The sequence below is a fragment of the Microcaecilia unicolor genome, chromosome 4 (assembly GCF_901765095.1).
Source record: "Microcaecilia unicolor chromosome 4, aMicUni1.1, whole genome shotgun sequence".
Lineage (NCBI taxonomy): Eukaryota > Metazoa > Chordata > Amphibia > Gymnophiona > Siphonopidae > Microcaecilia > Microcaecilia unicolor.
The window spans coordinates 154106535-154243460 of NC_044034.1; the positions used below are offsets into that span (position 1 = coordinate 154106535).

General features: G+C 44.1%; 1 protein-coding gene across 2 annotated transcripts; it reads left to right on the forward strand.

Annotated features, from left to right (window-relative positions):
• The first annotated feature begins 32101 nt into the window (after positions 1-32101).
• On the forward strand, positions 32102-92655 carry LOC115468788 (catalase-like). 2 transcript variants are annotated; one of them, XM_030200785.1, is made up of 13 exons: positions 32102-32194; positions 38776-38947; positions 40782-40892; positions 44174-44304; positions 48186-48290; positions 50956-51081; positions 52152-52343; positions 52594-52746; positions 63070-63208; positions 66676-66806; positions 87135-87242; positions 90013-90099; positions 91417-92655. In XM_030200785.1, exons 1-12 carry the CDS (start codon positions 32132-32134, stop codon positions 90097-90099), a joined length of 1518 nt encoding a protein of 505 aa, XP_030056645.1. In that variant the 5' UTR covers positions 32102-32131; the 3' UTR covers positions 91417-92655. The 2 variants fall into 2 exon arrangements, with proteins under 2 accessions (XP_030056645.1, XP_030056644.1); XM_030200784.1 differs by having other exon boundaries at positions 90013-90095.
• The last annotated feature ends 44271 nt before the right edge of the window (positions 92656-136926 follow it).

The following is a 136926-nucleotide window of genomic DNA, read 5'->3' on the forward strand; positions in this document are numbered from 1 at the left end:
ATGCCCCTCCACGTATAAAATATGATTTATTGGGTGAATCAAAAATATTCAGTACAGTTCATCTCTTAGGTATCACAGACAGAAAATCAAAATCTCAGAAAACATAGAAATGAGACTTGATTACTTCCAAGTTCTTCCCCTGTTCTCTTCTCCTCCTATTCCTTAACTCTATGAAATCCTCCATCATAATTCCTCTACTTCACTAACTTTTCTGCAGGCTGTTCCTCCTGAACCCTGGCAAAAAAACATCTCTAAGTATCATTCTCTCTTTCTTCTTCAATAGACTTTTTGACTCCAAAGGAACTTTGTTTTGATAATTTCCCCAAACTGTACACTCTTCTTCAGTGCCAAAACTCCTCCGGTATGTGAAACACTTGTTATGTATCTTCTCTCCCAGTACACTACACCACTAGTCATAGACCTTCGAAGATCACCACTCACAGGATGACTATCCTCTCCCCTCAGGAAAACTCCACTATTGGTCACAAGCTGCCAGCAAAAATGTAACAGGATGTATGTCTTCATTTTTATTTGTTACATTTGTATCCCACATTTTCCCACATATTTGCAGGCTCAATGTGGCTTACATAATGCCGTGAGGCATTCGCCAAGTCCGGTACGGGATTAGTACAAAATGTTGTAGTGGGATAATACTGGTTACAGAATTTCAGCCAGCCTCTAATGTTTCTTCTGATGAAAAGGAGGCAAAGACTTACACTCTCCTTTTCTTCCTTTAGCCCAAAATAGGTTTGGTACTTTAGGGCTCACCTTCCACAAGGCCTCAGCCACCATGAGACTCAGCTAAGACTATCTACACTGTGGCAGCAATTTCCAGTTCAGACTAGTTCTTCAAGCACATGCCTATAGGCTTGTAAAAACAGCTTTAAATATTGTATAATAAGGGCAAGTTGATGAGGTATTTAAGTGTGTGGAACAGGGTTTTATTTGCTCAAGTATATATACATCAAAGCTAAAAATATATATATATCGTTCACCATGTTACAAATATGTACATGAATACAGAAATAACATTAACTATAGATTTAACATCAAAGCCAACTCAGACTACCTACAATTAAAGGTGGCAAAGATACATTACCAAAATATGTTTATATTTCTTAACAAATCTAATAATGGTTTTCTTCTTATATGAATAGAGTATTAAGGGCGATTCCCAGTGAGATGCTTCTAGGGACAGTTAGCTGAGAACTTACTGGTATTGCCCTTTGATATGAGTACAATTTATGAGATAACAATGAATTTATATTTTTGATTTTGTCTCTGTGACACTGATGTCACAGGCGAGATTAGCAAGTGGACAGGCAAGATGAAAAGGGGAATGCAGGAGCCAGCAGAGAGACAAAAGGAGCACAGTGCTGGAGGAACTGGGAACAGGGATAGCACAGTGCTGGAGGAACTGGGAGCAGGGATAGCACAATGCTGGAATAACTGGGAGCAGGGATAGCACAGTGCTGGAGGAACGGGAGCAGGGATAGCACAGTGCTGGAGGAACTGAAAAGTGGGGGTAGCACAGAGGTGGAGGAACCGGGAACGGGTGTAGCACAGTGCTGGAGAAACCATGAGCAGGGATAGCATAGTACTGGAGGACACTGATGTCACAGGCATGAATAGCAAGTGGGCAGACAAGAAGAAAAGGAGAATGCAGGAGCCAGCAGAGAGACAAAAGAAGCATAGTGCTGGAGGACCCGGGAACAGGGGTAACACAATGCTGGAGGAACTGAGTGGGGATAGCACAGTGCTGGAGGAACTGGGAGCGGAGGTAGCACAATGCTGCAGAAACTGAGGAGTGGAGGTAGCACAGTCCTGGAGGAACCGGGAGCGGATGTAGCACAGTGCTGGAGGAACAGAAGAGTGCGGATAGCACATTGCTGGAGCAACGGGGAATGGGGGTAGCACAGTGCTGGAGGAACTGAGGAGTGGGGATAGCACAATGGCCAGGTGCTGCCAGCCAAAGAAGAGGAGGAGCTGCCTGCTGCCAGAGAGGGGGAAGGAGGGAGAGAGAGAGAAAGGGAGAAAGAGTACCTGAATCCCACACAAATCCCTAATGCCCACTCACTCCTCCATACATACATTCAAATAATAAGAGGCATGATACGAGGTCAGCACAATACATATAAAAATATGTTAAGAAAGATTTAAGCCAGCAGTGTAGGGTGACATTCCTATTTCATTCTGAAAGAAATGACCCAGAGACCTTTCTGTGTATAAGGTACAAATACATGATTAGTATTTAATCTAACATTGTATTAAGGTATGTGGAAATTTCCAAACTGGCTAGTTGGGTTGTAAAGAAATCAATCAACTTCATTGTAACAGAAAGAATGATATCGAGATAATGTGAGTCCTTTCTTACACAAGGGCAAACCAGTCTGACCAAAGGGCTCTTGGGTATTTGAATAGAGTTAAAACCTTAGGGTGTTTGCATTTTACAGATTACTAGCAAAGGATAATAGTTGAAGCTGGCTTCATCCTGACATCATAACAATAGGCTTTGACTTAAGTATCTAATTACTGGCTCAGTTTTGGATTGAAAGGTCAAGAATAACAAAAGGGTTTCTGACTAGGAGGTAATAAGGACAGTTTAAAAGAGTGGCAGTTAAGGTAGAGCTTGAACACACAGAAGAGATCAATGGTTTCTTCATTGTTTCACAGAAGTGGTTGAAATATCATTAATTTGAATAAAATAGTCAGTTAGCCTTTTGGCCATTAAGCAGACACAGAAAGGGGTGAAGGGAGATTCTTAGCATATGTATTCTAAGATAACATCAAAGAGTTGATGGCAGTTTATTTAAAGGATAGTATATAAGAGCATAAGCTAGCCATACTAGGTCAAACCAATGGTGCATCTACTATGCTATATACAAACATATCTGAGTTATGTTCCAGGAGGCAGTAGAAATGAATTTAGGGGGAAAAAAGTGTGGTTTGCTGGCCCCAGAAGCCATTGAGTTCACCACTCTCATCCTAAGAGACCTATAAATGCAGGGTCAATCTCAGCTTAGTACAAACAGAAAGTAGTGAGCTCAGAAGACAAGTTTCTTAAACTTTAAAACAAAAACTGAGAGGGTAACACAGATGTAGGCTACTATAATCTAGAGGGTAGATATCCAGCTGGACGCTGGCATTTACGTGGCCAGCTATCTCTTATGCAGTTAAGTGTGATATGACTTTTATACGGTTTGATATGGCTGCTTAATTCAGGTGGTTGTGCTGAATATTGGAACTTAACCGTATGTCAACTCCACCCCTGGACTGTCTCCTAGTGGTGGCAGCAATTATAAAACAGGCACTTGTGAGTCATCATGTTCAAAGATCCCTCAGTGGCCCAGTGCATGTGTACAGTCTAGTAAGAAAACCCTTGAAGGAGGCAGGGCCATTGCAGAACCTGTGAGAACACTGTACATCATGACTTCTGCCACCCCTAGCAATGGAGGGGGGCAGCATAGTAATTATTCACTCAGGGTGGTAGAACAAATAACCCTAGTTCTGTTTTTACACATAAGGAAAAATAATTATGAATCCTATGAAAAGCAGAACAAAAGACAATAAATCCAACGTTGTGTTGATGAAGAAATCTACTTCTGGAAATATTAACCAACATAGTTTATGGTATTCATTAAAACAATATCACTAAAAACTTGTCTGCAGTGTCTTACAGCTGGATAAGAGAGTTCATTTCAGGGTAAGAAATAAAGTTTCAATGAACAAGTACCCCAAGAATGGCGCAAAAGGAAATGCAGTAATTAAAAATAGGAATCCAAGCAGTAATTCTCTGCACCCTGACCCAAGGCACAAAGATTTAACATGGAATAAATGTGAGAGTATCAGTTTTTACAAGTCAAACTGGTTCAACCAGTCAAGGCCCCAAGTATCTGTCATCACCTTCAATTTGTTTCAAGCCACAATCTTTGTTAGTAATGTAAAAGATTCCTTCTTGCATTTTTTTTCTTTTTTTGTCTGAATGAAAAAGAAGATTATGTTCCAAACAGTGGCATAGTTAGGTTGGGCCACAGGGGCCTGGGCCACAGGGGCCTGGGCCCCCCAATTTGCTCTGGGCTCCCAACTCCCGCCAGCTGAAGACTTCATCCAGCGCTGGTCTGCAGTGGCGCCACCGCTGCATTGCCTGCCCTGCTCTCTCTTCCCCTCATAAAAGCCTGAATATCTGCAACACAATGAAACCAAAGCTCGTAATGGACATAACTTAACTCTTCCTCTCTAAGATCCCCTAATGTATCTGTCACACATGAACCTTATTCTACCACAACATCACCTTGTATTTGTTCATACCGGAATTGGCGAACGCCAATACGGTACTATGTAAGCCACATTGAGCCTGCAAATAGATGGGAAAATGTGGGATACAAATATCTAATATAATAAAACGCACCCTCAACGTTCTGAGGACAATGTTCTGAAGTCACTCAGACTCCCAGACGGTTCGTAAGTTCGTGGTGGTGAAGCCACTGACCAAGACTCGCTGCCCCGCCCTCGCGTCAAACATCATGACGTCGAGGGCGGGGAAAAATAAACGGATCGCGAGGGCAGAAAAAAAAACAAACAAACTGATCGCACCCACGCACGGTGCGTTTCAGTATATTAGATTTACCTCCGTGGTGGCGGTTCCGGCAGCGCAGCGTCACGGAAGGAGGCGGCGCTCCCGACGTCTGTAGCCTTCCCTTCGCTGTGTTCCGCCTTCTTCTGACGTCAATGATGACATCAGAAGAAGGCGGAACACAGCGAAGGGAAGGCTAGACGTCGGAAACGCCGCCCCCTTCCCTGACGCTGCGCTGCCGAAACCGCCACCAAGGAGGTAAATTTAAAAAAAAAAAAAGGGATGTTGGAGGGATAGAAGAGGGTGGGCAGCAAAGTTGAACACTGGGAGCAGGAGGGCAGGAGAAAAACAACAGCATGGATGCGAAGGGGGGGGGGGGGGGGAACAAGAGGGCGGGCCAGGCTGGGACATGGGAGAGAGAGGAGCATGGATGCAAGGGGGGGTCATGGAAGGAAGAGAGGGGAATTGCAGGAAAAGGAAGAATGGAGGGGGCAGGGGACAGAGGAGCATGGATGGCCATGGATTGAGAGGGCAGGCCTCAGGCAGAGAGGGGGAATTGCTGGATAGGGATGAATGGAGGGGCCAGGTGACAGAGGAGCATGGATTGGAAGGGCAGGACTCAGGAAGAGGGGAATTGATGGATAGGGATGAATGGAGGGGACAGATGGGCATGGATGGATATGGATTGCAGGGCAGGCCTCAGGCAGAGAGGGGAAATGCTGGAAAGGGAAAAATGGAGGGGCCAGGTGACAGAGGAGCATGGATTGGAAGGGCAGGACTCAGGAAGAGGGGAATTGATGGATAGGGATGAATGGAGGGGACAGATGGGCATGGATGGATATGGATTGCAGGGCAGGCCTCAGGCAGAGAGGGGAAATGCTGGAAAGGGAAAAATGGAGGGGCCAGGTGACAGAGGAGCATGGATGGGCATGGATTGGAAGGGCAGGACTCAGGGAGAGGGGAATTGCTGGATAGGGATGAATGGAGGGGACAGATGGGCATGGATGGATATGGATTGCAGGGCAGGCCTCAGGCAGAGAGGGGAAATGCTGGATAGGGAAAATGGAGGGGCCAGGTGACAGAGGAGCATGGATGGCCATGGATTGGAAGGGCAGGACTCAGGGAGAGGGGAATTGCTGGATAGGGATGAATGGAGGGGACAGATGGGCATGGATGGATATGGATTGCAGGGCAGGCCTCAGGCAGAGAGGGGAAATGCTGGATAGGGAAAAATGGAGGGGCCAGGTGACAGAGGAGCATGGATGGGCATGGATTGGAAGGGCAGGACTCAGGGAGAGGGGAATTGCTGGATAGGGATGAATGGAGGGGACAGATGGGCATGGATGGATATGGATTGCAGGGCAGGCCTCAGGCAGAGAGGGGAAATGCTGGATAGGGATGAATGGAGGGGGCAGGTGACAGAGAAACATGGATGGCCATGGATTGGGAGGGCAGGGCTCAGGGAGAGAGGGGAATTGCTGGAAAAGGATGAATGGAGGGGGCAGGGGACAAATGGCCATGGATTGGGAGGGCACGGCTCACACTCTCTCTCTCATATACAATGTCTTTCTGACTCTCACTCTCACACACTCTGTCTCACACTGTATCACATTCTCTCTCTATGTGCCACACAGTCACTCACACACTCGCTTGGTCTCATACACTCACTCTCACAGAGAATCTGTGTCTCACACACACACTCTCTCTCGCCCACACACACACACTCTCTCTCACACTGTGTTTCACATACACACTTGCACACACTCTCATTCTCACACAAACACTCTCTCACAAACACCCTCACACCCAGACTCACTCTCTCTCTCTCTCATACACACACACTCACACTTTCACTCTGTCTCTCACACAGTCACTCTCACATACACTCTCCCAAACATACACACTCCGAGGAAAACCTTGCTAGCGCCCGTTTCATTTGTGTCAGAAACGGGCCTTTTTTACTAGTAACAAATAAATAAATAAAAATATCAGGCATGCTCGGTTTCACTAAAAGGAGCATGTGCCGGACGTGAGGGGAACAGAGAGCAGGGCAGGCAATGCACCGGTGCCAAAGAACAGTGCTGGATGAAGTCTTCAGCTGGCGGGGATTGGGGACCCCCGCCAGGCAAGGAATTTGTGACGGTGGTGCTTCAGCTGGCGGAGGCTGGGGACCTTCGCCAGCAAAGATGTACAGCGGTGGCAGTGGGTGGCGAAGAAGCAGAGGGAGGGGGCGGCGGTGGAGGGGGGTGGCGGTGGGGCAGTGACCAAAATGTTGCCCTCCACCTTGGGCTCTGGCCACCTCCCACCTCGAGGTCTGGCTACGCCCCTGGTTCCAAATCAGGATTAGAGCACAAAGCTCGCCTGTAGACCTACTGACCGTAATGTAACTTGCCTTGAGCCAAAACTAAAAAAGACTTCAGTCAAATCCAAATAAATAAATTGCAGTGATTGTGCCCTCCTTCTCTATATTGTTACCTTATAGTGCTCTGTATCCTACTCTTATGTTCTAATGGTTTGGCATGGCCTATGTCATTGGGATCAGTGTTGAATCTAAGGGTAATGCAGGTTTTGCATGTGAAAATGGCCTTCATAAAATTACTGAGGCCTAGATGTGCATACGAATTAGTCATAGCACAAGATAGTGCCTCCTTGTTTGCGATATACATGTAGACGTTCCTGGGACAGAGCAGAGATGGACTTCTGATGTACATGTGTGCTTTATAAAATAGAGTATATGCACACATTTACACTTGTTTCCAGATATGTGTAAATTTGTGCACTACTGAGGATTTGCCACAGTCTTTGTTAATAATGTAAAGATTCTTTCATGCGGTTTCACCCCTTTTTTTTCCTGAATGAAAAACAAGATTATGATAAGAATCAGGTCTAGAGCACAAAAATCAACTACTGAGTGTCCATCTGTGTGTGTATGTATGTGCATATTTGTGTCCCTTTGGCTATGCATGTGTATGTTTGTGTCTGTGTGTGTGAATGGGTGTTGGTCCCTCTGCTGTGTGTGTGTGTTGGTCCCTGTATATGTGCATGTTTGTGTTCACATTTGTGTCTCTGTGTGTTTTTGTCCCTCTTTGTAAGTCTGTGTGCTTGGGTGCGTTCATGTGCTTGTTTGTGCCTCTGTGAATGTGTCTGCATGTGCACGCATGTGTATGTTTGTCTCTGTGCATTTGTCTACATGTTTATGTGTGGGTGCGCATGTGCATGTTTGTGTCTCTGTGCATGTGTCTGCATGTTTGTGCCTCTCCAGCTTATTTTCGAAAGAGAAAAATGCCTATAGTGCGACCTAAATCGGGAGATAGACGTTTGTCTCCCAAAGGCGCCCAAATCGGTATAATCGAAAGCCGATTTTGGGCGTTTCCAACTGCACTCCATCGCGGAAACGAATAAAGTTGATGGGGGCGTGTCGGAGGCGTGGTGGAGGCGAAACTGGGGCGTGGTTATCAGCCGAGGAGAGATGGGCGTCTTTAGCTAATAATTGAAAAAAGAAAAAGGTGTTTTTACTGCGATTTTGGGTCACTTTTTTTGGACCCTTTTTTTTTCCACGAACAAGTCCCAACAAAGTGCCCCAACTGCTCAGATGACCACTGGAGGGAATCGGGGATGATCTCCTCGGACTCCCCTAGTGGTCACTAACCCCCTCCCACTAAAAAAAAACCCACTTTAAAAACTTTTTTCCCAGCCTGTATGCCAGCCTCAAATGCCGTACCCACCTCCGTGACAGCAGAATGTGTTCGATCCTGTCACAGCCTTTCCCTGGGTCAGATGTAGCTCTCGGGTGCAGTACAGGGTCACATCAGCATTGCATTGTGGTGGGTGTAGGGTATTGGGCTCCGTGATTTCATTAGCTTGTGTTACAGTCTCACAATGTTGGTAGTTGGTAGGCTCTTCTCCCATGGTGCTTTTCCCCCTGCCTACTAGGTCAGAGTGTGCCCTGTTGTGTTCCCTGTTGTAGTCCATGCGGTAGTGGCCATTTTTGTAAGCCAGTTTTAGTTCCCTTTCCTGTGTTAGCCACGTTAGACAACTTAGTTCTTCCCTTGAATGTGGCTGAATGAGGGCATTGTACAGCATTCTGCCAGTTCTGACCTACTGCTCATCTCAGTACCAGGGAGACTCATTGCCAGTGGGGCAAAACCTCTGATCTGCAGTGAACTGTGAGTAAAGGCAGTTATACCAATAAAGGACGTTTTCGTAGAGATCAGTCTTCAGGTGTCAACTGGTGTGCCAAGGTTATATAGCAGGTCCCTGGAGCACTTTTAGTGGGTACCGCAGTGCACTTCAGCCAGGTGGCCCCAGGCCCATCCCCCCCAACTGTAACACTTGTGCTGGTAAATGGGAGGCCTCCAAAACCCACTGTACCCACATGTAGGTGCCCCCTTCACCCCTAAGAGCTATGGTAGTGTTGTACATTTGTGGGATTTGGGGGAGGGGGGTTGGGTGTTCAGCACCCTTGGTAAGGGAGCTATGCATGTGGGAGCTTTTTCTGATGTAGGGTGCCCAGTTGGTGTCCTGGCATATCAGGGGGGCGAGTGTACTACGAATCGTGGCCCCTCCCACGACCAAATGGCTCGGATTAGGACGTTTTTGAGCTGGGCATTTTTAGTTTCCATTATCGCTAAAAAAACCAAACGCCCAGCTCAAAAACGTCCATTTTTTCGAAAATACGGTTCGGCCTGCCCCTTCACGGACCTGTTCTCGGAGATAAACGCCCATGGAGATAGGCGTTTCCGTTCGATTATGCCCCTCTCTGTGTGTACATAAGTACATAAGTTTTGCCATTCTGGGACAGACCAAAGGTCCATCAAGCCAAGTATCCTGTTCCAACAGTGGACAATCCAGGTCACAAGTACCTGGCAAGATCCCAAAATAGTACAATACATTTTATGCTGCTTATCCTAGAAATAAACAGTGGATTTTCCCATGTCCATTTTAATAATGGCATATTGGCTTTTCTTTTAGGAAGATATCCAAACCTTATTTAAAACTCTACTAAGCTAAATGCTTTTACCACATTCTCTGGCAACGGATTCCAGAGTTTAATTACACATTGAGTGAAGAAATATTTTCTCCAATTTGTTTTAAATTTACTACCTGGTAGCTTCATTGTGTGCCCCCTAATCCTAATATTTTTGGAAAGAGTAAACAAGCGATTCATGCCTACCCATTCCACTCCACTCAGAATTTTATAGACCTCTATCATATCTCCCTTAGTCATCTTTTCTCCAAGCTGAAGAGCCTTAGCTGTTTCAGCCTTTCATCATAGGGAAGTCATCCCAACCTCTTTATCCTTTTCCTTGCCCTTCTCTTTACCTTTTCTAATTCCACTATACCTTTTTAGAGATGTGGTGACCAGAATTGCATACAGTATTCAAGGTGCAGTCGCACCATGGAGTGATACAGAGGCATTATAACGTCCTCGTTTTTATTTTCCATTCCTTTCCTAATAATACCTAACAAACAAGTATTAAGTATTCTTAGACTAAAACAACTGTACCTTTTGTACACTGCCTTGGGTGAATCTCTTCATAAAGCCAGTTAATAAATCCCAATCAATCAATCAATAAATAAATAAATTCTATTTGCTTTCTTTGCCGCCGCAACACTGAGCAGAGGGTTTCAAAGTATCATCAATAATGACTCCTAGATCCTTTTCCTGGTCGGTGACTCCTAATGCAGAACCTTACATCACAAAGCTATAGTTCAGGTTTCTCTTTCCCATATGCATCACTTTGCACTTGCTCACATTAAACACAATCTGCCATTTGGATGCCCAGTCTCCCAGTCTTGTAAGGTCCTCTTCCAATTTTTCACAATCCTCTTGCGATTTGGCAACTTTGAATAACTTTCTGTCAACGGCAAATTTCATTCCCATATCTAGATCATTTATAAATAAAATTAAAAAGCAGTGGTCCCAGCACAGACCCCTGCGGAGCCCCACTATCTACCATTTTCCACTGAGAATACTGACCATTTAAACTTACTTTCTATTTTCTATCCTTTAACCAGTTTTTAATCCACAATAGAACACTTCCTCCTATCCCATGACTTTCCAATTTCCTCTGGAGTCCTTCATGAGGTACTTTGTCAAATGCCTTTTGAAAATCCAGATACACAATATCAACTGGTTCACCTTTATCTACACGTTTGTTCACCCCCTTCAAAGAAATGTACTAGATTGGTGAGGCAAGATTTCCCTTCATTAAATCCATGTTGGCTTTCAGGTGAATTTTCGAAAGAGAAGGGCGACCATCTTTCGACACAAATCGGGAGATGGGCGTCCTTCTCTCAGGGTCGCCCAAATCGGCATAATCGAAAGCCAATTTTGGGCGTCCTCAACTGCTTTCTGTTGCGGGGACGACTAAAATTCATGGGGCATGTCGGCACCGTACCGAAGGCAGGATTGGGGCATGATTAAGAGATGGGCGTCCTCGGCCGATAATGGAAAAAAGAAGGGCGTCCCTGACGAGCATTTGGCTGACTTTACTTGGTCCATTTTTTTCACGACCAAGCCTCGAAAAGGTGCCCAAACTGACCACATGACCACTGGAGGGAATCGGGGATGACCTCCCTTTACTCCCCCAGTGGTCACCAATCCCCTCCCACCCCCCCAAAAAAAATTTAAAAACATTTTTTGCCAGCCTCAAATGTCATACCCAGCTCCATCACAGCAGTATGCAGGTCCCTGGAGTACTTTTTAGTGGGTGCAGTACACTTCAGGCAGGCGGACCCAGGCCCATCCCCCCTACCGGTTACACTTGTGGTGGTAAATGTTGAGCCCTCCAAACCCCCCAAAACCCACTGTATCCACATGTAGGTGCCCCCCTTCACCCCTTAGGGCTTTGGTAGTGGTGTACAGTTGTGGGGAGTGGGTTTGGGGGGGTTTGGAGGGCTCAGCACCGAAGGTAAGGGAGCTATGCAGCTGGGAGCAATTTGTGAAGTCCACTGCAGTGCCCCCTAGGGTGTCTGGTTGGTGTCCTGGCATGTGAGGGGGACCAGTGCACTACGAATGCTGGCTCCTCCCACGACCAAATAGCTTGGATATGGTCGTTTTTGAGATGGGCGTCCTCGGTTTCCATTATCGCCGAAAACCGGGGACGACCATCTCATAAACGACCTAAGGACGACCATTTCTAAAGTTGACCTAAGTTTCATGATTTGGGCGTCCCCGACCGTATTATCGAAATGAAAGATGGACGCCCATCTTGTTTCGATAATACGGGTTGCCCCATCCCTTTACCGGGCCATTCTGTGAGGACGCCCTCATGACAACTTGGGCGCCCTGCTCGATTATGCCCCTCCACGCATTTTTGCCTCCAACGCAATCTTCTTTTCAAAGTCTCTCTTTGCCTTCCTTATCAGCGCTTTGCATTTGACTTGCAATTCTTTATGCTGTTTCCTATTATTTTCAGTTGGATCCTTCTTCCATGTTCTGAAGGTTTTTTAATTACATTTACAATATATTTCAAGTGCAATTCTTGAGACAGCAAAAATGACTATTAGTCATTATAATATAAAGGAAAATAATTACAACATTCTTAATTAAATCAAATCATGATCTATTTCTCATCTTTAGTCCACAATATGGAGGCAAAACAAACTATAAATCAGGAAAATGTATATTATTGTTAACTAAGGAAAAAGGTGGCAGAGCAGAGATACAAGTGCTTTAAATCTACGGCGTAGAAGTTGTTACAGATCTTGGTAGCGAAACAAGTGAGCTAGCTAACTTAGATTCCAGGAAAGAATTCAATTGTTTAGAATCATAAAATACATATTTAACAGAATTTAGTTTTGTAACACATTTGCATGGAAAGTTTAACCAAAATAACGCGCCCAATTGCAAAGTTTTTGGGTGAAATTTAAGAAATTCTTGTCTTTTCTTGTGTGTAACCTTAGAGACATCAGGGTACATTCTTATTTTCTGAAGGATTTTCTTTTAGCTCTAATAGCTTCCTTCGCCTCACTTTTTAACCATGCCAGCTGTCGTTTGGCCTTTCTTCCTAATTTTTTAATACATGGAATATATTTGGCCTGGGCTCCCAGGATGGTATTTTTGAACATCATCCACACCCATAGACGCCGACTCCGTGGGTGCTATGGGTGCTCAAGCACCCCCAATAATTTGGCAGTGGCACGTGACGACGGTGACGTGACCGCTCCCTCCCTGCACTGTCCGTTCCGACTCCTGACTCCTTGCCCTGCTGGCTGCACCGCTGTCTGTGCTCTCTGTCCACCCATTCGCTCCGCCTCCTACCTGGCTCCTTCCTTCAATGCTCCGGACTGACTCTCCGTGTGCAGACACTGCCTTCGTTCGCCATCGGAAGCTTTCCCTCTGGCTCTGCTCTTTCCGGTTCCACATAGGTGGGATGATCAATCAATCATCATCATGCTGCAACAGAGAGGCAGAGCACAGAGGAGCTTCCGGTCCCAAAGCGGAGCCACCGTCGCGAAGCCAAAGAAGCCCGAACTTAGGCAGTGGTGGGGTGGGCCGGTGGCACCGCGCGTGACGGCGTGATCATGTCCTCGGTCCTCCTGTCCTGTCTCTCCCGAGTCCCGGGCCGGCTCCCGCTCCAGTCCCTGATGCTCCCTGCCATGGCCCACCCTGCACAGCTTCATTGTTCAACTTCCTGTCCCGCATAGGCGGGAATCGCGGGATGCTGCAGCCTGCAGACAGCAGAGGGAGAGCTCGGGAGCACGAAGGCAGCTGCTGTGTGGTCAGTGGTGTGCTTAACAGTGGTCTGGATTGAAGGGCAGAGACTGAGAGTGAGCCAGAGAGGACGAGGTACAGGGAAAGGTGCCAGCCCAGCCCCAGATGACGTAGGTAAGGTTATTTATTTAGGTGTGTAGACATATAAATCTGCATTACGGTGTGTTAAGCCTAAAGCTTAATGTAGTTCAGTAGAAGGGCCCCCTAGTCTAATTAGCTTGTACGAAGGTGGTTATTGGTGAATTTATTATAAAAGAATAATAGTATGTTTGCTGATTCATAATCCAGTGTGAGCATTTGAACCCAATAATTTCACAGAACCCATATCCCTGTGGTGCTGGTGAGGCTGGAAATCGCAGTGCTTTCTCAGGAGGGAGCCTGGAACTGGGAGGGATGGAGGGGGGGGGGCTGGAATGTGGGGGGAGGGGGGAGGAGAGGGGGCAGGGGTGCGGTGGGGAATGCACCACCTGTAAAAAAAAAATTTCAGCACCCCCAATCATTTTGAAAATTTGGCTCCTATGTCCACACCTGATGTAAATTTTTGCCCTTCGCAGCTGCTTCTCTATGTTTTTTTCCACTGTTCTTATTTTATCATAGTCTTCTTTTTGAATGTTAAATGCTAACGTATTGGATTTCCTGTGTGTACTAACTCCAGAGTTTATATCAAATCTGATCATGTTATGATCACTGCTATCAAGAGGCCCCAGCACCATTACCTCCTGCACCAATTATTCGCTTCACTAAGGAACAGATCTAAAATTGTTTTTCCTCTTGTTGGCTCCTGAACCAGCTGCTCAATATCATGGAGTCCATCATGGAATTCCACCTCTCTAGCATGCACTGATGTTACATTTATCCAGTCAATAATAGGTAATTGAAATGAAGAAAAATTAGACAGGATTAAAGATGAAAAATATCAAGTACTAAAGAATGGCAGCCATTTTGAGTATGTGCAGTTGGCAGTTTCCCCTAAGGATGCCATGTCGGTGAAACAGGGATCTCCTGTTGGGAATTTCTTCTGTTTTTCCAGCCTTCAGATGAGTATTTTGAGAGTTGCTTTTCATAGCTGCATTATTGCCATTATCGTTAATATGCTGGATTGTATTGCTGAAAACTTTAATTGACTTGAACTTTTTTTGCCTATTCATGTGGTAGCTCTGTTGTTTGCAATCTTTTGTAATTATTATAATTGTGGAGTTTTTTAGACTAATGATTGAAGGGGAGCTTTTCACTACTATCAGCTGTGGCTGTTTGTTTTAAAGCCCTGTTATTTATGAGGTCTTTTTTCTCCATATTTTTTTTTGTGGGGGGAGGGGGGGGATTGCAAAGCAATAGGAGGTACCTGGAATAGAAGAGAGGTGATTTTTTTCTTCGGGTAACTGATATAACCCATTATTATTGCGTTCTCCAGTTTGTTAGCCTCCCTAATTTCTGATAACATTTCTACATCTGTCTCTTCATCCTGGCCGGGTGGACGGTAGTACACTCCTTTCACTAGCCTTTTCCCTTTTACAAATGGTATTTCAATTCATAGGGATTCAAAGATGTGCTTTGTTTTCTGTAGAATTTTCAATCTGATTCAAGGCCTTCCTTAACATACAATGCTACCCCTCCACCAATTCAATCCACCCTATCATTACGATATAATTTGTACCCCAGTATGACAGTGTCCCACTGGTTATCCTCCTTCCACCAGGTCTCAGAGGTTCCTATTATATCTAATTTTTCATTTAGTGCAATATATTCTAACTCTCCAATCTTATTTCTTAGGCTTCTGGCATTTACATATAGACATTCCAAACTATGTTTGTTGTTCCTATTTACATCTAGCTCAGCAGTTGACAGTGATAATGTGTACTCTTAAAAATCTGTCTGCTTTTTATTTAAAGACACCTGGTCTTCTATGCTCTCTATTGCAACCTCGCTATCAGGATGCCCTAATCTTCCCTGTTTTGGTGATATGTTTAGTAGAGAGGTGTGGTAGCCATGTTAGTCCACTTTTAAAGGTAATCAATAGAAATAAAACAAAATAAAACATGAAAAAGAAAATAAGATGATACCTTTTTTATTGGACATAACATAGTACATTTCTTGATTAGCTTTCGAAGGTTGCCCTTCTTCGTCAGATCAGAAATAAGCAAATCTTGGTAGATGACAGTATATATAAGTGAGACATCAAAGCATTTCAGTGCCAATCTAACAGGGTGGGGGTGGATGGGTGAAACAGGGGGATATGCATGGAGACAGGAGAGTGACAAACAAAGCAGTACAATTTACAATTTTATGGCTTATAATGGGCTAGAAAATGTGGAAAGGAGGTGATATCTTTGAAAGATACCTTATTCTGAACCATGTGCTTTTGAGCGACTGTCGGCCTTCCCCCAGTTTCTAGTTTAAAAGCTGTTCTATCTCCTTTTTAAATGCTGGTGCCAGCAGCCTGGTCCCACCCTGGTTAAGGTGGAGCCCATCATTTTGGAATAAGCTCCCACATCCCCCAAATGTCGCCAAGTTCCTAACAAATCTAAAACCCTCTTCCCTGCACCATCATCTCATCTGTGCATTGAGGCTCTGGAGCTCTGCCTTTTCTCTTGGGTCCTGCGTGTGGAACGGGGAGCATTTCTGAAAATGCTACCCTGGAGATCAGGATTTCAGCTTTCTACCTAGGAGCCTAAATTTGGCTTCCAGAACCTCCTGCCCACATTTTCGTATGTCATTGATAGAAATCAAACAAAATAAAACATGGAAAAGAAAATAAGATGATACCTTTTTTATTGGACATAACTTAATACATTTCTTGATTAGCTTTCGAAGGTTGCCCTTCTTCGTCAGATCAGAAATAAGCAAATGTGGTAGCAGGTAGTATATATAAGAGAAACATCAAAGCATTACCTTGACAGTCTGATAGAGTGGGAGGGTGAGGGTAAGCATGGGGACATTAAAGCATTTCATTGATATTCTAACAGGATGGGTGTTGGTAGGTGAGAGGAGGGTAATAAACAGAGAAATTCAAGTTTATGGTTTATAATGGGCTAGAAAACCCAGATCCTTATTAAGTCCAGTCTGTTGGGTGTCAAAATATTCAATCATTCTTATTTCAAAGGTCTTACGTTCCTGTATTATTTTAAAATTACCTTTCAGTATTCTTACTGTGAAATCACTGGTGCAGTGTTCTGGTCTTGAAAAGTGTTGGCCCACAGGAGTGGGGGCTTGACTGGCACCGGTTATTTTCATGTGATGTCTGTGCAGGTTGAATCTTGTCTTAAGCATCTGGCCTGTTTCTTCAATATAGGATCCTTCGTTACATTTTTTACACTGAATGATAGATACCACATTGGAAGATGAGCATGTAAAATATGTTGAATATTTTTCCCTTGTGAATGACTGTGGGGTCTTGTGAAATGTTTTGGCATAGTTTGCAGCTGGATGCGCTACAGTTGAACGTGCCCTTTTCTTTTTCAGTCTGTGTAGGAAGGAAATATCTGGACTCATAGAGGGAATTCTGAAACCTCTCGTGCACAAAACTAACAGCTTCATACAAGACACCACAGACTTTCTGAATAAATTGAAAAATATCAAGCAATTACCACCAAACACCCTTCTGGTCACGATGGATGTAGAATCACTATACAGCAACATTCCACATGCGGATGGCATAGCGGCATGTGGAAGACTCCTAAAAAAATCCACACTGGACCATCAATACTCACCAGAAACTATTACAAAATTAATCAAATTCATTTTAACTCACAACTACTTCCGCTTTAACAATGATATCTACAAACAATGGGCACTGCAATGGGCACCAGGACAGCACCCCAATATGCCAACCTTTTTATGGCTGAGCTGGAAGAGACATTTCTGAATACATACCAGACCAAACCTCTAAAATACTACCGGTACATCGATGACATTTTTATGATTTGGATGGAGGGGGAAGAAACTCTGAAACAATTTTACTATTCCTTCAATACATACCATCCTACAATCAGATTCAAAATTGATTATTCCCCAGAAAAAGTCAATTTTTTGGACACCACAGTCTCAATCAGTGATGGCTGTATACAAACATCTATATACAAGAAACCCACAGACAGATGCAGCTACCTCCACAACTCCAGCTTCCACCCTTCACATACAAAAAGATCCATTATTTACAGCCAAGCCACAAGATACCACTGTATCTGCTCAGACCCAGAGGATAGAGACAGACACCTTGAAACCCTGACTGCATCCTTCAAACAGAAAGACTACAACCCGAAAATAATCTCCAAGAATATTGCCTCCTCCCTCAAAACACCCAGGGAAAATCTGCTACAGTACAAAGAAAAAAAATCCACAGACAGAATTCCCCTTGTAGTGACATACAACCCAGAGCTGGAGAAACTGAGGAAAATCATAAGAGAGCTACAGCCGCTACTCCAGGAAGATGAATTACTGAAAGAGATATTCCCATCCCCACCAGTGCTGGCTTTCCGACAGCCACCAAACTTAAAACACAAGCTGATCAGAAGTAAACTTCCTACACAGACTGAAAAAGAAGAGGGCACGTTCAACTGTAGCACTTCCAGCTGCAAACTATGCCAAAACATTTCACAAGACCCCACAGTCATTCACAAGGGAAAAATATTCAACATAAAGGACTATTTTACATGCTCATCTTCCAATGTGGTATATATCATTCAGTGTAAAAAATGTAACGAAGGATGCTATATTGGAGAAACAGGCCAGATGCTTAAGACAAGATTCAACCTGCACAGACATCACATGAAAATAACCGGTGCCAGTCAAACCCCCACTCCTGTGGGCCAACACTTTTCAAGACCAGAACACTGCACCAGTGATTTCACAGTAAGAATACTGAAAGGTAATTTTAAAACAATACAGGAACGTAAGACCTTTGAAATAAGAATGATTGAATATTTTGACACCCAACAGACTGGACTTAATAAGGATCTGGGTTTTCTAGCCCATTATAAACCATAAACTTGAATTTCTCTGTTTATTACCCTCCTCTCACCTACCAACACCCATCCTGTTAGAATATCAATGAAATGCTTTGATGTCCCCATGCTTACCCCCACCCTCCCACTCTGTCAGACTGTCAAGTTAATGCTTTGATGTTTCTCTTATATATACTACCTGCTACCACATTTGCTTATTTCTGATCTGACGAAGAAGGGCAACCTTCGAAAGCTAATCAAGAAATGTATTAAGTTATGTCCAATAAAAAAGGTATCATCTTATTTTCTTTTCCATGTTTTATTTTGTTTGATTTCTATTGATAACCTTTAAGAGTGGACTAACACGGCTACCACATCTCTCTACTCGTATGTCATTGGTAGCCACATGTACCAAGACAGCTAGCTCCTTCCCAGCACTATCTAATATGCTATCAAGGTGACACATGAGGTCCACTAACTTTGCACCAGGCAGGCAAGTCACCAGGCGATCCTCACGTCCACCAACCACCCAGCTATCTACATGCCTAATAATTGAATCACCAGCTATAACAGCCATCCTGGGCAGAAGCTCCTGGAGACATATCCTCGGTATGAGAGGATATTGTATCCCCTGCTGGGCTGGTCCTGGCTACAGGATTATTTCCAACTTCACCAGAGTGATGCTCTCCTTTTAGGAGGCCTCCATCCTCCAAGGCAGCACAAGGGCTGCCAGACTGAAGGTGGAACTTCTCTACAATGTCCCTGTAGGTCCTCTATGTACCTCTCTGTCTCCCTCAGCTCCTCTAAGTCTGCTACTCTAGTCTCAAGAGAACGGACTAGAAATGTCCTCTTCTCTCAGAACCTCTCAGAAAGAAAGTTAAGTGGGACCTTTCCTCTCTATATAGTTTTGATTCTAAGGGGTCTCCTTCAATCAAACCCTTTGAAGCTAACTCAGTAATCAGATTTCCCTCTGCAACCTTTGCAAATATTCTACTTCCTCACACCTTAATTAACACCTGCTTCAGATCAGTATCTCTCCAGCAGCCAAAGAACAGAGGTTGGGGGCCTGGAGACCCACTGGATCTCCAGCCCTCCCTGAACCTGGGGGGGTGGGATTGTCGGGGGGACTAGAGGTCCACCGGAACTCCAGCCCCCATTGCTCGGGGCAGGGTAGTCAGGGCCTGGTGGTCCCATAGACCTCCAGCCCCTGTGTTTGACAGGTTTGACCTGTCAAACAAGTGGGGGAAGATTGTGCTGAGCGCATGCTCAGGCACAATTCTCCCGCACTTCTACCCCCCTGATCAGAGATAATTGCACTGCTTAAATTTGCATGCATTATCTCTGATCATAGGTCAAATAGCGCCCTGTGCTGTTCCAGTGCTATTTTAGAGCGCTGTTTGGAACAGCGCGGGGCTTTTGATAATCTGCCTGTAAATGTCTTTTAGGACAGAATTTGAGCCTGGCTACTATCCATTTTAAAGTTATTTGGCTATTTAGTTTCTACCTCTAGAAAAAGTTTCAGTATAAAACTATGGGAAAAGAGTTAATAATGCTTGCTTCTCTCTCTCTTTTTGTTTAAATTTCCATAAGACTGAACTAGGTCCTGCTGTGCCTGCTAGAGGCTATCTGTTAATGCTGTGGTACAAAGTTCAAGTTTTAAAACTAGAGGGGAAAGGTTTTAGAGACTAGTTGATGAAGTTTGCTTTTTCTTTTTTTTTTTTCATTCTGCCTATCAATAACCTACAAGCCCTCCTTTAAACTCCAATGTAATTTCTATGGACAGTTTGCACATCAGTTACACTAGTTTTCTAAGGGTAAGTATACACATGCTTTCCCTTTAAATACTTCCCCACAGAAAGAACACACAAATACACACACACACACACACAAACATGCAGACACATGCACAGAGATATAAACATGCATGCACAAAGAACAAAGCAAAATAATGTTCTCTTACCAGAGAAATGTCCTCTTCTCTCAGAACTTCTCAGTAAGGGTTTGCGTGTGCACGTGTGTGTGTGTGCATGTTTGTATCTCTGTGCACGCACACATGTGCAAGTGTCTGCATGTTTGTGTGTGTGTGTTTGTGTGTTCTTTCTGTGGGGAAGTATTTAAAGGGAAAGCATGTGTATACGTACCCTTAGAAAACTGGTTGTTCGACTAATGTGCAAACTGTCCATAGAAATTACATAGCCCGCTCTAAACTTATCCACATTATAGATTAACATTTCAAACTGGCAATAGCAACTAAGAGGTTTTACACCATTTTAAAAGTATTTGTGCTGTGCAAATGATGTAATATCCTAGCACATGTAAAAACAACTTATGCACAAAAGATTACTACTACCAGCATCCAGATCACAGGAACATGGAGATGTCCAGTTCACCATTTAACCCCATTAATGTTACAGATGAAAGGTCAACATCCAGCATTGCTCAGCTTCTAACAAGCAATGTGCTATACTGTCATCCTTCCAATATGGAAGAACCTGTTCAGTGGCACAGAACCTAAGCTCTTCAAAACTGTGATCTGAACTGATGCTGCATACAAGCTGGTTTCTATAGGAATCATCACACACAAGGGATCTTTGTGCTTTAATCTCAATTCTTACCCTGATCTGGGTTTTATTTGCATTAACAGGGCCAGCCCAACCACTATGCAGACTAGGTATCTGCCTAGGGCACCACAATTTGGAGGGACAACAACATTAACATGACAGTCGCATTTCTAAACAAGACTCAGCATGGCAGGCATGGAGGTTTGATCACTTGCGTAGCTCAACGCCTGTCCCGCTCCAATCCCTCTAAAACAGGGAGTTTGGAGAGGGTAAGATGTGTCTCGCTTTGAGCATATACAAATACTCAAAACCCCACACAGGCCACACAGTCTATTTAGGGATGCAGATCACCATGTCAGCACCACTCACCACATTTTGCTGCCCTGGAGGTAGAGAAGGAGAGATACTTGGTATCTCATGGGGGAGAAGGAAAGGGGAATGGAGAATGGGAGAGGCTGGACACTTGGAGGAGCTAGGGAAGAGGTGATGTGGACACTTGCATAGAGAAGAGGAGATGGTACACATGAGGGGGAAGAACCTTGGGCTGATAGGTGCCCATGACTGAAGGTTTGCTGGGGGTATCTGATATCCTTAGGCAAGCACTCTGCATTAAAGGTAAAAAAAAAAAAAAAAGAGAATCTTTATGAAGATTGTGGTTAGAAATATCTTGAAATAAAAGCAGCCTTGGCAAGTGGAGTTGGTTTGTTCTGTGAAAATGATACCCTCATGTAATTCTTTCACTCTTTATGACTTGGGTGCATAGAATTACTGCTTGAGTCCCTAGTGTTAGTTACTGAATAACAAGATTTGTCAGCTCCCATTCAGCAATATTCCAAACTAATCAAGGCATCTTATGAGTCATTTTTGCAAAGTGCCCCGGAACAAAGATATTTCTTACTGTTGCACAATGGAAAACCCCAACTAAATCTGCTATATAATATTTAAATTGGTTAGAATGGTTTTCATGAGTTCCATTTCCTCCCAGTTAATATGTTCTTTTTGTGTTACTGTATAGTTGATATGAAAAAATTTATCAACAAAGAGGCTGAACTTAAAAAAGAATTGCTTTTTGATAGCAGTACCACAATATGGCCTCTATGGACGAGGGTAAAGAGAAATCAGAGCAAGAAAAAGAACATTAATGGAAGCAGGATGCGGGAAACAAATTTAGAAAAAATATTGTTGGAGGTAATGCAGAGAGAAATACAGCTAAGCACTGGGAAAGCTATTTGGCAAGCCTCAGAAGAAAATGTAGGTTGGATCATTGTTTCAGATGTGCCTTCTTTCCACCATATTAAGCTAGCGAAGTATTGCAATTCCTGTATCTTGGGCTAGATTCTCTATATGGTGCCTAAAAGACCATCACTGAAAAAGTGCTATTCTATAAGCTGTGCTTCAAGTTAGGTGCAATGTATAAAACAGAGCTTATGCCCGGGATCATTCCTTTAGGCATGGTCATTTGTACCAACTGAAACGTGGTAAAAATGTATGCACCTAAATTAGGCACGTATCCCCTGTATTCTTTAATAATGTGCGTAAATGCTAGGAACGCACATGGAGTAGACTAGTGGTTAGTGCAGTGGACTTTGAACCTGGGGAACTGAGTTCAATTCCCACTGCAGCTCCTTGTGATTCTGGGCAAGTCACTTAACCCTCCATTGCCCCTGGTACAAAATATGTACCTGAATATATGTAAACCGCTTTGAATGTAGTTGCAAACACCTCAGAAAGGCAGTATGTCAAGTCCCATTTCCCTTTCAACAGATGACCCTCCCATTTCCACATCCCTTTTTTTAAACTTGCATGTAAGTTCCAATTAAACCTGATTAGTGTCAATAATTGCTTGTTAAAGCCAATTACTGGTACTAATTGGCTCATTATTCAATTAAATTTGCACATGCAAATTATAGTGACGTTTATAGAATTAGGGGGTTTATGTAGGTGGTGCCATATTGTGGAATGCTCTCCCTTTAGAACTTTGCATGAGCAACTGTATCACCCAGTTCAGAAAACAGCTCAGATCCTATCCATTTAAGAAAGCTTTTAATCTGTAGCTCGATTTTCTGTTATTTTTGCTACTCAATTGAATGTCATCATTTTTTTATTTGTATTTTGGAAAGACATTTTGATATTCTTGTTTTCTCTCTAGTTTCATTGTTAGTCTTCATTATGCTTTTTGTTTTTTTAATCATTCTTTTATTGTTTTTGACCTAATTTAATTATGCATGTTTTATGTAACCCACTTAGAATGGTAGCATAATGCAGGATAGAAATTTTTTAAATAAATTAATTAAGGGGCAGATTGCTCAGCTTTATTTTGATATAAGAGCAGAGATATCGATTCATGTTCACGATTGTTCAGAGGTGATATGACATGACAATACAACTTTAAGGGGCCCTTTTATACACTGTGGTAAGCACCACAGCCTGCTTACCACAGCTTAAAGGGCTTACCATGGGACACACTCATGTCCTTTATGATTGTAAGCCCTCTAGGGACAGGGAAATACCTAATGTGCCTGCATGTCACTCACCTTGAGCTACTACTAAAAAAGATGTGAGCTAAATCCAAATAAATGATATAGTGAGCATAGCAACCTTTTAAAACTTAGCTAATTGATGAGAGACTTTTCATGGGTTTGCAAAGGAGATTTCCTTTTGTGCAGTTGGTTTGAGTTTGCTTATTATTTTGAAATGTGCTCATGTTTTCTGAGACTTCTTGGCTAACATTTTCTGACTGCTAAAGCTACAGATATGCCTGGTGTCAACAATTTCTGTGTTGCTAATTAAGTCAATAGTTGGGTGAGGGCAGGTAAGATTAGGATAAGTAAACAGTGTTTCATTGTTTCATGTTTCCTTTTTTAAACTATTTCTTTGATCATAGGTAGGGAAGATTATGATAGCTCATTTGTTTTTCTTTTCCAGAAATATTGGTCTGATTTCCTATTTTGTTGTTTCAGGGGCCCTTTTACTACAGCTTAGGGTATTCTATATAGAGTTCTCCTGGCTGAGCACATTTTATAGAATAGTGTTTAGCGCAGGCTCCCGTGTCCAACCTTGGGTGTGATAACCTATGCCTGCCTGGTGTAAATCCTGATTCGCAAGCTGGGTGCACAACCCCAGTATTCTATAACACTGCATTTAAATTTTGGAAAGCTTCTGACCCACCCATGCCCCTGCCATGGCCACAGGGCCGCCGAGGGGGGATAGGAGGGACAAAATTCCCTAGGCCCAGCCTCCAAGGGGGGCCCGGCGATGGGGTCTGTCTCTCTCCTGCTCCTTGGAACTCGGGTGATTGAGTTGATGCAATAACCCGGTCCCAGCTCACAGAAGCAGGAGAGAGACAGATTCCACCACTGGTCCCCCTTGGAGGCCAAGGAGGAGCAGACACACTGATGCAGGAAGGTAGGGGGGGGCAGGGTAATGGCAGCCTGAGTGAGCAAACGAATGAGGGGTGGGGGTGGTGGCAGCAGCTGCATTCCAAGTACGGGGCGGCCCTGCATAGCCACACCCACTTTAATGTGCAACCCCAAAGTGGGTGTGGCTATGCAGGGCTGTCCCCTACGTACAGTGTTATGGAATAGTGCGTAAGTCCAAGTTAGTGCCAATTAATGCCAATAATTGATCGTTAATGGCTCATGGCCTAGTGGTTAGAGTACTGGTCTTGACATCCAGAGGTGACTGGTTCAAATCCCACTGCTACTCCTTGTGATTTTGGGCAAGTCACTTAACCCTTCATTGTCTCAGGTACAAACTTAAATTGTGAGCCCAACAGGGAAATACCCAGTATTCCCAAATGTAACTCACCTTAAGCTACAACTGAAAAAGATGTGAGCAAAATTCAAATAAATATTTCACTTCTGTACACATCCGTCCTGTACTCCCAAATTTGGGTGACATATTTAGAATTCAGGGTAAATGCTAAGTTTCAAGTTTATTAGGGATTTGCTATCCTGCCCATCATGGAGGCACATCTAGGCAACTTAAGAGTTGAAAACTGTAGATGTGACTAAAGGGGTGGTAGGAGCTGAATAACAATTGCAATAGGACAGCAAGCAATAATACAACAGGAGGGGTGAAGTTGTTCAAGTTTTCTTCAGGAGAAAGAAAGTTTCAATAGAAAGGTTTTGAGCTAAGATCTGAAGTGATGTTGGTTGACAGAGGGACTGCAGTAGTCGATTCTAGTGCTCTCGGCCTTGGACTGAAAAGATCACTTTACTGGTGTGCTTGTGTTAACAAGCCCATGGGTATTAAATGAGCTTCTTAATAAGGGCACAAAATTTAGTAAAAGACGCCCTTAATTCATCTCTTTCTTTTTAGAGATGTGGAGGAGTGGCCTAGTGGTTATAGAACCGGTCTTGAAATCCAGAGGTGGCTGGTTAAAATCCCACTGCTACTCCTTGTGATCTTGGGCAAGTCACTTAACCCTCCATTACCTCAGGTACAAACTTAGCTTGTGAGCCCTCCTGGGACAGAGAAATATCCAGTGTACCTGAATATAACTCACCTACTACTGTGAGCAAAATCTAAATAAATAGCTGTGTAACTGTCCTGCTTTCCATATTTAAAGGATTTCATAAAACAAGGCTAATGAAGTTGATAAGATACATTGCTCACAATTACTATTCCTAGTTATACAATAGGGAAGTGAACATCACAATGTCATAACCACTTACAAAACTAGGGTGGAGAGCTGTTATAAAAGTTTCTAGCCGTGAAACAAGGCCAGGCACAGCTGGGAATGCAATTACTACTATTACAGACAGAGAATCTGCAAAAATGATGTCATAAAATGAGATGCTAGATAAGGTGGAAACAAAAAAAAATGAAACTGAAGGGGAAAAAAGAAAGGAAGTATCTTGAAGCCTCAGACATAAAACATCTATGAAAGACAAAATCACAATATAGCATTGTGAGGGGTTTAGGAAATTCATCTGTCAAATAAATAAATAAATATTGCTTCTCAGTATCAAATCGACATGCTCTTCACTAGCCAATCATCGAGGTATGGGAACACATGGACTCCCAGTCTGCATAGCGACACTGCGACTACTGCTAGACATTTAGTAAATACCCTGGGAGTTGATGCGAGGCCAAAAGGCAACATGCAGTACTGGTAGTGATGTGTTCCCGGCTGAAATCAAAGATACGGTGGGTTGGAAGTATCGGAATGTGAGTATATGCATCCAGAAAGCATAGCCAATCGTTTTCCTGAATCATGGGGAGAAGGGTGCCCAGGGAAACCATCCTGAACTTTTCTTTGACCAGGAATTTGTTCAAGGCCCTTAGGTCTAGGATGGGACACATCCCCCATTTTCTTTTGCATGAGGAAGTTCCTGGAATAGAATCCCTGCCCTTCTTCCCCTGGTGGAATGAGTTTGACTGCATGGGCCTTCAGAAGGGTGGAGAGTTCCACTGTGAGTACCCTGCTCGTGCTGACAGCTGAAGTAACGGGCAATTTGGAGGTTTTCGAAGGCAATTTAGCATGTATCTGAGATGGACTATTTGGAGAACCAACCAAAAAAGAGGGTCTCTAGACTGGGCGTGAAAAAAAGCCCCATAACAGTCTTCTCACCGCGAGAAAAAAAACGTGCGGTTCCTGCGTCCTTACGGTGGGCAGGAAGGCACAGACACATGTGGTGGAGCATGTCTCACGCTCCACAAAATCTCTAATAGCTTGTCATAAAACCCGGACTGGGCAACATGGCACCGCGTTACCCATTTGTGAGAATTAATGCCCTGCGTGTCCTTGGAGAATGCACTGAATACATCTTTAGTCATAAGAAGCATTAATTATACATATGTATGCTGGCATATATGCATGAAAATTACTTTTATAAAATTATCCCCAGAATGTCTGTTTTCCCCAGGATCACAACATGGAGTTTTGATCAACTAATTTAAAAAGAAGCAGTAAGTTAGAGCTTGAAAAGAAAATTATGCTCTCTGTTTACCCTGCAATATTTCAGTATTAGTTCTTACTTTAGAGCAGGGGTTGCCAAGCCAGTCCTTGGGGCACACCCAGCCAGTCAGATTTTTGGGATATCCACATTGAATATGCACGACAGAGATTTGTGTGCACTACCTCCATTGTATGCAAATCTATCTCATGCATACTCATTGTGGGTATCCTGAAATCATGACTAGTTAGGTGTGTCCCATGGACTAAGTTGAGAATCACTGATCTAGATCAATTAAATAGTTTACAGATGAGCTGTCATTAATTTTGAAATCAAAATTTACCTCACTTAGAAAGGAATCTGACTGGTTCACAGTGTGATGTTATTTGTGACATAATCAATACAGACTATTTGGATCTAACAAGTGCAAAGTAATTTCTGAGCTTCTTGCTATCACACAAATGTCCCATACTTTATTTATTTATTTAATTGCATTTGTATCCCACATTTTCCCACCTATTTGCGGGCTCAGTGTGGCTTACAATACATTGTAAATAATGGAAATACAGTTTGTTACATTACGATTATGGGTTACATTGTGAAAAGTTAAGAAGATAGAGTCAGATCTATCACTTTTGGGGCGTAGAAACTATAGGATAAGACGTTGGGGAATTGCTACAGTGATCGAATAATAGCAGGACAGCGATGGGGTAAACAGTTTTTATCTATGGGTAGATTGTTGGAAGGGAGAGAGTACGGGGAAGTGGAGTACGTGAGGTAATGTCTTGAGGCATTGTTGTGATGTATATGGGATTTATATGTTTTGATCCTTGCGGTATGCTTTTTCGAAGAGGTAGGTCTTCAATCGTTTGCGGAAGTCTGTCAACTCGTAGACCGCTCTCAGGCCGCGTGGTAGTGCGTTCCAGAGTTGCGTGCTTTTGTAGGAGAAGGTTGATGCATGTAATCCTTTATACTTTATGCCTTTGCACTTAGGGAAGTGGAGGTTGAAGAACGTTCTGGATGATTTTCTGGCGTTTCTGGGTGGCAGGTCTACCAAGTCAGACATGTATGCAGGGGCTTCACCGTGAATGATTTTGTGCACTAACGTGCATATTTTAAAGGTGACACGTTCCCTGAGTGGGAACCGGTGTAGTTTCTCACGTAATGGTGCTGCGCTTTCGTATAGTGACTTCAGTGTCCCTACTGACTCAGACTGATGAGGTCATAGAGGAACCATCTGTAGTATCTCAGAATTCTCCAGTGGGAGATGTCTTTCAAAGCATGTTTGGCTCACACTCTTCTCTTTTACCATTATAGGCTTGTTCTAATATTGCTACTCTATGACCTATGCTGTCATGGCTGGATAGATTTGGATTTGGATGGGCTGGAATGGAGCTTTTCAACGGCTTCGATGACAACTTCAGAAGTTTTAGAATAAGGACAGTGCTGGGCAGACTTCTATGGTCTATGCCCTCAAAATAGAATGGACAAATCCAGATTAGGTGTACATATGTATCACCTCATACCTTATATAATGAGCTTATCTTCTCGGGCAGACTGGATGGACTGTACAGGTCTTCATCTGCCATCATCTACTATGTACGATACTATGTTACTTGTCAAATAAATGCTGTGTAAGAATGTGCATATTTACAGAAAAGCACTTTTTTTCTGCAGTTATGCATGTATGTGCATATAAACAGCAGTTACAGCAGTACTCCAGTCACTGACACTCTGCGTGATTTAACACTGGTATACTTAATCTCTGTCTCTCTCTGCCAATTTTGGGGCACAGAACGTAGAAGTCTGCCCAGCACCGGTCCTACATCCCAACTACTAGAGTTGCAATCGAAGCCCACCCCAGCCTTGATCATGATCTGTTTTTCCCACCTATGGAACCCAGGCAGTAGAAGTCTGCCCAGCATTGGTCTTACTTTCCAATTGCTGAAGCTGCCGTCAAAGCACACACCAGTTATGAGATCATTGAAGTTTTGCTTTAATTGGATTCCATCCTTTTCCTATATAGTGTTTCTCTGTGTCTATCCCACACATTCTTGAATTGTCACCATTTTTGTCTTCACAACCTCCTCCAGGAGGGCATTTCAGGCATCCACCACCCTTTTTGTGAAAAAGTATTTCCTGACATTGCTCTTAAGTTTCCCACCTGCATAAATGTTAGCAGAATTAGACCCTCAGATCCAAGAAGATCTGGAGACTGAGATGACTGAAGGCTAAGTTGGTGAAAGGAGAGTTAGGCTCATATTCCTTGGTTCTCACTATAAAAAAAAATTGACTGTCAAACTTTCTGAGAGGAGTCAAAGGGATGACTGTAAATTCTACAAGAGTTGCTTTCTGAAAGGGATACACAGTGGTGTGCTGGAGCAGGCTCGCAAGAGCCGGTTGTTAAGTTTTTAAGAATGTTGGGAGCCGGTTGTTAAAGTAGGGCCCTCCATGGCTACTTTAACAACTGGCTCCCAAAATGTGGGCTTGGGCCCCCTGATGAATTCTCTTTTACTTTGCTGGTGGGGATGCTGAGCCCTGCCAGCTAAGTAAATAGACTACTGCTGCTCCCCCGCTCCTTGTTTCCAGCTCTGGGCAGCAGGCTGGGACTTCTCGAGCATATGAGAGAAGTTGCAGCATGCTGCTCAGAGCAAGATGTTGGGAGTGGTGGTAGTCCATTTATTGGCTGCCAGCAAAGGTATGCCTAGCGTGCCCGCACAAAGGGAGGGAGGAGAGAGAGGCAAGTGTTGCTCCTCCCCCCCCCCCCCCCCAGCCACCGCTGACCCACCTGCAGAACTGGCTACGTCCGGAGAAAGAGCCTGTTGTTAAAAATTTACCAGCACAACCCTGGGGATACAGCAGATTTTTATCTGCAGAGGTTGAGGAAGAGTTTTACCATTTTCTTGAAAGACAGTCTGCATCACATTTTACAGGGAGCAAAGTGGGGAAAACCCAGGGTGTATCTTTTTCCAAAGAGTACCTTTGCTAGGGAGTGGTTGTTGAAGAAACCCCTACTGTACAGATTGCACTGATTCAGATTCTATGAAATTAGTCAGTGCTTGGCTTTTTGGCTGATTTTTTTTCCTATTTGTTTTAGTTATGCTTTTTTATTTTTTTAATTTTACTGTTATAGAGTATTGCTCCATGTTAGGCTTAAGAAGAGGGCGCAGGTAGTCATATTCTGAACTGTTGATTTTTTGATGTTCTGTATAGATTACATCAGGTATAAATGTACTGTTTGTCAAATATTAATCTACATCAAGTAACCCTCTACAATGCTTTTGTTTGGAATAGCCTCAGGCAGAGCACAAGTGGTTTTAGTTCTACTTCAACTTGGCAAGAAGATTTCCTTCAAAGCTAAGAGACTTGAAAGAATCTCTCCCCCCCCCCCCCCCCCCCCGTGGTCAGCAAAGGATCCTGGGTAGTTTAATGGTTCCTGAATTCCTGAAAGAGCCCCTGCATTTGACTAAGATGGTCAGATAAAGACTACACTAAGATGGATGCTTCCAGAGGAAATGATACTACTAATCACTACTAATCATTTCTAAAGCGCTACTAGATGTACGCAGCGCTGTACACATTATATACAGGTACTTTCTCTGTCCCTAGGGGGCTCACAATCTAAGTTTTTTGTACCTGGGGCAATGGAAGATTAAGTGACTTGCCCAAGGTCACAAGGAGCTGCAGTGGGAATTAAACCCTGGTTGCCAGGATCAAAGCCCGCTGCACTAATTATTAGGCTACTCCTCCACTGAAATTAATTACAAATCATAAGTTTACAGTACTTTGATTATCACTGGGTAAACAGAATTCTTATTATGTGTATTTTTTAAATACTGCATCTTACACCACCATGGTAGACTTTTCTTTTCTCTGTGGGTACTGGCACAATTTAATGGGGCAATTTTTAAAATGCCCACATGCCTAAATGCTAATTTGAAATTCAGGTACATTGTAGTCACTGCATTAAGTGCTAACACATGCTTAACTTAGTAAAAAAAGGCTTACCGCATAACACGTTAAAACAGTTTGTGGTAATTTTCCCTTTTGTGTGTGCTAACCGTGTGGTGTTTTTTCAATTTATTTTTGGAAGGCGCATAGAAGCACTATTCAGGTAGCATGATCACTTTAGTACTCACTAACCTGTGGATTCTATATATAGCGCTGACCATTAGGTGCCAGAATTTGCGTACAGATTCAAGATCCACACACAACTTAATGAGGTAATAGGCACCAGTTGGCCACTTGATTGGTGCCTAATTGAAATTGTGCATGGATCTCCCCTGTACACTATTGCATAACTTGGCACCTAACTTTTGTTGTGACAATCGGAAAGGGGGCATGGCCATGGGAGGGGCCTGAGTGGATCATAAGCATTCCCAAAAGTTAGGTGCCAAGTTACAGAATTTGGCTGCCCTGTGCCTAACTTTGGGCGCTGGACTCACACCTTTCTCTATCAGCGCAAGTCCTGTCCAGTGTCCTTTATAGAATATTGGCTGAGCCCCAATCTTTTCAAAGCCTAGATTTTGGCAATATTTATAGAATTTCCCTCTAACCAGATAACGCAGGATTAATGTTGGAGCCCTTAGTGCCTCTGAAATAGGAAGCAGTAAGTGCTCCCATTTTAATTATTTGCAGTTGTCACACACTAATAACAACACATGACCTGCAAATTTTAAAAAATGGAAAATGCCTTACTTTAGGGACATGTTAGTATGGACTAAGTAAGTTCATTCATAGTGCATCTTAGTAAAAGGGCCCCATAATTTGCACTTGCCTTGAAGCAGGTGCAAATTATGAACGGGATTTCAAAAAGAAATCCCTGCACAAAGTCCGTCCCCTCCCCCCAACCTCATATAAATCATCCGCTTTTCTCCCACATTGAAAGACTGTCGGAGAAGTCAGGTTTTGAACAAGCTTGTCACACAGACCAATGCTTACTTAGCAATGTAAACATTCTGAAAATTACCCCTTCCCCATACTTATTTTCCACAACCTGCCTGCATCCCTTTAAAGCATTTCTATGTCCTTCACGTTGTTTAAATGTTACTTTGGTCAGAAACTAATTGCGAAATCTTTGCCTGAAGTTTATTTTGCACAATGCCTTCTGCCCATTCCTTAGGTTTATTACCAAGATAATTTGTCCCACCTTTCAAGAAATAAAGTATTGTCGTGTTTAAGTTACAGAAAGGCAGATCTACTATGACAAGAGTGAGTTCTATTTTATGTGCTTTTGACATTTTCACATTGGATTTTAGTGTAGTAGACTCTGAAACCCAAACAATGCATTAATGGGAGTCACCCTTATTGCATGAAATGATGCTGTGACTCAGGATTCTTGCATCCAATTGAGAAAAGGGTGGTTCTCAGGTGTAATATATCTCTATATATATGGGTGTGTATCACCAGACATATTATATCTGAGCAAGTGATACAACATGGCCAGCATCAAAGGCAGACCTTCTGAAGAGAAACATATGGAGCCATGCAAACCCTGTGAGGTACTGTTTTATGTTAATAACAATTTACCCGACTTCATCATTTGCAAACAGCTACTATGTATAAGTTAAACATTACTCTACTTCATTGTTAAGTTGATCTTGGCAAATGAGTTCTTTCTTGCATGCTTAGAAAAAGCACTTTCTTAAATTGATTTTATTTCTCTACTTTTTTTTTGCTAGATAAAATAATCCAATTAAAAAAAAATTATTACAAGATTCCAAAATTTTCTTAATAAAAATGAGTTAGACATGCTAAACTCCTTGCAGCCTGACAGGATAAGGAAGCTGGAAAGCTACTATCAAATACTAGAGACTTTTCCAGTAAAAGGGAGAAAGCAGGCAGCTAAGAATGAAACTGGGAGTAGAGAGTAATATCACAAATATATCTGAGGAGATCCCTGTATTAACAGTCACAGACCAGAGATCAGTTAGTATAAATAGGTTTGGTTAATCCTGATGATTGATGTTAGAAAATTGTTATGTTTGAGACGGGGTTTTTAAGAGGTGATTGAGCTGGAGTGGAATGGGAATGAGTATTTGTATATGAAATATAGGGGCCCTTTTACTAAAGCTTAGCAGCTGGTGTGTGCTAATTTTGTTAGCATGTGCTAAGCTTTAGTAAAAAGGCCTCTTAGTCTTTTTCTATTTTGCTATCATTTGTTTGCTATTTATTATATGGTGTGTTGCTTGGTGTATTAATTTTACCCAGTCATTGTAAATTGTTTCATGACTGCGAACTGTGTAAGCCACAAGCTTCTGAAGGTTTAGCAGGAAATAAAAGGGCAATTTTACAAATGGGCACATATTTTTAGGCACCAAAAAGTACCTATTATATTCTATAAAGGAAAGTGTGGAAGTGTTAATCAACTAGCGTATTCACATTAGTGCGCACTAATGCTGAGCTATCACGGGAGTACTTAGCGCCTCCTAAATAGGAGGTGTTAAGTACTCCCGCACTGTTCATGTCCATGTGCTAATGGAAAATTTTGCACAGGACCTGCAAAAAAATTAAATATCAAAAAGCCCTAAAGGCTAGATTCTGTAATTGGTGCCAAACATAGGCGCTGAAATGATGTGTGCTCAGCTAGTATTCTGTACAGGGTACCCTGCACAGAACGACCTTTACAGAATAGTAGCTTAACATGCACTTCGTAGCCTAACTTCAAGCATGAGCATTTATGCCTGCCAAAGGCTGATGTCAATTTCACGTCCACTGATGGCAGTTAGATGCACAAATGCAGGTATTCTATAAAATTGAACCTAATTTCTGAGAATACTCCTGACCTACCCATGCTTCTCCTATGGTCACATCTCCATTGGAGTTTTGCGCTGTGAAATGTAGGCACGTTATAGAATAGGGTATAGGGTAGATATGCACATTAAGTCCTAATTACTGCCAATTAAATGCTTAATATCAATAATTGACTGTCATCACTTAATAGCTAATTAGTTTGCATGTGGTTCTGTGATCCATGCCCCAAATTGCATGCCCAACTTTGGGTTGACCGATACAGAATCCGAGGGTAAATGCTTAACATGCAGGAAAGTCCCGTGTTAAGATGCAATAAGCTTAGTATAAGGGCCCCATAGTTTTTAGTAGACAAATCTTCTTTTCAGAATGGTTTCACATCAGGATTATGGCATGTTTTGGTGGTAAAAGAAATCTGAGATGACAGAAAATTGTTAATTATAATCAAATATCTCCTTCATTAAAGCAAACAATGCAATGGTGACACAACCAAAAGAAAAATCTTCTGATGTTTTACTCTTTTGCTTGATGGCATCTAATCATTAAGGAATCCCTTTACTAAGAGGCAGTAAGTACTAACGTGTGCTTCCCACATGCCATAATGCACTACCATGGGGACTATCCTGAAAATCCCAACTGGCTGGGTGTGCCCTGAGGACTGAGTTGAAAACCTCTGCTCTAGACCAGTGGTTTTCAACCCAGTCCTCAGGGACCACCTGGTCAGTCAGGTTTTCACTCTATCCACAATGAATATGCATGAGAGATTTGCATACCAAGAAGACAGTGTAAACAAATCTCTCTTATGCATATTCATTGTGAATATCCTGAAAACCCAACTGGCCAGGAGGTCTCTGAGGACTGAGTTGAAAACTACTGCTCTAGATATAGGTGCCAACATTGATTGGTGCCGACAATGATTAGGGTTGCCAAACACAATACAAATTGCTCCTTCATGGAGACAATGAAGGGGCTAGTTTCATATTGAGGGTGCTGCTCAGCACCGACAGAGCTGGCTCCTTTGGATCTATGTATGAGGTACCACCAGTAATTTATACAGAGGTATTCTTGCTTCATAGTCCATGCTAGTTACACCCTTTTCTGTGTACACTGGCATTCTACTGGTTTTCCCACTGCATTTTCATATGGAACATTGAGAAGTAGGAATGATGCCCATACAGCATTGAAGGACCAGCTTATGAAGAAGTGGTAGTGAAACATGGCCCATGGCAGCTAAGAGTCCTGCCTGCAGTGTCCTCCTGCATGTGGTATTGGAAATGCATTTTCTGAGATAAGTGCAGTAATTGATTCAAATATAAGAGATGATACGTTTGTAAGGTGAAATGAAAGGTTAATTGGAATATTGGACTGTAATATTGACCAACTAGTAAAAAAGGCCCGTTTCTGTAGGCAAGGAAACGGGCCTTAGGCAGGCAATTCCCCCCCCCCCCGAGCTACGGCCCCGTCGAACCCCCCCCCCCCCAGAATGCCAAAAACTGCCGCCACCACCGCCGTTGTTGTGCTACCTTCCCTTCCCTTAGGTTCTTCAATCATCTTCTTAGAAAGTTTAACTCCGTGCGTCTCAGACGCACGGAGTTAAACTTTCTAAGAAGATGATTGAAGAACCTATGGGAAGGGAAGGTAGCACAACAACGGCGGCGGCCGTTTTTGGCGTTCCGGGGGGGGGGGATCGACAGGTTCGCGGGAGGGGGTGGGTTTCGAGGGGGCCATAGTGCCGGGGGGGGGGGGGGTGACAGCTGATTCCGAGGCAGTAGGAGGAGTTTCCTTACTCCTCCACTTGCCTTGGAATCAGCTGTGTTGACGTCAGTGACGTCCGTTCGTGTCTGCCTCGCAGACCACTTGCAGCCAGGGAGCCACGGTCCCAAGCATAGAACGTTGGAGGTGAGAATTATTATATAGGATGACGATGTTGGTGCATCATGAGTAGAGAGGGTTCATGTGAAACAAGCCACCACTGAGGTCATATCAAACTATCTTTTATTAGCTTTTAGTTGTTGCACATTTTTTTTTATTTTATTTTTAATACATTACATCCAAGTGATAACACTTGTAAAGAAATACAGATAAGCATAATTGCTGCAAAAATGTACAACCAAAATTCATATATATCTTCTTTAGACCACAAATTTATGGGGAAGGGAGGTTACTTAATATTCCAGGAGAAAGAAAACTTAAGGTATAGTTTGAACAAGTATATAGCCTTTACACGCCTTCCAGAATTCTAATTAACTCAACCCAATGTTAGATACTTAAGTTACAGAAAGTTTCTTTGAATCTACAAATGTTTTCAAATGCTCAGGATTGAAGAAGTTGTATTTAAGCCCTAGGTACTTTATTACACACTTGCAGGGATAATTCAGGTAAAAAGAGGCACCTATTTCTAGGGCCTCCTTTCTTATGGCTAAAAAAGCCCTTCTTCTTTCCTGCGTCTGCTTGGCAACATCTGAGTACATCCATACCTTTGCCCCACAAAATAGGGACTTTGCATTCCTAAAGAATAATCGTTTGACTGCATCTAAATCTTGCTCAAATAGTTGTTGCACATTTTAAGTACATTTCAGCGTTGAGCAATATTGTTGTTATACTGTATAAATGTTCCCTCTGTAGGTGTGTCCTTATAAAGTTTGATTTTCACATGGTTTGGCAATCTTACGGCAGTATATCAAATGATCTCACAAAACTAAACTCAGGATAATAAATGACTGAACATAAAGACCAACTGGCCTATCCAGTCTGAGCAGTTATTCTGAGCCACACTGATATATACCAGCTGCCAGCCATCAGTTGGCGATATCTTCTTCATTGGTTTGCTACTATTACAAGTGAATGAGTGTACAAGTTCCCACACTTAATTCAACACTAAACCACACTCCCTATGTCCTTCTACAAGCTCTAATGTAAATAGCTACCAAAACTAGTGATGCTGACTTTTGCCTAAACATGTAGTTGCATATGACTCTAAGGCTTTGTTGGGCAATACCTGGCCACAACTAAACCTGCTGATACTCAACCAATTGGTTTCAGGGGCAGCAACATTGCTAGTCAGTGTTCCATGGCAATGGAATAGCCATGGCTGAGTCTGGGTGAGTTCAGGCCCATCCAGCAGTGGCATAACTGGTTTGTGGCTGGTAGGGATCCCTAAGCCCCATCAGCTGAAGACTCCTAGTAATCTGGCATCTCTTAAATTCCTCCTCCAACTCCCTTGGTACATTTTAAATCCTTTAGTGGTGGGATGGCAGCAAGCAGCAATTCTTACCAGATGCTCATGCTGTCCTTGAGCCTTCCCTATGACATAACTTCCTGGTCTCTGACACAACTTCCTGTTCATGGGACCAGGAAGTTGCATCATAGTGAAGGCTCAGGGATGGCAAAAGCCGTCAGTATAAGTTGTTGCTCACTGCCAACCCAGCCCTGAAGGATTTAAAAAGTGCCAAAGTAGTTGGGGGAGAGAAGTTAAAAAATGCCAGAGCACAAGGGGGAGATGCCTAACCATTTGAGGCTCAACACACCCAAAACTGGGTATCTGACTACATCCCTGGTCCATGGTAACATTAAGTTGTGTTTCCTAGACCTGTTACTTGTTGTCTCTTGACATTAGAAATTAAGGATGTGTATTCATTAGCATGCATTTGGTTTGTTAAAAACCTAGTGCATGCAAGACTCATTTAAAACGTATTTACCTTAGAATTACTATGAGGCATATTTTCAAAGCACTTAGCCTCCCAAAGTGTTTTGAAAATATGCCTCTATGTGTACAATTAATTTATGTGTACTAAATGTTCTAATAGGCTACTCCTCCAATCAAAACTTTTTAATGCACAACGGTTAGTGCAGTTGGGCTGAGAACCTGGGGATTAGGTTCGGTTCCCACTATAGCTCATTGTGATCCTGGGCAAGTCATTTAACCCTCCATTGCCCCAGGTACAAAACTTAGATTGTGAGCCCACTAGGGAGAGAGGAAATACCTGCATGTAATATATGTAAACTGCTTTGGTTGTGCCACAGAAAGGTGGTATTACAAATCCACTACCCTTTACTAAAATGAACGTCTGAAACAAACCAAAAAAGTGCCTGACAATCAGGACTGTCTAAAAAATTCCATAAGCTTTTTCACCTGTGCACATACCTATTAGACATTAGATATGACCATGTTCAGATATTTTTCCTGTTTGGTAGAGCTTCACCATTTTTTCTTATAAAACTAGTGTAAGGAAGTTACATTCCCTCTAACGTGAATCAAACATATTGCCAATATTCTTGCCTTTGAGAGTGGTGCAGCAAGATCAGTGTTTTAATTGCCTAGGATAGGCAGGTTTCCTGTCAGTCTCACAAGACTTGCCTTCTCTATGTCATTGTAACTGTGATAGTACTGCACTGACCCCACCAGCAGGAACCCGGATGGCTGATTCCCACACACCTTAGGGAGAACGTTATATAAGAGAAGTGTCACTCATCCACCTTGTGAGAAGTGTGTGAGGCTTTCAGGGATCAGTATAACTTCTGTGTTTTACCAAAAAGAAGGGCCCAAACAGTACATCTATGCTTTTACGTCAAGGAGTGCACAAAGGAACTTAGAAACAGTGGTATCAACTTTTACAGGACAAACAGACTCAGCTGACCAAGATCCTGGGTCTTCAATTATCCCAAGGCACTTTATGCAAGGACTTGTTACTCTTATTTTATCTTGTTTTATAAAAATAAAAACACACAGCTAATACTGGTATTCAGAATTCATGGAGAAACACAGAGCAACACACAAGAGCTATACTGGAATGGAGTCGTTGTATATCAGTTCTGATCCTGATCTTGTTTTTATTTGCTTAAAAGAGAAAAAAAACCCCAACAGTAAAAGACTATAGCTGAACACTTGGGGTAGAAGATACATACTTACCACCCTTTATTTCTATGGTTGGAGAGGTACATATATAAGAAAAGACTAATATACAATTTCAATACCAAGAACAAGATAGAATAAAACAGAACAAATACAAAATTGTATTTAAAAACATATGCAAAACACTATTTCTAAGTTTCTTTTTTCCCTTTTTCAGTTGATGCAAAGAACTACCATTTGGGTCCTTCCTTTATATTAATTCTATTTATTTTTTGAGGCATCTTTGGGAGACTTTGTTATTGCTGTTTTGCATGTTTAAATTAACCAAAATGTGGAGGTGGATGGAAACAGGGTGACTCCAGCTGCCCACTACACTACTCATAAATACAGTTAGTGAAGAAATCACACCATGAATACAGTGAATGTTAATCATACTGCATCATGTGCATAATATTGTAATAATTATGGCTTTGTGTTTAGACTCCTGATGTGCTGACAACTGCATCAGGGATTCCAACAGGAGACAAGCTCAATATTAAAACAGTAGGAAAATGTGGGCCGCTCCTGGTTGAAGATGTGGTGTTCACAGAAGAGATGGCTCACTTTAACAGGGAAAGGATTCCGGAAAGAGTTGTGCATGCCAAGGGTGCAGGTGAGCTGGCTTAGAGAAGGGGAATTTTGTATTTATTAATGTAATCCCAGGCTCACCTCATCTAGCCTGTGGCTGCTTATACCCTGTAGGAGGCAGGCTTGGTACACCTTCAAGTTTCTGGTTTTTGTCCTAAATTAAGAGCTCTTTTTGCATTAAACATAGAGATCAAAATTGAGATGTCCAGGTTGGAACATGCTCACTGCTCTGGTATTCTGAACAGAATCTGCCAATGCAGAGCCTTTTCTAAAATACATGTAGAAGTGCATATGCTATTTGTTAGTATGTGAAGCAGAAGGAGCTATTTTACAAATATACACATTGAAAATATGTATGGAATGGAAGTGGCACCACTTCAGAATGTAGCTTTCCCATTTTACATATCTACACGTGCAAGTACTGCCAATAAAGTACTGAGACCACAATTTTAACTTGGTTTCGTTATGGAGGTGAAATTAAACTACATGGGATGAAGGAGAATGACTCCCTTATAACCTCATGAAAAAAACCTTGGCTGAAAGGAACACTTTAAAAAAACAAACTATGAATGCTTTTGAGATGGTGTAAAACCCAATGTGGATTTTTCCCCCCATACACCTGTATTTCCTTTGTAAAATGGGGGATACATGTGGAGATTTTAGTCCTGAGGCAAAGAAGACAATCTTATGTAGAGAAAATATTTATTGATAAAGACTCAACACAATGCTGTGTTTCGGCCACAAGGCCTGCTTCAGAAGTCTTAATCTGAAAAGAATGGATGAACTTGTAAATTCCAAATGTGAAGCACTTCCAAATTGATCGAGTAGAATGGTCTTGAAAAAGACCATTTAATAATAAACAATGCGTACCTTCAAGTCTAGTTTGGAGAAAATAGACAAAACTAGACTTGCAAAATCTAATTCACTTTAATAAAAGGACCCTCTAGTTACTAATAACTGGGGGTTAACAGTAAAAGAACACATTTTAACAGTAGTACACTTTGATAACTTCCCCCTATAACTATATGTACATTGGTTGAATATTACCAGTATACATATACCTGGAGCCAGTAACCACCTTATACATATATTCAGAAAAGCTGCTTATCGATGAATCAGTACTAAATTTGTGTATTCTTTAAATGCTAGTATGGCATTTTAAAAGGCAGACTGACTGCTGCCACTGAAAACTGACCCATTTATTATTAAATCACACAGGAAACAGCGAAGGTGACTCAAAAGAAGATTGGACAATGCTCTTGAATTCAGTGCTTATTGAACAATCTATAGACTCGACACGGCCATGTTTTGGCCAACGGGTCTGCATCAGGAGTCTCTCAATACTGTTAATGTGGCATATGTCTCAACTCCAATTAGGATTGTAGATCTATCAGTGCTGAATGTAGGTCTTGGTGGGAAGATAAAATAACTGCCAATAGATATAGACGGTGGTATTCAGGAGCAAATGTCTAACAATTCGCAAGACTGGTGCCTGTCGAGTCTATAGATTAATTCAAGAGCATTGCCCAGTCTTCCTTTTTGAGTCACCTTTGCTGTTGCCAGTGTGATTGCAAGCCTGCAAGAGTTTTTGTTCTTCTGTGTATACATCAATTTATATTTAAAGACAGGATGTGATTGTTTTATTCACCAAACTGGATGAGTATCTTTTGGTCTTAAATTGTTCTATGTCCCAAATTGAAGTAAACTGAAATTGAGCTCAGAAATAATGCTAAGGGTCTCTGTGCTAGCAATTCCCAGCATGGCAAATGAGAGGAATCCCATTCAATTCCTGTGGGCTTTCTTTCATTTGAAAAAGTCCTACATTTTCTATATTAATTTTTTGTATTGTTTTGTTACAGGAGCATTTGGCTATTTTCAAGTGACACACGACATCACAAAATATAGCAAGGCTAAAGTATTTGAGCATATTGGAAAAAAGACTCCAATTGCAATTCGATTCTCCACTGCATGTAAGTCTGGTCACCTTCATCTTAGCAATTTCCCACCTTTATTTATTAGGATTTATTTACCACCTTTTTGAAGGAATTCATTCAAGGCAGTGTAACGTAAGAATAAGTCAAACATAAGTAATAGGCAAATATTCAAATAAAAGTACAAGTATGGCATAATAAACTACATTGAAATGTCAACACAATAAAACATTTTAATAGACAGCATAGGGTATAAGCAAAGATGGAACAGTAACAGGCGGAAGAAAATAAGGGACTCATTTAAAGAAAGTTGAAAATGAGGTCAGAAAGGTGCTTGAACATTATCTTAGCTAGGGCAGGAGTGGATAAACCTGTCCTGGTATAACACGTGTAGCTTGTGTCATTCCTTACAATGTAAGCGGGGTTGAAACATTGAGCATTTACTGAAAGCAAAACTGGGTTGCATAAATTTTACTGGTTATAAATATTTGCCCCCTGTTTACAAAGCCGTGCGGCATTTTTTACAAGCTGTTTTTACATGCGTTCGGAGTCCCAGAAACTTGAGGTTTGCCGACTAATTTTACCCTCTGTCCTGTTACCAACTATTTTTTATTCACTTGCTACTTTTCCCCTAATCCTTAGTCCCCCTCTCTACCCCCTGTCATTGTCCTACTATAGGGTGACTGTCTGCTCTTTCCTATCACAATGGTGGAATTCCTTTTCCCCTTTTTGTACTGTATATTGTACACCGCCTAGTCCTGCTGTACCAGTTTGAGTGGTATAGAAAGTACCAATAAACTATAAACTGTTGCCGATACAGCCGATTCAAAGTGAATGGGCTGTGTCAGCAATACTGCACCGTCAGCCGCTAGTGTGGCTTTGTAAACAGCGGCGGCTAAGAAAGCAAATAAAATGTTAGGAATTATTAGGAAAAGAAATGGAAAACAAAACTGAGAATGTTATAATGTCTTTGTATTGTACCATGGTGCAACAGCACCTTGAATACTGTGTGCAGTTCTGGTCACCACATCTCAAACAAGATATGGTGGAATTAGAAAAGATACAGAGAAGGGAAACAAAAATGATAAAGAGGATGGGACGACTTCCCTATGAGGAAAGGCTAAAGCGGCTAAGGGGAGATGTGATAGAGGTATATAAAATACTGAGAGGAGTGGAACAGGTAGATGTGAATCGCTTGTTTACTCTTTCCAAAAATATTAGGATTAGGGGGCCCACAAGGAAGCTACTAAGGGCCAGATGCACTAAACTTAATGAGCCTAAATCATAAGGGTTTTTGCTCTCTCAGTTAATGCATGGAGGCTTACTGATACTTTTTTCCATAAAAAATTGCTTATGTTTTTTTTTTGTTTGCTTCTCTATCTGCCCGCGGAACAAACAGAATAGGTAAATGTATCTAAAAGAGAGAAGTTGAAATAACCTTTTCCCAGAAAGCTTAGGATTTTGTCATAAATTGTATGTGTGTGTGTGTGGGGGGGGGGGGGGGCACTTGTTCCTTTCTACACATTATCCCCCAAACCATTCAACCTGTAGCTGTCCAATTTAGTCATATAAAATCTAGAGGCATCACGATTGGCAAAAGGTGGCAGTATGCTATTATTATAACAGATGATACTGACATCTTATGGCCAGTGTGGTTACTGCAGATTGCACTGACACAATGATAGGATGTATTCTCACTGTTGTGAGGAGAAAAGTAATTAGAATTCATTATTATTATTATTAATAATAATCTTCTAAATAACTAATGCTGGGGTTTTAACAAAGGCTCCCATTTTAGCACACTAGACAGTGGTGTGGGTCTGCGCTACTGTTTATCATGCTGAAAACCCTGCATTAGCTGCTTAACACAGATTTGAGCCCTGTAGTTTGCATTTAAGTGAAAGGTAAAATTCCCTTCAATACAAATTTTTATATGATTTTTACCATCTTGCATACCATTCAGTGAATTTGTCAAACACAAACACTTAAGTGAGTTCCAAATTCCTTAAAACTTATTCATTTGAGAGCTTCATACCATTGAATTACCTGTAAGGTGAAATGTGATTGAACAGTGAAACAGAAATAGTATGATGATCTAACTTCAGAAAAATTTACTTCAGGGACAAACAATTTTAATCACCTGCATTCAGACTGAGTTCCAAGGCCACCGTGCCTTAAGGTTCTCCAGTTTTTCATAGAAATTCAGCAAGATAATAAGTAAGCACTGGAATGTTGTCTCTTTTCATACCTCTCTGGTAATAATTATGAAAAAGGAAGCTCTCCTAAGCAAGTGGCCTTATTTGGCAGCCTGGCAACATTATCCCTAGGGATCAGGCAGCACCATTTTGTCAGAAAGAGCCAGTGGGCAAGAAGAGATCAACCCTTGGATCACATCAAGCTCTGCAACTTAGATTAAATAATACCGTTTTTGCTTATTTACAACTCAAACTTTTAATGACTTCTGCTCAGTCTGTATTGAGGCACCAGTCCTCAATTTTAATTTGAACTTACTTCTTTTATTTTGCTGGAGAAAGGAAACTTTTATCTTCCCTTCATATTATAAATAACTCTCTTCATGCCCTGTGATCGGAGCTGGATATATATTTACATCTAACCCTCTTCCTAGACAACAAAGAAAAAGCCTACAGCAACCTGCATCAATTGGACCATCCAAGGATATCAGAACCAGAAACTATAAGTACATAAGTATTGCCACATAGGGACAGGCCAAAGGTCCATGAAGCCCAGTATCCTGTTTCCAACAGTGGCCAATCCAGGTCACAAATACCTGGCAAGATCCCAGAAAAGCTCAATACATTTTATGATGCTTATCCCAGAAATAAGCAGTAGATTTTTGGTCCATCTAAATCTGTGTGCCCAGCAATATCTTATGGACATATTTGAGCTGGGGGGGGGGGTGAGATGATTTTAACCAGTTGTATTTTTAGATTGCATCAAAAGTTTATACAGTCAGAATCAAATAGCCATTTATAAACAGCTTCTTATTAATGTGCAGATATAACCACAAGTTAACTCACAGGAAACGGATGGCTCCTCTGGAAACATAGGAAACACCGTTAGAGAGATGTTTGGTTTATTCCATTGTGGATCTAAAGTTCTTCAACAGGCACAGAGATTTTGTAATTTATGTGCAAAGTCCTGCTTTTACATTGGACTGCATTTACAAACAAGGCACAATTTAATGTATGGATTACTGAGCCAGCTAAAAGAAGCAGATCATTATTACAGATTTGATTTTCCTGTTGCAGCATATCTGTATCTTTGTGACTGATATTTACATATTTTCTGATTCTTTACAGCTGGAGAAGCTGGATCAGCTGACACTGTTCGAGATCCTCGAGGGTTTGCAGTGAAATTCTACACAGACGAGGGAATCTGGGACCTTGCTGGAAACAATGCCCCTGTCTTCTTTATCAGAGACCCTATTTTGGTCAGTATATCTTCTGAAACATTGGTAGATACACATTTGCATTAATATATTTTGGTGCTACTTAAATATTATTAAGGCAATTTTCAAAAAATATTTACCTAGTTAAACACCAATGTACTTAGGTCAAAGGTGACTGAAAATCAACTACCCTGAACCAATCTAAAAGCTGAAGTAGGGTCCCACAATACATGTGCTTTTAGATACATTGGGAGACAGCATTTCCAAGGGTGTGCTTAGGTTGACTTGAGAAGCCATATACTGAAGCCCTAGTAGGGCAATGGATACTTTTAGTTCTCATATTTTGAGGTGCCTCATGAATATCTGTTAAAACAAAATACTGCTGGACCCATGATGGTGCCATCTAAGTGACCTGCATGTGCAGGATAAACTCCATTCTGGTCCAAAGTTGGAATACTTCCCCCAGTAGCTGAGGGCTCAAAGAACTTTGTCTCCAGAACAAAAGGTCCGTAACTTTGGAGGAGAATGCTGAAGACCTCATACAAGGGTTTCCAAATCTTTTTCTAGAGATGGGAGTAACTAGTGAGGTAATTAAATTTGCTGACGACACAAAATTATTCAAAGTTGTTAAATCACAAGAGGATTGTGAAAAATTGCAAGAGAACCTTATGAGACGACTGGGAATACAAATGGCAGATAATTTTTAATGTGAGCAAATGGGAAAGAGGTACCCAAACCATAGCTACGTGATGCAAGGTTTCACATTAGGAGTCAATGTTCAGGAAAAGGATCTAGGTGTCATCGTTTATGATACGTTGAAATCCTCTGCTCAATGTGCAGCGGCGGCTAAGAAAGCAAATAAAATGTTAGGAATTATTAGGAAAAGAAATGGAAAACAAAACTGAGAATGTTATAATGTCTTTGTATTGTACCATGGTGCAACAGCACCTTGAATACTGTGTGCAGTTCTGGTCACCACATCTCAAACAAGATATGGTGGAATTAGAAAAGATACAGAGAAGGGAGACAAAAATGATAAAGAGGATGGGACGACTTCCCTATGAGGAAAGGCTAAAGCGGCTAAGGGGAGATGTGATAGAGGTATATAAAATACTGAGAGGAGTGGAACAGGTAGATGTGAATCACTTGTTTACTCTTTCCAACAATATTAGGATTAGGGGGCCCACAAGGAAGCTACTAAGGGCCAGATGCACTAAACTTAATGAGCCAGTAACATGGTTTTTAAACTGGTTCTAGCCAGTTTAGCGCGCAAGTAGTAAACTGGGACATGCACAAAAGGGTTCGCCAAGGCATTTTCCTGTCATGGTAGCAGCTAACGAAAACGGAATGAGCTAGTTGCTATTATAATGTGAATGCGATGCACTATTGTTTCTGACTTCCGATATGGGGGAAGCCACTGCTTGTCCTGGGATTGGTAGCATGGAATGTTGCTATTAATTGAGTTTCTGCCAGGTACTTGTGACCTGGATTGGTCACAGGATACTGGGCTAGATGGACTATTGGTCTGCTTCAGTATGGCTATTCTTATGTTCACCAAGTGGCTTAAAATTATGTGATGGGGAAGTCACCAATAACACCTCCAATTTGTCAGCATTAAGTAATAAACAGTTGTGTGCCAGCTAACAATCTACCAAAGAAAAATATCTAGCAATGTCCTTGATAACCAGGAATGGACTTTTTATGGTACAAAAATCTCCCTCTGTTGCAGTGACTTGAATAGATAATGCTATGTCTTTGACTTCATTCTGATAGTGAAACAGGGCACCAAATCTCTGGTTGTATTAATCAGTTAAATTCTGTCACTGCTGCAGTCTACTTTATGAGTGACAGAAAAGCATCCAGAAGCACCATTATACAACCTTATAATGAATGCCTCTGTTATTGTCATGAAAGAGAATGCTCTCCACTCAGCCATTTAAAAACAGGGAGCTGATCCAGGCAAACCAGTTTTCACAGACCACCTTCCTGAGGAAAAGTAGGTAAGTGCCTGGTCAGAAAAGCTCTTAGCCCACTAATATGTCCAGAACTTTTCCAGAAGGCAGTTATCCCTAGACTAGAAGGAAACTGGTACAGAGTGTTCAGCAGCCACCACTTTGGGAGATCCCATGAAATTTGGTTGTAATTCCTGTGGCTCTACTTACACTAGAACCAGGCCAGGCTGCCGAGGCATTAAATGAATGGGGCTCCTCAACATCAGTCACCTCCAAGACTCACCTAGGAGCCATTTCCCCACACAAGAAGAAATTATCTCCAATCTCTACATACCATTACCATCTCGGGGTTACAAACCTTACACAAGAGATCTTCAGCTATGCAGCAACTGCATATGACTGCCTGAAGAGTGGGACTGGAAAAACGGAAAAACCCTGTTTTCAGCACTGGGGTTGTGGAATTATGAAAAAGGGGAAGGGGATACAGCTTTGTTTCCATCTTGGCCACCTCAAAGCTGGAAACTGGCATTTTCTATTTCTACAAAAATATACAGTGAATATTCAGAGCGGATTAACTGGGCAGGAGAGTCTCCTGCCTAGTTAAACACTGCTGAGCTGGCCAGTTGCCGATATTCAGTGGCACTTAACTGGGTAGTTCCACAAATATGGGTTCTCTCTAGCTGTCACAAAACCACCTATGTTAGAGGTAGTCTGATGGTGGGGTTTGGGTGGAGCTGCTACTTAGCTGGTTAGCGGCAATATTCAGTCCACCAACCGGCTGCGTGGTTAAAGATAGGACAGCAAAAAAAAAAAAAGCAGCAGAAGGCCAAACTTGAGAATGTCTTTCTTCAGCTGTTTCTGTCTTTTAAGCAAAAATTTGTATGATTATTATAAACCACCCTGAAAGACCTGTTAAGGGCAGTATATCAAATATGTAATAAGTTTCCAAGTTTATTAAGTGTTTGCTGCCCATCAAGAGATTGTCTGAGCATTTTACAATACTAATACAATAAATGAAAAAAGTAGTGCAAAAAAATAAAGGGAAGAGGGGAAGAACTACAATATGCATAGGCAACTTGAAAATTGAAATTCTGGTCTATGCTTAACAAAAGGCCAGAGCCCCAGGAGCACATTTACTAGTACCAAAGGTAGCAGAAGGTGGAGTCCTGGGAGCACACTTATCAACACTTGCTCAACCACAGACTGTTACCTGGGAGCCAGGAAACCTGCTCAACCAGGGCATCAGACAACAGAATGCAGTGCTAGGAGCCCAACTGGGATCATGCATTGTCAGGGAAGGATTACCCAGAGACCACAGTCCTGTTGCTCAGCAATCCTATTGCACCAATCCATATGTCTAGACTATCTGCTACAGAAAGAGAAATACTGAAGAATGAAAGGCAGCACTAGATTTCTATAAGGGGAGAGAAGTCAATTTTGAGCATTCTTTTTCTGGGTTCATCTACTGGCAGAGGGATATAACCCACATGTCTGGACTGGTCTGACATGGACGATAAGGAAAACTGACACTCTAGGAAAGGGACTGTTGATTATTAGGGATGTGCATTTGATTAAACATATCATTTCCTGCTATTAACCTGAAACAACAGGAAAAAACCTGAAATGTTGTTTATCTGTGTTGTCAATAATGCACGCCCTGCGCAAAATGGGCATTGGAGTTCACACTTTGAACATTAAGGTGCACTATTGCCAATAATGCCCCAAAACAAAAAAAATGTCTTAAAACCTTGAACAAATAAACAAAATTCCATAAATGTCATTATATCTCCAAATAATGGCTATCAAGGAGGTGAATGTTTCTTTGTTTCTTGACTTCAGCTGTAAACGCACTAAAATCTGCATTTAGTTCAAACCCAGTTGCACTATAGCTAGGAGACAGAATAATAAGTTGGCATTTATTGATAAGACAATGCCTCTCACATGCTCTCAATCATCTTTGTTTCATTTTAGTTCCCCTCATTGTCACATGCCCAGAAGAGGAACCCTCAGACTCATCGAAAGGATCCCAACGCTCTATGGGACTTCTTCAGTTTGTGCCCTCAGACCCTGTTTGAGGTGATTGTAGCTTCTTATCCTTTTCTTTTACTGTTACATGAGCAAGAAACGTCCACAGCCTCAGGTTTTGGATCTTTTGGTTCCTGTAATTGAGTCTAGTTTACTGAATATTCAAGTGCCAGAAGGTGTTATAGAATCAAATTTAACCATCCTCACTTCTTCCCAGGGTTAAAGCACGAGGAGGGCAGTTCCATAAACTAGGCAATAACATCTACATGTGCATTGCCCCCTCAGTCTCTGAAGGTCATCAACAATGGTGTGTGCGTTCCCGATTTGTGCATGCAGTTTAATTGAACAAGCCAATTAGTGGCAATAATTGCCTTTTTTACAAGAAACTATTGTCACTAATTAGATTTAATTGGGACCAACACATGTAAAGTTAGGCGCAGGATCCATGCCTAAAGTTTACACGCAGGGACATGGAAATGGGAGGGTCTTGCACATCTCAGGGCAGAATGGGGACATGACTTTGATTTATGCATGTAATTACAGAATAATGGTGCAATGCACGTAAATTTAGGTGTGAGCACTTGCACCACGATTTCATTGATGCAAATGGCCACATCTAAATTTATGTGTGACTCTCCACTTAAGCATGTATTCTATATACTGTTCCAAACTTTAGGCATGGCTTATAGAATACTACTTAAGCGTTTTTTGTTTGGTGCTGATTTTATAGGTGCCTTTTATAACATTTACCTCTACATGTGTAGATGTTTAGAATGCTAGCATAAGTGTATGTATATTTTAGGGATGGCCATTTGCTTGCAACAGTATGGGAAATGCCAACGACCTATTCCATATCATTGCATGTTGTTATCAAATGAAAAGGAGCAGAAAAAGCATGGAAATGTGTGCTTTATCGTTTGATGATAATATTGTACATGCTTTTGAGAAAATGCACACTATTTACAAGGAAGGCGCCCAATATGCATGTGTGAATCACTGCATATATGCACACAGTGTGCACTCTTTTAGAAAGCATGCAGACTCTTTAAACATGGTGAACATCCCCAAAATCAATATGGGAAATGACAAAAAAACAAAACAAAACAAAAAACCCAGTGTTCTAGTTGCCCATCCCTAGTATAGTTGCTTGTTTAGACTTGCTCATACTTTTTCAGTAGTAGCTTTAAATGAATTACATTCTCTACACTAGATATTTTCCTCTCTCCTGAGGGCTTACAATGAGTTTATACCTGAAGCAATGGAGAGTTAAGTGACTTGTCCAAGATCACAATGAGCAGCACTATGATATGAACCAGGCTTCCCTAGTTGTCAGCCCAGCACTCTAACTACTGGGCTCCTCTTCCTAGTGCTATTCTGTAAATATCTACTTACTTTTTGGGGGATCTTGCCAAGTACTTGTAACCTGGATTGGCCACTGTTGGAAACAGGATACTGGGCTTGATGGACCTTTGGTCTGTCCCAATATGGCAAAGATTATGTTAACTTCCATAGTGTGTATTTGCCAGGGGAGGGTACAGGGGGGCAGAACACGAGTAGGATATTGGCAGGGCTGTAAGTTATACATGTCACTGCTATACTTAGGTGCTCACACTTACAGCAGTTCTATGGCTGGCGTAAAGGCAAGCACCTAAATTTCAGGCATGTATAAACAGGGTTACACTAGCATTCTATAATGGAACCTAGCTGCCTAGGTCCTTTACAAGTTAGGTTCCTACTGCATATCCTTAGGCAGGGCTGCTGAGAAACAGATTAGAGACTTCCCCGTCCCACTTCCCCACTTGGGGCATTGCCAGTCCCTGCCATTGCCACCCCCACCCCCTTATCTTCCTGTGTCTTCTCTTCTCCTCCCTCAGTCTGTCACTCTGGCTGCTCCTGTATTCTGGGACCCGGGTTATTGCGTTAACGCAATCACCTGGGTCCTGACACACAGGAACAGGAGAGAGACAGAAGGTCAGGCTCGGGAAATCTTCCCCCCTCCCCCAGCGTTCCTGTTCTCAGGGAACCTAAATAGATGTGCCGAGTTATAGAATTGTCCCATCATCTCTAGGACACTCTATGTTTCCCAAGTCAGTCTTGCAGTACCCCCTTGCCAGTCAGATTTTCAGGATATCCGCAATGAATAGGCATGAAACTGATTTGCATACACTGCCTCCATTATATGCAAACCTCTTTCATGCATATTCTTTGCAGATATTCTAAAAACCCTGACTGGCAACGGGGTACTCCAGACCAGGGCTGACTTGGGAAACACTGTTTTAAGGTTTAAAATAAGAGACTTATATATGGATTTCCTGCACGGAGACCGGGGGCTAGCTAATATTAAAACTATTTGTTAAATTAGATAACAATGTCTGCACACAGTAAGATGCTCCTCAGTTTGTTCTGTACTATTCTGTGGTTTTTACTGGTTGAATGAATATTAAATTTGTTTGCACAACCATTGTGTCAGGTGAGAGAAAATTGAAATAAATAAAAAATTATTTCAAAGATTGTAGTTACTGAACTTATCAGTTTCTTCCAGAGTAAAATCTTCAAATGGGCTAATTTTGTGCATAGCGTGACAGGAATGAACCTCAGCCCTCTGTCTGGGTATATTGGAAATGATTTCTGTCTCACATTTGCATTGCACCATGGATTGCACCCTTCTGGTTACAAACCTTCACATCATCTTATTCCTCATATTTACTTCTGTCAGGTTACTCACGTGTTCAGTGATCATGGAACTCCAGATGGATTTCGTCATATTGATGGCTTTGGAGTTCATGCGTTCAAACTGGTGAATGATAAAGATGAAGCTATTTACTGCAAATTCCATTACAAGGTACTCATTGTAAATTCATACAATTACAATAATTTACAAATAGCTTTGTGTACCTCTGTCCTTTCCCTTAGAAGTAATCACTACTACACTTCTCTCAGGGGACCTTTTACTAAGCCACGGGAGGACTAATATGCAGGTTGCGTGCACCAAATCAGCACTACCGCTGGGGTAGCACATGCGCCCATCAGTAATTCCAAGTTTGACGTGCGCCAAATCCCACAGTAAAAATAATTTTCTATTTTCTACCGTAGGGAGTTTTCCCAGCGGTAATCGGCAGTGCAGCCACATTGGCGAGCATTGCATGGTTACCGCACCGCTAACATGTGAGCTCTTACCGCCAGGTCAATGGGTGGCAGTAAGGGCTCAGGCCATAAGCGGGCGCGTTCTAGTTTTAATTTTAGTGCACCCCCATTTCCTGGCCCATTAAAAAAATAGCCCTTTTCCCATCCACGAGAAAAAATGGTCCAAAAGGACGTGCCCACACTACCTCAGGCCACTTTTTACCGCGGCTTTGTAAAAGGACCCATCAGTTTCTTCAGGAAGCATCTGGTTTTCTACAGTACTTAATATGATTTATAGTATCTCAAACTATTTCCTAGTGAAATATCTATTATATTTTTCTTAATAGTTTGTATAGTGCATTTTAGGTGTACACTGTACTTTACAGAGATTTTCAAAAAATGGACAGTCCATAATGCTTGGGGTTTATAGTTAACACCAGATGAGACACACAACAAAATAAAATACTGAATATGCCTTAAGGCAACAAATGTATGACTGAAGAATGAAAGAGGTGACTTTAGGTGGGGATTAAAGTGAGGATCATCAATTACGATGTTGGGACTGAGAATATTTAAAGGAGAGCTTGGGTCAGTGTATTTTAATTAGTGTATATGTAGTGTATTAGTCTATTTTATCTAAATAGGTATTACTTTGCAGACTTCCCTTTCTATTATTGTTCTTATTTTGAAGGATAGAGAGGCAGGTGAATTTTCAAAAATTACCTGTCTGAAAACTGCCACTATATCTGTTTCTAAATTCTGACCATTGCCATTTTTGCTCTCTTTTAGACTAATCAAGGTGTTAAAAATCTTTCGGCTGAAGAAGCAGAAAAACTTGCAGCCAGTGATCCAGATTATGGTTTACGGGACCTTTTTGATGCCATTAAAAAAGGAAATTTCCCATCATGGTCTTTATCCATCCAGCTTATGACCTTTAAGGAGGCACAGAATGAAAAATGTAACCCCTTTGATTCAACCAAGGTGGGTTATAAAAATCAATATGATCTATTATTAAATAATTTGCTACAAGGATTTAATTTCACAGATGTGATTATATGGAGGGTAGTTTTCAACACAGAGTCTGTAGAGTGCTAATGCCAACACAGCCCATTCACTTTGAATGGGCTGCGTCAGCATTGTACGTGTTTGTAAACATAGGGGCTATATTGCTAGTGAGAAAAAATATTTTCTTGCTGTCATGTCGTTATAATATCTGTTTCATAAATTTTAGATTTGGAGTGAAAAGGATTATCCTCTTATACCTGTGGGTCAACTGGTCCTAAACAGGAACCCTGTTAATTATTTTGCGGAAGTGGAACAGCTGGCCTTTGAACCTGGAAACATGCCTCCAGGCATTGAAGCAAGCCCTGATAAAATGCTTCAGGTAAGTGAGAAAGAGTTTTTACAGGGTTCTAACAGAAAAAAACAATTTCATAATTTGTCAACCTGAGTAGAGAGGTGTGGTAGCCGTGTTTGTCCACTTTTAAAGGTAATCAATAGAAATAAAACAAAATAAAACATGGAAAAGAAAATAAGATGATACCTTTTTATATTGGACATAACAATACATTTCTTGATTAACTTTCGAAGGTTGCCCTTCTTCGTCAGATTGGAAAGATTTTCCGATCTGACGAAGAAGGGCAACCTTCGAAAGCTAACCAAGAAATGTATTAAGTTATGTCCCATTAAAAAGGTATCATCTTATTTTCTTTTCCATGTTTTATTTTGTTTTATTTCTATTGATAATTTGTCAAAAAATTCTAATATTTTTGAACTTTGGAATTAACTCCAGAAATTATTGAGGAGCAAAAAGTAGTAGAAATCCTGTCAAAGGCAGGATACTGTCCTCTCCATTCTCCTTTACCCTTCCTCGTTCCATTTTCCTTTCCTCCCTTTTAAAAAATTCTTTAAAAAATGAAAATTCTTTGAAATACTATGACATTCACATTATAATAGCCTTTGCACAGGATACATAAGGGCCCTTTTACCAGTGGCGTAGCTAAGGGTGGGCCTGGGTGGGCACAGGCCCACCCATTCTTGCCTCAGGCCCACCCAGTCAGCAGCTCATAGGGCCTCACTACTCTCTTTCCCTCTACTCCACTCATGGCCTGGCATCTGCCCATCTCTCTCTAGAACCCCTCCTCCAGGTCTACCTCAGAGCTACTGCCGGCAGCAATTCCTATAGGCATCCCGTGCCAGCCCTGCAGGCATCTCTCTGTCATGTCCTGCCCTCCATGATGTCACTTCTTGTTTCTTTGCTGGGGACATGGTAGAAGAAGCCTGCAGAGCTGGCATAATATGCCTATAGGAATTGCGATGGGCAACAGCTCTGAGGTAGAACCGGGGGAGGAGGTTCAGAGAGAAATGGGCAGATGCTGGTTCATTAAAAAACAACAACACTATATTGTATGTATGTACAGGGTAAGGGTAGGGGGTGGGAAGGGCCCACCCAGGTTAACTCTGGGCCCACCCAAAATGGCAGGTCTGCCTACGCCCCTGCCTTTTACTAAGCTGCGGTACAAAGTAGCCTTAGTATGTCTGCACTAAAGTCATTTCTACCGCAGCTGGAAAATGGCTGATTTGTCAGTTTCAAAATAGCCACATACTATTGTTCGATGTGGCCACATTTCGTCCACAGGCTGCGCCAAGGGTAGAAACTAATATTCAAACAAACAAATTGAATGTTTGAATATTAGTTTCTACCCATGATGCAGCCTGCGGGTGAAATGTGGCCACATCAGGTGATTGTTGGTAATAAAGCTGCACATCTTTCCATACTGCTGGTCTGCTTGTCTTCTATTACTTCACCTAGATTGTGGATCTTTGCCTCTTGTTTTCTGTGGCACATACTATTGTTTCCATTAGACCAAGGCCACTATTAAAAATTAGTGCGTGAGCCCTTACTGACACCTATTTTGTAGGGCTCACATACTAATCCCATGCTAATCAGTTAGCCTACAGCAATGTAGCTGCGCTAAGTGATTAGTGAAGAAACACCTACTCTCTGCTCCCCAGGCATGCCCTCGGCTAAAAAATAAACTTTATTTTTAACGCATGGGTAGCACAAGCACATTTGACATCTACTGAGGGACACCTGAGCATACCCCTGTAGTAAGCCCTTTTAAGCCTTGGCAAGCACGTGCTAGTCCGTACCGCAGCTTAATAAAAGGAACCATAGAAAGCTAAACATTTTGAAAATATGAGACTATTACTTGTTAAGATGAAATTTCAACATGATAAATTAGTTTTTGTTTCTCCAATGTAGCATCTGTGTTATGGAACTCCCTACTTTGGGATATTCATCTGGAATCATCTCAAAAACAATTTAAGAAAGCCCGGTCCTGGAGGCACCCCAGCCAGTCAAGTTTTCAGGATATCCACAATGAATATTCATGAAGATATTTGTATACAGCAGAGACAGTGCATGCAAATCTCTCTCATGAATATTCATTGTGGATATCCTGAAAACCTGACTGGCTGGAGTGCCTCCAGGACCTGGTTTGGGAAACACTTCCCTAAATACAAACTTTTTTGTCAACCATTCCCCTCAGAATAGTGTGCAATTGTCTCATCTCTGGGATTGTTAATATCCCTTTCTCTGCTTTGCTTGTCTGAGCTTTATGGGAGTGTTTTAGCCCTCTGCTGCAGCAGCTCATCACTGTCTAGTTGAGTTGACACCTCATCCCTCCCTCTTCTTAAGTACAGTGCAATCTGCTTAAGTGCAAGGATCTGGGACCAAAGAAATACATGCAGTTAACCGGAGCGCGCACTTAACCGTTGTGACCCAAAGAAGCTTGACATCTGATAAACATATGTACAGTAGTTTATTATATGTACAGTATACAGTCTCCGTTAACTGACGTTAGGCTTACTTGAAGTAATCAGTCATAGTCATCTGTACACTCGTGTCTGTGAGTTCCATAGACTACGTCTGCCAGACAGTAAAAACTGTTATAGCACTGACATCCAGTGGCCTCCAGATAGGCCCGCATGGTGTTGAGACTCTCCAGCGCTCTTGCAAAAGTGACAGAAGGTTGTTAAATTTCGTTAGCATGTGCCTTGCTGCTCATTTCATCATCAGCCATTGCTTGCATGTAGGGGCATATGTCGACATCAGTGCTGTCGTCAGCTGTTTGTAGATCGTAATCAGCAGCTACGTAGTGATGAAACTACTCTTCAGTAACACTGGCTGGGATGTCAATAGCCTGTTCATGTGACGCGTTTGCAACAGCTGCATCTGTTTCGTCCCTCTCCATATCCCTAACAAAGCTTGCCCGCTTGTAGCAGTTCACAATGGTTGCCTGTGTAACATGATTCCAAGCTTCTTTCTGCATATATAGGGAATCCAACAGTGATAGATTACGAGTCAGTTCAACAGCACGTTTATCCTTGCCAGTCTGGTCATCCAGAACGCTCATCAGACGATGTAGCACAAGAGCCCGATAACGTTGTATCTGGATTTTCAAAAGGCGTTTGACAAGGTACCTCATGAAAGGCTACAGAGATAAATTGGAGGGTCATGGGATAGGAGGAAAAGTCCTATTGTGGATTAAAAACTGGTTGAAAGATAGGAAACAGAGAGTGGGGTTAAATGGGCAGTATTCACAATGGAGAAGGGTAGTTAGTGGGGTTCCTCAGGGGTCTGTGCTAGGACCGCTGCTTTTTAATATATTTATAAATGATTTAGAGATGGGAGTAACTAGCGAGGTAATTAAATTTGCTGATGACACAAAGTTATTCAAAGTTGTTAACTCGCGACAGGATTGTGAAAAATTACAGAAGGACCTTACGAGACTGGGAGACTGGGTGGCTAAATGGCAGATGATGTTTAATGTGAGCAAGTGCAAGGTGATGCATGTGGGAAAAAAGAACCCGAATTATAGCTACATCATGCAAGGTTCCACGTTAGGAGTTACGGACCAAGAAAGGGATCTGGGTGTCGTCGTCGATAACACACTGAAACCTTCTGCTCAGTGTGCTGCTGCGGCTAGGAAAGCGAATACAATGTTGGGTATTATTAGGAAAGGTATGGAAAACAGGTGTGAGGATGTTATAATGCCGTTGTATCGCTCCATGGTGCGACCGCACCTTGAGTATTGTGTTCAATTCTGGTCGCCGCATCTCAAGAAAGATATAGTAGAATTGGAAAAGGTGCAGCGAAGGGCGACTAAAATGGTAGTGGGGATGGGACGACTTCCCTATGAAGAAAGACTAAGGAGGCTAGGGCTTTTCAGCTTGGAGAAGGATGGCTGAGGAGAGACATGATAGAGGTATATAAAATAATGAGTGGAATGGAACAGGTGGATGTGAAGCGTCTGTTCACGCTTTCCAAAAATACTATGACTAGGGGGCATGTGATGAAACTACAGTGCAGTAAATTTAAAACAAATCGGAGGAAACTTTTCTTCACCCAACACGTAATTAAACTCTGGAATTCGTTGCCGGAGAACGTGGTGAAGGCGGTTAGCTTGGCAGAGTTTAAAAGGGGGTTAGACGGTTTCCTAAAAGACAAGTCCACAAACCGCTACTAAATGGACTTGGGAAAAATCCACAATTCCGGGAATAACATGTATAGAATGTTTGTACATTTGGGAAGCTTGCCAGGTGCCCTTGGCCTGGATTGGCCGCTGTCATGGACAGGATGCTGGGCTCGATGGACCCTTGGTCTTTTCCCAGTGTGGCATTACTTATGTACTTATGTACTTGTTTGAAATTGGCTATTATGCCCTGATCCATAAGTTGGATCAGAGAGGTAGTGTTTGGTGGCAGGAAGACCACCTTGATGTTAGACAGCCTAACATCTTCACTGTGTGCAGCCTGACATCATTACTGTGTGCAGTACAATTATCACAGAGCAACAAAATCTGACGCTTTTGTGCCCGCATTCTAGTGTCTAACTTCTTTAGCTACTGCTTCCAAATTTCCCCAGTCATCCATGAATTTGCGTTAGCCTCGTATGACACAGGAAGTCGCTTAACATTCTTGAAGCAATGGGGCTGTTTGCTCTTTCCAATGACGAGTGGTTCCAACTTCTCACTCCCATATTGCAGCAAAGGAGGATCGTCAGTCGGTCCTTCGACGTTTTACTTCCTGTAGTTTCGGCTTGTTTGAATGCAAGTGTTCCATCAGGAATCGCTCACCAGTAGAGACCGTTTTCATCAGTATTGAAAATGTCACGAGGTGCAAACTCGTTCAAGATGGTAGGAAGAACTGAAACAACTCAATTTTCAGCACCAAAGTCATCAGCGTCTTGTTTTTCACCATGCTGTTTCTTGAATTTTATGTTGTTCCTCTCCTTCCATCTTTCCAACCATCCAACAGTGGCTTTGAATTCAGTTAGTCCAAGACTTTCAGCTAGCTGATTAGCTTTCTCCATAAGCAGTGGACTACTGACAGGAAACTGTCTGTTCCTGACTTGAGAAAACCACCGAAGAAGAGCATCTTCTACATCCTCAGCTTTTCCCGCCTGTTTACATTTCCGGTGTGGATTTGTATTGTTTTGCCAATCTTCCAGAAGCTGGTCTTTCTGCTTCAAGATACGTGAAATTTGACTGGGATTGACACCATATTCTTTAGCAATAGATGCTTGACTTTGTTTGTTTTCTAATTTTTAAAGAACTTCTATTCGTTCAGCCAGTGTTAAAGTCTTACAGTTGCGCGACGACGACAGTGTACACTCTAACAACATTCTTTCGCTTATTCTGCCTGTAGCAGTTAACCAACGAGATTTCAAATTTACCGCCCCTTTGTCACACGCCAATCGGCTTCCATATTCCGTGTGTGCACTTATACAGAGTCTTTCCTGCAGAGGAGCGGTCTTAAACCATGCATATAAGTGAATCTTGCACTTATCAGTGGTGTGCTAAACCGAAGTTTGTCCCTATAGAAATTGATGGTGCCAAAAACGGGATCGAAGTACGGCATGCAGTTAAACAGAGCATGCGCTTATCCGACGTGCACTTAAATGGAGTGCACTGTATTTATTTTTATTAAATTGACTGAAATAGTGTAACCTAGGCCTTCCTTGTGTTTCTTCCCTTTTGTTTGTAACCCTCACTTACTTTTTAATTTGTTTTGATAATGGAAACCACTTTGATATTAACGTGATAGGCAGTATATTAAATGAACAGTAAATATACCGAGAATATACATACATAGGTGTTCTTTATAGACTGGCACACTCCCCTTATTACAAATGGGTTGAGTCTTTTTAAGGCCATATAAGGTCTGGAAACTTGTTCTGCATGTCTACAGTAATGTAAATAGGCAAGGTGTGTGGGAGTTTGATGTAGTCAGAGGAAAAATGCCCAAGGCTGAACGCTTTCAACAGCTGAAAACAACATTCAAATTAATTAGCACACACCTTTCAAATTATTATTGCATTTATAAAATGTTCTGTGCAAAGTAGAAAAGACATAGAACAAAAACAACATAGATGATTTGCTTTTTAAAAAACTTAAATAAAACTTTTGGGGTTTCCTATTAACCATTCTAGTTAAATTTTTATAGTGAGGCTAGAATATAGTGTAAACCAACACTGCTGTCCTCTCAAAACTTGCTCTTGCCCTACTTACACATCCATGCTGCAAAATATAAAGGCATACTGAAAATTAGGGGTAGTAGCTTTCCATTATGAACCTTTTGGTATAATACACAAAAGAATACTGAAAATTAGGGGTAGTAGCTTTCCGTTATGAACCTTTTGGTATAATACACAATTACAGTAAGCCTAAACACTAAAATCTTTACTGTAGCCCAAATCTTTAAACATTTTTATGAGATGGGACCTGAGTCAGCTATTTTTTTTTTTACCATGGGCTTTTGGCAATATTCAATGCATTCCATATGCTTCTGTTGCAAAGAGAAATTATTCTTTGTTACACCAATGCTAATCAGTTCACCTCTGCCTTGCTGGAACCAAAGTCTATTAGTGGCTCCTTTTCCAATTTTATTTGAATACCAAAATTAAAGCTGACTTTGGTCTTCACAATGCCATAGACTAAGCAGTGGTTCCCAACTTGCCTTTAATCTCTTCCTCTTCTACTCTGGTCCATCTCAGCACAAAGACAAACCTTTTATTTTCCTTCTGCATTGCTGAGTTGAATGTCTGTACCACTGTTCGAGAAACAAATTCTTATATTTCATGTAAATATCAGGACACCTTCATTTCACCTTCTATTTACTAAAACATCTGACTGTACCCTGTCTGGGCACCTGAAGTTGGTCCCGTTAACCTATACCAGTAGCTGCTGTTCATTCCTCCAGTGTCATTCCTTTGTATTCCTTCTAGGATGGAGGAGGCGCAAATAGGCAGGCACCAAGCTAAGAAGTTCTCTCCTTATGATCACATGGGAATTAACCTTTACACTTATGCCTTGCCCTTTTTAGCCCCAAAGGGTTACTCAGATCATTGTTAAGCTGCCTTCTAATTGGATACTTTTTCATCATATGTGAGGGGATTCTATAAAGGGTGTTCAAATTTGCGTGCCCAAATTTGGGCATGATCCTGAGATGCGTGTGCAACTAAATTGAATAATGAGCCAATTAACATCAATAATTGGGCACTAACAATTATTAAATGTCAATTGGCACCAATCTGGATTTGCGCACACATCTTGCTATGCACTATTCTAGAAAGCTGCATATTCAAGTCCCATGGTGCACAACCCAAAAGGGGGCATGGGCGGGCCAAGGGCATTCTGGAAATTTGCATGCTATGTTATAGAATACCAGGATGCATGCTGGTTTCAGCAAGAATAAGTCCTGGCACAAAATTTGGGCGTGGGAATTGGAACTACATGCTAGTCTATAAATGATGCTCAACCCAGAGTGCTCTTTAGCTCTGGGAGTCAATTTTTTAAGGCACCCAAATTTGGGTCCCAGAAAGCAATTAAAAAAGCACTTTTAGTGTTTATAAGTCACTAGTAAAAAAAGGCCCGTTTCTGTCAGAAATGAAATGGGCGCTAGCAAGGTTTTCCTCGGAGTGTATGTTTGAGAGAGAGTGCGTGTGAGAGATGTAGAGTGTGATAGACAGAGAGTGTGTCAGAGACAGTGTATGTGATAGACAGAGAGTGAGTGAGTGAGAGTGAGTGTGCACCCCCTCCCCCTCCCTTTATGGTCTGATGCCCCCCTTCCACCCCCACCTTTCTGGTCTTAGGACCCCCCTCACCCCCCTCCCTCCAGCCACCCCTGTCCACCGACCCTCCTCTCCCCCTGCCCCCCCTGCAGCCACCCATGTCCAGCAACCCTCCCCTCCCCTTGCCCCCCCTGCAGCCACCCATGTCCAGCAACCCTCCTCTCCCCTGTCCCCCTCCAGCCACCCATGTCCTGCAACCCTCCTCTCCCCCTGCCCCCCTTGCAGCCACCCATGTCCAGTGGTGACCCTCCTCTCCCCTTGCCTGCCTGCAGCCACCCATGTCCAGTGACCCTGCTCTCCCCCTGCCCCCCCTCCAGCCACCCATGTCCAGTGACCCTGCTCTCTCACCTGTCCCTCCTTCATCCACCCAGGTTGTGTAATGAAATCTTTGGGGCAGGCAGGAAAGATCCACGTTCCTGCCTGCCCGCTGCTGGTGCTGACACTCCCCCTCTGCCGGATCGCTGTTGAAAATGGCCACCGAGACTTCCAATGGCGGTCTTGCGAGACTTCTGCTGAAGTCTTGGAGGCCACCCTTGTAAGTATCGGCGGCCATTTTGAACAGCGATCCGGCAGCGGGGGAGCGTCAGCACCAGTGCCAGCAGCAGGCGGGCAGGCAGGACCAGGGATCTTTCCTGCCTGCCCCGAAGAATTCGTTACACAACATGAGACAGACGGGACGAGCCTGTACGCCGTTTACCGATGCTGCTGATGCCAGTGCCGCCGCCAGCCGCCGTAACCCTGACTGGGTAACTGAGTCTTCAAAAATTCATAAGGAATGGGGCTGGCAGAGGAAGGGAGGCACAATGACCCTGGAACTGTGAGCAAGGGGGGATCCTGGAACTGGGAGGGAGGGAGACCGTGAAACGGGGATCTGGGAGGGAGGGAGACTGTGACATGTGTGAGTGTGGGGGGGTGTTGATGTGCTTCGGGTGGGGGGTGTTTGATGTGCCAGGGGGGGGGGGGTTCTTTGGTGCCACGCTTGTAGTTTTTTGATGCGCCTCTCCCTGCCACTTTCTGTGAAGTGGCATGGAGTGGCGCACTGACAGCTGATTCCCAGGCAGGGGGAGGAGTAGGGAAACACGCTCCGCATGTTTCCTTACTCTTCCCCTTGCCTTGGAATCAGCTGTGAGTGACATCATCCTGGCTACGGAGCCTAGCTCAGCAACTCCAGGAGCCACAGACACAGGCAGTCCCACATTAGAACGTTGGTGGTGAGAATTATTATATAGGATGTCTATGTTTTACACGTACAGTATAATTCATGTTTTATATTTTATATATATATTTTATGTTTTATAATTTCACATATTTCTAATTTTATATGTTTGTTATTTATTATAGCCCCTGACGCAGCCCTATTGTTGGGCGAAACACGGCCTGTGTCGGGCATTTGTTTCATACACGGTATCCTCAATAAAGTCTTTTTGGATATTATACCCAAATTTGGGTGCCATTACTGAACCTGGTCCATGACAACACCAAATTATGACAATAATAATTATGACTTGTCAGACACCATTATTATTAGTAGTAGTTCTGCAGGGAACTATGTGGCTATATTTTTGAAAATGATTAAAGACAGATGTTCATGTCCCTGGTTTATTTGGTGTTCAAAAGTTGGACATTTCACTTTGGAAAATGGCTATGCATTTTGGATGTTTTCAGTGGAAAAACATTCATCTCACAGTCAAAATGGAGCAGGAAATCCAGGCGCAGGGCCGGTCTTAGGGTGAGGCGACTGCATAGGGCTTTGCGCTCAAGGGGGCCCCACGCGGCACGCCTTGCCTCTCCGCCCCGACCACCCGAGTTCCAGTCACCCTCCCTCTGAATTTTAAAAGTTACCTCATCGAGTTACAGGCAGCGGCAGGCAGCAGCAGTGAAAAGCGTGCGAGATGCTCGGCGCTTCAGGAGCCTTCCCTTCCCTCTCTCAGCTCTGGTCCCGCCCTCCCGGAAACAGGAAATGAGGGCGGGACCAGAGCTGAGAGGAAGGCTCCTGAAGCGCCGAGCTAGCATGCTTTTCACTGCTGCTACCTGCCGCTGCCGACGAGGTAACTTTTAAAATTCAGAGGGAGGGGGACTGGAGCTCGGCCTCAGAGGGAGGGAGGCCTCGGAAGGAGGGGGGCCTTGGAGCTGGGAGGGAGGACCTTGGAGCTGGGAAAGAGGGCCTTGGAGCTAGGGAGGAGGGAGGGGCCCTGGAGCTCGGAGGGGGGCCGGGCCCTGGAGCTGGGAGGGAAGGGGGATGGTCCTGGAGCTCAAAGGGGATGGCCCGGGAGCTCAAAGTGAGTGGTGGCTGCCCTGGAGCTCAGAGGGAGGAGTGGCCGGCCCTGGAGCTAGGGTGGGGGCGGGGCTAGGATGGGGCCCCATCAAATTGGTCTGCACAGGGCCCCGCACTTGCTAAAAGCGGCCCTGTCTAGGCGTCTTTCCTGTTTTATAATGGCTGTGAGATGGCTGGGTTTTATTTTTATTTTTGGACGTTATGAGTAGGACATTATTTTTTGAACTTAGACATTTTTCTGAAAATGCCTCTCTGTATATACCAGTTTATTATATAAATATTTTAATTTATTTCAGGGTCGTCTTTTTTCATATCCAGATGCACAAAGATACCGTCTAGGGCCCAATTATCAGCAGTTACCTATAAACTGGCCCCAGCGAACTTGTGTGGCCAACTATCAGAGAGATGGACCCATGTGTTTGTTTCACAATCAAGGTAATTCATAAAGTTCTACTAACATGGATTACAAGATATGCTCTGGTCAGTAGCATAAGTTATTTTATACAGAAATTTTCATTTCTGAGATCAATATTCAGTTGTCCATGGCCTTAATATAATTTTAAATAGATAAAATATTTATTTAAAGTTATGCAGCTGAATTGTTTGCTGAAAATCCATGTTCTGTATAACATAGAACTTATCCATTCAATATTCATCTGATGGTGGTCAGACGTTTTTTTTTTTTCAAACACTATTCACTGTGGGCAGAATCAGCCTCTGGATATTCAATGCCAGGTCATGTTCGGGCACTGGAATTGAATATCCAGCCCGCTGGAGCTTATGCAGGTCCCAAGCAATATTTCCTGAGAGTGCATGCATGTGTGCACTAGTTCGTGTACACATGCACTATTTGTAAAGAACATGCACTCTTTCCGAAACAGTGCACCCTCTTTGCAAATAATGAGCACTATAATTGGCAATTAAAAAAACCCCACAAAACGTGGTGTTTTTTCCCTGCCCATTTTCATTTGTAAACAACATGACACAACATGAGATATGTCATTGACATTTCCTATGACAGCCCAGCTCTAGTATCAGCTGTCTGTGAAGATTCACACATTTAAAGAGGAACAGTGTTAAGTCAACCAGCTTCAAGTTATCTTCTTGTCTCTTCACATGGAAGTCATCCTTTCCTATTTTATTCATCTACCAAATCCATAGTCATCTTCCAGTCAATATTCAACCAGTGGTGGTAAACATTTTTAAAAATGCTGACTGCTGTAAGCTAAGTTTGCCCATATATTCAATATAGGCCATGGCTGTGCACTGGTACTGAATAACTTGGTTAATGGCAATACCCAAAAGTTATGCGGCTATGGCCAATATTCAGTGCTGTACCCACAAAGCTAAACCAGGCAAAATTGTGGACTGATTTTTAAGCAGTCCTACTTGCCTGGTTAGCTAGAGGGGCACCAGCACTTAATATTGCTGGTGCCAGCGTAACTACTACTACCACAAATCATTTCTATAGTGCTACCAGTCGTATGCAGCGCTTCACAATTGAACATGAAGAAAAGAAAGTCCCTGCTCAAAAGAGCTTACAATCTAAATCAGGACAGACAGACAGGACAAATAAGGTATAAGGGTAGGACAGACAGATAGGACACATAGGAAAGGGGGACTATTGAAGAGAGGAAGACAAGATAACTTCCAGGACCACCTGCCTCTACCCTCCACCCCCACCACCCTAGCACTATCTGGACAATGCAGAGGAAGTCAGAGGAGATATTCAATGGTACTGCCTGGTTAAATGCCACTAAACATCCCCTCTCAGCCTGCTCAGCATGATTTAACTAGGGAGGAGCCTCTCTTGCCCAGTTAAAGCATTTTGAACATCAGGTCAGGTCTCTTGTTGAGTTTTTCACATGCCTTTCCTCTTATTCTTCTCGATTCCTTCCAAATAAACTTCTGTAAGCCTTGTGGCACTGAAATAACCTGTCTACTTCATTATTAAGTCAAGCTTTTCCTTCTTCTTTGTAAGATATTGTTATGCAGGGCTGGTTCCTGAGTATTAAGTCCCTAGCCCTACTTTCAGCCTTGTGTCTACCTAAAGTAATTTTCAGGACTCTAGACTGCCTACTCCCCCCCTCCCAACCAGGATTTTGATAGTTACCCTTAACAACCATGATCATCCTGTAGGTAGTCACAAATGATACTTATAGGAAAACACCTCCCACCAGTCTCATTTGCGCCCAGGTCCCAATTACAGAATTATTTGCAAGCAAAATACTCTGATCTCTGTCTAGGGATGAATAGAACCTGGATTGGCACCAAGCCAATGATTCCGAAAGAGAGATACAAACTAGAGCCAGCTGATATATATATAAGATATACATAAGATATACATTATATATATATAAGATATACATAAGATATACAAAATAGAAAACTCTGTAGCAAAGCTTAGCTAGATACAAAAATAACTTGCTGATAAAAGACCTACAAAATATATTGTCACTAACTATACACTCTGATTCTTACTGGTTACTAGGTAAATTACAACCTGATTGGTAATACGGAAACTATGTTCTGAGGTAAATACGGTTATTAGCAGCAATCCTCCGACCATGAGTCACAAGGTAACCTATCTTGGCTAAGACAAACACCAAACACTAATCCCAGACGAATAGGAAATAAATCTCTGTGCCTCACCACGCTGTCTCTCCAGCAGTCAGGATGAGATAAGAGTTAATTCCTTCTCAGACTCTAGCTGTCCCTCCCAGCGAGTCTTAGTCTCAGAAATAGGACAGGATCTCTTCAGTAAGCAGGGTCACAGTCACTCCGTGCGGGTACAGCTGAACCAACTGTTACTTTCTCTAGATAGGCAGTTCACAAGGTTGTGGACCACGTCCGGTCTCACTCGTCCTCTTGCCAGCTCCAACTTCTTCCATGGATTCCGACCAACTCACTTCTCCTTGTTCCCGCTTTCTTAGTCCCTTTTCCTCAGGTGACCAGCGTGGACCAATCCTGATCTTGTCAAGCTCATTCCATGAGCAAGAAATGGCCGTTGTTCGTGACCTTGAAACTGTTACTTCTTGGTATGCATTTCTGTTTCTCACCCGGCTTGTTGGAGCCATGTCTCACTCCCTTTTCAGCTTCTCGGGGAGATAAGGGGGGTTGGTTGCCCAAAGCATGTCCTTGGATGTTACATGACTGCCAGTGATTTTCCACCAGCAGAAAGCTGAATTTGCTGGCTCACTGATGTGCAGGTCATAGGTTGCAGACTCCATCTCAGATGTATTAGGATTATACAGGCTAAGACCAGCAAGGTGAGAAACACAAGGAAATATCCCTACAATCTGCCCCCCCCCCCCCATCTTGTAAAAACACATAATTGACCATCTTACTTTTAAAAATTAAACTTTGTTTTCTATATAGCATAAGGAAGGCTATCTCCAAAACCAACCCTCCCTGTAAGTAAAAGTTCATGCTGATGGTTCTTTGAGTCTGCGAGGCTCTCAGTACCTATTGTTTTAATGCTCTTTCCAGCCTTCTAGAACCTACTACCTTAGATGAGTGCTTAGATTGCCTTGTGGTTAAGCTGGTCCTGTTAAAGGTTATTGCTGTAGTCTGTTCCTTAAGTCTTAACACCTTTTTCTTGTGGACCCTTATCTTTGGAACCCACTCCATTTTGCAGTATACTAATCTGAAGGTGCATTTCTTTCAAGAAGCAGTTGGTAAATCACTAAAACTTCTATTATTTCTGTCATGGAGATGTGGCTACAGGCCTGCTTGTCTAATGGAAAAGATTTCAAATTAAAGTTGTTTCTATACGAGGAAAAGTGCTTGTAGATGCTGAAGGCAAGAAAGCAAAACTTAAAGTTGGCCAGTTTGAATTTAGTCTTACAGATCTACTTCAGTTTTCAAAGAATTCTAACATAAAATATGATCTGTTTTCAAAGGGAATGCCCCAAATTATTACCCAAACAGTTATTGTGGTCCTGTGAGTGATCCCAAGGCACTGGAACATAGATACAAACTGTCAGGAGATGTCGCTCGATACAACTCTGCAGATGACGATAACTTCAGTCAGGTAATTAACTAGGGGAAGACCAAACTCTAAATATATCTTTGTAGTATTTGACCGTAGATTTTTCAAATGATTCCATGTACACCAATGGAAAGCTCAGTGTGTTTGATACCGATACAGTGTATATTGATTAGTAGATAGACCGCCTTATAAGAATATGCAACATAGCTAATTCTACAGCAGCCATGAGGAAAGACTCCCTTCTACCTCATAGATCAGGGGTCCTTGAGGGCCACAACCCGGTTTTCATGATTTTCAATGAATATGCAAGAGATCTGTTTGAATATGATGGAAGCAGTACATGCAACTTAATCTCATGCATAGTGATTGTAGAAATCTTGAAAACCTGACTGAATTTTGGCCTTCAAGAACCGTGGTTACACACCCCTGTCATAGATGAATGATTTCTATTTTGTAAACTAGGATGAACACTTTCTATCTTTATTTTGCTTTAAAAAGGGTGTGGGGGAAAACTACCTTAAATTGCGTTGGAGACAAAAACACATATTAAATTTTTTTTAGGTATATTAAAAGCAGGAAGCCGGCAAAGGAATCAGTTAGACCGCTAGATGACCGAGGGGTAAACGGCGCAATCGGGGAAGACAAAGCCATAGCGGAGAGATTAAATGAATTCTTTCCTTCAGTCTTCACCGAGGAAAATTTGGGAGAGATACAAGTGCCAGAAATGGTATTCAAAACTGACAAGTCAGAGAAACTGAATGAAATCTCTATAAACCTGGAGGATGTAATGGGACAATTTGACAAATTAAAGAGTAGCAAATCTCCTGGATCGGATGGTATCCATCCCAGAGTACTGATAGAATTGAAAAATGAACTTGCGGAACTATTGTTAATTTATCTTTAAAATCGAGCATGGTACTGGTAGATTGGAGAGTAGTGTTATGACCCGGTAGTGGTGAGCCCCTGTGCCCCGACTGAGCATGGCAGAGATGGAGTGACATCGCACTTGGTCAGGCAGCCAGACAACCCCTAGCTTCACCTGGGAAGCGACCACCGTTCACCGGGAGTTGAGCCCCCAGCTACAGGCAGCCACCAGGACTTCAGGAACTAGCGGGGTTGCACAGCCACTGACCAGGATAGCAGGAAACAGACACAGTCCAGAACCAGTACTCCAACAGGCAAAGAAATAGTCAAATCAGTCCAGAGTCAAGGCAGGCAGCAAATAAGCGAAATCTGAGATAACTAGCCAAGGTCTGATACACAGGAAAAACAGGAACAGAAGGAAGTCGGTGAACAGCACTCAGACAGCAACTCCTCAGAACAAATGAGGCCGAAGCAATGAAGGCCTGGAGGTAGTGCTTTAAATAGTGAAGAAATCTGAGCAAACCAAACTCAGGTGAAGCCAACATGGCTGCCCCCATAGGAGATCCTCCCAAGACCAAATATGGAGTTCCTTCCTGATCTCGTTTATACAAGATGGCCGTCCCCTCCTGAGCTAGCCAAGATGGCCGCTGCCCGTGCTCTAAGCCGGATGATGGCTGCCAGACTTGGGAAAATGAAACCGACCCATCCTGGAGAAACATCAAAAAGCCGGCTAGCTCTGCCGGACCGCACCTCGCCGGCGAATCAGACGCGCAGGCCTGGAATCAGGTGAGGAACGTAACAGTATCCCCCCTGACGCCTCCCCCGTCTCCCTGGTCCGGGTCGATTAGGATGGAGGGAATGGTACTCACGGACCAGGTCTGGAGCATGGACGTTGGTTGCTGGCTCCCAGGAGTTGTTTTCGGGTCCGAAGTGTTTCCAGGACAACAGGTAGAACAACCTCCCTCCACGTAGCTTCGAGTCCAGAATCCGGTCCACCTCGTACTCGGGGTCTGGATCACTCTCTGGCACGACCACCCTCTTGGGTTCCGGATGCCACTTGGAGCTGCAGAAAGGTTTCAAGAGAGACACGTGGAAGGCATTGTGTACTCTGAGTTGACCGGGCAGGTGCAGCCGATAAGTCACCGCGCCTATCCTGGAGCGCACCGCAAACGGCCCGATGAAGCGAGGGGCAAACTTGAGTGATGGGAGCCGCAGCTTCAGGTACCGGGTGCTTAGCCAAACCTTCTCTCCTGGCTGGAACGTGGGAGCCGCTTGCCTCTTGCGGTCATACATCTCCTTGGCCTTGACCGCTGCCCGGCACAGCTGCTCCTGAACCTTCTTCCATGCTTCCTGAAGTGTTCGGACCGTGGACTGAACTTGAGGTGGAACCTCAGCGGGAGAAATTGATGGAGCTAGATGAGGTTCTTGTGGTCGGTGATCACCGTCACCGGATGCGCTGCTCCCTTCAGCAGGTACCGCCAGTCCTTGAAAGCCAACTTGAGCGCCAGAAGCTCCCGATCTCCCACTGTATAGTTTCGTTCCGCGGGGGTGAACTTACGGGAGAAGAAGAAGCAGGCATGCTTCTTCCTGGCAGCAGATGTCTGGGAGAGCACAGCCCCTACTCCCAAGGCTGAGGCGTCTACTTCCACTAGGAAGGGCTGGGTAGGATCTGGACTGCGGAGGACTGGTGCAGAAAGAAACACTTTCTTCAAGGTGGTAAATGCAGCAACCGCCTCTGGCGTCCAGTTCTTGACATCGGCGCCCTTCCTAGTGAAGGCCGTTAAGGGAGCCGTGATGAGGGAGTAATCCTTGATGAACTGTCGGTAGTAGTTGGCGAACCCCAGGAACCTCTGCAAGGCCCACAGGCCCTGGGGAGCCGGCCAGTCGCGGATTGCAGTCAATTTCCCAGGATCCATTTGCAATCCGGTGGAGGACACAATATTCCCCAGGAACGGAAGACTCTGCTGGTGAAACGAGCATTTCTCCAATTTTGCATATAAGCGGTGCTCCCGGAGCCGCTGGAGCACAATGCGGACATCGGACACATGCTGGTGCAGTGAGGCAGAGAAAATCAGGATGTCATCCAGATACACTATGACAGAAGTGTACAGTAGATCTTGAAAAATGTAATTCACGAAGTTCTGGAACACCGCAGGAGCATTGCAGAGTCCTAATGGCATAACCCGGTATTCGAAGTGCCCCTCATGAGTGTTAAAAGCCGTCTTCCACTCATCCCCTTCACGGATCCGCACCAGATTGTAAGCCCCGCGCAAATCCAGTTTGGTGAAAATCCGGGCTCCTTGAAGGCGGTCAAACAACTCCAGAATGAGTGGAAGCGGATACCGGTTCTTAATGATGATCTTGTTCAGGCCCCGATAATCAATGCAGGGGCGAAGGGACCCGTCCTTCTTGGACACAAAGAAGAACCCGGCCCCTGCAGGAGAAGTGGAGGGCCGGATAAACCCCTTGATGAGATTCTCCCGAATGTATTCTCTCATAACATGGGACTCCTCCCGAGATAATGTATAAAGACGCCCCCGAGGTGGCTCTGCACCTGGCAGAAGATCTATAGCACAGTCAAATGACCGGTGTGGGGGTAAAGTGTCCACTGCCCGGGCGCTGAACACATCCTGGAAGTCCTGATAGTCATGGGGTAACCCAGATAACCCCTAGCTTCACCTGGGAAGCGACCACCGTTCACCGGGAATTGAGCCCCCAGCTACAGGCGGCCACCAGGACTTCAGGAACTAGCGGGGTTGCACAGCCACTGACCAGGATAGCAGGAAACAGACACAGTCCAGAACCAGTACTCCAACAGGCAAAGAAATAGTCAAATCAGTCTAGAGTCAAGGCAGGCAGCAAACAAGCGAAATCTGAGATAACTAGCCAAGGTCTGATACACAGGAAAAACAGGAACAGAAGGAAGTCGGTGAACAGCACTTCGACAGCAACTCCTCAGAACAAATGAGGCCGAAGCAATGAAGGCCTGGAGGTAGTGCTTTAAATAGTGAAGAAATCTGAGCAAACCAAACTCAGGTGAAGCCAACATGGCTGCCCCCATAGGAGATCCTCCCAAGACCAAATATGGAGTTCCTTCCTGATCTCGTTTATACAAGATGGCCGTCCCCTCCTGAGCTAGCCAAGATGGCCGCTGCCCGTGCTCTAAGCCAGATGACGGCTGCCAGACTTGGGAAACTGAAACTGACCCATCCTGGAGAAACATTAAAAAGCCGGCTAGCTCTGCCGGACCGCATCTCGCCGGCGAATCAGACGCGCAGGCCTGGAATCAGGTGAGGAACGTAACAAGTAGCCAATGTAATGCCGATTTTTTAAAAAGGTTCCAGAGGACCGGTGAGCCTGGCCTTGGTGCCAGGCAAAATGGTAGAGACTATTATAAAGAACAAAATTGCAGGGCATATTCAAAAGCATGGATTAATGAAACAAAGTCAACATGGATTTAGTGAAGGGAAATCGTGCCTCACCAATCTATTAAATTTCTTTGAAGAGGTGAACAAACATGTGGATAAAGGTGAGCCGGTTGATATTGTATATCTGCATTTTCAAAAGGCGTTTGACAAAGTACCTCAGGAAAGACTCCAGAGGAAATTGGAGAGTCATGGGATAGGAAGTAATGTCCTATTGTGGATTAAAAATTGGTTACAAGATAGAAAACAGAGATTAGGGTTAAATGGTCAGTATTCTCAATGGAGAAGGCTAGTTAGTGGGGTTCCCCAGGGGCCTGTGCTGGGACCTCTGCTTTTTAACATATTTATAAATGACCTAGAGATGGGAGTAACTAGTGAGGTAATTAAATTTGCTGACGACACAAAGATATTCAAAGTTGTTAAATCGTAAGAGGATTATGAAAAATTACAAGACGATCTTATGAGACTGGGAGACTCGGCGTATAAATGGCATTTAATGTGAACAAGTGCAAAGTAATGCGTGTGGGAAAGAGGAACCCGAATTATAGCTACGACATGCAAGGTGCAAGGTTCCACGTTAGGAGTCACTGACCAAGAAAGGGATCTAGTGTCGCCATTGATGATACGTTGAAACTTTCTGCTCAGTGTGCTGCGACGGCTAAGAAAGCAAATAGAATGTTAGGTATTATTAGGAAAAGAATCGAAAACAAAAATGAGAACGTTATAATGCCCATGTATTGCTCCATGGTGCGACTGCACCTCGAATATTGTGTTCAATTCTGGTCGCCGAATCTCAAAAAAGATATAGAGGGGCAGAATCGAAAGAAACGTCCTTGCAGAACGTCCCGATCCAGGGGCGAGGAAACCCATATTTTCCAAACAAGATGGACATCTTTTGTTTCGATAATACGGTCAGGGACGTCCAAATCCTGAAATGTGGTCGTCCCTAGACCTGGTCGTTTCTGATTTTCAGCGATAATGGAAACCAAGTACGTCCATCTCAGAAACGACCAAATGCAAGCCATTTGGTCGTGGGAGGAGTCAGCATTTGTAGTGCACTGGACCCCTTCACATGCCAGGGCACCCTAGAGGGCACTGCAGTGGACTTCATAAATTGCTCCCAGGTACATAGCTCCCATACCTTGTGTGCTGAATCCCCCAAAACCCACTACCCACAACTGTACACCACTACCATAGCCCTTACAGGTGAAGGGGGGCACCTAGATGTAGGTACAGTGGGTTTGTGGTGGGTTTTGGAGGGCTCACTGTTTCCTCCACAAACATAACAGGTAGGAGGGATGGGGCTGGGTCCGCCTGCCTGAAGTGCACTGCACCCACTAAAACTGCTCCAGGGACCTGCATGCTGCTGTGATGGACCTGAGTATGGCATCTGAGGCTGGCAATCAATACTTTTAAAGATGTTTTTTGAGGGTGGGATGGGTTAGTGATCACTGGGGGGGGGGGGGGGGGGATAAGGGGAGGTCATCCCTGATTCTCTCCGGTGGTCATGTGGTCAGTAAGGGCACCTTTTTGTGCCTTGGTCGTAAGAAAAACACAACCAGGTAAAGTCGTTCAAATGTTCATCAGGGATGTCCTTGTTCTTTTGATTATGGGTCGAGGACGTCCTAGTGTTAGGCAAGCCCAAGTCCCGCCTTCACTATGCCTCCGATACGCCCCCTTGAACTTTGGCTGTCCCTGCGACGGAAAGCAGATAGGGATGTCCAAAATCGGCTTTCGATTATACCAATTTGGACAACCCTTTGAGAAGGACATCCTTCTTCCGATTTATGTCAAGAGATTGGCGTCCTTCTCTTTCGAAAATGAGCCCAATAGCGGAATTAGAAAAGGTGCAGAGAAGGGCAACAGAAATGATAAAGGGGATGGGACTTCTCTAAGAGGAAAGGCTAAAGCAGCTGGGGCTCTTCAGCTTGCAGGAAAAACAGCTGAGGGAAGATATGATAGAGGTCTATAAAATAATGAGCGACGTGAAAGGTCTGTTTATGCTTTCCAAAAATACTGGGACTAGGGGGCATGCGATGAAGCTATAGAATGGTAAATTTAAAATGAATCAGAGAAAGGTTTTCGTCACTTAATGTGTAATTAAACTCTGGAATTAGTTTCCAGAGAATGTGGTAAAGGTGGTTAGCTTAGCTAGCGGCTTTATAAAATGTTTGGATGGCTTCCTAAAGGAGAAGTCCATAGACCATTACTAAAATGGACTTGGGGAAAATCCACTGCTTATTTCTGGAATAAGCAGCATAAACTGTTTTGTACTTTTTTGGGATCTTGCCAGGTATTTGTGACCTGGATTGGCCACTGTTGGAAACAGGATGCTGGACTTGATGGACCTTTGGTCTGTCCCAGTATGGCAATATTTATGTACTTAAACCCTAGTTATCTTGTTTAAAAAGCATGTTCTCCCTCCTCTACTCTTCACTACTTTGCCTTTACGCCAAGGTCATCTAGCACCAGTAATGCAGAAATTACTGGGAATCACTTATGATCCCTAGAGGAAGTGGAGGGGTTGGGGTGGAGAGGGACATAGATTCAAAGGTATATTAAGGGAATCTTTTAAGGGAAAGGGTTGTTTCTAAACTGGGTAAGCTGAATTTATTTAGTTTTAGTGTGTGATGTTGTAAAATAGCGTGAACTCAAACCAAATGGAAATGAAACAAAAATAATCCCTTCCCTCACCAATGACAAAAAAGGTACCTATGCACACCCTTACTAGGACTGTCTATCTTTGTTGTTCTCTAATCAGTGGTGTGTATTTCTAGGTAATAGTATTTAACTTAGCAGCTCCTTGCTAATGGTCTGTAAGCATTAGATAAGGCTAGGTTCTAGAACATGTCCTGAAAATCCATAGAAAAACTTTTACAATTTTTGTTTTGTTTTTTGCTGTTCAGGAGGCTGTGTAGTACTACAGTACACAACATTTATTTGTTCTAATTTTTTTCAAGTCTTTACTGTAAATAGTATTATTATATACCTTATTTATTTTTTTTAATCTTTATTGTGATTACAATGAATTCTGTGGCTAAGTGGACTAGACATATCTAATATAATAAAACGCACCGTGAACGTTCTGAAGACAACGTTATGAAGCCACTCAAACACTCCCTGGCTGTAGGGTTCGTGGATTCATGGTGTGAAGCCACCCAGCCGTCTCTGCCCCGCCCTCGCGTCAAACGTCATGACGTTGAGGGCGGAAAAAAAAAAAAATTCCGGCAGTGCAGCGTCAGGGAAGGAGGCGGCGCTCCCGACGTCTCTAGCCTTCCCTTCGCTGTGTTCCGCCTTCTTCTGACGTCAAGGATGACATCAGAAGAAGGCGGAACACAGCGAAGGGAAGGCTAGACGTCGGGAGCGCCGCCTCCTTCCCTGACGCTGCACTGCCGGAACCGCCACGGAGGTAAATTTAAAAAGAAGAAAAAAAAAGGGATGTTGGGGGGAGAGAAGAGGGTGGGCAGTAAAGTTGAACAATGGGATCGGGAGGGCAGGGGAGAAACGACAGCATGGATGCGAAGGGGGGGGGGCATGGATGCGAAGGGGGGGGGGAGAAGAGGGCGGGCCAGGCTGGGAGAGAGAGGAGCATGGATGCGAGGGGGGGTCATGGAAGGGAGAGAGGGGACTTGCTGGAAAAGGATGAATGGAGGCGGCAGGGGACAGAGGAGCATGGATTGGGAGGGCAGGGCTCAGGGAGAGAGGGGAATTGCTGGAAAGGGATGAATGGAGGGGCAGGGGACAGAGGAGCATGGATGGGCATGGATTGGGAGGGCAGGGCTCAGGGAGAGAGGGGAATTGCTGGATAGGGATGAATGGAGGGGGCAGGTGACAGAGGAGCATGGATGGGCATGGATTGGGAGGGCAGGGCTCAGGGAGAGGGGAATTGCTGGATAAGGATGAATGGAGGGGACAGATGGGCATGGATGGATATGGATTGCAGGGCAGGGCTCAGGGAGAGAGGGGAATTGCTGGATAGGGATGAATGGAGGGGGCAGGTGACAGAGGAGCATGGATGGGCATGGATTGGGAGGGCAGGGCTCAGGGAGAGAGGGGAATTGCTGGAAAAGGATGAATGGAGGGGGCAGGGGACAGATGGGCATGGATTGGGAGGGCAGGGCTCACACTCTCTCTCTCATATACAATGTCTTTCTGACTCTCACACACTCTGTCTCACACTGTATCACATTCACTCTCTATGTGCCACACAGTCACTCACACACTCACTTGGTCTCATACACTCACTCTCACAGAGAATCTGTGTCTCACACACACTCTCTCTCTCGCCCACACACACACACTCTCTCTCACACTGTGTCTCACATACACACTTGCACACACCCAGACTCACTCTCTCTCTCACACACACACACACACACACTCACACTTTCACTCTGACTCTCAAACAGTCACTCTCACATACACTCTCCCAAACATACACACTCCGAGGAAAACCTTGCTAGCGCCCGTTTCATTTGTGTCAGAAACGGGCCTTTTTTACTAGTATTTAAATAATAAATAAAATACCCAGGTAAATATATTTCAATATATTATACATAAAGATCAGCACAGTTTTAGATAAGAATACAGTCTTGAAACCTTATTATCGTCAGTATGTGTGATTGCGTCATGTCCCTTACCTCAACACAAGCGGCGTTCTCGGGCTGCACAGGGTCCAGTCGACACGCACACTTGACTGGCACAGCCCTGAGCCATGTGTGTATAGTTCTTCTCTGGCTTCAGGCTCCATGATTGCTTTGCTTCCATGCACCTGGCCCTGCTCTTCCTCTGCTTGGCTTCCCTTGCTTCTCTCCTATTGGTCTTCCGGTTCCTCCTTCTCCTGCTCTTGTCCTATGGCTGTGCCCCTTCTCCCTGCTGATGTCAGACGCCAGCACTTTATCAGCTGAGCTCTCCCTAGATTCCTTGCTTCGGCTTCTACTTTGGTAGGTGTTACTTGCTCAGTAGTTTGCTTCTCCTCTATTTTGTTCTTCGTTGCTGACTCTGCCTGTACCTGGATTACTCTTGTGTCTGCTGCCTGCCTACTGACCTTGCCTGTACCTGGATTACTCTTGTGTCTGCTGCCTGTCTACTGACCTTGCCTGTACCTGGATTACTCTTGTGTCTGCTGCCTGCCTACTGACTCTGCCTGTACCTGGATTACTCTTGTGTCTGCTGCCTGCCTACTGACCTTGCCTGTACCTGGATTACTCTTGTGTCTGCTGCCTGCCTACTGACCTTGCCTGTACCTGGATTACTCTCGTGTCTGCTGCCTGCCTATTGACTCTGCCTGTACCTGGATCACTCTCTTGCCCACTTCATGCTCCACCTCGTAAGCCCTGCAGGCCGCCCGCACCTAGGGGCTCAACCTCTGGGGAACGGCGGTCAGCACAGGTGAAACCCAGGGTTTTCAGGCCGCCAAGCAGAACCTGGTCCGAGTACCGGGCTCGGCAGCACTCTACTTGGTACAAGGACTCACAGGTCTGACAGTTTGATAATAGAGCTTGTGTACATCACAGCTACATTTGCTACAATAACACACCACATTTTGCTTTCTTGATTGATGGAAATAGAGGCTCGGAGGGTGGGTGATTATTTATTTTTTTTTTTTTACACAAGAACATTCCTTTCAAATACAATGGCACATGGATGTGCTCAACCTAGTTGTTAGATTGTGGGGGCCTCAAGGATCCACCTTGTCCACATTTCTATTTAATATTTAGGTGACTCTTGTTTTAGCCATTAAGCATCTTAGATGAACATAGAATTTACACTGCAAGCAGATAATTTATTACGTTTGCCTTCTCATCATACTGGAACCAATATTAGTTCCATTAAGTTAGTGCCTTGTTTTCTATTTCTTGCTATGTTTGTATGTCAGAATGATAGCTTTAACTCTGCTTCACAAATTATGTGGTCTGAGGTGTACTATGCTTATGATGTGGCCATAGATTTGAAAGCGGTTCAGGTAGCACTTTTAAAATTGTTCCTTATTCATCATCTTAAACCAGTGTTAGCCCCAGAGGACTTTAGGTCTGTTATGCAGGTTATGGTCACACCAACTGATGATTCTGGTAATCCAATATGTATGGAATTACAGAAAGTGACTGTATCACCATTAACTGATCTGCAGGAAGGTGTAAGATCATAATTAATCCCTCCTTTTAGGACATCTTATTCTATGGCCTATTGTCTTTATATTTATTGATGTCTATGTTTACTGTAAATCCACAGATAAATGTAAGGATCATCAGATTGTAAATATTTGTCAGTTTAGATGCTATTTTCAGTTTACAGAAGGACTTGCGTTGAAATTTTGGCTCAGAGTTTCCTCTTGGTTAGTTGGCTAGGGCTCTTGATACTCTGAAGGCAGCATTCACCCTGAGCTAGAGTAAAGATTTAGTAACACAGTAAATGACAGCAGATAAAGACTTATACGGTCCATCCAGTCTGCCCAACAAGATAAACTCATTTACATGGTATGCGATACTTTATATGTATACCCATTTGATTTGTCCTTGCCTTTCTCAGGGCACAGACCATAGAAGTCTACCCAGCACTGTTCTTGTACTAAATTCTGGAGCTAACGTTGAAGCCCCTTAAAATTTACACTCCAGCCCATCCCTATCTATTCAGTCACAATCAGGGCATAGACCGTAGAAGTCTGTCCAGCTCCCATTTTGTTTCCCAATTACCAATCTCCGCTAAGATTCCGCGGAACCATTCGTTCTAAACAGGATTCTTTTGTGTTTATCCCACGCATGTTTGAATTCCATTACTGTTTTCATCTCCACCTCCTCCCGCTGGAGGGCATTCCACATATCCACCACCCTCTCCATGAAAAAATACTTCCTGACATTAATCCTGAGTCTGCCCACCTTCAACCTCAGTTCATGTCCTCTAGTTCTACTGCTTTCCCGTCTCCAAAAAAGGTTCATTTGCGGATTAATACCTGTCAAATATTTGAACGTCTGAATCATGTCACCCCTGTTTCTCCTTTCCTCTAAGGTATACATGTTCAGGTCAGCAAGTCTCTCCTCGCATGGTTTGCAACGCAAATCCCATAGCATTCTTTGCACCACTTCCAGTCTTTTTACATCTTTAGCAAGATACGGCCTCCAAAACTGAACACAATATTCCAAGTGGGGCCTCACCAACCAGCAGAAGAAAGGAGGTGTTGATGCCCCTCTACAACGACTTGTACAGGGGCATCAACACCTCCTTTCTTCTGCTGTTTACGCTCCTCTCCATGTAGCCTAGCATCCTTCTGGCCATAGCTGTCACCTTATCGCATTGTTTCCTCACCTTTAGATCCTCAGACACCAACACCTCAAGGTCTCACTCCTTGAGTCGAGCTTACTAATCTGTCCCCTCCTATTCGGTATCTCTCTTTTGAGGTTCTGCACCCCAAGTACATCACTCTACACTTCTTGGCATTAAATTTTAACTCTTAACTTAAAAGAAACCTACAACCTTCATAAACCTTATATAAACGTGTTGCTTTAAGTGCAAACAGATATATTTTTTTTATCTTTTTTTTTTTAATATGCAATAGTGCTCAGTGAAAAAGGGCTATCCTGCAAGGTATCATACACAGTAAAAACTGTGTTATATTGCCCGGTCTGACATCATAGCACTCCAACCTCCCTCTCTCTATATATGATTGATCAGGTGTGCTGCTATTAACATCCTGTTTCATACACAATTCTCATAGAGGTGGGTAAGTTAGAAATCACTTTACTTATCTTCAAATATGGTGTCAAATGTCCTGACAGGAGTCCTTGCATTAAAGAAAGTTCATCCGCAAAGACGGCTGTAAACCGCAAGCATTTTCTAGTTTAAAGTCCATCAATCAGCAGTTCACAGTGTTTTAAATCTCCCATACCCCAGAATTTGTTACTTTGACTATTCTTATAAGGTTCGTAGATCCCTTCTCATCGTTTCTACTCCCTCCAGGGTATCCACTCTATTGCTATTTTCGTGTCATCCACAAAAAGGCACACCTTTCCTTCCAACCCTTCAGCAATATCTCCCACAAATATATTAAACAGAATAGGCCCCAGCACCGACCCCTGAGGAACTCCACTGCTCACCTTCCTTTCCTCCGAGCGGATTCCATTTATCACCATCCTCTGCCACCTGTCGGTCAACCAATTTCTTATCCACTTCACCACTTTCGGTCCTAAGTTCAACCCCTTCAGCTTATTCACTACTACTACTACTACTTAACATTTCTAAAGCGCTACTAGGGTTATGCAGCGCTGTACAATTTAACATAGAGGGACAGTCCCTGCTCAAGGAGCTTACAATCTAAAAGACAAGTGAACAGTCAATCCGAAAGAGGCAGACAAATTAGATTTCCGAACGGTAAGAGTTAGGTGCTGAACGAAGCATTGAAGAGGTGGGCTTTAAGCAACGACTTGAAGATGGGCAGGGAGGGGGCTTGGTGTAAGGGCTCAGGAAGGTTGATCCAAGCATGGGGTAAGGCGAGGCAGAATGAGCGGAGCCTGGAGTTGGCGGTGGTGGAGAAGGGTACTGAGAGGAGGGATTTGTCCTATGAACGGAGGTTTCGGGTGGGAACGTAAGGGAAGATGAGGGTAGAAAGGTAGTGAGGGGCAGCAGACTGAGTGCATTTGTAGGTAAGAAGGAGAAGCTTGAATTGAATGCGGTATCTGATTGGAAGCCAGTGAAGTGACCTGAGGAGAGGGGTGATATGAGTATATCGGTTCTGGCGGAATATAAGACATGCAGCAGAGTTCTGAACAGATTGAAGGGGCGATAGATGGCTAAGTGGGAGGTCGGTGAGGAGTAAGTTGCACTAGTCAAGGCGAGAGGTAATGAGAGCGTGGACGACAGTTCGGGTGGTGTGTTCAGAGAGGAAAGGGGGAATTTTGCTGATGTTAAAGAGGAAGAAGCGACAGGTCTTGGCTATCTGCTGGATATGTGCTGAGAAGGAGAGGGAGGAGTCTAAGATGACTCTGAGGTTGCGGGCAGATGAGACGGGGAGGATGAGGGTGTTATCAACTGAGATAGAAAGTGGAGGAAGAGGAGAAGTGGGTTTTGGTGGAAAGACGATGAGCTCGGTCTTGGACATGTTCAGTTTCAGGTGGCGGTTGGACATCCAGGCAGCAATGTCAGCTAGGCAGGCTGATACCTTTGCCTGGGTCTCAGCGGTGATGTCTGGTGTGGAGAGATACAGCTGGGTGTCATCAGCATAGAGATGATACTGGAAACCATGAGATGAGATCAGGGAGCCCAGGGAAGAGGTGTAGATTGAGAAGAGAAGGGGTCCAAGGACAGATCCCTGGGGAACGCCAACAGATAGCGGGGTGGGGGTGGAGAAAGATCCATGAGAGTGAACTCTGAAGGTGCGGTGGGAGAGATAGGAGGAGAACCAGGAGAGGACAGCGCCCTGGAACCCAAATGAGGACAGTGTGGCAAGAAGTAAGTCATGATTGACCGTGTCAAAAGCGGCAGATAGATCGAGGAGAATGAGGATGGAGTAGTAGCCTCTGGATTTGGCAAGGAACAGGTCATTACAGACTTTAGAGAGTGCTGTTTCTGTCGAGTGTAGAGGGCGAAAACCGGATTGAAGTAGATCGAGGATGGCATGAGAGGAGAGAAAATCAAGGCAGCGGCTGTGAACAGCATGCTCAAGTATTTTGGAGAGGAAGGGTAGGAGGGAGATGGGGCGGTAGTTGGAGGGACAGGTAGGGTCAAATGATGGTTTTTTGAGGAGAGGTGTGACTACAGCGTGCTTGAAGGTGTCGGGGACAGTTGCAGTGGAAAGAGAGAGGTTGAGGATATGACAGATGGAGGGGGTGACAGTATGAGAGATGATGTTAAGTAAGTTAGTGGGGATGGGGTCAGAAGAGCAGGTGGTGCATTTCGAAGAGGAAAGAAGGCGAGCGGTTTCCTCCTCGGTGATGTCAGGAAAGGAGGAGAAAGAGGCCTGGGTTTGTTGGTTGAGGGAGAGGGTTGACGGGTGAAGAGGAGAAGATGGCGTGGTAATGAACTCAAGGTTGATCTTTTGCACCTTGTCGCGGAAGTAATCAGCCAGTGGTTGAGGAGAGAGCGAGGGGGGGGGGGTGGGAGCGGAGGGCACTTTGAGGAGGGAGTTAAGGGTGGCGAAGAGACGACGGGGGTTGGAGCTGAGAGAATTGGTCAATTGGGTGTAATTGTAAATGGTCAATTGGCAAGGAATAGGGAGGAGTGGAAGGAGGATAGCATGAATTTGTAGTGAAGGAAGTCTGAATGGGTGCGAGATTTCCTCCAGAGGCGTTCAGCAGAACGGGTGCAGGAGCGAAGATAACGGATGCAAGGGGTCAGCCAAGGCTGGGGATTAGTACGCTTTGTGGGACGGGAGGTGGATGGTGCGAGGGTGTCCAGAGCAGAGGAGAGAGTGGCATTGTAGGCGGAAACAGCCTGGTCGACAGACTCGGAGGACATGACGGAGGGGAGGAGATTAGAAATACTAGAGGATAGGGTGGGAGGGTCAATAGCCTGAAGATTCCTGGAGGTAGTGGTTAAGGTTGGACGGGGCTGAGGGGGGGGGGGGTGAAGAAAAGTGAAGGTGATTAGGTGATGATTGGAGAGAGGAAGATCTGAGGCGTGGAAATTGGAGGAAGAGCCGGAAGAGGAGAGGACGAGGTCAAGACAATGGCCGTCTCGGTGAGTAGGGGTGGTGGAGCATAGCTGGAGTTTGAAGGAGGATGTTAGAGTGAGGAACTGAGAAGCGTGAGGGTCGGAATGGTCATCAACGTGTATATTAAAGTCTCCGAGAATGAGGGACAGAAATGAGGGTTCAAGTAAGACGGAAAGCCAGGCATCGAAGTCGGTGAGGAAGGAAGAGAGGGATTTATTAGGGGGGCGGTAAATGACTGCCACTCTGAGTGGCAATGGGTAGAATAGCCGGATGGAGTGTGCTTCAAAGGATGAGAAGCAGTGAGACTGCGGTAAGAGGAGGGGTTGGAAACTACAGGAGGGCGAGAGTAGTAGCCCGACGCCTCCACCGCGGCCAGCTGGGCGGGGAGTGTGGGAGAAGAGATAACCTCCATGACAAAGGGCCGCGACTGAGGCAGAGTCGTCAGGGGAGAGCCAGGTTTCAGTTAGGGCGAGCAGTTGAAGGGAACGAAAGATGAAGAGATCGTGGGTGAAGGACAGTTTGTTGCAGACCGAGTGGGTGTTCCACAAGGCACGAGAAGGGGAGGGAAGAGGGGGGGGGGGAGGAGGGGAATAGAAACGAAATTGGAGACATCACGGAATCGTTTGCATGGATAGGATGAGGACATGTTGGGGGGGCCTGGATTAGGATTAATGTCTCCCGCAGATAGCAGGAGGAGGAGCAAGAGGGTGCGGAGGAGGGTGGGGGAGGTCCGGCGACGAAGGTGATGAAGACGGGGTGCACTAAGGAGGAATGGTGATGGGTTAATGGCAGGAAGGAAGTGTTGAAGGTTAAGAGCTAGGAAGGAGGAGGGGGACAAGAGAGATGGAGAGGTGGTGAGGGATGGGGGTGAATAGGGTATTGCCGTAGCGATTAGGACGGGAGGGGACATGGGTGGGCAATGAGTTCCTGCGGTAGACAGCGGTGGGGGGAGGGCAAAAAGATTAGGAAGAGACAGGGCAAGGAAGAGAATGTGGACAGGGGCCATAAGTAGTGATTGTGGTGTAACAGGTGTATTTGTAGTGACAGAGGTGAGAACGGGGATGCTGGATTGGAGGCTTGGAATTGGTGGAATTGATGGACTGGGGAGCAGGTAAGTCAATGGCTGACAAGTTAGCAAGCAGGCAAGAAAGGCAATGGCTGCCAAGCTAGCAGGCGGGCTGGAACAGGCTGGTGCAGATGGACAGGAACGAACAGGGAGAAGCAGGGAGAAGCTGGGGAGCAGGTAAGTCAATGGCTGACAAGTAAGCAGGCGGGCTGGAGCATACTGGACTGGACTGGAGCAAGCAAGGAGAAGCTGGCACAAGCAGGCTGGAGCAGATGGACAGGAACAAGCTGGTGCAGATGGACAGGATCGAGCAGGTAGAAGCTGGAGCAAGCAAGCAAGCAAGCAGGCAGGCAAGTAAGGCAGTGGCTGCCAAGCTAGCAGGCGGGCTGGAACAGGCTGGTGCAGATGGATAGGAATGAGCAGGGAGAAGCTGGGGAGCAGGTAAGTCAATGGCTGACAAGTTAGCAAGAAGGCAAGTAAGTCAATGGCTGACAAGCTAGCAGGCGGGCTGGAGCAGACTGGACTGGAGCAAGCAAGGAGAGGCTGGAGCAGATGGACAGGATCAAGCAGGTAGAAGCTGGAGCAAGCAGGCTGGAGCAGGTGTACTGGAGCAGGCAGGCTGGAACAAGCAGGGAGAAGCTGGTTCAGGCGGACTGGAGCACGCTGGAGCAGATGTACTGGAGCAAGCAGGACTGGAACAAGTAGGGAGAAGCTGGAACAGGCAGACTGGAACACTGGAGCAAGCAGGGGAAGCTGGATTGGCGGACTGGAACAAGCTGGGATCGGGCGGACTGGAACAAGCTGGGATCAATCAGACTGGAAGGAGCCCGGATCAGGCAGATCAGGCGCGGATCAGGCGGACTGGAGCACACTAGAGCATTTGGACTGGAACAAGCAGGCTGGAGCAGATGGACTGGAGCAGGCAAGGGGGAAGCTGGATCGGCGGACTGGAACAAGCTGGGATCAGGCGGAATAGAACAGGCTGGGATCAGGCAGGCTGGAACAAGCTCAGATCAGGCGGACTGGAACCGCTTGGATCGGGCAGACTGGAACAAACAGGGGGGAAGCTGGATTGGCGGTCCCCTCAGCTTTGCAGCGGTCTAGCTCCTCCGGGGAGTATCTGCAGGTTCGGTTCGGGAGCGGGACCTCGTGGCTAATTCCGCCAGGCCTTCAGACAGCGCTGTCTATCAGATACAGCAGGTCTCAGCACGGCTGTCTCTACAACCGACCGCCACGTGTCTGCCTGCTGGGGCTGCGGGTAATTCAGCATTCGCTCCCAGGATGTGTTCTGCCTTATTTCGTCGCTGCAGTGGTGCAGCCTCTCTCGGGTCTGGGCTCCGTCTTTCGCCCGTCTCCTCATTTACTGGTTTAGGGGATTGGTCACTCCGCATCCACTCTTCCTTGTGGCTTCCGCTCGTGTCAGCAGGGAGAGGACGATCGCTTCTTTTGGGTCTGAGCACCGTTGCTCGTGTTCGTCACCTCCTGCTGGGCCACTCAGCTCTGCACTACCACGTCTTCGGGGTGTTCACGGCCCTCCGCTCGGCGAGGGGTCTTGGGTCCTCTTACGTTCCCGAGATGTCAGGGAACACAGAGATTTATGGAACCCAGGAGGAGCTCAGGTTACTGAAATCATTCAGGTCGCCTCCGAGGCTGGTCCTGGCCTGGGTCTAATGTGGTCTCTCCCCGTTTCACACGGGTCTCGCACTGTCGTGGCTCGGTTAAACCAGTTCCAGCAGAGGTGGTGTCTCTCCCGACCTCTAGTAGCCTCGGTCTCCCGGTCTCAGTGCCCTCAGCGGGCTTGGGATCCGTAAGGTCTGCTTTGGTCTGGGGAGCTCGTCACTGGGCTACTGGTCGGTCGGCCATCTTATTCAACTTCACAAGTCTTCTGTGGGAAACCGTATCAAAGGCTTTGCTGAAGTCCAAGTAGATTACATCTAGCGCACGTCCTTCATCCAGTTCTTTGGTCATCCAGTCAAAGAAGTCAATAAGATTTGTTTGGCAGGATTTTCCTTTGGTAAAGCTATATTGCCTTGGGTCCTGTAACCTGTCAACTTCTAGAAAGTTAACTATCCTTTCTTTCAGCAGCGACTCCATTATTTTTCCTACCAATGACGTGAGACTTACCAGTCTGTACTTTCCCACTTCTTCCGTCTCCACTTTTGTGAAGAGGGACCACATCCGCCATCTCCAATCCAGCGGAACCTCTCCCATCTCTAAAGATCTATTAAATAAATCTTTAAGAGGTCCTGCCAGGACCTTCCTTAGTTCCCTCAGTATCCTGGGATGTATCCCATCCGGCCCCATAGCTTTGTCCACCTTCAGATTCTCAAGCTATTTATAAACTCTTTCTTCCGTAAATGACGCAGTATCCACTCCATTCCTAGACGTTCCCTCGGCAGCTGACTGCGGTCCTTCTCCAGGATTTTCCTCCGTGAACAACGAAGAAAAATAACAGTTTAGAATGTTCACTTTATCTTCATCACTCTCCACATAACTGTTCTCATTATCTATCAGTCTCACAATTCCATTCCTATCTCTTCTCCTTTCTCCAATATATCTGAAAAAGGTCTTGTCATCTCTCTTTACATCTTAGCCATTTTTCTTCCGCTTGCGCTTTCGCTAGCTGTATTTTCCTCTTCGCTTCTTTGAGTTTAATCCAATAATCTTTTTTGTGATCCTCTCGTTGTGTTGTTTTGTATTTCTTGAACAAAGCCTCTTTTACTCTTATTTTTTCAGCTACTTGTTTGGAGAACCATATAGGCTTCCTGCTTCTCTTGTTTTTGTTTACTTTCCTCACAAAAAGATCAGTTGCAATATTTAGAGCAGTCTTTAGCTTGGACCACTGTTTGTCCACATTTTCTGCGCCTTCCCACGCCAACAGCAATTTCTTCAGGTATTCCCCCCATTTTATCCAAATCAGTATGTCTGAAATCCAGTACTTTGTGTTTTGTGCATCTGCATTCCACCCTTATTTCAAACCATATGGTGTGATGATCACTATTACATAGGTGGGCACCCACCTGGATATTGGAAACACTACCCCCATTCATGAGCACTAGATCCAGCATCGACCCTTCTCTCATGAGTTCCGTCACCATTTGTCTGAGCAAGGCACTTTGACAGGCATCCACAATCTCCCTACTTCTTTCCGATTCCGCAGATGGGACGTTCCAATCCACATCAGACAAATTGAAATCTCCCAACAGTAGCATCTCCCCTTTCATACCAATCTTTTGAATATCTTCTATCAGATCCTTGTCTAACTTCTCAGTTTGTGCAGGAGGTCTGTAGATAATTCCCGTGTGGATACAGGTTCAGTCTTTTCTTTCCAGGACGATCCATAAAGCTTCTTCTTTTCCCCAGGTTCCCCGCATTTCAGCCACTCTGATATAGTCTCTCACATACAGAGCCACTCCTCCACCTCTTCGGCCCTCTCTATCCTTCCTAAAAAGATTATAGCCTGGTATGGTCACATCCCATTCATGGGAATCGTTGAACTACATCTCCATAATAGCAACAATATCCAAGTTTTCTTCAAACATCAGGGTTTGCAAGTCTTGAACCTTTTTACTTAGACTACGAGCATTTGTGCACATAGTTTTCCATGTGCTTAGTAAGTTTAGGTGGTCTACTATATTTACATGACCTTTCCCTCTGCCATCATGTTTATCCCGGGGGTGACTTTCTGAAATCCCTTGTTTCCTTTTGTCACCCCTACCCTCTAGTTTAAATGTCTAGAAACATATTGTCTGAATTTCTTTCCAAGGATCCTTTTTTCCATCACAGAAAGATGTAGCCCATCATTACAGTACAGCCTGTTATTTTTCCATGTATTACTCCATGCTCCTATGTATCTAAAACCTTCTTCTTTACACCAAGACTCAAGCCACTTATTGAATTCCTCTGTTTTGCGTAGTCTTTCCCCTCCCCTGCCCCACATAGGAATTACTTCAGAAAAGCCACAGTGTGAAGAAGTTAAGAAAGAAAAACCACACCAAAATCTTAGCACTTTTTTTTTTTAGAGAGGAACATCAGGAGCAGTTTCCTATGCTGCTGGTTTCCATGCATTTTGCATGCTTACAGTGTTAAACTTTAACATGGTAGGTTTTTTTGGTACATTTTTTCACACTAAAATCTTTACTACACTGGAAGATTAGTGTTGGAAAATCTCAAGTAAAGGATAACACAGTTTATTACATCAGCCACTAAACTGGAAGCAGCAATAAACTTCCCAGTAAAAGAGAAAGAAAGAAGCATTCTAACTCCACATTTTAGATATCAATCAACCAGTATAACGGAAGAGGAACTGCTAAATTCACCTAAGATACCAAATCAAAATAGTCTGAATTTGTTTTGTTTTTTTTAATCTTCAGGTGTGCGAGCACTTCCTGCATGAAATGAAAGAGGAGGAACGTCAGAGGCTGTGTCAGAATATTGCAAATAGTCTTCAGCATGCTGAGCCCTTCATCCAGGAAAGAGCTGTAAGTGACACTTTATTGTCCATCATATGATCAACATCTAGTGAACATTTTTGTGTTACAGGGATGTTAAACAGATGCTTTAATGCAGTGCGACCTCACAGCTATTTGGCTTTCCAGGATATCCACAACAAATATACACATGATTTATTTTTTCATTCGAGACTCAGTATATGTAAATACATATTTTGTATATTGCAAGTATCCATGCTATGGAGCAATCATGACAGGTTTGGCAAATCCTGCTCTAGGGCTTGACCCAAAAATAAATAAATAAATCAATAAATAAACTTTTTGGTGATTAAGTCCTAAAGAATCAATTTTCTAAGGGCTAATGTAACTAACTTAGCAGCCTATTTACCAAAGTTGCACTAAGCAGTTCACATGTTAATTATTCCTTGCTGTTAATGCCCAAGCTTGACAGTATACACTAATTACCACATGCAGAACGGAACACATAATGGGTGCGAATGAGATGTAGAAACAGAGAAAATGATGTCAGACAAAACCAACTTACTTACCTCGAGCAGGTGTTGCCCATGGATAGCAGAATACAAGTCCTGAGGGGCACATGACCAAAAGCAAATGTGAGCGCTAGAGGTCAATAGCACCCTACTAGTACCCACATTTGCTTTCGCCTGATGATCAGAGCTGGCCAACGTGTGAAACAACGCGCTCGCCAGCTCTGATTGCTAATTTCATGCAAATGCATGCAAACGAGGGTCTCCCACATTCCTCCATAATGATCAATGGGCAGCATGCTAAAGAAGGGTGCTGCTCCTGCTGCAAACCCTTCACCAGCTTGGAGCTGGTGTTATAGTTTGCCAGCAATGGAGGAATGGGGGAGACCCACTAAAGAGGTTTCACAGGTCTGGGATTTTCTCCCGGACCTGTAAAACCTTTAGTCTGCCTGCCCCCCCACCCCCGTCCGTGGCCTATCTTGTTGTAATAGATGCAGGCGAGAGGAACTACCACTCCCTTACTCCTCTTCAGGCGCCTCCTCAAAATGGCAGTGTCCTGCCCTGCCCATCCTGGGATGTGCTGGGCAGGGCTTAACTCTTATATGGAAGTTAACCCTGCCCAATTAATCCCAGGGTGCACCAGGCAGGGTAGAGCATGGCATTGCCATTTTGAGGAGGTGCCCAAAGAGGAGTGAGTACTAGTCCCTCTCTCCTCCAACTACTACAACAAGGTAGGCCACGGGCAGGGGGATAGGGGAGTTGTCAGGAGAGAGGGATAGTAGTCCACTGGACCACCAGGACATTTTTGCTTAATGTGGGGGAGGGGGGAAAGCTATCAGTCCCACTGGACCACCAGGGTTTTGCTCCAGGCCTTATGTTGGGGGGGGGGGGGGGGGTTAGGCTTAGGCTAGGAGAAAATCCTGGACATGTCAAACCTTTTCTGCTGTTTGACAGGTCTGGGCTTTTGACAGCCTGGACCAGTCAAACAAGTGCGGGAGGACTGCACCTGAGCATACTCCCACACTTCATCCCTTTGATCAGAACTAATAGTATGCCTAAATTTGCATGCTATTAGTTCTGATCATAGGGGCATTATAGCCCCATGATGTTCCAGGGCTACTTTTAGAGCGCTGTTTGGAACATGGGGCTTCTGATCATAGGCCTCTTATAGAATGGGTGACACTACTGGCTGAACTTGCATAGGGAATCATATCCAGCTAAGAGGGAGGGGAATTGATCAATTTGGGCTACTGTTTAAACAAAATAATATAAAAAAGAAAATAGTCACAGAAGGCTCACATCTCTGCAGATCATTCAGAAATACATTTCCAACTGGAAAATGCTTTATTTTGGGAATGTTGCCTATACCAAATTACTGTTTGCCACGAAACACCTAGCCACACACCTGGACCTACCCTGCGGCCTCTTAGAGGGTCTATCCCCAGCACAGCTCAGGTCCATCTGCACCTACTGCTTGTGCTCTACACTAGCATCCTCCTCCCACCGACTGGGTTCCAACCGCTTCTGGGTGAGTATCCCACTCTCAAATTATCCCCAGTGATCCCACAGTTCCCAGAAATCACTCACAGACTCAACACACAAACCACCAGGATTCTTAGTCAGTCCAGACAAGCAGAGGAAATAAACTAGAAATGTTTATGGTCATGAAAAATTAGAACAGTGAACAGAAAAGTTGCAATCAGCAAAACAATAACAGTTAACTGAAAGATGGATCAATTATAACACTATCTAAACATTTGTTTACTAGCTACACAGTACCTGGAGAGATCAGGACATATTGCTGCTCACAGGTTATCAAATATGTTCACAGGGCCTCAGCAAAGAGATCCTTCTCTCTTTTCTCCCTGGCTAAGAATGGGACAAAAGCCGGTACATCCTAGATAAATTTGAGCTCCTGGGCCAATCAAAACCCAGAACAAGTTTTGAAAGTATACTGCATCTTACTTCCTATCTTTGTCAGACTAAAGAATGAACTGTCATTCCTCTAAACCAGCTTTAAACATAAACATTCATCAACTACTGGCCAAACTTGAGAAATATACTTCAAGAAATAATATAGTTTACAGGCTTAAAACCCTCTGTTTAGTCACACTGTTGTTATAGAGGAGCCATTTTGGTCTTTATCTGCCATGAAATACTATGTTACTGTGTTACTTGATGGTGGTATAGGGGCCCAGGCTCTTTGTCATTGAGAACAATGAATAAACAATCAACCAACCAATAGAAGACAGATACTTATATAAAAAAGATAATCTTATTGTTACCCAGTGTTTTTTTCCCCACCTTATCAGGTGAAGAATTTCATGGCTGTTCATCAGGATTATGGAGATCGTGTCCGGTCACTGCTACCTCAACTCAGTGGAAAGATGAGAATGTAGGTAAATGAAGTCCTTCATTTATTATCATGATGTCAGAACAAAGTGTAAATGAGGGGGAGGGGGTTTGGAATGCTATAATTGGCATTGTTAAAAAAACTGCTTCTAAGAAGAGCTGTATGGAGGCCAATTTTCCTATTAATTGGACTATTTTTTTTCTTTTTACTCATACTGCTGCAGCTATGAGCTGGAAAAGAATTATCAGGAAGTTTAAGCATATGGCATGCTATTGTGAGCATATATAGTTTGCCAGATTTCAGAAAACCCAATACTTGCATGAAATTCCAGAATTACATGTGGAAACCTGGATAACTTTGTGGAAGGATTGTCATGGTTAGATGAATACAAAGCACCCTTCTCAAACTGGCTAACAATCCTGCTGGCCCACTTCTTTAGCCCAGTTTCCAACTGCCTGCCATTACTGCTCCTCGGACATTACCCTTCCTTCTACTCTCTAACTGCTCTGGACTTACCTTGCATACCCATTCTCAGGAACCTCTCTTTCCCTAGTCACCTTCTATCCTGTTACTTCTCCTCAGGCTATCCCTCTCCCTCTCAAGTCATGCTTCAGTTGCATCGGTCTACTGCGTCAGTTTCATGTGCTTAAGTGTTTTCTGCTCAGCATGGGTCATGAGCTAGAGAGGTCTCATTCCTTCTAGCACAATGCAGTCCCCAGGAGCAATAACTCTTAGCACTCTGATCTCCTAAGCTGTGGAATTCAGTGCATCTGGCAGGTTGATGGAGTTAGAATGCTGGCTACATATGAACACAGCAAGAGTAGGTACCCATATTCCCTTCAGTTACTCCTCTTTTCTTTAGCACTTGCTACCCATCTAGAAAAGAAATGCATGTTTAGAAGAGCAGCTAGGGGGACTAGAATCACATACTTCCAATTTGCGTTGGTGCAGCCGACCTGCGGACTCTTTCTGCCAGCTGGATTTGAGTAGATCTTAATGGGATGGGTCAGGGCTAAAGGAGTCCGATGCAGAGTCTAATCCCACAGAGATTTTAAGCAGCTATAAATGCTTTCTACTTGCTAAGAACATTATATGCTATTTACATTCAGTATCTAACAACCAGAACTGTGACAACTGGTGGTCATTGTTTTTTCAATTTTTTTGAACCCGTGTGACATTTTTTGCAAAACTACTGTTTGAAAAATCTGCATGTTCAGTGTTATAATTCAACATCATATCTCTGCAATAATGGCAAATGCATTGACATCAGCATATAAACTTGACTTTGCTATTTGTATATTAATGTGTTTATGACAGCATATGAGGGGTACGTGTAATATACCTAATTGTGTTTACCTTTTAGGTTGCATTTATAAAATACAGCCAACATCCATCATTTTGCCAGCCTATGGAGGACAAGTCTGTGCAGCAATTCGCTACCATTACAATGAGGATTGTTTGGGCTCCATTAATATATAATGTTATCATAGAGTATCATAGAAAAATGTCCAATATAACATTTCATGCAATAGTAAACAGTGTTTTAACCCCATGCCTGGTCATCAAAATTCAGCGAAGCATGAAATGAACCACCATGATTACTTATTGTAACTTGGTATCATTTTAAAAGAAAAGCAAACTATTGATTTATGCATTTGCAAATGTATTACTAAGTGTAAATAGGTATGAAGCCCCATTTTACATAAGAGTGTAGAGATTGGAATTGAGACGTCCAGGTTGGGGTGTACTCTGTTCCAGGGTATTTTTTTAAAGGGCCTATCATGCATAAATAGCTGTAGGACTGCATTTGCTGAACATGCAGGAGCAGCCATTTAAAAAAATGTATGTTGAAAAAATGAACACCACAAATCTGGTTGCTTCCACATGGAGCTGCTGGCACTTAGATGTGGTAGTGCAGATTTCACAACTTCTCACAACTGTAAGTGTTGACACTCCCGCATGTAGCTACTTTACAAACCTACACACATAAGTGCCATTGAGGCTACAATTTTACACACATAAGTGTACTGAGGCTTAAATTTTAGCATGGTTTCATTGTGAAGGCAGAAATAAACTATATGGGATTACAGAGAATGACTACCCTAATCCATTTTTTAAACCTACACTTGCTGTCAAACAGTGCTGATGCGGAACTTTTTCCCTATTTGCATGTATTCCCTTTGTGAAATGGGGAGTACACATGTACATTTTAGACCTGTCCAACCATGCCCCTAGAAATCTCTGTGTGTAAATAGTGGCTTTCTGAAATTGTTTTTTACACATATATGTGATATATATACACATGTAAATCTGTAGTTTCCCTTTAAAAGCAGGAAAATACAAAGTTTGTGACTTAAAGTGTCTGTGTGCACTTGCTATTTGTGGGAGAGGAAAATGAACATGCATACTTTTGGAAATCATACAGATGAGTGCTATTTGAATCTCCTTTTTTAAAGATGCCCACAAATAGCTCTTGTTAAAAAGCAGCTAAGAATATCTACACTATGGCAGCCACACATAGTTGTAGCCTGGAGTAGCCTAGTGGTTGGTGCAGGCCCATAACCTACTCTGTTACACTTGTGGTGGAAAATGTGAGCCCTCCAAACACACCAAAAACCTACTGTACCCACATATAGGCGACACCTGCAGCTATAAGGGCTATTGCAGTGATGTACGGTTTTTGGTGAGTTTTGGAAGGCTCACTATTCAGTATAAGGGGTTAACGGTGAGATGTGCATCTGGGACCTTTTAGGTGAACTCCACTGTAGTGCTCCCTAGGGTGTCCCACTGCTCTGCTGGGATGTCTGTGTGACCAAATCTAATAAGAATGCTGGCTCCTCCTACATCCTAAAGGCTTGATTTTGTGCATTTTTCACTTGGATGTTTTTCTTTTTCCTTTTTCAAAAATGGTCCAAAAAGATAGCTGCATGGAGCACAACTTCATCTAGGAAATGACCATTTTTAAAAGAAAAAAAAAAAAGACATTTTGCAGGTTTGAAAATGGTCCATGAGGGCATTTATGATATGATGTCCAAATCCAATTATGGATGTTTTGCGAAAAAACAACCAAAAGCCAGTGCCACAAATGGCAATTTTCGAAGCAGAAAAACATCTATTGCCCTGTTTTTTTTTACATTTTTGTGCTCAGTGTCTCTTTCTTTTAGGGCTAAATAAAAGTGTCTGGGGGGGGGGGGGGGGGGGGGAGGAACCACACATTGAAAAGTCTGAGGGCCAGCAATCCTATTAGACTAGCCACACAGACATCCCAGTGGACCAACCTATGGGGCACTGCAATAAACTTAACATAAAAGGTGCCAGGTACACATCACATCATAACCCCCTTATACTGTATGGTGAGCTCTCCAGGATAGCAAAAAAAATTTACTGTACCCAACTGTACACCATTACAATAGCCCTTATGCCTGCAGGTGCCATCTACATGTGGGTTCAGCAGGTATTTTGCATTTTTTTAGGGTACTCACACTTTTCTCCAGAATTGCACTAGTTAGAATAAGATATGGACCTGGGTCCCCTTCTTTACAGTCCAGTGCATCAACCTGCTTGCTGCTCTAAGAGGAATGGCCATTCTATCTGCAGCTGTCATAGAGCCTAATATGTACTGTCACTTTTACCTTTTGGTGGGGTGGGTGTGGGAGCAGGTCAGTGACTACTGGGGTACTAAGGGGGGCGGTCATGCCATCATCCCTCCAGTGGTCATCTGCTCAGATTGGGCTCCTTTTTAACACCTTGTTGTTGTTGAAACAGGTCTAGCCACAAATGTCCTATTTTTGGCCCTGGATGTTTTTACATTGTTCCATTATCACAGAAAAATGTCCAAATCGTAAGCCTACCATAGTCCCACCCAAAACACACCTCCAACACACCTTCTTGAGATTTAGACAAACTGCACAGAAAAACATCTTAAAATGAGTTTGGAAAATAGCAATTTGGATGTTTGTGAAAAAAAAGTCCATCTACTGCTTTGTGTTGTGTTTTTGAACATTTGTCTGTTTTGAAAATAAGCCCTTATGTGTATGAACATGCTATAACATTTGGGAAAAATTAAGGTGTCATTTCTATGCTTATCTGTAAAATAGTTCAGTAAAAAGTTGAAATAGCATGCAAATATATAACTAAAGAAATGTATTCCCATCACCAATTTACAGATGGCAGTGGTTGGGTTCTTTCATTAGATAATGTTCTACACTTCACCTTCTCTGATAATTCAGTTGAGAAGTTATCAGTTTTCCAAATGGTTTCTATTACTTGGCAGGAAGCGTGGGTCTATGTTGGCAGTTAGTACTCTTGGAAATTTGCAAGCATACCATTCCAGAATAACCCTTTCTACTTCCATATCTCACAGATACACAGCTCCCTTCAAGTTCTTTACCTTACATTCTGTTGAATATGGGAAGGTGTCATCCTATTATTCCTCTCCTTCCCTCAGAATGTTCTACTCTGGGGAGAGGGAAATACCTACAGTACCTAAATGCAACTTATTGTTTATGGTTTATTGATTTCTAACTTGTTTTGAATTACTAGTGATAAGGTGTATATTAAATCCAAATAACTAACTAGGTTTAGCTCAGAAAACATTTCTAAGTCAGACTTCGACAGGCCCATCTAGCTTTTAGTTTCAATTCAGAAATGGATTCTAGGTGTTTTTCCTCAGAAGAAAACATTTGAGTGTTGTCAGGGAGACTCTAATGGAAGGGGAAAATCTTAGATATCAATTATATCATATAGTTTATGTACCTAACTGTTCATTATCATCATTAACTATATTAGAAATGTGATTCAATTTTTTTAAACAAACAAGATTTCAGTGATGTGATAAAATGACTGCAATAGGTGAAGACAGGGTGTGGAAGATGTGGAGATTTGTGAACGTGGGTAGGGTAGTATAACTGCTTCATTATCCCTCCTATATGCCTTCTTGTTCTGGGGAAAAGAACTTGGACTGGAACTTTAACCAACATTCTAAGGCATCAATCCAATCCTTGGGACATACCCAGCCAGGCAGGTTTTCAGGATATCTACAATGAATATGCAAGAGACAAATTTGCATGCACTGCCTCTATTGTATGCAAACCTCTCTCATACATATTTATTATGCATATCCTGAAAACTTGACTGGTTAGGTGTGTTCTTCCTCTAAAAAGCAATGGAAATGTTTCAGGAAGGTTCATTCTCCAAAAACATTAATCTGGTATTTCTGGCTTTCAGATTTGTCAGAGATGCATCCATTTCCTTCCTGCAAACCAAGAGCTCTATTTATTTATGTTGAATTTGAACTAAGTGCATAGTTAGTAAATAGATTCCATTCAGAATAATGGGACTTGCATTATTTAACAGATATTAAACCATATTAACACACATTAGGAAATAAAGCCCTAAACTGCAGAGTAAGTTTTCTCCAGACACAATCACAGAGCCGTTTTATATGATTCTTTCCAACGCTTCATATTTTGGAAAGCTTTAAAAAGGGAGAAAACTAGATAGCCTCATATTGTCTTTACTGTGATCTTATCTAAGAGAATCAAAAAGGAAAGAGAAAAGAATGATGTGGCAAGACCCGGACAACTGCAACAATCAATAATGACATTGGGGTCTTAGAAATGATTATGAATATCAAAAGTTAATTCTGATTATAATATGCTAATTGAGTTACTACACATTCTGTTTTCTGATGTTTTATTTTCATATGACTTTGTAGATATTATATTGTGTTTGAAAAAAATAAATGTGACAAAACACAAAGAATACATATGGCTTTTAAATTTGCATTCTAAATTGTATAGTAATTTTGTGGTGGGGAAAAGAAGGAGAAAGCAAATTAAAGTTAGTTCTGATTACACAAAAGTAATATGAGACAGACTTATATGGTTCTACACAGATATAATGGAAATAGTAAGAGCAAAGAAGACGGCATTCAAATATACCAACCCCCCCCCCCCCCCAAAAAAAAAAAAAAACAAATACAAAAAACAAAACCTGCAGAATTATCGGGAGAAAAAGAGAGGTGAAAGGAGGGCAGTAAGCAGAAGAAATGCCTGAACAGTAGAGAAATGGCCAATCAGTAACAGAAGAAAAAGCTTTCTTTCGATGCAGAAAGTCTTGCGGTAGAGTCATGGTTCTAGAGCGAAATTAGCAGTGCAAAACTACCGCAGTATACTATAAGCAATGAGCATGCAAATTACTGCCATGTTAAAATTGTGACAGTATGCTGCAGCTCATTGCAAAAATGTCACCCTACCTGTCAGTGTGCGAGCGGTGATTGGCTCAGTCACTGACTGGAATTGCAACGTTAAAAAAATATCACACACTATACAAGGTGCTGATGTCTATATTGGCCCTCTCCCTAAACAAATCCCTGGTATCTAATGGCACTCCACCCACCCCACATGACCTCCCTTCCCTTCCCCTCCCCAACGCAACCACCCCAATTCCCTGGTGTCTAGAAGCACCTCCTTCCCTTCCTTGACTCCAAAATGTAATTGCTGATATCTAGTGGCACCCTAGAAAAAATCCCTTATATGACAGTCTGTCTCCACAGGGCTGGGTCCTGCATGGGAGGTGGACAGGGAAGAGAGATATGCATGTGTTAGGGTGTGTTTACTATTTATTATTATAGCATTTCAGCAAACTTATGGGTATAAGCAGAGACGTCAAAGATGACCCTAAGTCATTAGGGAGCTCCCCATCTTGTATACTGTGTTTAAAACCTATACCCGAGAAGACAAGAGGTTTAGAAAAGGGCTTTTAAAAATGATACACAACTTAGGGGTCCTTCTAAGCATTTAACATGTGGTTAATGTACAGACACAGGCTACCATTTTTTGCTGAAGTTTGCCTGTTTCAACATGTTAAAGTCCATGTTACTGAATTTTTCAGAATCTTTCTGTCAGGGAGGCATGGCATGCGTGGAAGTATTAGCCAGCTAGTGGGCTAACTATACATTAGCACATGGTAAGTGTAACGTGGGAGCACTTAAAGTTTAATAGGAGGTAGCAAGTGCTCTTATGTTAACTGTGGCCAAGAATTGCATGCTAATTGCCACCAATGCAGAGCAAGCATTATACAGTAAAATGCTGGTTATGCCCAACCTCCCCTCCCCAACTGGGTGCTGCGTAAAATTTGCAACTACTGTGTAGTATACAAATTTTACCACAGTTTAGTAAAAGGGAACCCTTAAATATTTATTAATTTATTTGACTTAATTTAATAGGATTTGTTTACCAACATTTTGAAGAAATGTATTCAAGAGATGTAGAATAAGAATAAACTGAATACAGGCAATAGACAAATTAAGGCAGTAAACATATTTTGACAGTACACATTATGAAGTGAACGGGCATTTTCTTAACGTCCAAGTCAGATTTGGGATGTCCCGCTCAATAACGTCCAAAAAAACCCCATCCATCTCACAAACATTTTCAATCAGGAAAAATGTTGGGCTTTCCTGTTCGAAAATATGTGAAAACATCCCAATTGAACAGCCAGGGCGGCCGAGAGACTGAGCTGGGCCTGGGGCAAGGCCGCCCCCAAGACCCCTGCCGCAGCCCCCCCTATCGCCTCCCTCTCCTGCTCTCAGTCCGCCAGCACCGCAATCCCCAGTCTCCACCCACCCACCCCCAGCCCCATCAACAGCCCCCCTCTGTCCGCCACCGGGCCCCCTGCATTCAAATCGGCAGCGCCTCACCTCCCTCACTGTGCCACGCCCTCGCAGAAACAGGAAGTTACATCAGACTAGAGCGGGACACAGTGAGGGAAGGCCTGAAGGTAGGCAATCTGCCGCTTTCAAATGGAGGTGAGGCGCTGCCGATTTGAATGCAGGGGGTCCAGTGGCGGACAGAGGGGGGCTGTGGATGGAGCCGAGGGCGGGCGGGTGAGACCGAGGACTGCGGCGCCAGCGGCCTGAGAGCAGGAGAAGGAGAGAGGGCCCAGGCCCGGGGAATTTGGTCCCCCTGCCCCCCCCCCCCCCTCGGCGGCCCTGTGAACAGTCATTTTCCAAAATAAAACATCCAAATGATTAACGCCAAAAAAACAGGGGACAAGGACTTCTGTCTGACATCATTAGTGCAAAAATGGCCACAGATGTCCCTGCTGAGTTCAGTGCAGTGGACTTTAATCCAGAGCACCCAGGTTCATGTTCCACTGCAACTCTCTTATTTTAAACAGTGAGCTCTCCAAAGAGTAGGAGTGGATAAGTATGTGCAGCTGATGTTAGTTCTTGTTTGTGTGACTAGAATGTTAGTTGTCTTTTCCATTAAAAGACTGAGAGAAAAGCCAAGCTTTCATTTGCTTCCTGAAGCAGAGATAAGGGGCTAATAATGCTACTTCTACTACTTACCATTTCTAAAGCGCTACTAGACGTACGCAGTGCTGTACACTTGAACATGAAGAGACAGTCCCTGCTCGACAGAGCTTACAATCTAATTAGGACAGACAAGAGATAAGGGAATACTAAAGTGAGGATGATAAAATAAGGGTTCTGAACAAGTGAATAAGGGTTAGGAGTTAAAAGCAGCATCAAAACGGTGGGCTTTTAGCTTAGATTTGAAGACGGCCAGAGATGGAGCTTGACGTACCAGCTCAGGAAGTCTATTCCAGGCATATGGTGCAGCAAGATAAAAGGAACGGTGTCAGGAGTTAGCAGTGGAGGAGAAGGGTGCAGATAAGAGAGATTTACCCAGTGAATGGAGTTCCCAGGGAGGAATGTAGGAAGAGATGAGAGTGGAGAGGTACTGAGGAGCTGCAGAGTAAATGCACTTATAGGTCAATAAGAGGAGTTTGAACTGTATGTGGAAATGGATAGGAAGCCAGTGAAGTGACTTGAGGAGAGGGCTAATATGAGCATAATGACCCTGGTGGAATATTAGTCGTGCAGCAGAATTTTGAACAGATTGAAGAGGAGAGAGATGGCTAAGTGGGAGACCTGTGAGAAGCAAGTTGCAATAGTCTAAGCAAGAGGCGATAAGAGTATGGATGAGGGTTCTGGTAGTGTGCTCAGAAAAGAAAGGGCAAATTTTGCTGATATTATACAGAAAGAAACGACAGGTTTTAGCGGTCTGCTGAATATGTGCAGAGAAGGAGAGGGAGACGTCAAAGATGACCCCAAGGTTACGAGCTGATGAGACAGGAAGGATGAGAGTGTTATCCACAGAAATAGAGAATGGGGGAGGAGGAGAGGTTGGTTTAGGGGGAAAGATAAGAAGCTCAGTCTTGGTCATGTTTAGTTTCAGATGGCGCTGAGACATCCAGGCAGCAATGTCAGACAGGCAGGCTGATACTTTGGCCTGGATTTCGGCTGAGATTTCTGGTGTGGAGAGGTAGATCTGGGAGTCATCAGGGTAAAGATGATACTGAAAATCATGGAATGATATCAGAGTACCAAGGGAAGAAGTATAGATGGAGAAAAGAAGAGGTCCCAGGACAGATCCCTGAGGTACACCAACTGACAGTAGGATAGAAGTAGAGGAGGATCTACTAGAGTATACACTAAAGGTAACCTGGGAGAGATAAGAAGAAACCAGGAAAGAACAGAGCCCTGAAATCCAAGTGAGGACAACATATCAAGGAGTAGGCTGTGATCAACAGTGTCAAAAGCAGCAGACAGATCGAGAAGATTGAGGATAGAATAGAGACCTTTGGATCTGGCCAGGAACAGATCATTGGAGACTTTAGCAAGTGCTGTTTCAGTTGAATGAAGGGGGCGAAAGCCAGATTGAAGTGGATCAAGAATAGCTTGAGATGAAAGAAAGTCAAGGCAATGGCGGTGAACAGCACGTTCAAGTATCTTAGACAGGAAAGGGAGGAGGGAGATAGGGCAATAGTTGGAAGGACAGATAGGGTTCAATGAAGGTTTTTTAAGGAGTGGTGTGACTACGGCATGTTTGAAGGCATCAGGAACAGTCGCAGTGGACAGTGAAAGATTGAGGATATGACAGATAAAAGGGATGACAGTAGGAGAGATAGTGTTAAGTAGATGGGTGGGAATAGGATCAGAGGAACAGGTAGTTAGTTTCGAGGAGGAAATAAGATGTGTAGTTTCCTCTTCAGTGATTTCAGAAAAGGAAGAAAAGGAGGCAGGGGTTGGAGGGTTGAGAGAATGGACTAAGGGAAGGAGAGGTGGAGGTGACCTGGTTGAGAATTCAAGTTTAATCTTGTGAACCTTATCATGAAAGAACTCAGCCAGAGTCTGGGGGGGGGGGGGGGGGGGGAGTGAAGGGGGGGGGGGGTTGGAGGTAAAGGCACTTTGAGGAGAGAGTTCAGTGTGGCAAAGAGATGTCGAGGGTTTGAGCCAAGAGAATTTGTCAACTGGATGTAATAGTCCTGTTTGGCAAGTAAAAGAGCAGACTGGAAGGAGGTCAGCAAGAATTTGATATGTATGAAATCAGCCTGGGCATGGGATTTCAGCCAAAGGCATTCGGCAGAGCGGGCACAGGAACTTAGGTAGCAGATTCTAGAGGCCAGCCAAGGCTGGGGTTTGGTACATTTTACAGAACGTGGAATGAGAGGAGCGAGAGTATCCAGAGCAGGGGAGAGAATAGTATTATAGGAAGAGACAGCCTCATTGACAGACTTGGATAACATAGTGGTAGAGAAGAGATTTGAAACACCGGAGGACAGAGTAGAAGGGTCAATAGCCTGAAGATTCCTAAATGTATTGGTTAAGATTGGACGGGACTGGGAAGGAGGGTGTTTAAGTGTGAAAGTTATCAGATGATGGTCAGAGAGGGGAAGAGTTGAGGCACAGAAACTAGAGAGTGAGCAGTTTGAGAAGAGGATAACATCAAGATAGTGGCCATTCTGGTGAGTGGGGGTAGTGGAGCACAGTTGAAGATTGAAAGAGGATGTTAAAGCAAGAAACTGAGAAGCATAAGAGCAGAAGGATCATTGGCATGAATGTTAAAATCCCCAAGAATGAGGGAAGGAGATGAAGGTTCAAGAAAGAAGGAAAGCCAGACATCAAAGTCAGTGAGAAAGGAAGAAAGGAACTTATCAGGGGGTCGATAAATGCCTGCTACTCGGAGAGGCAGAGGAGCAAATAGACGGATGGAGTGGACTTCGAAGGAAGAAAAAGAGTGAGACTGAGGTGGAAGAAGAGGTTGAAATCTACAAGAGGCTGAAAGTAGTAGCCCGACACAACCTCTGCAGCCAATTGGGCGAGGAGTATGGGAGAAAAGATAACCTCCATGGCATAGGGCTGCAACTGAAGCAGAGTCTTCAGGGTAAAGTCAAGTTTCAGTTAGGGCAAGCAGATGGAGAGTACGAGAGATAAAGAGGTCATGGATATAGGAAAGTTTGTTACAGACAGAGCGGGCATTCCACAGAGCACAAGAGAAAGGCAGGGAAGAAGGGGGGAGGAGAGAAACAGAAATCAGATTGGAGATATCACAGTGTGACCTGCACAAATAGGATGAGAGCTGATGTGGAGGACCAGGATTGGGATTAATGTCCCCAGCAGAGAGCAGGAGAAGGAGCAAGAGAGTATGGAGAAGAATAGGAGAGGTATGACGACAGCGACGAAGGCGAGATGTACTCAGATAGAAAGGAGATGGATGAATGGAAGGAAGGAAACGTTGAAGGTTTACAGCTGAGAAAAAGGAAGAGGAAAAAAGAGATAGTGAGATGATGAATACAGAGGGAAGACAATGTGTTCCTACAGTGTATAGTGGTTTCAGATGGAGAAACAGATTAGGAAGGGACAGTACCAAGAAGAAAAAGTGTACTGGAGCCATAAGTAGTAACTGGGAGAAAAATAAATGTAAAGAGAAAAATGACGGCGCGCAGCACCTAGAACGGAGGCCCTGAGTGGATCAGAGTGGACCTGGGAGTCACCCCGGAGAAGACTGTAAAGGATATGCAGATGAGCTGCAAGTCCTCCACAGCACCTGAAAGGCAGCTGGTGGTAGAGCTGGGCATCTCTCAGCTGAGGAAAGGCTTACCAGGGGTTAGGCCGAAGCCAGCATTCCTCCCCCTAAGGGTCGCCTAATAATGCAGGTTATTGCCCTAATGCAGCTTAATAACTCCCCCTCCACCATGAATAAATTTTGCTACATTGTATATACTGCATATTTTATTAAGACCTTCATAGATGCTCCAGTGGCGCAAATAGTTTGCCCTAAAACTACCTGTGTCTAGGTTAGGTAATTTTCTAAGTGGCATTCTCAAAAGTGGGGAATCCCTAGAATCCAGGCTCACTCAAAACAACAAACATTGGTTAACTGGGCCTCGCAACAGCAAGGACATAACACAGATTAACCTGTAACTATATACAACTGAGTGAGAGTGAAGGCTGGAACAGAATAAAACGGGCCTGGGAGGGTGGAATTGGATTCTAGACCCCAAACAGATTCTGCAACACTGACTGCCCAAACTAACTGTCATGTTGGGTATCCTGTTCAAGGCAGTAGTGAGATGTGAATGTGTGGCCTGAAGACCACGTCACAGCCTTGCAAATTTCTTCAATGGAGGTTGACCTCAAGTGGGCTACCGACACAGCCATGGCTCTGACATTATGACCCTCTAAGGCCAGACCAGCTGGACATAAGTGAAGGAAATGCAATCTGCCAGTCAACTGGATATGGTGCGTTTCCCAATGGTGACCCCCATCCTGTTGGGATCAAAAGAAACAAAAAGCTGGATGGACTGTCCACGGGGCCTTGTCCGCTCCATGTAGTAGGCCAATGCTCTCTTGCAATCCAAGGTGTGCAAGCTGCTTTCACCAGGATGGGCATGAGGTCGGGGAAAGAATGCTGGCAACACAATCGACTGGTTCAGATGGAACTCTGACACCACCTTTGGCAGGAACATAGGGTGTGTGCGGAGAACTACACTGTTGTGATGGAACTTGGTATAAGGTGTATCCACTACTAAGGCCTGAAGCTCACTGAGAACTGCACTGTTGTGATGAAACTTACTATAAGGTGCATCCACTACGAAGGCCTGAAGCTCACTGACCCTATGAGCTGAAGTAACAGCCACCAAGAAAATCCCCTTCTAGGTCAAGTACTTCAGATGGCAGGAATTCATTGGCTCAAAAGGAGCTTTCATCAGCTGAGCGAGAACGACGTTGAGATCCTATGACATTGGTGGACAAAAGCAAACCTCTCATGAAGCGAACAACTAGAGGCTGTCCAGAGATGGGCTTACCCTCTACACATTGATGATGATAAGCACTAATTGCACTAAGGTGAACCCTTACTGAGTTGGTCTTGAGAGGGTATTCAAGCAGGGTCTGTGTAGGGCAAGAAAGGGTATCTAGGGCCTTGCTCTCACACCAGACAAACCTCCTCCATTTAAAATAATAGCACTTCCTAGTGGAATCTTTCCTGGAAACAGCAAGAAGGGAAATCTTGCCTCACCAATCTACTGCATTTTTTTGAGGGGGTGAACAAACATGTGGACAATGGGGAGCCGGTGGATATTGTGTATCTGGATTTTCAAAAGGCGTTTGACAGAGTGCCTCATGAAAGACTCCAGAGGAAACTGGAGAGTCATGGGATCGGAGGTAGGGTATTACTATGGATTAAGAGCTAGCTGAAGGATAGGAAGCAGAGAGTAAGATTGAATGGTCAGTATTCTCAATGGAGAAGGGTAGTTAGTGGGGTCCCTCAGGGGTCTGTGCTGGGACCGTTGCTTTTTAACATATTTATAAATGACCTAGAGATGGGAGTAACTAGTGAGGTAATTAAATTCGCAGATGACACAAAGTTATTCAGGGTCGTCAAGTCGCAGATTACAGGAGGACCTCGCGAGACTGGGCGATTGGGCATCCAAGTGGCAGATGAAGTTCAATGTTGACAAGTGCAAAGTGATGCATGTGGGTAAGAGGAACCCGAATTACAGCTATGTCATGCAAGGTTCCGCATTAGGAGTCACAGACCTAGAAAGGAAGCTGGGAGTCATCATTGACAAGACGTTGAAAACTTCTGCTCAGTGTGCTGCGGCGGCCAAAAAAGCGCACAGAATGTTGAGTATAATTAGGAAAGGGATGGTAAACAAACACGAGGATGTTATAATGCAGTTGTTATCGCTCCATGGTGTGACCGCACCTCGAATATTGTGTCCAATTCTGGTCGCCACATCTCAAAAAACATATAGTGGAATTAGAAAAGGTGCAGAGAAGCAGTGGCGTACCTAGGGTAGTTGAAACCGGGGGCTGGACATTTTTTAACATCCCCCTCCAAAATCCAGTACTAGGCATGCCGAGAATAGAAAACACTCAGGACCTATAGAGCAATTCTACCATACCATAAGCAGTCATTTCTACGAGTCACACAAGGAAAAGGAAAGCATCTTAAACACTACAGTGAGCACTAGAACATCAATTCACCTATTGTAAAACAAAACCAGACAGAATAGTACAGATCGTCGATCCTGCACAGTCAATGCCAACTGAAAGCCATGTCCTTTTCACAAACACAGATACACCCTAATCCACTATAGAATAAGTAATAATAAACTTTCTATTTAGACAAAAATTAAACTGAACCCCATAGGCGGTCGTGGCCCAACTGTTTGAGGAGGCTAAAGGGGGTGGGATTAGGGGTGGGGCCAGGGGCGGAGCTTACCTCCATAATTGTCTGACAACACACAGAAAAAAATAAGTAAAAATAAAATAGTCACAGTTAATACCTTTTATTAAATTTAGATATTAGATATGTATCATATGTCAAAGAATAAAGTGGTTGCTCAAAGCATATACTAATCACAATTGCTCAACTGCAAAACACTATGCATAACTTTGTGCAAAAACATACTCACAACCTTACTGTACCATAAATATTACACTGGGCAGACCTAATACACCAATATAGCACCCATACGGACAACATCACAGACCGTCAACAATATGAAACAAGGGATCATAATATCACAATTCTCATGTAGACCCACAAAACACCCTTTTAGGGTGGATAGTGTTCACAATGAGCTCCTTTTATTAACGACCATATGTAGATCCTTGAAGAGGTAGTGTGACATGATTTAGGCTCTAAAACACTTTCTGATGTTTTGGTGCCACCTCAGTAAGGCCAACACACAATCTCTGTACTGCAAAACACTATACACCTGCTGTCAGGCTCTTTCCCAGCCTCCTGCAACCTACCTGTGGCTTTTCCTCCAGCAGATTAGCAATGTGTCTGCTCCCGCAGCTGGAGACAGGAATCGGATCATCTGGGGCTCAGGTCTCTCCAGGCGCAGGTGGAAGAAGCCCCTTAATCCGCTTTACCGTCAGGCCCGAAGGTTTTGGGGTGAGGGCAACCTTAGTTAGGCTGAAGCTCAGCAGTTGCAGGTATGGGGGGGTCCTGCAGCCCCTTCTCTTTCTCCCTGAGGATCGCAGACTGGAATCGCTCCCCCCCCCTAGATTAGTTTGGGGCAAGTGACGAGGCTCATCTCCCTCCGACAGACCTGAAAAATAAAAAAAGCTTACAGGTCTCTGTGGCGTGGCGCGGAACATGGACGGGAAACCGAAGCTGCTGGGGCCTCCTTCCTTCCCGCTCTCGGCTCCCCCCCCCCCCCGGCGCGCATTTTAACCTTTCCGATGTGGCAGGCTGGCAGCGGCGTCAATCAATGAAGAAGAAAGCACAACAGGCTCGCTTCCAGCTTCTCTCTTCACACAGTGTCCCGCCTTTCCGCGAGGGCGGGACACTGTGTGAAGAGAGAAGCTGGAAGCAAGCCTGTTGTGCTTTCTTCTTCATTGATTGACATCGCTGCCAGCCTGCCATGTTGGAAAGTTTAAAACGTGCGGGGGGGGGGGGGGGGGGGGGGGAAGCCGAGAGCGGGAAGGAAGGAGGCCCCAGCAGCTTCGGTTTCCCATCCATGTTCCGCTGCCGATCAGGGAGCCGAGAGCAAGGAAGGAAGGAGGGAGAGCCAGAGCTGCCTGTCAAAAACGCTGCGCTTGTGAGGGCAGCACTGCAGCAGCCAAGGGAAGTCGGAAGTCCACGATTGGGATGGGGAGGCTTAGCCTCCCCAAGCCTCCTATACGGGGCGCCTATGCTGAACCCCCAAGATGCCAGACTCTGCACCACAGAAACAGAAAATGTCCCCTAGTACTGTGCAAAATATAAAGACAGCAGATGAAAATTTAAAAAAACTAACAAGTACCAATCACCACTTTACAAATTAACAAATAGAAATAAAACAAATATAGAAAATAAAATAGTACCGTTTTATTGGACTAATACATTTAGCTTTCAGAGGCCAAAATGAAGGGGGTTTTCTTCTCCGAAAGTTAGTCAAAATGTATTAAAATTAGTCCAATAAAAAGATTACCTTGTTTACATGTTCTATTATAAACATTTATTAACACAGCTACAATACTACTTTATCCTAAAGCAAAAAACATAAAAATATATATTTTATTTACAGTTTGTTGTCTCTGGTTTCTGCTTTCCTCATCTTCTTTTCACTGTCTTCCTTCCATCCAGCATCTGTCTTCGTTCTCTCTCTCTGCCATCCACTGTCTGCTCTCTCTGCTGTCCCCTCCATCCAATGTCTGCCCTCTCTCCCTGATCCTTCCATCCACATCTGACCTCTATCTCTGCCCCTTCCATCCATCATCTGCCCCTGTCTGCCCTCTCTCTCTCCCCCTTCCATTCACTGTCTGCCCTTTCTATCCCTTCCATCCACTGTCTGCCTTTTCAATCCACCATTTGCCCTCCCTCTACCATCCATCCAGGGTCTGCCCTCCCTCTTGCTCCCCCTTCCATCCAGGATCTGTCCCCTCTCTGCCCCTTTTTTCAGCCTCCAGTTCCAGCCCCCTTATCCCACCTGCCCCTAGTTCTAGCCCCAACCCACATCTCCCACCTGCCCCCAGTTTCAGCCCCACTATCCCACCAGTCCCCAGTTTCAGCCCCAGCCCTTTTCTCCCACGTCCTGAGCTTCAGCCCTCAGCCACTTCTCCCTATCCCCTTTTCAGCCCCCAGTTTCAACCCCAGCCCTTTTCTCTCACCAGTCCCGAGCCACTTCTCCCTGTCTCCTTTTCAGCCCCCACAGTTTCAGCCCCTGCCCCTTTTCAGCCCCCAGTCCCAGTACTAGCTCCCTTATCCCACCTACCCACCTTTTCAGACTTTCAGAGTTCCAGCCCCTTCATCCACATGCCATGCATTAAGGCCCCCCTTTTCAGCCCCAGACCCATTCTCCCACCTGACCCAGGCATGCCCCATTTTCCCACCAGCCCCAGGCATGGCCCCCATTTTCCCTCATGGCCCCTTCTCCCATCTGAGAACCCCTCCCCACCCCCCATCCCATCTGAGAACCCCTCCCCTCCCCACTTCTCCCATCTGAGAACCCCCTCCCCTTTTTCCATCTGAGCCCCCGACCCGACTCGACTACCAGCTCCATCGACAGCCCTCTTCTCCTGCCACCACCCTGCCTTTAAAAAAAAATCCATGAAGCAGCCTCGCAGGCAGCGCCTCGTGTCTGCTCTGCTTGTAAAAGCAGCAAATCTCCTCATCGTCGGGACTCGGGCCTTCCTTCATTGTGTCCCACCCTCGCGGAAATAGGAAGTTACCTCAGAGGAGGGCGGGACACAGTGAAAGAAGGCCTGAGTCCCGACAACGATGAGGAGATTTGCTGCTTTTACAAGCAGAGCAGACGTGAGGCACTGCCTGCGATCCCGCTTCACGGATTTTTTTTTAAAGGCAAGGTAGGTGGTGGCAGGAGAAGGGGACTGCAGCGCCAGTGGAGCACCCCCACCCCCCCACACCTGCTGACACCCGGGGCGGACCGCCCCCACCGTCCCGCCCTTGGTACGCCACTGCAGAGAAGGGCGACAAAAATGATAAAGGGAATAGAAAGACTTCCCTATGAGGAAAGGCTAAGCTATTAGATTGTAAGCTCTTTGAGCAGGGACTGTCTTTCTTCTATGTTTGTGCAGCGTTGCGTATGCTTTGTAGCGCTATAGAAATGCTAAATAGTAGTAGTAGTAGTAAGATGGTTAGGGCTCTTCAGCTTGGAGAAAAGGTGGCTGAGGGGTGATATGATAGAAGTCTACAAAATAATGAGCGGAGTAGAGCAGACAGATGTGAAGCGTTTGTTTACACTTTCAAACAATAATAGACCCAGGGGACACAAGATGAAGCTAGAATATGGTAGATTTAAAACAAATAGGAGAAAGTTTTTCTTTACTCAGCGTGTAGTTGGAACTCGTTGCCTGAGAATGTGGTGGCAGCGGCTGGCCTTATGGAGTTTAAGGGGTCTTTGGACAGATTCCTAAAGGAAAAGTCCATTGAACATTATTAATTTTTTTTTTTTTTTTTGGGGGGGGGGGGGGGGTTGCCAGGTTCTTGAAGCTTTGATTGGCCACTGTCAGAGACAGGATACTGGGCTTGATAGACCCTTGGTCTTTTCCCAGTATGGCGGTGCTTATGTGCTTAACCGGGAGACACTCTCCGAAAGACCCAAGGAAGCAAATTCTAGGCTTCCAACATCCAAGCTGTGAAAGCCAGAGACTGGAGGCTGGGATGTACAAGTGACCCCTTGTGTTGGAAAACACTCCAATCTCCATGGTTCTATGGAGGATAATTGCAGAAGAGGGAACCATATCTGCTGCATCCAATATGGCACGATCAGAATCATGGTTCCATGGTCTAGCTTGAGTTTCAACAAAGTCTTTCCCACTAGAGGTATCAGAGGATATGCAAACAGAAGGCCTCTCACCCAATGGAGGAGGAAGGCATCTGATGCTAACCTGCCATGGGCCTGAAGCCTGGAACAGAACTGAGGGACCTTGTGGTTGACCTTGAGTGGAGGGAAAAAGAGCAACAGTTTTTTTTTTTAACAGGCTTTTGAGCAGACAAAACAGATTGCTTTAGATCTGTAACCAGTGCAATTAGGAGAACTAGAACTGAGTGTCTCAGTGAATGAAAATTATGCTAATTAGAGCTTTTATTTTTTTTAATTTTTATTACATTTGTATCCCGCACTTTCCCACTCATGGCAGGCTCAATGCGGCTTACATGGGGCAATGGAGGGCTAAGTAACTCAAGTAACACTAGGGTTTTAGAACCTTAAGTGGAGTGGAGCAGGGCTGCCGAGAGGGGGGGGGGACGGGGGGGGGGCAAAATTCTCCGGGCCCGAGCCTCCAAGAGGGGCCCAGCGCCGGGGTCAGGCCACCGGCGCTGCAGTTCCCGCCCCCTTCATTCAAAGCGGCAGTCGCAGATTGCGTCTCTTCTGGCCTTCCCTCCCTGTGTCCCACCCTCGCGGAAACCGGAAGTTACATCACATGAGGGCGGGACACAAGGAGGGAAGGCCAGAAGAGACACAATCTGCGACTGACGCTTTGAATGAAGGGGGGCCCGGAGCCGTGGAGGCAGGCAGGTGAGACCGCGGACTGCAGCGGGGGGGGGGGGGGGGGGGGCGGAGGCGGGGCAGCCTTGCCCCGGGACCGGCCTAGTCTCTCGGCGGCCCTGGAGTGGAGGAGTGGCCTAGTGGTTAGAGCACTGGTCTTGCAATCCAGAGGTGGCCGGTTCAAATCCCACTGCTGCTCCTTGTGATCTTGGGCAAGTCACTTAACCCTCATGTACAAACTTAGATTGTGAGCCCTCCTGGGACAGAGAAATATCCAGTGTAACTGAATGTAACTCACCTTGAGCTACTACTGAAAAGGGTGTGAGAAAAATCTAAATAAATAAATAAAATAAATAAGTGTCAGAAGTAGAAAAGAAAGTACAGAATGCAGTGGAGAAGGAGGAAGTAGTTAACATAGAGTTATATGGACTAAACACAACAAACTTTGACTGAACCCAAGTAAAACCGAGCTTCTCTGGGTCCCTAACACAAGTGGATACATACCTGATATCAAAATACCTTTTGGGAAGTATGAACTCCCCCTCAAATCACAAGTCACGAACCTTGGAATACAGTTAGATTCAACACTTACTCTGATTCCCCAAATCCAAGCAACCTTCAAGAGCTGCTTCTACTATTTGCGACAGCTACACTGCCTCTCTCTTACATCGAGAAGGTAAATCTTATCCCAGTTGTGCATGCCATGGTAACATCAAGATTGGATTACTGCAATGCATTATACAAAGGTCTGACTACAAAGGGCCTGCACCAACTCCAGTTGATTCAGAATGCAGCAGCAAGACTCATAGAAGGTTGCAAGCAACGTGACCACATCACACCATTTTTGCAAAAACTTCATTGGCTACCAGTACAATACAGGGCTAAATTTAAAACTTTATGTCTGATCTTCAAGGTCCTGAAAGGAAATGATCCCGAGTATCTGAAGAATAGGATGATCCTCTACATACCGCCAAGGACACTAAGGTCCTCCCAAGGACTTTCACTAACTACACCCTCTCCAAAAGACATTACACGATGTGATACCCGCAAGCGAGCCTTCTCCGGAGTAACCCCGCTTAACACAAGACTACCTCTACTTCAGGAAGCAGGTGAAAGCTTGGCTATTCAACCAAGCCTTTAATGGAAGAAGTAACTAACTTGTTAGCCTCACACTCACACTCACACACACACACACACACACACACACACACTTGGGCTGTACATACTGCAGCGGGACATGTTTATCCACTCCTACCCTAGCTGAGATAATATTTAACCGTCTCTCTGACTTCACGTGCAACTTTCTTCAAATTCTTACTTTCTAATTCTTCCTACTTTCTTACTCATCTATATGTTACAACTTTGCCTTACCCCTCACTTCCAATTATAATGTTCTAGTACATATTGTGTTGTCATTGCAAGTAGTATACCATGCCATACTTTTGTATTGTTGTTCGAATATTTTTACTGCTCTAATTGCCTACTGCTCATGTTTGATCTATTCTTACTGTACACTGCCTTGAATGAATTCCTTCAAAAAGGCAGTAAATAAATCCTAAAAAATAAAAATAATAATATATGTTGTTTATATGGTTTTGAAAATTGAGAATCTGGGATAATGTCATGTATATACTAACTCATGGTCTGTGGCAAATAGATTAGCCACTTGGCTACCTTCTTGGTACAAAAATAATTGGAAAAAAATTATATCAAGAGTTTGTGGGGCAGAGAATTATGGCAAAATATTTGGAATTATGTAAAATACTAATGTTATTGCTTTTTTATGTAGCTGCCTATTGCAAGGGTGATACTTTAGAACGTCTCTACAGCACAGTGGCTGATGAACAAAGTAAAAACACACCCCTCGAGGTGGAAACTGTGGAACAGCCAGATAATTGCTCAGGTTTGGCGAAATGGGTGCACCAAAAATGTGGACATCTGGGAAGAAAGGCCACTTACAGGTGGGCAACAGATTGTGGTATTAGTTTATGGATGTTATTAAAACTGTTATTGTTGAATGTCTGGTCTTTTAATACCAGATTAGGCAATCTGTTCCCCACATGTCAAAGGAGCAATTATAAAAGGGAAAATTACCTGAACAAATTTGGTAGATGGATTATATAGGACCTTTACCTAATTTGCAAGGATGTCAATATGTGTGTACAGCAGTAGATACTTATTCTAGATGTTTAATTACATATCCTTGCAGGCGAGCTGTTCAAGCCAACACTATTAAAACTTTAGAATTGATAATAGTTCCCATTTTTAAGGATTAGTATAACAATATGCCTTAAGTCATAATATAACCTTGTCCTGATCCTCTGATCTGGGCAAGAAGAATGGACTTATGTCTCAGCAAATAAGTGTTATCTTAGAGAATAACTGATCTGTTTATATGCTTTACTCATAGATCCTTGTAAGAATCAGTATAATCCTCCCTCTTATGGAGTCTTTGGGTATGGCTATTACCCCCGGTAGACATTTATGACTCACCGAGAGTCAGGGCAAGCTGATTGGGAGATGCAAGAATCATAGTGAAATCTGACAACAAGATAATTACACATATTCAGCTTACTAGATGTGTCCTGTGGCAACTATTAACAGAAACTCGAATATGGAAAGGAGTCTGTTCATGGCCCTTAGGTCTAGAATGGGACGCATCCCCCCTGCACAAGGAAGTAGCTGGAATAGAATACCCACCCTTGTTCCCCTGGTGGAACAGGTTCGACCACACGGGCCTTTAAAAGGGCAGAGAGTTCCTCTGCAAGTACCTGTCTGTGCTGAGAGCTGAATGAATGAGCTCTCGGTGGGCAATTTGGAAGTTTGGAGAGACAATTGAGGGCATATCTGAGATGGACTATTTGAAGAACCCACCGGTTGGAGGTTATAAGAGGCCACCTTTGGTGAAATAATTTGAGCCTCCCCCCAACCAGCAAGTTTTCCGGTACGGACACTTTTACGGTGGCTATGCTCTGCTGGAGCCAGTCAAAAGCTCGCCCCATGCTTTGACTGGGGAGCAGCAAAGGCCTTAGTCGCATGCTGTTGACGTGAACAAGCGAGCTGGGACTGAGCCTGAGCAGGCTGGAGCTGCAGAAGTGTACCCTATGCCTAGAATAGTAGTATGGACCACTCCGTGACTTGCCAAAAACCCTCCGAGATATAGTAACATAGAGGGGCATAATTGAACGTCACCGGCCAATTAGATCGCCGGTGATCTATGTTGGCGGCGGCGCTACTGCTGGCCAGAACCGTATTATTGAAAAAAATGGCTGGCCATCTTTTAGTTTGATAATACGGTTTAGCCCGGCTAAATGCCTTGGATTTCGCCGGGTTTGAGATGGCCGGTTTTGTTTTTCAGCGATAATGGAAAAAAATGTCGGCCATCTCCAACCCGGCGACATCCAAGGCATTTGGTCGTGGGAGGAGCCAGCATTTGTAGTGCACTGGCCCCCCTCACATGCCAGGACACCAACTGGGCACCCTAGGGGTCAGTGCGGTGGACTTTAGAAACAGCTCCCACATTCATAGCTCCCTTACTTTGGGTGCTGAGCCCCCCAAAACCCACTACCCACAAATGTACAACACTACCGTAGCTCTTAGGGGTGAAGGGGGCAACTACATGTGGGTACAGTGGGTTTTGGAGGGCTCCCATTATCAGCACAAGTGTTACAGGTGAGGGGGGGATGGGCCTGGGTCCGCCTGCCTTAAGTGCACTGCGGTACCCACTAAAAGTGCTCCAGGGACCTGCATACACACGGGCCTCTAGGACTTGTTGCTGCTGTATAACCTTGGCACACCAGTTGACACCTGAAGACTAATCTCTTTGAAAAAGTCCTTTATTTGAATAAGCATGTTTACTCACAGTTAACTGCAGATCAGAGGTTGTGCCCCATTGGCAAAGAGTCTCCCTGATACTGAGATTAGCAGTAGGTCAGAGCTGGCAGAATGGCATACAATGCCCTCTTTCAGCCACATTCAAGGTAAGAACTAAGTTCTCTAACGTGGGTAACACATGAAAGGGATCTAAAACTGGCTTACAAAAATGGCCACTACCTCATGGACTACCGGAAACATAACAGGGCACACTCTGACCCAGTTAGCAGGGGGAAAAGCACCATGGGAGTAGAGCCCACTACCCTACACTCACCACAATGCATTGCTGATGTGACTCTGCGTGTACCTAACAGAAAAGGTGTCACACTCACCCGAGAGCCAAATCACAACCAAGAAAAGGCTGTCAGAGGATAGAACATATTCTGCTGTCATGGAGGTGGGTACGGCATTTGAGGCTGGCATACAGGTTGGCAAAAAAGGTTTTTATTTTTATTTTTTTAGTATGGGAGGGGGTTGGTGACCACTGGGGGAGTATGGGGAGGTCATCCCCCATTCTCTCCAGTGGTCATCTGGTGAGTTGGGGCACCTTTTTGAGGCTTGGTCGTGAAAATAAAAGGACCAAGTAAACCCGGCGAAATGCTGCTTAACGCCGATTTTTTTTCCATTATCCGTGAAAGCCAGCCATCTGGTAGCTACACCCATGCCCCACCTTCGCTTTGCCGCTGACACGCCCCTTTGAACTTTCGCCGGCGAGGCGACGGGAAAGCGGCGATGCTGTCAAAAAAGCAGCTTTTGATTATACCAATTTCGCCACTTTTCCGAGATTGCCGGCCGTCTCCCGATTTGTGTCGGGAAATGGCCGGCGATCATTTTCGATTATGAGGTGGATAGTAACATAGTAGATGACGGCAGAAAAAGACCTGCACGGTCCATCCAGTCCGCCCAACAAGATAACTCATATGTGCTACTTTTTCTGTATACCTTACCTTGATTTGTATCTGTCTTTTTCAGGGCACAGACCGTATAAGTCTGCCCAGCACTAGCCCCGCCTCCCAACCACCAGCCCCGCCTCCCAGCACCGGCTCTGCCATCCAATCTCCGCTAAGCTCCTGTGGTAGATGCAGAAGACATCTGGTGGGAGAGAGAAGAGATGGTTATCAGTGTGTTTTTTGATCTGGTCAGTGACCTCCTCAACCTTCTCTCCACAAAGGTTATCCCTCCAGCAAGGGACATCCGCCAACCACTGCTGAACAGACTGTTCCAAGTTAGAAACACGCAGCCATGAGAGTTTGCGCAAAAGTGTTGTAAGTGCTCCTGGCCAAGAACTTTCAACACATCTTCTGCTACTTCACCAACAGGCGAAAAGGCTCGGTCTGCTCAGAAGGAAGCGTATCGACCAAGTCTGACAGCTGTCTCACCGAGTTTTGCAAGTAAACGCTCATGAAGAGCTGGTATGACCGTATATGGGAGATCAGCATTGTAGCCTGGTACATCTTTCTCCCAAAAGAATCCAGTGCTCTAGCTTCTCTGCCTGGGTGAACCAAGGCATAGTCCCTAGTACTCCTGGCTCTTTTGAGAGCGGATTCCAACACCAAGGAAATGTGAGGCAACTTAGGCCTTACAAACCCAGGTTCACTGTGGATCCAATACTGGGTGTCAATTTTCTTGGGCACAACAGAGACCAAAAGAGAGGACGCCCAGTTCCTGACAAGAACTTCCTTGAGTACCTCATGGAAAGGTGCCATCACAGCCTCCTTAGGAGGAGATGTGTAGTGTAGGACCTCAAGCATCTTGGCCCTAGGCTCATTTTCCACCTCCAAAGGAAATGGAATGGTGTCAGCCATTTCCTTGACAAATATGGGAAAGAAAGGCTCTTGGGTGGAGACTGTCTCCTTTCAGGTAGTAGGGAGGGCTCAGAAGGGATCCCATAAGACTCATCTGAGTAAAAGTATCTGAAATCCTCCTCCGATTCCCATGAGCACTCCTCCTCAGTGTCAGACAGAATCTCCCTATGGGATGTCTGAGACCGAACCTGCCTCAATGCCGAGAAGCCATGCCCTTGACAGCAGCATCGAGAAACCAGCTCCTGCCTCGACTCCGGGGAAGCTTCCTCCATTGACGTTGAGGGGGTGCCAGCCTGGTTGGCAGCCAATACCGGGACTGCAAGCGGCACCGGCATTGGAGGCCACACCACAGGCTGTGGGCCTGACAGGGCTGCAAAGGAAGCAAGTCCGGATGCGCTTATTGAGGGCCAACACCGGGAAAAGCTGGGGAGCTGGCTGATGTGCAGGTTGCAGAATCGCTGGGGTCAATACGGGTGCAGGATCTTGGCTGCTTGGAGACAGTTGAATCGGCACCTCCTGTATGGAGGGAACGTGGTTCTCTCAGCGCCGACGCTTCTCGGGTGCAAAATCCTTCGACACACCGGAGCTCCCAGCACCATGTATTGAGGGTGACCCTCAAGAGTGACCAATGACAATACTTCTTGGCCTTCACCTGAAGCACGTTACCCAGGCTCCTCGGTGCCGATGATGAATCCTCACATCACCTCGGGGTTGGGTCCGACGATGGACGGTCCCAGGGGGGCCTACAGAGAAGGAAGCCTCGAGACAGGTGGAGATCCACTCGACACTTCACTGCTCCCAGTGTCTAAAGGTCTTGAAGCAGCTATGCTTAACAAGGCTCCTGATGCCGGTGCAATGCTCGACATCAATGCCGAAATCGAGGAACCGGACCTGGTTCCAAAAATATTCTCTTGTTGAGACTCTCATGAAACCTGGGTCCTCTTCTTCATGCGAAGACAGAGAACACGGTTAGAAGACTATGGTCGGGCCCAAGACACTGCAGACAGCAAGAATGGGTGTCCTTCCCCGAGATGCTCCGATTGTACCGGGTACAGCGCTTGAAGGCACTAGGAATCTTTGTGCACATGGACAGGGACATCTTGCAGGCCAAATCAAATGACTCGATGGGCCTGAAAAAGGGGCAAAGACATGAAAAAAGAAGGGAGGAACCCGACCGGAGTCGGGGCCTAAAAGAGGCCCATGATGTTGAAAAAGGAAGAAAACTTGAACTTAGGCAAAACTTGCTAAGAAATTAAAGAACGGATTTAAAAAAGGTAAAAAATTAAAAACCCACAATAAAAAACAAAAGAAAATAGCTAAAACGCATTCAAAAGCTCTTTGAACCGGGCATGTGAGGAGAGGACCGAAAAAAACGCAGCTGCTCCTCAAGCAGAAAGAAAAGAACTGAGGAGACCACATTCACGAGATGGGCAAGAAGGCACTCGGCATGCTCACTAGAGCTCTTCAAAAAAGCTCTAAGCTTTTTATTTTGGCATAAATGCTGGACCGGGTAATGCAAATCGGTATCTAACCACTTGTAAGAATATGCAAGTCTGCTTGTCCTCTGAGAATCATTTTGCTGACCTTCTGCTTGAGAAAACCTGCAATATTGTCAAGCTTTGGTGCTATTTTCTGCCTAAAGGGATGATGTGTCCTAATTTCTTATCTCAAAACAGCTGTTACAATGTGAAGAAGAATTTACTGTAGTTACATTCATAGATGAACAAATCTCATCAGATTAACCTTTATTTTAGGCTAGTCGTTAAGCCGGTTAAAACGGGCGAGTATTGCAGCCCTCCTCTCTCCCCTGGCCTCACCCCATCCACCGATCCTCCCCCCCATATCCAGCAACCTTCCTCTTTCCCTTGGCCTCCCCCTCCCCCGTCCACCAACCCTGCCCTCCCCCCATGTCCAGCAACCATGCCCTCTCCCCATGTCCAGCTACCCTCCTTGCCGCTGCTCCCTCCCCCCTCCGTGCCGGGCCCCCTGCACTGACCTGACAGCGCCTCTCACCTCCATGTGAAAGCGCTACAGGCAGCAGCAGATCACTCTGCTGCTGCCTGCAGCGCTTCCACACGGAGGTGAGAGGCGCTCTCAGGTCAGTGTAGGCCAGGGGGCCCGATGCGGAGGGGGCGGGAGTGGCGGCAGGGATGGGGGGGAGGGTGGAGGTTGGTTCACGCGATGTTCATTTTCAGGCTTCAGCGGCGGCGTCCAACAGTCCGACTCCGTTTCCCTCTCTATTCCACCCTCTGACGTCATGACGCGAGGGCGGGACAGAGAGGGAAGTCTGTACTGCGCATTTGCAGGTGAGTCGGTCACTTGCCGTTTATATGTTTGATTACTTAATGTACAATCTTATCACCAGGTGTTATTTGAGAACACACTGATCCAAAAGTTAACAGTAGTGAGATTATTTTTAATACTAGCTCAAGACTGACATCTACAGTTCTTTTCTAGTATTACAGTCATTTAAGACAAAAGTTCACTAAGCACTTGGTTTTCATTTCCTTTTTGCTATGAAATTAGCATAAATTGAAATCAGCAATGTGTGGAATAAGCCAGGGAGATAGAAAAAGGCTGAAGGCAGCAAAGTCTGTTGAAGGACTGATGAAAACGACTTGTGCAATTCAGAAAAGGTAACAGGGTGGTGCCATGACTCCATGTTTTTTTTTTAATTGAAATTTTAAACACTTTTAATAGGAACCACGCCTTATAAAAATCATTTGGAAAGAAATACAACAAATCATAAAGGAAACAAAACAAATCACTTCCATCAATCTCAAGTCCATCATACAGAGGATTCCAAGAACTCAATCTCAAGAATATGGTATTACCAAAAAGCTTTATCAATGATAACAAGGTAAATATCCTAGGGCGGATGATACTGTCATTATATTTCTTTAAGACAGACAGACAGACAGACAGACAGACAGACAGACAGACCCACCCAGGCTATATCTCCTTCACTCTCTGTCCACAGGCCCAGATGAGGAGTTCCCATCTCAATCAATTTATTACTCAGAAACATCACTAACCGAGAAGGATCAAAAAATATATAGGTATTATCACTGTACTCGATCATACACTTACAAGGAAATTTAAGCAATAAGTGTCATGCATCCCAACTCACCTTTCCTTCCAGTGGATGGGCTCCGCGGCTTCTCCGGACTGCCTCCCTGGCACTGCATCACTCCTGCTCTGATGCCTCAGCTGCTGGTTTCTCTGTTTGACTATAGTCCAAATCTCATTCTGATGTTCCAGTATTCTAGCCTCATTCTGGTGCTCCTACTGCCTCTTTCAGTGTGTTCCAAGCCTCATTCCAGGGCACCAGAGATCACATTAGTTAGGGCTCTCATAAGGAACCACGGGAACCTCATGCTTTGCCTTTGCAACTCAGGTCTCCTAATAGTGTATGTGTTGCGCTCCAGCCCTACCTCAGCTTGTTCCTGCCTAATCTCCAGCCTTGCCTCAGTCCCGTTCCTGCCTCTACCTGGTCTCCAGCTTAGTCTTTGTTTGTTCCTGTTGGCTCCCATCTTGCCTCAGCCTGTTCTTGCCTTGTCTCCAGTCCTGCTCTTGCCCTGCTTCCTGCCTTGCTCCAGCCCTGCCTTCCAGTTCCAGTTCTGTTTCCAAGCTCTGATCCTGCCTTCTAGATCCAGTCCTGTGTTCAAGTTTCTGTTAGTCTAGACTCTGGTTGCCTACTGTGACGTATCCTGTGCCTTGCTTGGGTGACTTGTCTGCCGTCAGTTGGGACCTAGCTAACCTTCGACTGACAGAGTTGCACCAACTTGGCTGCTGCCCAAGAGGCTCACTTCACCTGATTTTGTGACAAAAAGAATGCCCCTATATTTACAACTCTTAAGAAGTAACAGCAAAAACTGCTTATGCCGCCTTTCAGTAGTCTTTGCTACTTCAGGGAACATTCTTACAGTCAGAGAAAGTAAGGGAGAATTTCTATTTCTAAAGTAAAGTCTCATTAGCCAGTCTCTGTCAGGGTCTAGCGCCATAGTCCCTATTAAAAGGTAGCAAGTGTAACAAGCTCTTCTTTAGATGATTCCAGAAAAGCAGTTAAGTCCAAACTGTCCTAAGAAATTGGAGTGAACACATCATGGCCATCTACCCCAGCTTTTTTCTTAAAAGAGGGGACATAAAAGATTCTTGCCACAGGAGGAAGAGATTGAGAGGGGACTTGTAAATGCTCAAGCATTTATGTCTTAAACATTTCTTGAGGAGAAACTCCAGATTTCTTAGGGAAATTAATCAGATGGAGATTCCTCTAACATAATTTTCCAAATTCTCACACCTTGTAAGCAAATTGGAATTATCCTTAGCAACCACTGAACATATTGTATCAACTTTAGAAAGCTCTTCTTACAATTGGGGTCATCTTTGACTCTTCTCTCTCCTTCTCTGCTCATATCCAGCAGATTGCCAAGACCTGTCGTTTCTTTCTTTACAACATCCGTAAAATCCGCCCCTTTCTTTCCGAGCACTCTACCAAAACCCTCATCCATACCCTTGTCACCTCTCGTTTAGACTACTGCAATCTGCTTTTTGCTGGCCTCCCACTTAGTCACCTCTCCCCTCTCCAGTCAGTTCAAAACTCTGCTGCCCGTCTCATCTTCCGCCAGGGTCGCTTTACTCATACTACCCCTCTCCTCAAGACCCTTCACTGGCTCCCTATCCGTTTTCACATCCTGTTCAAACTTCTTCTACTAACCTATAAATGTACTCATTCTGCTGCTCCCCAGTATCTCTCCACACTCGTCCTTCCCTACACCCCTTCCCGTGCACTCCGCTCCATGGATAAATCCTTCTTATCTGTTCCCTTCTCCACTACTGCCAACTCCAGACTTCGCGCCTTCTGTCTCACTGCACCCTACGCCTGGAATAAACTTCCTGAGCCCCTACGTCTTGCCCCATCCTTGGCCACCTTTAAATCTAGACTGAAAGCCCACCTCTTTAACATTGCTTTTGACTCGTAACCACCTGTAACCACTCGCCTCCACCTACCCTCCTCTCTTCCTTCCCGTTCACATTAATTGATTTGATTTGCTTACTTTATTTATTTTTTGTCTATTAGATTGTAAGCTCTTTGAGCAGGGACTGTCTTTCTTCTATGTTTGTGCAGCGCTGCATATGCCTTGTAGCGCTATAGAAATGCTAAATAGTAGTAGTAGTAGTAGTAATTTCTGCCCACAAGATTCCAAGCTGACTAAACATGATTCTTGAGTGTCAATTCTTCTCTCCAGCTGTGAAATATGAGTCCCACTTAGTGCCAGTTGCTTAGACAGGTTCTGGCCCAATGACACAATAGGTGACCACAGGTCGTCTAATGTCAAGACCGCTGGTCTTACCGGATTAAGCATGACATTCTCTGTGGGAGAGCACCTCTCACCTTCAGTCCCAGCATCGGCAGTAGCAGAGATATTTCCTAGGGCTGTAAATGTGGTCATAGATCTGCTAGGCTCTTCCAAATGCTGCACAAACTACCACCTCTCCTCCCAGTGCCCTCGTAAAGGGAGTAAAATCAACTTCTCAAGATTGTTCCAGCCCAGATGTGGCTTACATAGAGGGGCATTTTCGAAAGAAACAACTACGTGTGAATTTGGACGTTTTACAAAGACGTCCAAATTCCGAAGCGGTGAGAAGGTCATTTTCAAAAAAGATGGATGTCCATCTTTTCTGTTAGAAAATATCATGGTCGTCCTGCAATTTGGACGTTTTGCGATTTGGACATCTTTGATTTTCGGCCATTTTCGAACACAAAGATGTCCAAGTCTAAAACGTCCAAAGTCAAGCCATTTGGACGTGGGAGGAGCCAGCATTTGTAGTAGACTGGTCCCCCTAACATGCCAGGATAGCAATCAGGCACCCTAGGGGGCACTGCAGTGGACTTCATAAAAAACTCCCAGGTATACATCTGACCATTGCTCCCTTACCTTGTATGCTGAGCCCGTCAAAACCCACTACATCCAACTGTACACCACTACCATAGCCCTTACGGGCGAAGGGAGCACCTATATGTGGGTACAGTGGGTTTCTGGTGGGTTTTGGAGAGCTTGCTGTTTCCTCCACAAGTGTAACAGGTAGTGAGGGTATGGACCTGGTTCCACCTGTCTGAAGTGCACTGCACCTACTACTAAACTACTGTAATACACCTGAGTATGACATTTGAGGCTGGCATAGAGGCTTGTAATTAATGGTTTTCATCACAATTTTGGGGGTTGGGAGGGGGTTAGTGACCACTGGGGGAGTTAAGGGAGGTCATCCCTGATTCCCTCCAGTGGTCGTCTGATCATTTTGGGCAACTTTTTGTGCCTTATCCGTAATAAAAACAGGTCTAGCTCAAAACGTCGAAGTTTTAGTCCTGGACGTCTTTGCCTTTTTCCATTATGGCTCAAAGACTTCCAAGTCTTAGGAATGCCCAGGTCCCACCTCGAACACGCCCCTGATATGCCCCCTTGAGAACTTGGACATCCTTCTGACGGACTTCGGAGAAAGACGTCCAAAATCGGGTTTCGATTATACCGATTTGGACAGCTCTGTGAGATGGACGTCCAAATGCCGATTTATGTCACTTTTTGGATGTCCATCTCTTTCGAAAATGAGCCTGATAGTGCCTTACATAAGTACATAAATGTTGCCATACTGGGACGGACCAAAGGTCCATCAAGCCCAGCATCCTGTTTCCAACAGTGACCAATCCAGGTTACAAGTACCTGGCAAGATCCCAAAACAGAACAATACATTTTATGCTGCTTATCCTAGAAATAAGCAGTGGATTTTCCCCAAATCCATCTTAATAATGGCTTATGGACTTTTCTTTTAGGAAGCTATCCAAACCTTTTTTAAGCCACACTAAGCTAACTGCTTTCACTACATTCTCTGGCAACAAATTCCAGAGTTTAATTACATGTTGAGTGAAGAAATATTTTCTCCAATTTGTTTTAAATTGACTACTTTGTAGCTTCATTGTGTGCCCCCTAGTTCTAGTAACTTTGGAATGAGTAAACAAGCGATTCACGTCTACCCGTTCCAATTCACTCTTTATTTTATAGACCTCTATCATATTTCCCCTCAGCCATCTTTTCTCCAAACTGAAGAGCCCTAGCTGCTTTAGCATTTCCTGCTGGATTGGCCAGCAGAACCTGCTCCTCAGGGGTCAGCCAGACACTGCATTCACGGGGAGCTAGAGCATGCAACTCAACCCTAGCAAACCATCCCCGGATGGTGGTTCCTTTACCACAAAGGCAACCATTGTAGAAGACACCGATAGAGGAACCAGCAAAGCTGCCGCAGAGTTGGCTCTTGACCTCTCTTTCCATTTCCTTTTTTCCAGGCATGGAAGCAGGCAAGGATCGATTGTGATAGCATCCTCTCCCTAGGGCGCCATCTTGGAATCCCCAACTCATGATGTTTTATTATTTATGATCAGGGCCGGTCTTAGGCAGAGGCGACCAAGGCGGCCGCATAGGGCCCCGCACTTAGGGGGGCCCCGCGCAGAGTGCCTCAACTCTGCCTCACTCCGACCGACCCCGGCTCGGACGACCGCATCATGATCCCGCTCGGCCGCCGCCGATCCGCTCCCGCCACATTGCGGCATGGTGCCCACCCCCCGCTGAGCCCACCGTCAGCAGCCTCCCACCTCCCCGGACCCCGACAGTTGCACCGACGGCCCCGACAGACAGTTGCAGTGCCAGCGCAATGGCCCCGGCTCCCAACAGAGAGTTGCAGTGACGGCTTATCCCAGCGTTTCACTTCCCGCTCAATGTCCCACCTTCTGATGAGGTATTTCCTGTTTGGCGGGCAGGAGTCACTGAGCAGGAAAGCTGCCTGGAGCCTGGTCAGAGGTGAGCCGGTGTGAGAGTGAGTGTGACTTAAAAATAAATAAAGACAGTCAAGTGGAGCTGGAGCTGGAGCAAGTTTGTGCCACTGCCATTCAAAGGCAAGCCAGGTATGATGATAGCTTTTCTTATAAGGAAGAAGGAAGTTTCAAACCCCTTTAGTGCCATTTTAAAGGTAAATACTATTGCAGTAGCCTATTATTCTCCCATCAGTGATTAAGTCAAAATTCAGTGTTTTATGAAGGGCAGTGACAGGAAAAGATCAAGAGGTTAGCTAAAGTGGTGCGTGTATGTCAGGAGAGGAAAAGAGCACATATAAAATCCATTTCCAAGGAACCTTTTTAAATTAAAAAATAGGGGAATTTGAAAGTACTGGATTTTTTCTTAGTATTTTTCCTTTATTCTCCTTTGTTATGAGAATTGGAACTACTAATTGTAGTGGACTTGAACTGAATTTCTGGGGAGGGGGGGGTTCATGATAGCATTGGGCTTATTATTTCAATCAGTTTTTTTGTACAAGTTGTACAAGTTTAGCTTCATTTGTCTTTATTTGAAATTGCATAAATAAAAATTTGTCTAAAAATGGAATAATCTTATCAATGGGGTGGAGCTAGGGTGGGGGCGGAGCTATGGTAGGGGTAGGGCTAGGATGGGGCCCCACCAAATTGGTATGCACAGGGCCCCGCACTTGCCAAGACCGGCCCTGTTTATGATGATTTGGTTAAGAAGGTGTAGTGGGTCTCTCAACAGATGGGGCAGCTTGAAGGGTTAGAGATCTCTACTCATGTTCATTTGGTGGGTCTTGAGGGGATGATTTCTCCCCAAAGCCCTCCCTCAGTGCATACATTCTGTGGTCCCCAAGTCAGTTTTCACAATCACTTCTGATTCACTCATTCAAAAGGAATTCAATGATCCCTCTCTAGTTGTCTACGCATAAAATATGATTTACTAAATAAAAAAACATTCAATACAGTTCATCTCTCAGGTTTCACAGACAGAAAATCAAATGTTCAGAAAACATAGAAATGACAGTTACTTCTAAGTTCTTCCTCTTCTCCTCCTATTCCTTAACTCTATGATATCTTCTATCACAATTCCTCTACTTCACTAACTTTTCTGCAATCTGTTCCTCCTGAACCCTGGCAAAAGCATCTCTAAGCATCATTCTCTCTTCTTCAATAGGCTTTTTGACCCCAAAGGAACTTTGTTTTGATAATTTCCCCAAACTGTACACTCTTTTTTGAGTGGCAAAATTCCTTTGACACGTAAAACACTTGTTATGTATATCTTCTCTACCAATACACCTCCGAAGCTCACCACTCACAGGATGCCTATCCTCTCCCCTCAGGAAAACTCCACTACTGGTTACAAGCTGCCAGCAAAAATCTCACAGACTGTATGTCTTCACCAGTGTAATACTGGTTACAGAATTTCAGCCAGCCTCTCATGTTTCTTCTGATCAAAAAGAAGGCAAAGATTTACACTCCTCTTTTCTTCATTTAGCCCAACATTGGTTTGGTACTTTAGGGCTCATCTTCCACAAGGCCTCAGCCACCATGAGACCTCAGCCTGCTTCTGAGAACCAGAAATGAAGCAAAAGACAAATTTTCCATCCCAAATATTTCAGTTCCTAAACTCTGCAACATCACCTTTGCCTCTCTTGGCCATTCTCTGTGGAGAAAGTCAACCAGCAAAGTCAATCCAACATAAACATCATAACAGATGCATAGGCAAGTGGTACCACTGTATTAATTTATCACACAGCAGACCATCAGTACTAGGATTAAACTGAAGCACCTAAAGTAGTCACTAATGGCTCCTTTTACAAAGCGGCGCTACCAATTAGTGGCACACTGAATGTTAAGAAGCCCATTAAATTCCCATGGCTTTCTTCACATTCAGTGCATGTTAATCGGCAGTGCCGCTTTGAAAAAGGAACCCTAAGGCATTTTGTAACAATAACAAATCACAAATATTTAATGCTAGGATGCAAAGAGAAATTCTCTCTAAACTACTCAAATCTTCTTGTTATTTTTTGTAATCAGTAAGCTGCATAAATATTAATAAATGGAAAAAAAAACACACACTCTGGTGAGCAGACTAGCAGACTGGAAGAAGCAACAGCCTCAACAACAACTTGTTGCCAACACTAAAAGTAGCCCCCCATTACAATCAAGACCTTCATAGCAAAACTAGATCACATGACCCATCCAGTCTGCTTTCATTTTTCTCTGTTTCTATGTTTTGCTATGACTTGACTGGATGTCCTGCTTCCAAAATATTTTTGTACAGTGTTTCAGAGAGAATTCAGTAACTCAAATTCTGTAATACAAAGAGACTGTCACTAAACACTGCTCTAGAGTTAAGCATATAGGACTAGATTCAATATAGAATGCCTAAAAATTCAGCAACAAAATGAAATTTTCTTAAGTGTATTCCATAAAGTATGCCTTAATTTAGACATACTTTATAGACTAAGCCTAAATTTCCACACAATTTATAGAATATGCCAGTCCACGTGACTAAATTTAGTTGTGGTCAACCACACCAAGTAAAACCTGGTGTTAATCCTGACTCCTAAATTAGGCGCGGAGCGAGTGTATTCTTTCACGTGAATAGATTTTAGAGACGCCCATGACTATGCCCATTTTTCAACTATGTGACTTAGAATTTACGCTCACCACATTAGCAAGTACTGTGCGTAAATTCTAATAATGCCAATGTTAACATCAAATTATCAGCGCTGATTAGTTTGTTAACCAAGTTATGTGTATTGTTATGGAATATGCATCGATTTCTGCACAGAAATCTCAGTGCAATATATACAATCCCAGGGATGTTGTGTAAGAATTAAGTACAGTACAAATGAATATAATTGAAAAAATAAGCTTATGAAGTAATGAGCACAAGAACAAAATAAATTATTTTAGTCATGATCATAAGATAAATCTTGCTACAAACCTGAAGCAGGAAATCCTTCTGAATAGTGTTGTTTAAACTGGGAAATCTTTGACCTCTGTACTGCTAAAGTCAAGATTTCAAGAGCATTTGTGTCGTGAAGGGTTTGCAACTAACCACTGTGTCACGATGGTGACTGTTTCCTTGTCTGTGCTCACCTCGCCCTCTGGTGGCCAGAACCGGTGGCTGCTATGAACTGTCACCCTTTCCAGACTTCAGCCAAGTCCGGTCTGGATCTTCCGGGCTGCCAGACTTGCTTCTCTTGTTTGTGCCTGAACAGCACCGGTAGCTGCCTTGTGATTCCTGCAGCTGAACTTCAGCAGCTGATGGGCTTTATTAATCACCTGGAAACTTCTGTGTTTGCCTTTGCATCGTCTAAGGTCCCTGGTTTGTTGGTGCTTTGTTGCACTTCTGCCTAGTCTGGTTTTTTGTTTCAGGTTCTTGTCCGGTTCTAGTTAGCCTGTGTGTAGTTTAGCTTAGGTTTGTTGCTTATTTCTTAGTCTTGTTTCTGGTCTGTATTCCTGGTCTAGTTTCTGTCTGTATCTCTCTCTTAGTGGCTGCGTGGCAGCTTTCAGTCCTGGCTCTTTTCTGTCTGTGTTCTTGCTTAGTGGCTGCTCTGCAGCTTCCAGTCCTGACTCTTGTCTGTCAGTGTTTTTCAGTGGCTGCTTGGCAGCTTTCAGTTCCTGTCCTTTAGCTTGTCCCTTTCCTGCCTTGTGTAGTATTGTCTGTGAGTCCTAGCCCAGTTTCCTGCCTTGCTGCCCATGTATATTCCTTTCCCCTCTGACCCTTAGTCCCTGTTCAGCCTAGTTGTTATCCAGTTCCTGCCCTGTCCGGTAAGTCCTGCCGGCCGCCTGCACCCAGGGGCTTAACTCCTGGGGAAGGGAGGTAAAGTGCGGGTGAAGTCTAACTGCTTCTGTCAGAGTTCTGCCTTGCCTCTGGTGTGGGGTGGTTTTGCCTGCCACTGCCGCTCCCCGGCAGTGGTCCAAGGGATCACGAACCTAGTTTCTGCCTTGAAAACCTGACACACTGCTATATAAATGCATGTGTATAAGTCTATTACACTGACTTATTGTGCTGAGTTTATAGATCTCTGTTCTCTGCCAGTGGCAAGCAAAAATGAAAGCTTGGAGTTCAATAAAGAAGCTTGTTCTAAATAAACATTTTGCCTTTCATGATTTGTATCTACTATATTATGTGCTGCCTTGGAGGAGGGAGATCTTCTAAAAGGAGAGCATCACCCTGGTGAAGTAGGTGTAGCCAGGACCTGCCCACCAGGGGATGCCATATCCTCTTGCACCGAGGATGTGTCTCCAGGACCTTCTGCCCAGGAGAGAAGAGAACAGCTGTTGTAGTTGGTGTCAAGGTGGCAGACCTCACGCTTCACCTAGATAGAATTTTAGATAGTGCTGAGGAGCTGCGGCATACCAAGGGCGGGGTGGTGGCGGTGGTCCACCCCGGGTGCACGCTGCTGGAGGGGTGCAGAGAGCAGCTGCACGCCTGTTGGCTCCGCTGGTTCCCTGCTCCCTCTGTCCCGGAACAGGTTACTTCCGGGGAAGAGGGAGCGCGCATCACCGATCCGCCCTGGGGAGGGAGCCGACAGTTGCCCAGGACTATATGTTTTAGTGTGGAATATCCTTGAAGGATACTATTGAAACAGGACATTTAGGGAATCCCAATAGAGAGGTTTCAACAATGATGGAAAGAATGCCAGGAGAGTTTAAGGGGGAGAGCAGTTAAAGGAAGCAAATTATCACTGTCAACTCCTAAGCAGCTTATAGATGTAGGGGAAAAGCACAATTTGAAATGTCTGTATATAAATGCTAGAAGCCTACAAAACAAGATGGGAGAGTTATACAGAACTACATGAAGATGTAGGTATAATAGGCATCTCAGAGACCTGGTGGAAAGAGGACAATCAATGGGACATTGTATTAAAAGGGTACAAATTATATTGCAACAATAGAGTGGATCAAATTGGAGAGGGGGGTTGCGCTGTATGTTAAAGGGGGAATTCAGTCAAACAAAATAACATTCTACGTGAAACGGATAGTAGCGTGAAATCCTTATGGATAGAAATTTACAGAAGAAGAGATAGGAGATCTACCTGTACCAGAAATGGTTTTCAAGGGTGATGATGCAGAGGAACTGAAAGAAATATCGGTGAACTTGGAAAATGTATCGAGCCAAATCAACAAATTAAAGAATAGTAAATCACCTGGTGTAGAACAAGCAAAAGTGAATCGATTTTTTTACTCTTTCAAAAAGTACAAAGACTAGGGGACACTCAATGAAGTTACATGGAAACACAGCGGGTAGCATATCTGGGTTGAAAAAAGGTTTTGACAAGTTCCTGCTGGAAAAGTCCATGATCTGCTATTGAGATAGACATGGGGGAAGCCACTGCTTGCCATGGGATTGGTAGAATGGAATGTTGTAACTATGTGGGTTTCTGCCAGGAACTTGTGACCTGGATTGGCCACTGTTGGAAGCAGGGAGAGCTGGGCTAGATGGAACACTGGACTAACCCAGTATGCTATTCTTATGTTCTTAGGAAACCTGCACTGATCGCATGGCAGGAGGAGGTAAACAGCTGCACATCAGGCTATGTTCTCCTCATCTGCCATTCTAGGCCTGATTGTTCATTTAAAATGTGGGGCTGTTCAGAGGACCACACAGTTCAAATAAATATCGTTTTTTTACTTGACAAACCACCTCTAACTGGAACAGTCGAAGCAGTTTACAATCACTAAAAACAAACTATATACAAGAAAAATGAACTTGGTTGTTTCATAGGATAGTACAGGCATCAGAGAGCAGAGGAGTAGGATGCAACTGAATGTGTATCTCTCCTCCTCCTCCTCCTCTTGCCATCACAATCTCTGTGGAAGAAAAGGAAAGTAATGAAGGAGTGCTGCCGATGCCTGTACTTGCACAGAATTATGCAGAACAAGTGCAAAGTGCTGTGCAGGTAGAGAATTCTGCACAGACCTCTCCTGCTTTTGCAGGCCATTTATCGTTTATTTACCATAACATCACTTATTGCATAGCAAATCGGAACGGTTTACATTTCAAAAAGTATACAATTAACATACAGTAAAATCAACTATAAAACTAAGAAATCCATTTTATGATAGGACAGCACAGCCAAAACTTCCATGCCAAAAAGGACAAAAACATTCAATTACATCAGTCTTATAAATCACATCAATCATACTATTGTCTCTAATAATTTATATCTTCTATATATACTAGTAAAAAAGGCCCGTTTCTGACACAAATGAAATGGGCGCTAGCAAGGTTTTCCTCGGAGTGTGTATGTTTGAGAGAGTGTATGTGAGACTGACTGTGTGTGAGAGAGAGTGTGTGTGAGAGAATGAGAATATGTGCAAGTGCGTATGTGAGACACAGTGTGAGAGAGAGAGAGTGTGTTTCACACAGATACAGTGTGTGCAACAGAGAGAGAGAGTGTGTGTGAGACACAGACTCTCTGTGAGACTGAGTGTATGAGACCAAGAGAGTGTGTGAGTGACTGAGTGGCTGTGTGACACATAGAGAGTGAATGTGATACAGTGTGAGACATAGAGTGTGTGAGAGACAGTGTGTGAGAGTGAGAGAGAGAAAGACATTGACTGTGAGAGAGAGAGAGTGTGTGTGTGATAGAGATACCTCCCCCCCTCTCTGGTGTCAGGCCCCCCCTCTCTCTCTGGTGTCTGAACGTTACTGTGCAGGACGCTGAGCTCTGGCTGTGCTTCAAGGAACTGACCAATCCTATTTAATAGAATGCACCTCCAACATTCTGAAGCCGAGAAACCTCGTGTGGTTGGTCACTTCTGCTTGTGACGAACCCGGAAGTACGTGATGTCAATTCAGGAGATGGATACAGTGATGTCAATTCAGGAGATGGATACAGAGAGCAGGAATGCCTCAGCCATGCAGTCAGCTTCAGAATGTTGGAGGTGCGTTTTATTATATAGGCTAGTATAGTAGAGAGCACTGAGCAGCTTCTCCTTCCAGCAACAGCAGGAGATACCTTACTGAAACTGTGGGACTGGTCCCGTGGCAGCAGGAGCCCAAGTTTTAGTAAGGTGTCTCCTGCTGCTACTGGAAAGGGAAACGACTGTCAGGGGCTGCCATCAGGGTGGGGGTACGCTATGGGTAGGCTGGGGGCGTGCCCTAAATCTCCTGCAGAAATGCTGGCCTCCTTGGAAGCTCTGTCTGCACAAATTTTGCACGACACTGAATTCCCCCATTAGTAATTACTGTCTTGTGTGCAAAATTAACCTATTTGGAAACACTGTCCTCAAGAATAAGACTGTTACGATGCAGAGAGAAAACATACTGGAGATGGCAGTAGAATGATATGACGCGGAAGTTAGGTATATTATTCAATGGCTGCAAGGGTTCAGGGATTTGATTAACTTAATATTTTGCTATTCACACATCATGGTGGATTACAGTTAAAAAGACAGCAAACAGTTTAATCATAAATTACACAATAAAACAGATTAGAAAACATTAAAAAAAACAGATTCAACAACCTTCTACATTTGTTCAAAGCATTCTTCAAACAATATTGCCTTGAGCAATTTCCCACTGAGTAAATCAATGCAAGGAGGAGACACCCCCCCCCCCCAAAAAAAAATGTAAGGTCCTGTGTAGAAAAATGCCCTTGCTCCAGTGAAGACAAATAAATCAAATAGAAGTGGTAATGAAATGTAGCCTTGCTGTGAGGAATGCAGAGATGGTGAAGGACAGCATATTTAAACATGTTCAGAGCAGATACAGGAAGCAGTGGTAAGAAAGGACAGGGCAAAATGTGGGGGAGGGGGGAGCTTATACTAGGAATTTCTATACATATCTACACAAAGTGGTAGTGAACTAGAAAGGAAGGCAATTGGGCAGACTGAATTGACCATTTGGTCTATATCTGTCCTTAGCTTTACTATATGTAGGCTCTGCTGGGCATACCATTCAGCCTTCTAAAGATGGTAGAGATACTGCAGCCTGCTCTGTATTACATGATTGCTGTACAATAATGAGTACATTGTGCAAGAGATGCAGAATTTTCTCTGACTGCCTACCTTTGCCTGAGGCTGCTGTCAGTTCCACCTCCCATCCTCCCCCTCTTGCTTGTTGACAGACCAGAGTCCAGAAATCTTTGCTCCAGTTTTTAAAGCACAATCACCTGAGGTTGGGTGGAAAATCAGCCATCAAATCAACTACAAAAACCCAAGAAGACAGGCAGATCACTTTTTGCCCAACAGGGGAGCAACAGCAGTAGGCAGCAGAGAGAGGGTCAGAATGTAAACTGTGCAAGGATTGGTATTCATTCATTCGTTCCCTGACATTCTAATAATTTTCATACCTGTGTGAGAAGTTCTAGAGCATCAAGGGTACTGAGCTTTGTTATTGTGCATGCAAGGGAAGAGCATGGCCAACATAAGAAAGTGCAGAGACTACATGTACCTATGAAAGGAAGCCCAGGCTCTCAGCTAAGGTTAGGAGGCTGTGTTTGAGGCAGCTGGGTGGAATGTAGGGAAGAGGAGGCCCTTGTGCCAGGACTGTGTGGAACATACACCGGACCCCCAGTTTACTGCTGCCTGCCCACTGTGGCAGTTTCAGGGACCAGGGCAATTGGTGCAACTACAAAGCAGCACCGAGGCAGCAGGAGATTAACTGTACAGCAGAATGGGGCAACAGAAAAAAATGGAGGTAACTGCATGGCAGCACTGGGGACTAGGGCAATGGTGTAGCATTAGGAATCAGAAGCAATCAACATAACTGCAGTGTTTGGACCATAGGGTTAAAAGCCTTAGGTGAATCTCTTCATAAAGGCAGTTAATAAATCCCAATAAATAGTTGTTGGAATTGGTTAAATAACTGCACAGCAATATCAAGAAGCAGGGATAAAAGGGCTAACTACACCACAGCAGCATCTGAAATCAAGGGTAACGGAAATTCTATGCAGTATTGGAGACCTGGAAAAGAGAAATAACTGTATGACAAAACATCTAGCAATGGGAATCAGGGAGAAAGTAGTAACAGCACAACATTGGGATCATGGGGTACTGTCATATCAGAGGTTACATTAAAGCTGCATTACCAAACTTCCTAATTTTGTTTAAGGGTTAAGCCTCATTCTTTTACTGCATATACTTCAAAACAGGGGCGTAGCTAGACTTCGGCAGGAGGGGGTCCAGAGCCCGAGGTGAGGGGGCACATTTTAGCCCCCCCAGTGCCATTTTTAACCCCCCCCCCCGCAATTTTTGACCTCCCTGCCGCCACCACCACCTTTGACCCCCCCCCCAGCGCCAACCCTTTCGATCCCCTCTTCCCGCCGCCGCCAACCCTCCCCCGCCGACGGGTACCTTTGCTGGCGGGGGTCCCGAACCCCTACCAGCCGAAATCCTCTTGTCCGGCGCGGCCGCATTGCTGATCTGCAAGGGCAGGCTTCTGTTTCTGTGAGTCTGACGTCCTGTCAGACTCACAGAAACAGAAGCCTGCCCTTGCAGATCAGCAACGCGACCGCGCCGGACAAGAGGACTTCGGCTGGCGGGGGTTGGGGACCCCTGCCAGCAAAGATACCTGACAGCAGCGGGGGAGGGTTGGCGGTGGGGGGGGGGTCGAAGGGGTTGGTGGCGGGGGGGGGGGGGGCAGGGCCAAATCTACGGGGGCCTATACCCCCGTGGCCCCACGTAGCTACGCCCCTGCTTCAAAGCTTAATTCTTTTTAGAATTTGAGATTGTTCAGTTTAATTAAACGTACTGTGGCACCCTGGCATCTGCCTGAGGTCACAAAGATGCAGTTAGGGCTAGATGGTGATAGTAGTCCAACCCAGAACTTGGGTCACTCCTGCAGCTCTGAGTGATGTCCAATATGCCCCCTTTGGATTACAGTGTTGGCTGGTGATGTTGTTAGGTAACCTACATTCCTTTCTGGGTCTGATTCTAGGTTGGCATAGCTATTTTGGAGCACTTTAGCAGTGATCCCTTTCACAGGGCTTTGCCAATACCTCCAGGGTGCCAGCAGTTAAGGGCACTAAAATACCTAGCTTCTAACCTCACCTGGTCTACAGGTTAAGCCTTTTCTTCCCCCTCCCCAACCAGTCCAGTCTCCCCCCTTTGCTTTTGGCACTGCTCCCTCACCTCTTCACTCCAGTGTGATCCTGTAAAGTTTTCATTGGTTGCTGGCGGCAGCAGCATGACAGACTTCCTTCGGCCAGCCCCTGGGTCTTGCAGAGAATGCAGGATGCGGCAGAGGAAAGACCCAGGGGCTGGCAGAAGGCAGCCTGTCATGTTGCTGCTGCTGCCGCCTCCAGTGACCGACTTAAACTTTACAGGATTGTGGGGGAGCGAGAGAGGTGAAAGCAGTGCTGGACCCCATGGGGGAAAAGAGAGACTGGTCCTGGGGGGGGAGCGGTGCTGAAGCAATGTGATGGGGAAGGGTGCTAAAGCAATTACAGGAGAAGAATGTAGAAGCATCAAATTCCCCACTCTTATTCCAGATCATGACCCTATGGGTGGGTAATGAAATTTCTCTGAGAGACTTAAAAAAAAAGGCTGATTCTGGCCTTTCAGGAGACAACCCTCTGCAAAAAACACAGACAACACAACAGCAAAGGTGATTCAGAAAATAAAGAACAGGCAAGAGTTCACCAAAATGATTTTTATTGGAAAGGTACCCAACCTGACCAAGTTTCAGCTTTGCCTTTGTCACCTTAAAAACACTTTAAAAATGAATACATAATAGTGCAAATAATATGACAAATGATCACCAAGACAAATAGCCAAACAACAGGTATACTTAAAAATTACCAACAAATTCTTCCAAAGAAAATTAAGAGGTTCAATACAAAAACTTCATATAGCTGTAGATGTAATACAGCGTAAAGAGCACTACAATAATCAAGTTGGGTCAAAATCAATGCCTGTACTAAGACCCAAAAATCCTCCTGAAAGAAAAACCTCACAGTTCTTAACCGACATAATTTGCAAAAAAACCTTCCTACTCAAAGTTTTAACCTAATTTTCCATGGGAAGCACAGAATCAAGAATAACCCCTAAAGCCCTTGAAGAAACATCATAAGTACATAACTATTGCCAAACTGGGCCAGACCAAAGGCCCATCAAGCCCAGCATCCTGTTTCCAACAGTGGGTCACAAAATACCTGGCAAGATCCCAAAAAAGTACAAAACATTCTATGCTGCTTATCCCAGAAATAGTGGATTTGCCCAAAGTCCATTTAATAACGGTCTATGGACTTTTTTTTTAGGAAGCTGTCCAAACCCTTTTTTAAACTCCGCTAAGCTAGCCACCTTTACCAAATTCTCTAGCAATGAATTCCAGAATTTAATTACACGTTGAGTGAAGAAACATTTTCTCCGATTCGTTTTAAAATTTACTACATTGTAGCTTCATCGCATGCCCCCTAGTCCTAGTATTTTTGGAAAGCGTAAACAGACGCTTCACATCTACCTGTTCAACTCCACTCATTATTTTATAGACCTCTATCATATCTCCCCTCAGCTGCCTTTTCTCCAAGCTGAAGAGCCCTAGCCACTTTAGACTTTCCTCATAGGGAAGTCGTCCCATCCCCTTTATCATTTTCGTCACCTTTCTCTGTACCTTTTCTAATTCCACTATATCTTTTTTGAGATGCAGTGACCAGAATTGAACACAATATTCGAGGTGTGGTTGCACCATGGAGCGATATAAAGGCATTATAACATCCTCATGTTTGTTTTCCATTCCTTTCCTAATAATACTTAACATTCTATTTGCTTTCTTAGCCGCAGAAGGTTTCAACATATCATCAACGACGACACCTAGATTCCTTTCTTGGTCTGTGACTCCTAACGTGGAACCTTGTATGACATAGCTATAATTCGGGTTCCTCTTTCCCACATGTATCACTTTGCACTTGCTCACATTAAACTTCATCTGCCATTTAGACACCCAGCAGTCTCCCAGTCTCGTAAGGTCCTCTTGTAATTTTTCACAATCCTCCCGTGATTTAACGACTTTGAATAATTTTGTGTCATCAGCAAATTTAATTACCTCACTAGTTACTCCCATCTCTAGGTCATTTATAAATATGTTAAAAAGCAGCGGTCCCAGCACAGACCCCTGGGGAACCCCACTAACTAACTTCTCTATTGAGAATACTCACCATTTAACCCTACTCTCTGTTTTCTACCTTTTAACCAGTTTTTAATCCACAATAGAACACTACCTCCTATCCCATGACTTTCCAATTTCCTCTGGAGTCTTTCATGAGGTACTTTTTTCAAACGCCTTCTGAAAATCCAGACACACAATATCAACCGGCTCACCTTTATCCACGTTTGTTCACCCCTTCAAAGAAATGTATTAGATTGGTGAGGCAAGATTTCCCTTCACTAAATCCATGTTGATTTTGTCTCATTAGTCCATGTTTTGAATATGCTCTGTAATTTTGTTCTTTATAATAGTCTCTATCATTTTGCCTCGCTTGTTTTAATTTTATAGGCTTAGGAATATGTGAAATGGAGGTACCAAAATATAACAATTTAGTTTTGGTGGTGTTCAATTGTAAGAAATTTAAAGAAGCCCATCTTTGAGTCCTTTCTATACCATACAAAATTAAACAATGATCTTGTTCATAACCAAAACCCAGTGTAATCAAAATAAAAATATCATCCGCATATGATAAAACCAAACGTTGTGATGTTTAAAAAAAAAATCACCCAAAGAACTCATAAACACATTAAAAAGATTTGGCAATAAGGGAGAACCCTGTGTAACTCCATAATTTGGGATCCACAATTTGGAACATTCAACATTCTTTTTCACACTATAAATCCGTTTGGTAAGAAAACCTTCAATCTGCTACAAAACCTCCTTCCAATGAAGAAGAAAGGCATGTAACACTAGTCTGTCATGGGCCTGAAGTCTTGAGCAAAACTGAGGAACTTTGTGGTTGAATTGACTGATGAAAAGATCGATTAAGGGTGTGACCCACACTTGGAAAATCTTGTGGGCAAAAGACATGCTGAGGGATCACTTATGGGGTCACATAATCCTGCTCGGCCTGTCGGCCAAATTGTTGAATCTGCCTGTTAGAAAAGTGGCTCTGAGAAGCATCCCATGCTTGGATGTCCATCGTCACAGCTTCCTGACAAAGAGGGCGCGATCCTGTACCCCCTTGTTTGTTGGTGTAGTACATCACAAACTGGTTGGGTAAATGATCCTTGAAAGCTTTCAGAGCATTCCAGATTGCCCAAAACTCCAAAAGATTGATCTGAAGCACAGAGTCCTGGGCTGACCAAGCACCTTGAGTGTGAAATCTTTCCATGTGATCTTCCCACCCCAAGTAGGAAACTTGCAGTTTAAATTTGATTTCTCGAGTCTTAGGAGTAAAGGTGGATAGCCAACAAACTATGATGAATCAGGTAAATAAGGTAGTAAAACGTTCCTTTGTGCTATTGAGAAAATTAAGATCTGTACAAAAAATTTTTGAATTGCATGCTTTTTGATTAATAGTGCAGTCATTGGTACTTTCAAAGACGGATTACTGTAACACAATTTATATACACTTTACTAAACTAATAACGAAGGCTAGAAATAGTACAAAACCTGTTAATTACAGTTATCAAATTTTCTTTAAGTAAGGAAGAATCTGTTATACCTTATTATAAGATACACTGGTTACCAATAATTGCTCAATCACAGTTTAAATTATGTACATTAATTTTACGGTCTTTGCAGGGAAATGTCATTATTAGGTAGACAGTTGTTGAGGGGGCAGGTTATTTTTTTACAACTTCCGTCATTGAAATCGGTTAAGTATTTTAGGCAGCTTTTTGCTTCCATTCCCTATCAGACTGCTTCATTGTGGAATTTGCTTCCAGTAGCCATTCGTTCAATAACTAATTATGTGTTGTTTCATAAGCAACTTAAAACAGCGTTATTTGAGCAGACAGTGGGTTGATGCACATTTCAGTTTATTATGTGATTTAATGTACATTTCCAGCTGAATGTGCTGTTTTTTTTTGTTGTTTTGTGATCCGCACGGAACTGAAGAGGATGTTGCAGAATATAAGACTGATGTAATGC

Bases quoted from the DNA above. Each gene is read 5' to 3' on its own strand.
- LOC115468788 (XM_030200784.1), top strand. From the start codon at position 32,132: ATGGCCAGCATCAAAGGCAGACCTTCTGAAGAGAAACATATGGAGCCA. The intron at 40,893-44,173 runs GTAAGTCTGGTC...GATTCTTTACAG, and splicing joins AATTCGATTCTCCACTGCAT to CTGGAGAAGCTGGATCAGCT. The intron at 87,243-90,012 runs GTAAGTGACACT...CCACCTTATCAG, and splicing joins CCTTCATCCAGGAAAGAGCT to GTGAAGAATTTCATGGCTGT.